The 144,179-nt window shown below is 35.1% G+C and overlaps 5 protein-coding genes and 1 pseudogene across 14 annotated transcripts; 3 read left to right on the forward strand and 3 right to left on the reverse strand.

The window, feature by feature from the left end:
• Positions 1–4,095: 4,095 nt before the first annotated feature.
• On the forward strand, positions 4,096–6,867 carry LOC149532928 (ras-related protein RABA5c-like). The gene is made up of 2 exons (XM_089803202.1): positions 4,096–4,814; positions 6,199–6,867. The coding sequence occupies exons 1-2, from the start codon at positions 4,502–4,504 to the stop codon at positions 6,501–6,503; spliced, it is 618 nt and encodes a 205-aa protein (XP_089659328.1). The 5' UTR covers positions 4,096–4,501; the 3' UTR covers positions 6,504–6,867.
• Positions 6,868–9,581: 2,714 nt separating this feature from the next.
• LOC149532929 (tuliposide A-converting enzyme 2, chloroplastic pseudogene) lies at positions 9,582–11,083 on the reverse strand (annotated as a pseudogene). The gene has a single exon (XR_016357279.1). The product of XR_016357279.1 is annotated as a tuliposide A-converting enzyme 2, chloroplastic pseudogene (transcript).
• A 36,642-nt stretch (positions 11,084–47,725) lies between these two features.
• On the forward strand, positions 47,726–111,186 carry LOC149532930 (protein argonaute 1-like). 9 transcript variants are annotated; one of them, XM_089807042.1, is made up of 23 exons: positions 47,726–47,974; positions 48,497–48,809; positions 48,905–49,101; positions 60,854–61,003; positions 61,115–61,248; positions 61,782–61,915; positions 62,015–62,112; positions 62,231–62,363; positions 62,469–62,585; positions 62,845–62,952; positions 63,057–63,116; positions 101,203–101,325; positions 101,493–101,652; positions 101,763–101,884; positions 102,103–102,240; positions 102,359–102,501; positions 108,223–108,285; positions 108,512–108,575; positions 108,789–108,978; positions 109,067–109,140; positions 109,340–109,434; positions 110,562–110,593; positions 110,702–111,186. In XM_089807042.1, the coding sequence occupies exons 2-23, from the start codon at positions 48,612–48,614 to the stop codon at positions 110,896–110,898; spliced, it is 2,730 nt and encodes a 909-aa protein (XP_089663168.1). In that variant the 5' UTR covers positions 47,726–47,974; positions 48,497–48,611; the 3' UTR covers positions 110,899–111,186. The 9 variants fall into 9 exon arrangements, with proteins under 9 accessions (XP_089663168.1, XP_089663163.1, XP_089663171.1 ...); XM_089807037.1 differs by having other exon boundaries at positions 47,743–47,974; positions 62,469–62,589; positions 62,849–62,952; XM_089807039.1 differs by lacking the exon at positions 47,726–47,974 and adding an exon at positions 48,062–48,189 and having other exon boundaries at positions 62,469–62,589; positions 62,849–62,952.
• On the reverse strand, positions 54,935–56,603 carry LOC149532931 (uncharacterized). The gene is made up of 2 exons (XM_089806578.1): positions 56,459–56,603; positions 54,935–56,363 (listed from the first exon to the last, which is right to left on the reverse strand). The coding sequence occupies exons 1-2, from the start codon at positions 56,577–56,579 to the stop codon at positions 55,747–55,749; spliced, it is 738 nt and encodes a 245-aa protein (XP_089662704.1). The 5' UTR covers positions 56,580–56,603; the 3' UTR covers positions 54,935–55,746.
• Positions 57,526–58,161, reverse strand: LOC149532932 (uncharacterized). The gene is made up of 2 exons (XM_089806512.1): positions 58,058–58,161; positions 57,526–57,912 (listed from the first exon to the last, which is right to left on the reverse strand). The coding sequence occupies exons 1-2, from the start codon at positions 58,156–58,158 to the stop codon at positions 57,573–57,575; spliced, it is 441 nt and encodes a 146-aa protein (XP_089662638.1). The 5' UTR covers positions 58,159–58,161; the 3' UTR covers positions 57,526–57,572.
• Positions 86,643–87,622, forward strand: LOC149532933 (uncharacterized). Its single transcript, XM_089806940.1, has 2 exons — positions 86,643–86,939; positions 87,045–87,622. Exons 1-2 carry the CDS (start codon positions 86,754–86,756, stop codon positions 87,369–87,371), a joined length of 513 nt encoding a protein of 170 aa, XP_089663066.1. The 5' UTR covers positions 86,643–86,753; the 3' UTR covers positions 87,372–87,622.
• Positions 111,187–144,179: the final 32,993 nt, after the last annotated feature.

A 144,179-nucleotide genomic window follows, 5' to 3' on the forward strand; every position in this document is an offset into this window, starting at 1 on the left:
ATGAACTAGAGATGTAGGTTTTGAATCTCAGAGGTTGCCAACAATTCCACCACCAAAGTATGCTAATAAGGTCATGTGTTTTGGTGGCCTCTCTTGGCTTTCAAGGATCCTATTGGAAACCCTCTTGTTTGACATTGCAAACCAATAAAGGCTACAAAACAATCAATTTGTTGAACAAAAGACTATGATAGTAGACTACTTAGACTACATATAATATCAATAATATGATTCGTTCACATAAAAAAGGTATACCTACTACGGTACTACCCAATAAAATTTGTAAACCTATCTAAGCATGTGAGATGTCCAAAGGGTATCTACTACCCGCTCCTAGTGGATAGTAAAAAAATAACCACATGAAAAATAAATTAAAAATCACTTACCCTTTAGGAAAACCACAAGCCATGATTGCTCAATGCGAAATGCACTTAGCACTCTGAAACTTTGGCAGCCATAAGAAATGTTGGACAAAAAAGAGTGAATTGTGTAGAATAATACTATCTTATGAATGTATATAATACCAAACTAGGTTGGCGAATTGCATGTGATTAACAAGTGGGAATGTCAAAAGTAGGCAAACAACACTTCCTATGTAAGCCCAAAATATAAAATAGTTGGCTAAATGGGGTTGGTTGGCAACATGCGTCGATAAAATGGTATACGGCGCCCAACCCGAGAGAAAATATTTTGTTTTACTAATGGGAAAATAATGTTGTCCAATAAGAAAATAATAGGTAAAGGATGACAAAAATTTTAAAATAATTGTATCCTAAAGGTGTATTACATTGGTGATTGGATCAGGATTTTCGACCAATCATGTGAAAACTAATGGGTGACTCGCCCAGTCTTTAGACCCAAATTTTGTAAATTTTTGGCAACATAGTTGACCAACTATATATGTTTTATTCACCAAATGACAATCGACCAAGGAGACAGAATTGCTAAATGGTGAAGATTTGCCACTAAAAAATCTCTGCTCGGGAGGACTAAGAGGGAGCGCATTTCCTCTAGTAACTAAAACAAAAGTGCTCATGGGAAGAACTCACAACCTTTTCCTATTCCCACTAGTTTTATCCTTACCAAAGTCCATAGGAACCCTTGATTTCCTAATAAGACTCCTTCCCTAGTCCAATTTCCTTTATTTGAGACCTAACATTCTTTCATCTTGTACATGTCTAGGGTTAATAGGATTGGAGGTTGCCAAGTTCTTTGTTGAGGTTGGTAAATCCCTCATTAAAACATAGAATGAATAACTAGTGGGAATTTTTCTAGAAGACTTCAGGAATGAAGGACCTGAAGAGAAAAATGGGGTCAATTTAACTGGAGTAGCCAAAGAATCTACGGGAAAAGTAGGAAGTCAACCCAACCAAAAATGTCGAAGAGGTCAAAAAAGAGAACACTTTTTTTCTTTGAGCCATTAGCTCTAACCTTTATTTAATTACTTTATTTGCCTTCTACAACATCAACTTTGTCTCTAATTTCATTCGAGGACCCAATTAACATGTTTAGGACCCTATTAACACGTTTAGGACCCTATTAACCTATTTAGATTCCTTTTAGGCATTATTGGCCCCCCTTACAAGCAATCAGGTCCTAAGGTCCTTATCAAGACCTTTAGGACTTTTAACTTTTACATTAAATTGATTATTATAAATGGCTATAATTGGTCTCAAAATATTTCGATTAACCCTTATTAATGCCCATTCACCCTCCAAGATGCCTTATGCCTTCATGTGACTAGGTGCTTGCTTAAGTGCCCCTGTACCAACAACGGTACAAAAATGACATTAAAAAGAGCTAAGATTGCACTTGAATAGATAAGGTTAAGATTATATGAGAGGTTACACTCATATTAGCAAAGATATCTAATTTTCTATACCTAATTGACTAAATTGTACATCATTGTAGTGTATTTTTTATTAGCTTTCTTTAATTAATAAAAAAATAAATACACCCATCCATTTACATTTAAAAATAATAATACTAACAATTCTTTAATTAATTTCAATGACAGATTTATTTAAGATATATTAATGATACAAAATTGCTATTGATAAGCATTTAACAATGAAATCAATGGTTGAAGTGTAATGATGTGCGTGTTAACAAAACTTTTACCTTTATCTTAAATTTGATAATAATTTATATGAAAATGTATCAATATTTTATCATAAACACATGATTTTGAGAACAAACATCACAATATGACAAATAGAAATAAATTTACAAATATTATTTATTATTTAGAAACTATTTTTTAAAGTGATCTATTGTTTTAATTAAATTTATTCACAAATATTAATCTCTTTTTAATAAAAATATATTTAATATATATTTAAGTTTGATAAGTTTGTTAAATAAGAATTAATTTTTTTAATATAAATATAAAAGTTAGATGCAAATAACTATTTGAAAAAACATAATTATTAAGTTATAAATTGTGTTGTGGAGAATAAAAAGCATTGCACAATAGAATTTAATGGAGAAGTCAAAAAATTAAGAATATAGTTTTAAATTGATATTTTGGATATGTTGATATTGTTCTTAAGGTTCAATTCTATTTAGTTTAATTTTACATCAATAAATTCTTGTGAATCACTATTCATAAAACATAGATCAATAACTCTACTTTAAAAACAACACATCTAAATAAGAAAAAATAAATTACTATTATTATTTTAAAATATTTATATTTAAGATATCAATAATAAAGTAGATATATATTTTTAATAGAATAGACTAAAATTTTAGACAACATGATATTTTCTGTCACTTGCTATATATATATAGCAAGTATAGAATTTTAAAATTTTAAATCCACTAATTGTGGAGGACTTAGGTGTTCTTTGTCGTTGTTTTTTGTTAAAGAAAGATTTAGAAGCATCCTGTCCATTTCACAAGTGAAGGAGGCACATGCGCTCTTCCAACTCTAAGACCTAGTGTCACAATCATTCTGAATTTGTGGTGGAAGGGAACCCCATCATGATAGAATACAACCCATAATTACCGGACCTCTTCTAGAAGATGCGATTCATTAACATGTCTAAACCTCATCACGACAACAAAACAAAATCATGACGGACAAAGTCATAAACGTTTCAGCATCAACCAATAAATAAACATTATCTTTCTCTTTTGGGATTGTAAGCGTCCATGCACTAATGGGTAGGTAGGTACTCTTGGACATTTATTCTTAGTTAAATTTTTTATTCAGTATTAAGATTTATAAAATGTATTTGTTTCTTCCTAATAGGAATCCAAAAGTCATAGAAAAATATTTTGCATTTTTCTTCATATTGAATGAAGGAAAAAATAATAATAATCAAAAGGTTGTCAATAGACAAGTTGTTAAGAAAATAATAAAATTTAATACATATATTTAGTGATCTATCTTAAAAAGGTAATAATGAAAGATAATTTAATATATTCTAACACATTGAATTGAAAATATATTTAAAATTATTGTATTTGATCTTGTAGATCGTATTTAGTGATTCATCCATTGTTAAGAAGAGGATAATAAAATATTAAATATAAATATAAATAATCTTTAATTATTAGACTAGTTATTAATATGTGTTGTGATTATTTATTATTATTTTAATTAAGTTCGAGAGACCTCCCAAATAAGAGGCTCACTATTTATCCTTGTATTGTAGGATCTTGCCTTTCATGAAATTCATGTTAATTAAAAATACTTAGATCCTATATGTTTAAGAAATTTGAAACTCAACATTAATTGATTATATTGTAAATATGATATAGATTGGAATAACAAGAACGAACAACCTCTAATTCAAACAAAAAGTAAAATTTTCATAATAATTATTAATTTTAAATGACTCAAATCAATTAACACATTAACTATACACCATGAATATTAAAGTAAAGCAAGTCCAGAGTTTTCCTACACAATATTATATAATTAAAACTTAAAATACATTTTTAAAAATACAAAACTTTTTTCATTAATATTTTTTAGCCAAAGTCATTAAATCTACAACCTATAATTTAACCGGAAAAAATTATCATGAAACCTATTATTTAACCTAACCCTTTCAAAGACAAGGAAAAAGAATGGCAACTTTGTTAGAAGTCTTTCCATGTATCAACTAATCAGTAACTAAGCCAGAATAAAAGCTTGTTATAACAATGTCTTATGTGTAGAGAAGGCAGAATTGTAGGCTTAACTGCCTTTACTCTTTTATCTGCCTCGAAGTCTGGATCAAAATAATTTCATTTTTATTATTTCATTTTGCTCGGAAGCCCTGTGATTCCCAATGCGCGCATTCACACAATCGGCAATGACAACGGAGTCATTGATTGACTAAATGTGGAAGAAATTAATATTTTTGATCAGAACACCACCAACACCGCTCCGCGGATTACTTATAATAAAGGCCCTGGCAAGGCAGATCAAATTTTGCTATTTCCGACAAGAATGCTCTGTTTTCCGCCGATCTAGCTCGGGTTTGGCTCTGGCGTAACATTCTGCATTGTGATGGAAGAATACTTGTTCAAAATAGTGGTGATTGGGGATTCCGCGGTGGGGAAATCGAATCTGCTGTCAAGGTATTCTCGAAATGAGTTTAATCCCAACTCAAAGGCAACCATAGGTGTGGAGTTTCAGACCCAGATCATGGAAATCGACGGAAAGGAGATCAAAGCTCAGATTTGGGACACTGCGGGCCAGGAAAGGTTTCGTGCTGTTACTTCTGCTTATTACAGAGGAGCCGTGGGAGCCCTCATTGTTTATGATATCACCCGCAGGCTTACATTTGAGAATGTCTCACAATGGCTTGAAGAGCTAAAGAGTGAGTGAGTTTTTTTTTCTTTTCCCTCTGTTTTTTGAAGCTTTTTTTGTAGGGTTAACAATGGTGAATAGTAGCTCCTTACTGAACAGTTTTTATCCTGTGATTTGTTCTATGCCGAGGTTATGCTGTTTCTGATTTGCGAAGTTATAATCTGGCTATGTTTTTGTTTAGCATCTTGTTAATTTTGATCGTGGTAATTTCATTTGGGGGGTCCCTGATCCAGGCCCATGTTTGGTCTTAGTGAGAATTCTGTAGCATTTGCAATGTTTTTTTGGCCTAGAGCTGTAATTAAAGATAGTGTAGATCTACATTTAGTATTAATTTCAGAATTTATTGACATTTCCTGAATTGGGGAGGAGCCCATAATTGAGCAAGGAACATTTATTGTAGCAGAGGATCAGATTTCCGTAAAACAGTAGTTGAACAAGGACATGGATTGTCTCAAATAAATTACAATTAAAACAGGGAGATATTAATGTTTGGCCTGAGTAAGAACTCTAAAGCATGTGTAAGGTTATTTTGCGGCCCATGACTGCCATTAAAGATGTGTAGATTTAAACGTGTTATTAATTTCAGAATTTATGAAACAGATTCTGAATTGGAGAGAAACCCATAATTGAGCAAAGAACAATGATTGTAACAGAGTTTGAGATTACCCTAAATGAGGGGCAAGTAGTTGAACAAGGACAATGATTGTCTCAAACAAAATACAAGTAAAACAAGGAGATGCTTGTAAGATATTTGAGAACTCTTGGTTTTTTTGATACAGTCATTTTGTACATCGTATTTGATGTTGAGGTATCTACAGCTGTATGTGAACAGCAATTTGGAGTTTGGAATGGTTTGACTAATAAAACAAATGCCAACTGTTTTAAGATCTTCTGCCAAATAGTACAGATGCCAAATAACATCTCTACCAATACTCTGCAAAATCGATAGATTTCACATTGCCATGATAATTCAATCAAGTTAAGATACAAAAATAGGAAAACAGAAGAACTAGTGCTTGACAATTTGTTGATTGAAAATTTGCTGGAATTAAATTTGTATGCATGAAGTACTAAATGAGAAATTTTTAAATGGGCTCAAACTTCCTTCCAGTAAATTTAAAATCCATTTCGAACCCCCTTATATTAATTCAAAATCTCGTTTCCCTGCTATTGTCAAGGCGTATTAAATTTGCATATGCTAATCCCTGGGCATGAAATCTATGACTTGTGAGAGTGAACCCAAATTTCCAATTTTCTTTCTTGTCTGTAACTGGTTATAAACTCAAGCAATAATCATGAATATTTTTAACTTACTACTAGATTTTTTGTTGAACACCTGATTTGGTAATGGCTAATGGCATCAGATCTGACTTATGTTGTTGTTGGTGTTGCAGCGCACACTGATACGAACGTGGTGAGAATGCTTGTGGGAAACAAATGTGATTTGGAGCATATAAGAGAAGTGTCAGTGGAAGATGGCAAGAACCTTGCCGAAGCAGAAGGACTTTTTTTCATAGAGACCTCTGCTTTAGATAATACAAATGTCATGTCCGCCTTCCAGATTGTGGTTAAAGAGGTTTACAACAGTGTGAGTAGAAAAGTGTTGAACTCCGACTCCTATAAATCTGAATTGTCCTTCGACAGGGTTAAAATTATTGATGGAGATGATGCTTCCAAGTCAAAGTATTCATGCTGCTGAAGCTTTTTCGTTTCTTTTTCCCTTACATTTTTTGTTGGTAGGTTTCACCTGTGGACCTTCAGAATCTTGGATTATAAAAATTTGTTGATGGGGGTTTTCAAGATATATTGTTTATTTAGGCAGTCAATTGTATAAGAGTTGTTTTTGAGTTTATAAGCAGCCAAAGAAGACTTGGTGGAAGTCTGTAAACTGGACTTCCTATGATAGTGAGTCGTAGCTGCTATAAGCAGAGAGCACAATAATCCTGAATTAATTTAAAGCATTGTATTGTAGTTCCTTTTTTTCCTAACTTTATATCATGGTACTATAAAACATTGAGACCGTGTGAATGGAACTTTCAAGATCTGTGTTTTCCCAGGTTGGAGATCCGCTGTTTCTCCTTTAGTTTTCAATTTGGTAGATGAAATTATGGATTATGTAGGATGAGCTTCGCAATTAAAGGAGATATTGGAACATATTCGTTTGGAGCTGGCAATTTAAAGACTTCATTTTCATAATATTTGTGTGCTTTCAAGGCAGGTGAATCTGCAAACCCTTAAAATGGTGAAAATATCCATCTCTTTATATTTATTTATTTATTTATTTATTTATTTATTTATTTGGATTCAGAATGATTAGATTATCTTTAACCCATTGATTAATGTTTAAGATGGTGTATTTTGGGTGGAAGTTCCTAGTCCAACCGTACTTAGGGTGTGGATCCAATTCCCACTTCTAGTTATTGAGCATCTTACTCCACATCTTCATGTGAAGAGTTGGTTTCGATTTTTTTTTGCATTAATTTTGAAGTTAATGCCAATCTTTTAAAGGGAATTCCATAAGTTGGGCCTTCGATTCTTCTCTTACAAGTCATCATGGCCAACCAAAGTGTACTTATTTCAAATTGCAGGCTAGCTTGGTGTATATTAAACTTAACTGAATAGAATCATTCAACAATAAGCATGTACAATTTACATAGCACCAAGGAATAAAAAGAATCTTGCAAATTTGTTATTTCATATTTACTTTATGCTATTATATCTTTAGTGGCATAAGCATACTTATTTATTGTTCTTGGTCTTACTCGTTCTTTTTAGTAGTCAATCAAGATCTTTACAATTTAACTAATGTTCATGTTTTATATCAAATTTAGAACATTTAGTGAAAATCGCAATATTAAATTTTTAAATCAACATTAGTTATCTAATAGATTTTAGAATAAGGACAACATAACTAATGAACATTTTGATCTAATATAATACTAAACTCAAACTAAATATCTAAACATTTAATTTTTTATATTAATATGAATATTAAATATAATATAATATAATTAATATATAATTTTTTACCAAACATTAAACTATAATTTCTATAAACTATAGAGAAAAAATTCTCATACCAAGATTTTATCCATATCAAAGAGGAGCAAGGGGATGACTATAGACCACACCCTCTTATTCCCCTAATAATTGAGCAGAGAAGAAACTAACCAAACATTTAATTTTTAAATTTTATTGATTTGACCATTGATTACAGTATAATATAATTAATTTTTATACTTTCATCAAACATTTAAATTTGACTTGTTTAATTGGAAGTACCTTTAAAACATGATTCTACAACACTTGATCTAAGTAAAAGGGGAGTCAAAATGATTCTACAACACTTGATCTAAGTGTAAGGGAAGTCAATAAAGAGAAGACTTATTCTAAGATTTTATACTTAATTAAGAGTAAAGGGATGACTAAAGACAACACTCTCATGTTAGTGGCTTCTTTAGATTAGTAGAATGTTGAACAACCATTAGTGTCAATACACAAAATAGGTTAGTGTTCCTTAAGTGCATCTCAAAGAAGGCTTAATATAGGTTTATTACCAAAATTTAGCCCCAAATGTTATGGTATATTAAGGATTATGTATATGAAGGAACGAAAAGCTTCGCTCCAAGACTTTCTTTCATATTGTGCATCCATGGAAAAAGCCCTACATTTTTATTGGTCGCATTGCCAAGATCCATACATCTATTATCTAGATCATTAAGGTCCAATAAAAATGTATAGGGGAAACAATCAAGTAATCATCGAGGCTAACTTCGTGCACCTACTATTTCTAATCCATATGTCAAAATTTGTCAATTTTCAATTTTTTTAGTGAACCTCAGTAGGTGAATGAAGAGCTCGAAGCTAATCTTTCGACTTTCCCACATTTATGGATCTCTTTGAAGAACTTGTAGAGTGTGAGGTGGTCTAAAAGTACCATTTTGAAATGTTTGTCTGAAACCTATCACTAGGACCCCAAAATAGCAGCTCACTCAAAAAATAGTACTTATTGCACAAATGGACCAATCAACAATGAAGAAAACTAAAAAATGATCAACTATCAGTACTTGTGTGATCGGCTATTAGTACATGTGCGATCATTTTTTGGGCCTTTTTTATGAGTGGTAATTGTGGGGAAAGGTAGCAATAGACGTAGCGGTAATACAAACATGGACGGCAATTGACTCATCTCCCCTAATACAACCAATTGTCATTAGCATTCTTAGGATAAAGGTCATGTGACTCAAGAAGCCCCTAATTGATTGGATTATAATTTTTACAATTAGACATTAACTAAGATAGGTTAACTGCTTCTCTAATTCGTTTCCTAGCTAAATTGACTAAAATAAGGAGGGAGGTTTATGAGGAAATAAAAGAATGAGATTCAACAATCTTTTTTAGCTAAAGCATTATTACGATGGATGAAATGATGGTTTGAGATTGATGAATCTTTGGTTAAAGAAAGGAGGGAGGATTAAGTAATTTAATACTTAAGTTCTATACTTCTAAAATTCTATAGAAAAATTTCATAAAATTCATAATTTTTTTACAATTCAATTGGCAACTTTTGTGTATATGATATCACATCAGCATATTTTTGGTCTAGCTATTTTAAAAAGTATTAAAAAGGTGACATAAATGGTGATGTGAAAGGACATCCATGTTGTGCTAGTGACATAGATCACATGATTAGTGTTTCATAACCAAAGTATACATTTCATTCAATTATTCATTGTCACCAAAAACAACTTTAAAATACAAATATTGTAAAAGAATATTTTGAAGAACAAAACATTTTTTCATTTACACAAAGACTTTCCAAACATATTCTTTCACTAAATGTTTTTTAATCCTCAAAACACCCGCTAATAGAATCGAACTCTTTACAAACAAACATCATAGCTGGCCCACACTTGAAAAGTAAACAGAGATGCAACAATTTTAAAGGTCCATTCCTTTACATCAAACTTAAGATTTGATATTTAGCGATTCTGAACTATATGTGAAACCCACCGTATAAAACGCGGAGTGCCTTCATAGTCAGGAGAACTGACGTGATAACTATGGTTCCCATTTTCGTCCACCATTAACTCCGCCTCCTTCCCGCAACTTTTCAGATACTCATAAAACATCACGCCCCTCTCGTGAAGCGCATCTTTCCCTGCCACGGCTACGAAAACCGGCGGTAATTTCAAACCAGGATCCAGAGGCGAAACCGCTGGATTGCAGAAGGGGTGATCTCTGGTGGAGCCCACAGGAAGAGCGATTTCCCACAGGGAATTCCAAAGTTGTACATGATTGACCAGCTCCGGCCGTTTCTCTGACTCCGCCATTTTCTCGCTTCCAAAAAAGGGGTGAATGACGAGCACGCCCTTCACCACCAACGGCCTAACGTCCACGTCAGTAACTCGCAGTGCCACGTGGTAGACAACGTTCGCTCCGGCGCTCTCTCCGGCCAAAACGCAACGGGAAAAATCAACGACCGACGGCGACAGCCACTCCTCCGACGACTCTGCCTTCCCGGTGGCATGCTTTGCTACCCATTCCACGGCTTCCGTACAGTCATCGTAGGCCGTCGGCAGCCGGTGCTCCGGCGCCAGCCTGTAATCCACCGATACAATTATAATACCAGCGGTTTTGCACAAAGCGTGAAAATAGTTGTGGAAATCCGTCCGGGCGGAGGAACCAACCGCGAATCCGCCACCGTGAAAATGGATCAGGACTGGCAGTTTTCCAGAAGCGGTTTCCGGCCTGAATATGCGAGCCCAGACGCCGGTTTCCGGATTTATAACGACGTCCTTTGATGCAACGCCGCCCGTAAAATCTGGGGAAGCCGGCACGGTGCGATGTGGAAGGCGCAGCACAGAGCCATCTGAATAGATCTTCAATTCCCCTTCTATTTCTGCCACTACTTCCATTTCTAGGGTTTCCGCAATAAGTTGTATGGATCACCTGATTTATATGTCTAGGTATACAGAAACTGTTTGGAACCCTGCTCTTTAAAAAGCACACACGATTCGAGGATCGAGCCTGCCAAATTACTTTTGAGTTTTTATTGTAGGAAGCGTCTGTTTAATAATAATAACGTTTAGATTCTCATGGCTGGATACACGTTGGCCTCTCTCTGCCCATCCAAAAATTATAGAGTATATTATCTTATCTACAATACAAAATACAAAACGCAATATAACTAACAACAAAAATTGGCCAATATAATGCTTAGATCATTATTTTTTAAAACAGAAAACGTTCCATACTATCTACGACTATGATAAAAAGTACGTATATGCAATTGAGATTATAAGTTTAGATTTATAAGAGACATTTGTAATAAGAAAGTAAATATACATGAGGATCCCGTGAGGAGTATGGTTATACTTGATCCAAGGACAAGGGTATCTAAGGGCAAGGGGAGTAACTAAAGATCACCCCTTCTATTTGTAATAAGAAAGTGAATATACATCGAGGATTTATTATAACCTCATGTTTATACTTGACCCAAGATCAAGGGTATCCAAGGGCAAGGGAAGTAACTAAATATCACACCCTCGTGTTGGACCATGACCTAAAGTCAAACATGATCTAGGAGCAAGGGCACTAACTAAAGCAAGCAACGAGAGTGATGAAAGTCCACACTCTCTAAGTTAGAGTCATATGTGAGATTTTTTTAACTACTCCAACATTAATTAGACACCTTGTTGCCAATATACAAACTTGACTAGTGTTCCTTAATGCATATCATATAAAGGTCAACACAAGAGACGTCTAATGAGAAGCCTTGGCTTCATGTTTGAAAATACCTTAGTTTGGTTGGCCTACTTTGACTTGGATGACATGTTAAGTATCTTAGATTACAAGCCAAAAAATTGTGTTGACTATTCTAGACACATTGTAATACATGACTATAGAATCTCGCATGATTTTTGTTTACTTCTTTTTTTAAAGTTCTAAGTACCTATTCCTAAAACCACTAAGATCACGTTAAAAACTAATAGTAGCACCAATTTTTTGTTATTGTTGTTATCTTCACCCCTAGAGGGACTAAACCCATATGACTCGCGAAGTACCTCCTAGGGTGTATAGAAATGACATGTGAGATATATTGTGTTATATTATATTCTTTAATGTCTACCAAGAGTCCCAAAAACTTAAAGCTTGATTTCATGTATCACATTTTGCATTTGGTGCATAACTCATTTAAACTCTCTCAAATGAAATAACATTATACTATATTGTTGAATTTATGGATAAGGAATAGTTTGCACATTATCTTATATTATTATATGTATATTAGAATAACTAGGTTATTGTGTTGTTTCAATGCCACCAACATGAGATTTGTTATGTATATTATTAGTCCTCGTCGATGACAAGATTCAATTTTCTTAACAATGATGGGGCTTTAAGGCCCTTGTAAGATTATTTTAGGCCTCAATAATAACAAGGTTTAGCAATCTATAACAATAGTGGGATTTATGAGATTGCTATCAAGATTCAACTACTGTAATTTCTGAGTCAAACTTATTAATCCATATTTCAGGAGTTTGGCTCACAAGAACTCATCTCTCGTGAGAACGAATGGTTCACTTAGCCTCATTGCATCTAGGTGATGCTCATAGAGGTGAAGCATTGGACATTCCTGAGAGGTCACTCATCGCAATACTACTCCAACTAAAGTGTACTTTACCATAGAGTTTTAACCTCTATGATTAAACCCACTTAACTTGCTTGTCCATTTGCAAAAGCTTTAGTTAATGTTTTAGAAAACCACAGAGTGGAATCATAATACCAATAATTTGACTTTCTATGAAAAATATATCCTACTTGTCAATCAATGAGTTCAAGGGGCTTTATAGTGAGTGGTTCATAGGGCACAATAATTGTTGGAGTTTTCACATATTGGGTAGCAAGCAAAGTGGTCAATATAAGTTATCCAACTATTAGAACATTTATTAGCCTTGTTAACTCTTAACCGTGTGAGAAAGATAATCAACAACCATAAGAATATCTACTCATACACAATAAAACCAAATATGTTAACTAGGAAAACCCTTGATTAGAGGGAAAACCCCGATGGGGGTGGTATCCACAAAATGATGTACTAATATAAAAATTCCTTGTTAGAGGATGGACTCTATTAGGAGCCAATGAAATACATTTAATACATATCAATCCATGTTAGGAGACTTTGAAACCCTATTAGGAGATTCAAACCCTATTAAGAGTTGTGCCAACCTTGTTAAGAGTTGTAGAAGGTAGATGGACCCACTGTCCAAATAGCTCCAGGGGCAAGACCATCAAACTTACTGTCTAACTACTCCCTGTATTATTCCCTATAGAATAATAGAAATGTATAGCTCCTTCTCTGTCCTTTGACTAGACCAAAACTCTTTTGATCTTGATACCATATCACCAACTTCACATCCAATAATCCCTTGGATCGGTTACTCGCATTTACCAAATACTTCGCATACCACACTTGAATACTTACTTCACAACAAGGAAAATATCCTTCCTCTATACCATATCCTCAAAATAATTCCTTGAGTTAGCCTTGAGGCTTTCCTAATTAATTATAATAAGATCTCTTTAAGATAAACAATTATTTTATAATTAGACAACACTGTCAGCTCACGGTCTTTATAACTTCTCACACGTGCAACCTTTGTTCTTGCGCACCCGTTGATGTCACCATCAAGTTGTCTTCTGTCATTGTTCAACTTCGCACATCAAGATTCTATCTCGGTTAGGAGATATAATCCAACCATCAGAAACTACTTTTTAGGTACTTTGTCAAATATTGTCCTCTATAAATTAGGAATGTCTCCTTCATATCTTCAACTCTTTGCACACCCTTTTGTCTATTTCATCAAGATAGTGTAGAATTCTTCCTCAACTATGATTGACCTGATCATCAACATATAATTTGTACGACCTCATTCTTTGTTTGCTACTTTGCCAGTCTTTACAAAAACCATACAATGTTGACATCAATGACAAAAACAATCATGAATGCAACATGTAAATCATGCTAACAGTCTCCCTAAGTGTTCTAGCAATGCTTAGGATACTCCCCAAAAGGAATACCATCAACGTTCGTGCTAACACATCTAGATGTAGTGAGTGCTAAGTGGACTTGTTGTCCCTCTTATTTTTGCATTTTGTTCCATAACTATCTCGACCTGAGAGATACTATTTTTATTATTACTCTTTTATCCATGATGAGATGCTTCGATGACCATACATGGTTTTGATTACCAGTATCACAATTGTTAGATTCTAGACGATGTTGTTATTCAATTTGGTCATATATGCACAGTGATGCTAGAGATGTGACATGACGATTTATGATGATGCCTAATTTATTTTGTATCAAGACTTGGATTATGGATTGTATCTACATATGATGGATGTTATTAGATTCATTGTTAATTTGTCTTTGTGTTGTGGATATATGTCTTTTACCTTCAATAGATATATGCTCATATGACTGCAAATGATTATTAACATGTTATATCATGTAATTATATGTCATTATATTGTGTTGCGCCATTGCTATGTGCTCTTGTCCATTGGTGCTAGTACAAAGTGGGAGCAAAGTCAATTACTTGCTTGCAAGATCTACAAGGTGTTTCAGTCTCCTTCAACATGATGGTGTGTTTATTTGTGCTTTATGTAACACCTCGCCAGGGAACCCAAAATAAATTAACCTAAAGTTGCACTAAGTTTTTCAAACAATATTTTTTTTGAAAGATAATAAACAACAACAGATAAAATAGCAAAAGCAATAACTCGCATACATACAACTATCCAAAACAAATTACATCTCTTAAGGGTTCCATGACGTTGAATCACATGTAAAACTTTATTAATATTAAATCTAACACATAACCAAAATCCACATCATGGAATAACCACAAGTACGAATCCATTTAAATAATATACAATTGTATAAGATGCCACTTGGCAAAATTAGAATGAATGATCATCCACTATACAAGTCACAGGGTATGAAAAGATCAAAGAATATACATCATAAATAAATACATCATCCTGTAGGATCTCTGATATTCAAATTTAGTACAATAGAGTAAGATCCATCCAACAGAAATACAAAATCAGAAAGAAAGGAATAATTGCACAAGAACATCCAGCAACGACATACAGTTGTCGGATCTCAATGGTATAAGAACAATGCACTACCACCCAACCTCATGGAACCTAAATGGCCCACTCCCATCATGCTAAGGAGATAATCTCAAGTCTCATACAAGATATCAATCCATAAGTCATAACCAACATCTAGGTCAAGGAAATCCTAATATCAATTTATCTCAAAGGTACCAAGACACAAGTATCATCTAATCCCAGAGGCAACAAAGACACGTAGGAAATCTACCATGTAAGTGGGAAAGTGTCATCGCATGAGCCAACTCTAAGGTTACCTTGGAAGCCTCTTTAGACTCCAGCCCCTTAGTGTCTATATGCGGCACCAGTATCGTTTCGTACAGACAAGGCATACTAATGAAGCAAGGTCACAACCAAGCATCCTCTCTACTCCCATCCTAGCCTGTAATATCACTCGAGGCACGAGCGAGGAAAAACACTAACTCTTATTAGTTTATTTTAAACCCATTTAATGAAATGTTATCACTTATTAAAACAACTTACAATGGGTTACCCAGGTAGCCACTTAGGGATCTGACCTCCATTGCAAGCCACTTCCCAACATACACACAGATTACCTACCTTAGACTCATAAAATCACAATTTTCGCCTCAATCCTTTACAAGCAACTAGAAAGAACCTATGGATAAAACATAGTATTCACCTCATTCCTTTACAAGCAACTAGAAAGCACCTAAAGATAAAACATAGTATTCACCTCAGTCCTTTACAAGCAACTGGAAAGCACCTAAAGACCAAACACAATAATCACCTCAATCCTATACAAGCAACTAGAAAGCATCAAAAAACAATTGATCGAAGCTCAAAGGTCACACTAGGAAAATCACCATAATCACCTTAGTTCTATACAAGCAACTAGAAAGCATCAAAAGATAATTGATCGAAGACTCAAAGGTTACTCTAGGGAAATCATATCATTCACCTCAGTTCTACACAAGAAACTGGAAAACACTACAAACATCTTATCAAACTCATTATAGAAAATACATGACACATCACCATGGTTGGGTATAAAAGATCATATACATAACATCAACAAAGAACAAAACTCCAAAACAATAACTCTTGACCTCTAGTAGACATCCAAAATTGGTCAACCCTCTAAGTCAACCTCAAAGCCAACACCAAGAAAACATATAACATAGTAGTGTAGTTTCATAGATTTTTGTTTGGTTTTGAAAACATATGATTTTGTTTAAACATCAGGGTTCAAGTTTTTTGTTTCTTTTAAAATCTCGTCAATATTAGAAATAAATAACACAATTATATCCTATTGATTTAAACCAAAACTCAGTTCCCAAAACTTGTAATTCATTAATTAAACTACATTTTGAATAAATATTTTTAGAATTAAATAATAATTATTAATTATTAAAATAATTTATCTCTCCTTTATCAAACTACTTCGATTCAAAAGCATTTCTGGGACTACTCCCATATACAATTTGGAACAATGATTTACCTATACTACTGATGACATGATTATTGTATGCAAATTCTACCTATGATAAAATCAAATCCTAACCTTTTGGCTTATCCCCAACCAAGCATCTCAGTAAATTCTCCAAACTTTAGTTCACCACCTCTATTTGTCCATCAATCTGTGGATGATGCAATGAACTAAACTTTAAATTTGTCTTCAATTTCCTCCATAATGTATGCCAAAAATACCCAACAAACTTGGTATCTCAATAAAAAACTATGCTCTTTGGCAGACTCTAAAAAAACAACTCTACCACATGAACAACATCACTATTCTTCTTGCAAGGAATGAAATTTACCATTTTTTACGAATTTCTCAACCACAACAAATATGAAAACATGACCTCATTGTGTCCTTGTTAAACCAAGAAAAATATTCATGCTGACATCTTCTCATGGCTTCTCAAGTACAAGTAATAGTTGATATAACCTCGTATTTTGCTTCACTCCTTTTGTCATTGCACATACTATGCAACTCTGCACAAACTTCTTGACTTCTTGTTGCAATTGTGAACAATAATAATTCACAGCAACCAAAGCAATTATTTTATCTCTACCAAAGTATCTAGGAAGTCTTTCATTATGCTTCTCCTTGATGATATTCTCTCTCATAGAACTTCTAGGAATACACAACTAATTTCCCTTGAACAACACACCATCTTGGATTATGAAATCCAACCACTTTTTGCTATCAAGTGTAATAGGTTCTACACAAGCTTTCTAAGCTTCATCAAAATTAGGATCCTCCGGATACATAATCTTGATTTTCTTAAACCTAATCACCTCAATCTACATCTTTGTTAGCAAAAGTTGTCTTCTACTAAGAGCATCTACAACTTTGTTATATTTTTCACTCGTGTTTTAAAACAAATGTATAACTCTATAAAACCTCAACCCATTTCAAATGCCTTTGGTTCAATTTTCCTTGACTATTTAAATATTATAAAGCTTTATGATCAATATACAAAACAAACTCCTTAGCTTAATTAGCCTTTTGCAAAATTTGATACGTGGGTTGTGGGGAGATGTTGTGTTGACTTCTTATATGGGTGTTATGCGAGGTGCAAAAATGAGATGGAATGGGATGTGTGGAGAGGCACAAATAAAATATGAATATGAATAAATTTTATTGCTAGTCTAAAATGGATTCCCTCAACTTGGTGTATATACGTGTAGGAAAAGAATCACCACAACTAGGTTTGCTTGGTGTTGGAAGAGTATGTGTGTATATCATTATCGTTAAAGGAGGGGGAGGGGAGGTTTTGGTTGGGGCCTTATGTTGCTCCTACTAACCACTAATGTGATTGTATGTAAGCCACTTGTACACTATGTATACAAGACCCTTCCTCTTCCTTTTCCTTTTCTTCCTTCTCTACTGGAAAATATCACTATAGATCATAGGGGCACAACAAGAGACAAAATATGTATTCACTCTTGAATCCTAAATGAATGAATGAATGGATGGAAAAACTGGGGCACAAGTTATAACACAATCAATCAAAATTTAATGACATTTAGTTTCCCTTCCATTCCCCCAACTTAAAAAAAGCTTTGATTGTGTAGCTTCCTAGTTTCTCTTTATCATTGATTTATGTGTATTTAAAGAGGAAAGTGTTAGAAACAATAGTCCACTAAGATAATAGAACCTGGGGGTGTGTAAATCAATTATCCAACAATTAAAACATTTATCTTCTTTAAACAAACTTAACCAAAGTAAATAGCAACCATAATAAGATGCACATAGATAATTACACGAGATATGTTAATTAGGGAAACCCTTGATTAGAGGGAAAACCCTAGTGGGAATGATGCCCATAAGATGATATACTAATATAAATATTCCTTGTTAGAGGATGGAACCTATTAGGAGTATGTTACAACATTAAGTACATATGAGTCCCTGTTAGGAGACTTTGAATCTCGTTTAGGAGATTCCAACCCTGTTAAGAGTTATAGTACAATGTATGCTATTGGAATAAATTATTGGAAAGAATTCTTCTGAGAGGAGGGGGTGAATCAGAAGTACTAGCCTTTTAACTGTTTCAAATCCTTAATAACATAGTTTTGAAACGAACATGCATGCATATAAATATTAAGCAATCATAAGAAACCAATATGCATCGCCACATAACACTTAAGATTTGGTAACCCAGAAACCCTCCAGAAATAAGAAGGTAAAACTGGGGTGGGGATGATACCCACAAAATCACTGCAGTAATAATGTTTGACCACTTTTGATGGTCTGCCCTGTTAAAGGCCTGCCCTGTCAAAGGCTTTACACTATATCAATACTGACCTGATTAAAGGATTTACAAACACTTTACATGAAGTGTCACCCTGTCAAAAGATTTAGTCACCTAGTTAAAGGATCTATAAAATAGCTGCTAAGCTAACCTATCATCATAGGATTTCCTTTCTAATACAATGACTAAAGAGTATTAGGTATAATAAACCTAATGGCTTACAATCCTTCGATTGTTGAATATAGGCACTTGATCTGCTCTTTCTAATCTTGATCCTCTATGATTTTATTCTCTTTTCTCTAATATTAGTCTTCCTTATACACCCTTTTTTTTTTTTGCTCTACTTATTCAATGTGATTTTGTCTTCCTTATAAAGACACTCGAAGACTTAGGGTTAGGTATGGATCTGTGATCCATATTTAATCTCTGATTTTTGCTTATTCCTTGCACATCTCTTATTGATTGCATGCCTTCTCCATTTTTCTTATTGGCTGCATGTAGATTGCATAGGAAATATAAATGATTTGATCTTATCACTTAAATCTTCCGAGATTTGTCTTATGTCGGCTATGAAAACAGTTTACATCTGAGTTTGTGAAGTTTCAAACTCATATGTTGATTCTGAGTTACTCGGCACTTACTGCTTCTTGATGCTCGGCACCTTCTGTAACTCGGCTTCTGTATATGCTCCTATCTTGCTCGACATTGTTTAAGACTCGACACCTGAATAATGCTCGACACTTAGATCATGCTCGGCACCTATACTCACTCGGCACCTGATCTTCACTCGACACCTGAAGATCACTCAGCACCTAATGAATTTCCTGACTCGACACATGCTATGGCTCGGCATATACAGTGTACTCAGCTTCAACGTGGAAAGTGGTTAAGTGTGTTGGCACTCAAGTGTCAAAACCATTTTTAGACTAACAGTATGTAAGAGGAGCCCACTGCCCAGACATGCAATTTCAACTATAAGAAGAGTTCACTGCTCAAACATGCAATTTACTATTATTTTCTTCTTTCCTTTGTTCTTTCAACTAAACCAAACACTATTAGACCTTATAGACCAGGTCATGAACCTCAGATCCAAATATCAAACCTCAGATCACTTAGCAAAACCTCAGCAATGAAGTCTCTTTCACTTTTGCTCTGCTTTGCTCAACTTCGCATTCCATTCTTGTGTTTCTTACAAATACCATCTACATGCCTTTTATGATAAAGGAAAATGCCCTTCCTTTATATCATGTCCATAAAATAATTCCTTCAGCCAGTTGTTAGACCTTCTTAATTAATCATTATAGGACCACATTAAGAACATGTTACACTTAGCGATAACATTAATCTTCTGCCTTGCAACTTGAATATCTTTCCATACACATTATATTATCATGAACAAACTTAGCCACATCATCACCAACATGTCTTCTTCACATCCTCAACCTTGATTCTCAAGATAACAACTCTACTAAGAGATATAACAAGTTTACCAAAAGATGCCTCTGTGAACTCTATCTCAAAATAGACATCACCAAAACTTGCATAACTTCTTCCAGACTTATTATTTCTTCATCCGATGTTGGCTACATATTCTAGATACTTAGAAGTATCTCCCATAACCTTGGGTAGTGAGAATACTCAACTAGTCATCCGTACCAACTTGATCTTTCCACTGTTCTTCTCTCAAATACCACAAAAATTTTTAATGTTGACATCAATGACAAACTCAGTCATGAATGTAACATATCATCATAGTAATATCTATAATACTCCCCCATAGGAATAACATCAGCATTCACGCTTCCAATAGAGAGAGCAAAGAGCTTGTGGTTAGAACACCACATCAAATCCATGTACAACAAAGGGCTATAGGCTAGTGCACACACACACACACACACAAACACATGTGTGTGTGTGTCTTTTTGGTATATATACATTATGCATGTGCTTGTTTAAATGGCATGTATGTCACTCATCTAGGGTAAGTACGTGGATACACTAAATGAATCTATGATAATGTCTTGGGAATGAGTGTGTTGTATAATTGGGCTAGGGGATCACATTTTGTGCTACAACTTAGTGTTGATAAGAAGTCATCCCAAAAATATTGGTGCCACAAATTGTGCTGCTCAAATGCAACAAGGGCTACAATGTTCTTAGGGCGGGTTGATGGTGTTTTTGCGCAAATTTTTGTGGTTTCAAGCAATTTCATTTTCAAATATAACTAGGTTTCAAGAAAATTGCATTTTTAAATTAAACCAGGCTTCAAGGCAATTTCATTTTCAAATCACCTAAATCAGGTTTAGCAGAATTTCATTTTCAAAGCACATAAATAAGGTTTCAAGCAATTTTATTTTTAAATCACATAAACTTGATGCAATGCATGTCCTTACCCAAGTAATATTGATGATGCGTTGGCTTGCAACATTGAGTCACCCACACAAGAATCTTGTCCTCAAACCTCAGATTCAAATAGTGCCTTTCACATGTGGTTGACTATGAAAATGATTTTTTTTAAAATTCCCCAAGATTGTCATAATTCCAACATATTCCAACATGGTGGTCGAAATTGTGATGACGTTGGGGGGCAATTGAAATAAATTAAAAGAAAAAACCAATTTCGCAAAACATGCCCCCTCCGTTGGAACTTAATGTATGAAAATAGGGCCTAATGTAGTAGTGTGTTTGGAAGCCCCTCTTTCTCTTGTATCAAATGACTCAATGTGAAAGTGGTTACTTAATGAATTCATCTCATCTAATTGACATTGTTAAATTCATTGCATCCATTTTCCTTCTAAACATTTTGGTGAACTTAGTGAGTCACCTCTTTTCAACTTTGGAGTTAGATCCCTTGATCTCCTCTTTGCATTGGGTGGCAAACCCCATACATCTCTTCTTTTAATTTTTGGAGTTAGATTTTCTATATTTGTGTGATTGGATCTTTTTATGCTCTTTCTACATTGATAGTTGTGTTCTTAGAACTAATTAGAGTTTCAATTTGTGATCTCCTCTTTTTAGAGTTTTATTATATTAAGTCCAACCTCTAGCATTCTCATAAGGAGAAGTCATAGAATCAATGGCTCTTTTGATCGTGATTCCTCTTTTCTTCTTAGGACCCATGATGATACTAACACTTTTTTCCTTAAGATCTCAATCCTACCATGGAGCATAACTCTTCTCACTCTTCCCATGATAAAGATGAAACCTTAAGAGATCCTCCTTCCCAAGTTGATAAACATTCTCACGAGTTTGATAAATTGGAAAATTGGCTTGTACAAGAAAACCAAAATCTTGATAGGGTTTTTGCTATTGAGGCTATTGAGAAGCTTAATACTCATGATGATGATAACATCTCTATCTTGTGTGGCATATCTTAGCTTATTAATACTCATGCTAGGCCTTTGACGGAATGTGCATAAGAGTTAGGATACATTGCTCCTTCCACAACTATTGAACATTATATTCCTATTCTCGCCACTATTCCTACCATTCCTACTTATGCACCTCCTCTCATGATAACTTCTACACAAGTCTCTAGTCCTATAAGGGATGGTCTTCCTAACCCTTCACTTCCCTTGAGTGTTACTCCTACCTCCATACCTTCTTCATTACCCTCATACAATTTGTTGCCCCACTTTTCCTCCTCTAATCGATTAGTAAAGTGGAAATCTGTGCTCCAATAAGGTACTAGGCATGTTCAAGTCTAGGTCTAAGCCCCCTTAGGTGGAAAGATTTTTCATTCTCCCCTTCTCCACATTTCATAGCCTTGTGGTTCTCCTTTTTGAAGTAGGGATTTTGTGGGTAGCTTAGAGCCTAATTCGATGGAAATTCATATTTCTCGTGCAAAGATCATCTACAAAGTTATATCTACTTGCGGTCTATCATTTACTCAATAAAAATAGAGGCTTGCAGAAATCTAGACTTGTCTTCTCCTTGGTGGGTTTTCAACCCATGAAGACAATTTTGCACAAAAGAATTTCAAATGATGCATACAATTCAAAAACAAGATAATAATGAAGTGTCTTATTATAATTTTTTTCCTTGATGATTATCTAGCTCAGGAAGTATTCAGGATTTGTCATTACTTTAATAATCATTCTAGGTGGAAAACTCAAAATCAACTTCTCCTTGGCGGGTTTTAAACCCATGAAGTTGGTTTTCTGTAAAGGGCAATTCTGAAGAAAAGAAAACAAAAGGTGGGTCCCTAATGAATTTTTGCACTCACTTTAGACATTTCCAAACCCAAAGGAAACCATAGTCAAAAGGTGAAGTAAAATGGAAGCTTGGGCAAACAAATGAAATTTGTCTTCTCCTTGGTGGGTTTTCAACCCATGAGGACAATTTTTTGGATCTTAAAGAAAATCAAGCTTGGAAGTGGATTGGACCCACAAATTGCGTGCAAAACTTCCAAAGATGATAATAGGAGTATCCTAACTATTGTAGAAAAAAGTTATTAAGTAGAATTTGACTTAGCGGGTATTCTCTTATGAAGTATTCTATTTGTGACTTTCTAAAACTTAATGGGAAATGCGAAAGTAGGTATGTGAGGACATAAAATTACCACTGGGCCAATAGAAAAGTGAAAAGACACCGAGATATTCGTTAAAGCCAAGCATTTACCATCTTAACAGATCTCTCTTTCAATTCATTCGTGTAGCGCAAATTCTAAAGATCAATGGATGAATTGAAGCTCCTATATAGATGGAGACACGAACAGTTGCAAAAACTACCACTCTTTCTTGAATTGTTATTTTTCTAATTTGCACAACTTTTTCAAAAAGCTTGTATCTGTGCATTTGCTATCCTTTTCTTTTTGGAATTCAAAATTCATTCTCAAACAGAATGACAACTAGATTTGTGGGTTTCAATGGCTTGAATGAAATTAAGTCTTCACTGCAAAATTTCACAGATACTTCTCTTTGTTTCTATAACATGCAAGATTTTCAAAAGAGAGCGAGATCAGAGCCAATACATCCCATTACTAAGAAGCTTTGAGGATGTGGGCTAGTTGAGGAAGTTGGTTTTCCAACTACAGTCCAAGCTCCAAAACTAATTTATGAATGCATAAATCATTGTAATCTAGACAATAGGCATATTGTATTGCTAGATAATATAGTATTTATCTCTCTTGATAGGCGAACTATGGTGAATTCCCTTCGACTTCTGGAGCGAGAAGAATTTTTCAGATTTAACATTTGGAGGGGCCATTTTCGAATTCTCTATGAAGAAGATGATTTGGAGAAAGGAGATCATGCAATCATGGTTCCAAAAACCACGGAGCGCCAAGAGTAAGGTTCCTAAGACTCTATTTGGGACTAACCTCAAACCTAAAATTGTCGACATCATGGTCCTCTTACATAGATTGAAAGGTGAGGTAGAAGCTTTAAACTTTGTTGAGCAATATTTATTTTTGGTACAAGTCATCTGCTCTGATACCCAATATATTGATTGGGTGTATGAGGTAAGAGAGAATCTGTGTAATGCTCTTCGTGCCGCAAAATTCTACAATACATTCTATATGTCTTCTTTCCTCATTTACATGTTAGCTAGCTTCTCTATAATTATGGCCATGCCTCCCAAGGGTGGAAAATTTTCCTGATGATGTGAAGTCTTATGAGTTCTACCCATGTTTACAATTGGAAAATAGTTATGCAGAGTATATAAGAGTTAATGATGCATTTACCATGAGAATTTGCAGGGAGCTCTAGGGATGCCCGAAGAGGAGATTCAGCCCTGAAGCTATGGCAGCCATTAGTCAATTCAAGAGTTATTTCATCCAATTCTCATCATTTTCATATTTGCATCTTGCATCTTTTGATGGATTTCCCTTGAAGTTGCTGAGATATCCAAGTGATACAATCATGTTAATCAAGATCGTGAGGCAAGCAATTCAAGTGAACATGTTAAGCAAGAGTTTGAAGAAGAAAGGTTATGAGTTTCCCATGAAGGTGGGAGCTTTCAATTGTGAGTCTCATTTTGACGTAAAGAACATGCTCAAGGTGTTCAAAGATGAAATACAAGTTGGAGATGTACAAGGTCTTGAGACCCATGTTTGATCCAAATGGGTATGCAAGAGATGTTTTGTAGATTGGAAGTGTAATCAAACATATCACCACCATCAAAGATTACTAGGCTGATTGTAAAGAAGAGTTTGAGAGTCACGATCATGCTTTTGCTAGGCTTACAATGGATCAAGTAAAGATGTATGTAATTAATATTGATGTTGAAGGAGCAGAGGATGATGGACAAAATATGTATGATAACACCTATCTGACAAAGTTAAGAGGCACTCCTATCAATTATGAACCTTACGAAGATGCAGGAGAGGATATAGATGTTATGATGGCCCAGATTATTAAAAGGACCAAAAAATGGGTCCAATGAACCATAGCTAGGAAGAGTCAAAGCAAAAGTACCATAGCTCAAGCCTCTCCAACAGGTGCACTAGCTCCCTCCTCTTAAGTTGGCACATCAAATGTAACACTGGTTATCACTCAAGGACCAACCCAACCATTAGGTGAAGGTGATCAACCCCCCAACAAGAACATTCCCCTAGCTTAGACTTGCCAGGACAACTCCCTCCCAATAATTGGATTCCCATCGAAATCAGAGAAAAAGAAGGTGGAAGAAGCAAAAGATAGTGCGACCACTCCTCCCCTTCGCCTCATAGCAGGCCATTCTCATCTGTAAGTCTTGCACTTATCTTGCCAAATACCCCTTACGTACAAGTGGTGGATTTGGGAGATGGTGGCAGTGAGAGTGAGTCTACTAAATCTGATGAAGCAGTGAAGAAGACTTGAGGGGAAGAGAAGGGCCAAGGTTCTTCACAACTTGTTTCACAAATTTCAAAGAAGCCTTTCTCTTTGACTATGAAAGCAATCACTCTAGCCAAAAGAAAGATGTTTAGCATAGACTCTCTCGGGACTGCAAATAAGGTAATAATCATAGATTCATGGTTGGAGGACACCCTAGACAGAAAGAGAAAGAGGAGAGACGAAGGAGCTCCCAACAAATATACTTTGCCTCTTTCTATCCACTATGGATAGACATTGAGCAAGGTCAAAAAGTAGAAGACGTTGTCCATCCTCGAACAAGACCCTAAAATAGGGCATCTGACCATGGAGATTGCAAAGCCTACCAAGGAAGGAAGAATTGAAGATATGTCTACAGATGATCTTGCCTTAAACTCAGTAGATCTTGGAGAAGCCAGACATGATACCAAGGTTGGCTTATGGAAGTCAGCAAATGAAGTAATTGAAGGACAGCTAGAAAGCCTTAAATTGTCAAAGGTCAAGATGAAGACAAAAATATAAGAACTAAATGGCTTCATCAGGAAATTGGTCACCCCATTGGCAAGCATCTCTATGATGCCTCTTATTAGCGATCCCACTGCTACAGATGTTCCTGTTCTCATCTCTCGGCTCCAGGAAGATAAGCACTTTGGGCATATTGGTAGAGAGTGGAGCGGGAAAATCAAGCTTGAAGGGCTCTCCATTATAGAGAAAATTGGTAATGTTGTGTTGAGATTGGAAACAAAGAAAGATAATATATCAACAAATAGAGCCACCTTGGCTGCAGAGGAAACTAAGAGTGATGATTCTGTTTCCTTATTAAAGATGAGTATCCACATGAAGGTAAAGGAGGTTGTCAAAGCGAAGATTTTGCCTAAAGGGGATGAGCCCTTAGTTGAATGGTTTCAAAGCATGTAGTTCAAGTCTAAAATGATCATGGCAGCAGAGGAGGGGCTTAAAGAAATTGAATCCAAAGTAAAGAAGGAGCAAGATAGAGATTATGAAATCTTAAGATGTTTGCATATAGACTCACAGAATAGTGAGCAAGGAAAGGCGATCATTGGAGTAGTTGTAATGCAGAAAATTTTCTCTAACTTCATAGATAGTCTGACAAGAATATCTTCTAGTCACCAGAATAGAGTGTTCGAACTCCAAAAGCATGGTGGATGCATACATGTGGCCATGGAAGAATTACAAGATCGGTTGGGAGCCGTCAAAGATCTAGCTCGAGAGAATTCTAAATGGCTCTTGAGATACACCAATGTACACGTCCATAGGCATGAAGAGCTAATTCCAATCATTGTTGCCACCAAGGCCTATAGGAAAAAAGCATAAAAAGGAAAGAAGGCAAAGTGATTCATATTCTACCTCTTTTATATTTCAATGTAATCATTGTAATGGATAAATGGTCTTTGCCACTTGTCATTTTTTAAGAGATGAACCAATTGCACTTCCTTTGTAATGGTCATCTCATAATCATATGTGTATTAGATTGAAAATTTAAGAAAAGGTTGGCTAATTTTTTGTGTGAAATACTTGATGTTGTAGAGCCAATTGAATGGTATTTTGTGTCAATTATTTTATGTTCCAAGCTATTAGTTATTAAATGTTTGTCTTCTCTTTTATTTGAATTAAGACAAGGAACAAACAAAGCTTCATTCCCCTATTTTGAAACAATGAACTGAATATGATAAGTACTATCATCGTAGGTTCAAAAGAGATCCTTAGTTTTTTCCTTTAAGTCAATCTCTCTTTCTCTGCAATTCAGTTTCTAATTACTTTAGTTTAGTAGTAGTTAGTATGAAACATTGAATTGTTAAGTCTCATGAGTTCATAAGACATGTGAGTTCATAAATTTAATTAATTCTCTAATATCTTTTCTTGCCTGAGTTAAATCTTGTATACATTTGGCTCGATCTACCTCTCCTATTCTTTGGTTAAGAACATACCCTGTTTAGATTTAGGAACCAACATAATTTATTGCAAATCAGCAATAAGGAGTTGTACCTAATAATTCAGAGGGAAGTTAGTTTTTTTAGAAGCAACTTTTCAACTATTGTAACTAGAAATTGTACACAATTAGGGCATCTAAAAGTTAAAATCATAAAGAACAAATATGTTTACCAACTAATTTTTTGGCGACTCTACTGGGGAAAAGACGAACAGTTGCTTAACTAATATACTTCTAACACGAGGGAAAATGGTACTACCTAATAAGAGCATAGTCTCAATGTTCCAACCTAATCTTGGTTTCCAATATGACCAAGAAGACATAATCTTATCGCTTAATACATTTGTTTGGAGAAATTGAAGGAATGTTGAGCACTACAGGAACGCTAGCCAAATATTGGAAGAAGAGGAATCTAGGGCTAAAACATTAAAATGAGTTATTCAGAGGAGAGAAATTCGAAGAGCAGAAAGATAATTTAAACGTGAAGCTCAGAGACAAAATTAATCTAGCATCTTGGAACAAGCAAGGTTCCTCAAAAGTACCAAAGAACAAGGTGGGCAAGACCCTATCTTTGAAAAGCTTACAGAACTCGATTTTCCCATCCTAGATATTCCTAAACGAAAGGGTGATAAGAAAATTCTGAGCAGACCATTTTCACCTGTTAGAAATCAAAGTTATTTACATACTACTTGCCAGGTATTGGCCTTACACAAAGTAACTGCTCCCCCAGTTGTCAATTTTCTGTCATACCTTGCTAGAACAATCATGATAGCTCCTTGGGTTGCAGTGACAAGTCCATTAGCATTGACGTCTTATCACCCACTCCCATTTAGTTTGAGGAAGAATTCCCTATGTTCTCAAGTGATGGGAAAATTACTATAGATGAGCATATTGAGGCCTTTTTCGCAGCTACTCACATCCTAGGAATTGCTCATGAAGACGTAGCTGTAAGACTATTTGTAGAAACTTTGATGAAAAATGCAGTGGATTGGTTTTATCATCTAGATGATGGCTCAATAACCAATTGGGATACAATGAGTACAACCTTCGAAACAAGATTCAAAATGGTGAAAGATGAACACGTCTTGTTAATACATTTGACATCTATTAAAAAGCAACCTGCTATGAGTATGAGAGATTTCGTTGCAAATTTCAATAAGATCACCAGTAGGATCCCCATTGCTAACAGACCTACTGTTGGCATACTGAAAACATTCTTCATAAGTGTGATGCTGTCGGATATCAATTATGATTTAAGGAGGGCCCATCCCACAGATTTAGCAGATGCACAAAAGAAGGCAGTTGAACTTGAAGATGACTTGATCTCCATTGGGAAATGGAAAAGAGAACTTCAAACCAAGGGAAGTTCCATAAATACCATTTTGTTTGATGAAATGATTCAAAAGTTATCAAACAAATTGGTGGTAGTGAAGAGGCAATTACCTTAATCATTCTTACCAGCGGAACTATTAAAATCTACCAGGAAGGAATAATAGTGGAAAATTTTCACAACTTACAGGTTTGTAATTGAAGCTGCACCTAAGAAAGGAAATATGTGTGTGTTCCATTTGACAACAGATCATGATGGTGAAAGTTGTCTAGAAACTACTCGTATGATGTAGTTGTTTTTTATTAGATAAACAAGTTTTACAGGGATCCTAAAACCCAAGTTGAAACAAGACAAAAGGTTGAAAATAAGCAATTAAAGCCCAGCCAAAGGACAAAGGCCAAATAAAAGGCCAATACATCAAATCAGCAAACAAAAGGTGACCAAAGTGGCATCATGATAGCCACCAACACAAGTTTTGCCTAGGCTCTTGAAACCCAAAGAATATAGGGAAAGAAATCCCCAACCATGATGCACAACAAAGATCAACAAGCCAAAAGCTAGGGGGCAAAAAAAGAACAACATACTAGAAACAATCATGCATTGCCTTTAGATCCCTTGTTATGAGACCGTAATGCCATATCAAAAGAGGCAGAGGATGGCTTCATCTTTTTTCCTTTTACTACGGTCCATCCATCCTCCACCAAACCCACCACCTTTTGCCATCGTAAATTAGCAACACTAGAACCGCTAGAAATCCCTGAGACTAGGGAAGAGGCCGCAACAGGAATAACTACATCGAGAGAAGAAGACAGAGGAAGGGTCGCCCCAGATGAAACAAAAGAGGAAGGGCATGACCAAATTACCATTAACAGAGGTCCTTCCAACCCCCACCGAACCAGCAACCAACTGGCACTGTGAAAAATCAAGGCCACAACTAGACCCTGGAACCCCTAAAGCCAGGGGAAGAACTACCGCAGAGGAATTTACAGCAGGAATAGGAGAAGGAACAACTACCTAAGAAGGAGCCAGAGAGGTGGCTGCCCCTAGGGCACCAAAAGATAGATTAGTTACAACCACAGAAGGATCCGAAGGAGGATCCTCCATCAAAGCACCAAAAGATGGGACAACAGTAACCAAAGACTGATTAGCTGCCACCAAAGGTGCCAAAGGAGGAACCTTAGCCAAAGAACTAGGAATAGTAGAAGAGACCTCCACCAAAATATCTTGAAAGAGTCATCTTCCCCTGAAGAGAGGACCTTATGGACTGTGTAGTGATCTTTAAAGGCCCCTTTCCACCAAGAAGGGAGTAGCTTTGGCCTAGATTTACCTACGGAGCAGCCAGAAGCCATGTGACTAGTCTTGTGAAACTTCCTATAGTGGAAGGGGATACCCTCATAGTCAAGAAGGATATCCCACGGCCCTAAAGAAGAAGCCACATAAATCATGTCTGGAAGTCCCTTGGAAACATCGATCTCAACCAGTATGCAAGCATACGTAGTGCGAAAAACATTGGAAGAAGCCTTATCAATGTAGCAGAAATCACCAAGGGAACTCCCCACCTCCTCCAAAATAGAATCTACCCAAAGGTGAAGGGGGAGATTCAACAACCTAACCCAGACAGGTGATGTAGTTATTATCCACTAATGAATTGAACATTTCAACCCCTTTTCTTGAGTCAAATTCATACTCAAATGGTGACTCTAGAAATTTATTTTTGGAATATGAATCAGACTCTAAGCTAAAGCGTGAATGTTATGCAACTATCAACAGAACCTCATACATAGTATTAACTCGAGGTCAAAAACTCAAGAAATCCTCTAGTCGTGCTCTGGGAACCGACCCCACTTCTTCATCAAATAATGTTTGCATTGATCAAGGAGCATCGACATTCCAAACAGGTAAGGACAAGAGCCCTTTTGATTTCATCCAATTTTACGAAGAGTCAAAGATCCAAATCTCTCCTATAGATTATCTAAAATCTCATCCCTCTAAGTTGAAAAGATTAGTAGATCATTGTAAAGGAGGTGCTTCAGATTTGAATCATAATGTTACTATTGAGGAAGAAGATGAGTCTTTGACATCTGACCTATTTAATCAAGAAGGTTCCACTACTTTGGCAACCTTTCCCAGGAAAAAACCTGACCCATTCTACATCTCATTATACATCAACAAATGCAAATTAAGTAGCTGTATAATAGATTCAAACATGTCAAACAATATGATGCCTTATTCTATAACTAAAGCCCTGGGTCTCACCCTTACTAAAGTTTAAGGAAGGTGTTGTTCAATTGATGCTAAACAATTCCCCTTGCTTGGAAAAAATCAAGGATGCTCAAGTGGTTGGAGCATCTTATTCAAAAAAGAAATTATTATTGACTATACTGGTTGTAGATATTCCGGCGAGCTATGATCTGCTCTTAAGCAAAAGTTTTTGTAGAGATTTAGGAGGGGAAATAAAGTTAGACGGGTCTCAAGCAAACATACCCATAGGAAGCAAGAAGGTCAAATTAGAACCCGAAAAAAAGGCAAAATTTATTGTCCTAAATTCAGATGATCCTAAAGCCCAGATCCTCTATGAAGAGCTAGAGTTTGGTAATTACATGTTGTTTATTGAAGAAGCTCTAGATGAGAAAAAAATTGAAGGCCTAGCAAAGGAAATCCTTAGCAAAGAAGAAGAGTCATTAGAAATATGGACATTGGAGTTTGATGAAAGTTGTTCTTCATCAGGATCTAGTGCAGATGTAGTGTTAACACCTCCTAAAGGAGAGTCCAAACCCATGGCTTTCAAATTGGAATTTGGAAACATGAATAACACAATAAAATATGAAGCCCTACTACTCGGGATAATAGTTGCAAGGGAAAAAGGAATAAAGATTTTGAGAGCTTGAGGTGATGCAGAACTCATTATGAAACATATTAGAGGGCAATACTTTGTGAAGAATCATAAGTTAAAAAATTACAGAAATAGAGTTTGGGATGAAATAGAAGGCCTTGATGCATTCACTATTGAATTAGTACTAAGAGAAATGAACACTAAAGCAGATTCATTGGTTGTTTATGCTTCGTTGTTGCTTCCTCATCCATAATTCAAGGATAAGAAGTATCAGGTTAAAATTGTATATCAAGCCTCCATTCCTGACAATGAGGAGTCTTGGCAATTCTTCAAAAATGACAAGAGATTGTAGATGTTCTTAGAAAATGACAAAGCTACTTATCAACACCATTCCAATAAAGACAACCATGGAGATTCTGATCATGAGCAGAAAGAAGATCAAACTAGTGAAATCCAATTGCAAGGTAATATCATTCCCCCATACTTTGTATCTTTAGAAAAGTTGTTTAATAGACATGATGCTTATATCAAGTGAAAGAGAATAGAAAAGGGTCCTACTACTAACAAGTGTGAAGAGGTGAATATTGGAGATGATCATAGTCCTAAAATGTTCAATATTGGAAAGCGTTGTTCACTTGAGGAGAAAGAAGTTGCCAGACAACTTTTCATAGAATACCAAGATGTATTTTCCTAGAGATACAAAGATTTGAAAAGTTACAAGGGCAGGAAGGTAAAACATCATATTCCACTGAAGCTTGATGCAATTCCTCTTTGGCAGAAATAAAGGAATTATAATCCTAAAGTAGTTGATGCTATATTCAGGGAAGTAGACAAGATATTGCAAGCAAGGATCATTTATCCCATTCATCACTCCACCTAGGTAGCTAATATAGTACAAGTTAGGAAGAAGAATGGAGAAATAAGAATCAGTGTTGAATTCTGGAATTTGAACCAAGCATCTTTGAAAGACAATTTTTCTCTTCCTAACATGGATTACCTATTGCAAATGGTAGCTGGAGCTGAAATGATGTCCATGCTCGATGGATTCTTGAGGTACAATCAAGTAGAAGTGGAGGAGAAGGATCAACACAAAATGACTTTCACTACTCCTTAGGGTATTGTTCACATACCATAGAATGCCCTTCAAGCTCATTAATGTTGGTGCCACATTTTAAATATGTATGAGTAAAACATTTTCTGATCTAAATGACCAAATTATTGTTATATAACTAGATGATCTCACTATGTTTTCAAAGAAAAGGAAAAACCACATAGAAGATTTGAAGAAAGTTTTGCAAAGGTGCCGAGAGCACAAAATCTCTAAAAAATCCATTTTTTGTATGACAAAGGGAAAGCTTCTTGGTCACATAGTTTCCTAAGAGGGTATTAGAATTGACCTTGAGTGAGTTAAAGCCATCCGAAGGTTAAGCCTACCATGAAACAAAATAGGAGTTAAATTATTCTTTAGACAAGTGAATTTCCTTAGAAGATTCATGTCGAATTTTGCAGAGACAACTAAATTCATTGTAGACACGATGAAAGGAAATTCAAGTTTTAAATGGAATGAAGTTAGGAAACAAGCTTTCCAGAATATAAAGACTCCTATTGCTAATGCTACAGTACTATATCATTTGGATTATAAATTGGATTTCATCATTTACTGTTGTGCCTCTGAACACACCTTATCAACTATCCTTATGCAAGACAACAAAGAAGGAATAGAAGCCCCCATAGCCTTTATGAGTATACCTCTAAAAAACATGAGTTCAAATACTCACAAATTGAAAAACATGCCTTTGCAGTAGTTAAATCACTGAAGAATTTCAGGTTCTATATCTTACATTCGCATTTTGTGGTCTACGTACTGGATGTAGTAGTAAAAAGTGTGTTAACACAGCAAGGTGTAAGGTGCAATACAAGAGGAACGTGGACAGTGAAAATGCAAGAGTATGACATTGAAATAAGCCTACTAAGCTAGTGAGAGGCAATGCCTTGTACAAAGCAATTGCAACAAATAGAATTGTTGAAGAAAAAGAGGAATCAGGAGAAAAGCAGTAGGCATGCAAGATTCTTGGTTCAAAAATATTACCTACCTAGTGACCTATGAAGAATGTCCCGAAGGTATGACAACAAAACAAAGAAGAGATCTCAAGCCAAAAGCTATAGATGGCACTTTCCACAAATGCGTAAACAAACAACAATAGCAAAGGTTGTTGAGCACATTTCATGATGAAGCATGCAGCGGACATTTCTCATTCTTAGTCACGGCTTTCAAAATATTAAGATAGTGTTATTACTAGCCCAAAATGTTAAAGGACGCCTACTTCTAGGTGTCAAAATGTGAAAATGTAAGATGTTCACTAGGAGACCTCAGCTAGTTGCTCTACCTCTCAGACATGTTGTTATTGAAGGTCCTTTCCAACAATCAAGCCTCAACTTCATTGGTCCAATCAACCCAATATCCAGTGTTGGTCACTAGTATGTCATAACTGCGACCGATTATTTCACCAAGTGGGTGGAGGCAAAAGCAACTAAGAAAGCTACTTTTGAAGTAGTGTGTGAATTTGTTAATGAAAACATATTGGTTAGATTTGGGGTCCCTATCAACCTAGTAATGGATAATGCGTCATATTTTTCTTCAGTTGAGACCACTAAGTTTTGTTTTGAACATGACATCACAGTCAATAATTCATCTGCCAATTTCTCGCAAGGAAATGGTCAAGCAGAATCTAGCATCAAAAATTTGATGAATATTGTTAAGAAATTGGTGTCGAATAATAAAAAAAATTGGTATAAGAAAATTCATGAGGCACTGTGGGTAGATAGGGTGACCCCTAAGAGAGTAATTGGTATATCTCTTTTCAAATTAGTCTACGGGATTGAAGTTAATCTTCCATTACCCTTGGAATTAGCTATGAGCAAATTCAGAATAGTAATTGAAGAAGATGTCTATAGAGATGGTTTAGAAAAGAGGATTTTGTACTTAAGCAAGCTTGAAGACGAAAGAGAAGAAATCATGGATCATATCACACAACACCAAATGCGCATGAAGAGCCTGTTTGATAAAAGGGCGAGACCACAAAAATTCATGGTAGGAGATAGCATATTATTGTGGGATAAGCGAAGAACACCAATGGGTATGCATAAGAAATTTGACACATTGTGGAAGGGTCCATTCAATATTCATCAGGTATTCGAGAACAACTCATTTAAATCAGCATACCCAAATGGCGAGGGGCTACCCCTGACTTACAATGGTTAGGATTTGAAACTTTATCAAATTTCAAATTGAAAATAGGTAACCCCTGTATTGTACTTAGTTTCGTTTAGTTCCTTCTCTTTGTGTTTTCCTAGTTAGGTTTCCCTTGCTTTCTTCTTTTCCTTGTTTTTCATTGCTTTAATTTTGTTGTGTAGCCACCTTTTAGTTTGTGTGAAACCAGAGATTTTGGATTCCTTGCTTGGGTATGGCTTACCCAAGTCCCCAGAAAAAGCCAACTGTTGCCCCACTTTTCTTCCTCTAACCGATTAGTAAAGTAGAAATTTGTGCTTCAGTAAGGTCCCAAGCATGTTCAAGTCTAGATCTAAGCTCCCCTAGGTGGAAAGAGTTTTCATCAGATTTTTCATTCTCCCCTTCTCCACATTTCATGTAGCCGGGTGGTTCTCCTTTTTGAAGTAGGGATTTTATGGGTAGCTTAGTACCTAATCTGATGGAAATTCATATTGCTTGTGCAAAGATCATCTACAAAGTTATATCTACTTGAAATCTGTCATTTACTCAATAAAAATAGAGGCTTGTAGAAATTTGGACGTTGTCTTCTCCTCGGCAGGTTTTCAACCCATGAAGATGATTTTTCGCAAAAGAGTTCCAAATGATGCATACGAGTCAAAACAAGACAATAATGAAGTGCTTTATGATAATTTCCTTTTCCTTGATGATTATCTACCTTAGGAAGTATTCAGGATTCATCATTGCTCTAATAATCATTTTAGGCGAAAAACTCAAAATCAACTTCTCCTCAGCGGGTTTTCAACCTATGAAGTTGGTTTTCCATAAAGGGCAATTTTGAAGGAAAGGAAACAAAAGGCGGGTCCCTAATGAATTTTCACACTCACTTTAGACATTTCTAAACCCAAAGGAAACCATAGTCGAAAGGTGAAGTAAAACGAAAGCCTGGGTGAAGAAATGAAAACTGTCTTCTCCTTGGCAGGTTTTCAACCCATGAGGACAATTTTCTAGATCTTAAAGAAAATCAAGCTTGGAAGTAGACCGGACCCACAAATTGTGTGCAAAACTTCCAAAGATGATAACAGGAGTATCTTAACTATTGCGAGAAAAAGTTATTAAGCAAAATTCGACTCAACAGGTATTCTCTTACAAAGTATTCTATTTGTGACTTTCCAAAACTTAATGAGACACGGGAAAGTAAGTATGGGAGGACATAAAATTACCATTGGGCCAATAGAAAAATGAAAAGATGCCAAGATATCTGTTAAAACCATGCATTTATTATTTTAACAGATCTCTCCTTCAATTCATTCATGTGGCACAAATTCTAAAGATCAACAGATGAATTGAAGCTCCTATATAGATGGAGACATGAACAATTGCAAAAACTACCACTCTTGCTTGAACTGTTATTCTATTAATTTGCACAACTTTTTCAAAAAGCTAGTATCCGTGCATTTGCTATCCTTTTCATTCTGGAATTTGAAAATTCATTCTCAAATAGAATGGCAACTAGATTTGCGGGTTTTGATGAGTTGAACAGATTAAGTCTTCACTACAGAATTTCATGGATACTTCTCTTTGTTTTTAGGACATGCAAGATTTTCAGAAGAGAGTAAGATCGGAGCCAATACATCCCATTACTAAGAAGCTTTGAGGATGCGATCTAGTTGAGGTAGGTGGTTTTCCAGTTGCAATCCAAGCTCTAGAACTAATTTATGAATGCATAAATCATTATAATCCACACACCAGACAAATTGTGTTGCTAGATAATACAATATTGATCTCTATTGATGGGCAAGCTGTGGTGAATTGCCTTTGGATTCTGGAGTGAGAAAGAATTTTCAGATTTAACATTTGGAGGAGCCATTTCCAAATTCTCTGCGAAGAATATGATTTGGAGAAAAGAGATCATGCAATTATGGTTGCAAAACCATGGAGCGCCAAGAGTAATTTTCCCAAGTCTTTGTTTGGGACTAACTTCAAACCTGAACTTGTTGACATCATGGTCCTCTTACACAAGTTGAAAGGTGAGGTAGAAGATTGAAACTTTATTCAACAATATTTCTTTTTGGTGCAAGTCATCTTCTCTAATACCTAATATATTGATTGGGCATACGAGGTAAGCGAGAATCTATCCAATGCTCTTTGTGTCGCAAAATTCTACGACAAATTGTATATGTCTTCTTTCCTCATTTACATGTTAGCTTCTCTACAATTATGGCTAGGACTCCCAAGGGTGGAAAATTTCCTTGATGATGTGAAGTCTTATGAGTTCTACCCATGTTTATAATTAGAAATAGTTACACAGAGTATATAAGAGTTAATGATGCATTTACCATGAGAATCTGTAGGGAGCTCCAAGGATGCCCGAAGAGGAGATTCAACCCTAAAGCTATGGCGGCCATCAGTTAGCTCAGGAGTTATTTCATCCAGTTCTCATCCTTTTCACATTTTTGTCTTGCAGCTTTTGATAGATTCCCCTTGAAGCTGCCGAGATATCCAAGTGATATGATCGTGTTGATCGAGATTGTGAGGAAAGCAATTCAAGTGAACATGTTGACCAAGAGTTTAAAGAAGAAAGGTTATGATTTTCCTATGAAGGTCAGAGCTTTCAGTTGCAAGTCTCATTTTGATGCAAAGAACATGATAAAGGTGTTTGAAGATGAAATACAAGTTGGAGATGTATGAGGTCTTGAGGCCTATGTTTGATCCAAATGGGTATGCAAGAGATGCTGTGTAGATTGTAAGTGTAATCAAACATATCACTGCCATCGAAGATTATCGGGCTGATTTCCAAGACGAGTTCGAGAGTTGTGATCATGCTTTCACCAAGCTTACAATCGATCAAGTGAAGATGTATGAAATTAATATTGATGTTGAAGGAGTAGAGGATGATGGATAGAATATGTACAGTAACACCTATCTGACAAATTTAAGAGGCACTCCTATTAGTTCTGAACTTTATGAAGATGTAGGAGAGGATTTAGATGTTATGATGGCCCGAATTATCAAAAGGACCAAAAAATGGGTCCAATGGACCACAACCAAGAAGAGTTGAAGAAAAAGTACCATAGCTCAAGCCTTTCTAGCAGTTGTAGTGGCTCCCTCTTCTCAAGGTGACACATCAAGTGTAACACTAGCTATCAATCAAGGACTGGCCCAATCATCAAGCAGAGATGATCAACCCCCCGACAAGAACATTCCCCTAGCTTAGACTTTCTAGGACGACTCCCTCCCACTAATTGGATCCCCATTTGGAGCAAAGAAGAAGAAGGTAGAAGAAGCAAAAGATAGTACGACCACTCCTCCCCCTTCGTCTCGTAGTAGTCTAGTGCCATTTGTAAATACTGCACTTCTCTTGCCAAGTAGCCCTCAGGTATAAGTGGTGGATCTTGGAGATGGTGGAAGCAATGAGAGTGAGTCTACTAAATCTAATAAAGTAGGGAAGAAGACTTCAGGGGAAGAGAAGGGCCAAGGTTCTTCACAACTTGTTTCACAAACTCGAAAGAATCCTTTCTCTTTAGCTGCAAAAGCAATCACTCCTGGGAAAAAGAAAGATGTTTAGTATAGACTCTTTTGGGACTGCCTCTAAGGTAATAAGCACAAATTCATGGTTGGAGGACACCCTAGACAAAAACAGAAAGAGGACAGATGAAGGAGCTCCCAATAAAGATACTTTGTCTCTTGCTATTCGCTTTGGATCGACATTGAGCAAGGTCGAAAAGCACAAGATCTTGTCCATCCTCAGACAAGACCCTAAAACAGGGCATCTAACCATGGAGATTGTGAAGCCTACGAGGAAGGAAGAATTGAAGATATGTCTACATATGATTTTGCCTTGCACTCCATAGATCTTGGAGAAGCCATACATGACACCAAGGTTGGCTTGTGGAAGTCAACAAATGAGGTGATTGAAGGACAGCTGGAAAGCCTTAAATTGTCAAAGGTCAGGATGAAGGGGAAAATACAAGAATTGAATGGCTTCATCAGAAAATTGGTTACCCCATTGGCAAGCATCTCTGGGATGCCTATTACTAGCATATGTTTAGGCTCTCATCTCTCAGCTCTAGGAAGATAAGCACTTTGGGCATATTGGTAGAGAGTGGAGTGGGAAAATCAAGCTTGAAGGACTCTCCATTATAAAAAAAATTGGTAGTGTTGTGTTGAGGTTGGAAACAAAGAAAGATAACATATCAATGAATAGAGCCACCTTGGCTGCAGAGAAAACTAAGAGTGATGATTATGTTTCCTTGTTGAAGATGATTATCCTCATGAAGGTAAAGGAGGTTGTCGAAGCGAAGGTTTTGCCTAAACGAGATGAGCCCTTAGTCAAATGGTTTCAAAGCATGCAGTTCAAGTCTAAAATGATCATGACAACGGAGGAGGGGCTCAAACAAATTGAAGCCAAAGTAAAGAAGGAACAAGATAGAGATTATGAACTCTTAAGAGGTTTGCATATAGACTTGCAGACTAGTGGGCAAGGAAATGGTCAAGCAAAATCTAGCAATTTTTTTTTTGATGAATATTGTCAAGAAATTGGTGTCAGATAATCTGAAAAATTGGTATAAGAAAATTCATGAGGCGCCGTGGGTAGATAGGGTGACCCCTAAGAGAGCAATTGGTATATCTCCTTTTGAATTAGTCTACGGGATTGAAGCTAATCTTCAATTACCCTTGGAATTAGCTACAAGCAAATTGAGAATAGTAATTGAAGAAGATATCTATAGAGATGGTTTAGAAAAAAAGATTTTGTACTTAAGCAAGCTCAAACAGGAAAGAGAAGAAATCATGGATCATATCACACAACACCAAATGAGTGTGAAGAGCTTATTTGATAAAAGGGTGAGACCATGAAAATTCATGGTAGGAGATAACATATTATTGTGGGATAAGCGAAGAACACCAAAGGGTATGCATAAAAATAATTGACACCTTGTGGAAGGGTCCATTCAATATTTATCAAGCATTCGAGAACAACTCATTTAAATTGACATACCCAGATGGGAGGGTGCTACCCCTGACTTACAATGGTAATGATATGAAACTTTATCAAATTGAAAATTGAAAATAGGTAACCCCTGTATTGTACTATAGTTTCATTTAGTTCCTTCTCTTTGTGTTTTCCTAGTTAGGTTTCCCTTGCTTTCTTCTTTTCCTTGTTTTTCCTTGCTTTCATTTTGTTGTGTAGCGACCTTTTCATTTTTGCGAAACCAAAGATTTTGGATTCCTTACTTAGGCATGGCTTACCCAAGTCCCCAGATAGAGCCAATTGTTGCCCCAGTTTTCCTCTTCTAACTGATTAGTAAAGTGGAAATTTGTGCCTTGGTAATGTCCTAGGTATGTTCAAGTCTAGATCTAAGCTCCCCTAGGTGGAAAGAGTTTTTGTTAGATTTTTCATTCTCGCCTTCTCCACATTTCATAACCGGGTGGTTCTCCTTTTTGAAGTAGGGATTTGTGGGTAGCTTAGTACCTAATTCGATGGAAATTCATATCGCTCGTGCAAAGATCATCTAAAAAGTTATATATGCTTGCGGTTTGTCATTTACTCAATAAAAATAGAGGCTTGCGAAAATTTGGACTTTGTCTTCTCCTCGGTAGGTTTTCAACCCATGAAGCCAATTTTCCACAAAAGAGTTCCAAATGATGCATATGGGTCAAAACAAGACAATAATGAAGTGCCTTGTGATAGTTTCCTTTTCCTTCATGATTATCTACCTTAGGAAGTATTCAGGATTCGTCATTGCTCTAATAATCATTGTAGGTGGAAAACTCAAAATCAACTTCTCCTTGGTAGGTTTTCAACCCGTGAAGTTGGTTTTTTGTAAAGGGAAATTTTGAAGGAAAGGAAACAAAAGGTGGGTCCCTAATGAATTTTCACACTCACTTTAGACATTTCTGAACTCAAAGGAAACCATAGTCGAAAGGTGAAGTAAAGCTAAAGTCTGGGCAAAGAAATGAAAATTGTTTTCTCCTCAGTGGGTTTTCAAACCATGAGGACAACTTTCTAGATCTTAAAGAAAATCAAGCTTGGAAGCAAATTGGACCCACAAATTTTGTGCAAAAATTCTAAAGATGATAACAAAAGTATGCTAACTATTGCAAGAAAAAGTTATTAAGCAAAATTCGACTCAATGGGTATTCTCTTACGGAGTATTCTATTTGTGACTTTCCAAAACTTAATGGGAAACACTGAGGACATAAAATTACCATTGGGCCAACAAAAAAGTGAAAAGACACTGAGATATCTGTTAAAACCATGCATTTACTATTTCAACGGATCTCTCTTTCAATTTATTCATGTGGTACAAATTCTGAAGATCAACATATGAATTGAAGCTCCTATATAGATGGAGACATGAACAATTGCAAAAACTACTGCTCTTGCTTGAACTGTTATTCTGTTAATTTGCACAACTTTTTCAAAAAGCTAGTATCTGTGCATTTGCTATCCTTTTCATTCTGGAATTCAAAATTCATTCTTAAACAGAATGACAACTAGATTTGCGGGTTTTGATGAGTTGAACAGAATTAAGTCTTCACTGCAGAATTTCACAGATACTTCTCTTCGTTTCTATGACATGCAAGATTTTTAGAAGAGAGTGAGATCAGAATCAATACATCCCATTACTGAGAAGCTCTGAGGATGCGAGCTAGTTGAGGTAGCAGGTTTTCTAATTGTAGTCCAGGCTCTAGAACTAATTTATGAATGCATAAATCATTATAATCCATACACCAGGTAGATTGTATTGCCAAATAATACAGTATTGATCTTTATTGATAGGCAAGCTGTGGTGAATTACCTTTAGGTTTTGAAGTGGGAAAGAATTTTCAGATTGAACATTTGGAGGAGCCATTTCCAAATTCTCCGCAAAGAAGATGATTTGGAGAAAAGAGATCATGCAATCATGGTTCCAAAAACCACGAAGCACCAAGAGTAAGGTTCCTAAGACTCTGTTTGGGACTAACCTCAAACTTGAAATTGTCGACATCATGGTCCTCTTACACAGATTGAAAGTTGAGGTAGAAGCTTTAAACTTTGTTGAGCAATATTTCTTTTCAGTGCAAGTCATCTACTCTGATACCTAATATATTGATTGGGCGTATGAGGTAAGCGAGAATCTGTCCAATGCTCTTTGTGCCACAAAATTCTACAATACATTCTATATGTCTTCTTTCCTCACTTGCATGTTAGCTTTTCTACAATTATTGCTAGGCCTCCCAAGGGTGGATAATTTCCCTGATGATTGGAAGTCTTATGAGTTCTACCCATATTTATAATTGGAAAATAGTTATGCAGAGTATGTAAGAGTTAATGATGCATTTACCATGATAATTTGTAGGGAGCTCCAGGAATGCCTGGAGAGGAGATTCAACCCTGAAGCTATGGTGGCCATCAGTTAGTTTAGGAGTTATTTTATCCAGTTCTCATCCTTTTTATATTTGCATCTTGCAACTTTTGACAAATTCTCCTTGAAGTTGCCGAGATATCCATGTGATATGATTGTGTTGATCGAGATCGTGAGGCAAGCAATTCAAGTGAACGTGCTGAGAAGCAGTTTAAAGAAGAATGGTTATGAGTTTCCTATGAAGGTGGGAGCTTTCAACTTCGAGTCTCGTTCTAATGTAAAGGACATGCTAAAGGTGTTTGAATATGAAATACAAGTTGGAGATGTATGAGGTCTTGAGGCCTATGTTTGATCTAAATGGGTATGCAAGAGATGTTCTATAGATTGGAAGTGTAATCAAACATATCACCGCCATTGAAGATTACTAGGTCGATTGCAAAGACGAGTTCTAAAGCCATGATCATGCTTTCACTAGGCTTACAATGGATCAAGTGAAGATGCATGAAAGTAATATTAATGTTGAAGGAGTAGAGGATGACGAACAAAATATGTACAATAACACCTATCTAACAAAGTTAAGAGGAACTTCTATCAGTTGTGAACCTTACAAAGATGTAGGAGAGGATTTAGATGTTATGATGGCTTGGATTATCAAAAGGATCGAAAAATGGGTCCAATGGACCATAATCAGGAAGAGTCGAAGCAAAATTACCATAGCTCAAACCTCTCTAGTAGTTGTAGTGCCTCCCTCCTCTCAAGGTAGCACATCAAGTGTAACACTGGTTATCACTCAAGGACTGGCCCAACCATCAGGTGGAGGTGATCAAGCCCCCAACAAGAACATTACCCTAGCTCAGACTTTCTAGGATGGCTCCCTCCCAGTAATTGGATCCCCATTGGAAGCAAAGAAGAAGATGGTAGAAGAAGCAAAAGATAGTGCGACCACTCCTCTCCCTTCACCTCATAGCAGTCTAGTCTCGTTTGTAAGTACTGCACTTTTCTTGCCAAGTAGCCCTCAGGTATAAGTGGCGGTGGATCTGGGAGATGGTGGAAGCAGTGAGAGTGAGTCTATTGAATTTGATAAAGCAACAAATAATACTTCAGGGGAAGAGAAGGGCCAAGGTTCTTCACAACTTGTTTCACAAACTCTGAAGAATCCTTTCTCTTCAATTACGAAAGCAATCACTCTAGCGAAAAGAAAGATGTTTAGCATAGATTCATGGTTGGAGAATACCTTAGATAGAAAGAGAAAGAGGAGAGACGAAGGAGCTCCTAACACAGATACTCTGTCTCTTGCTATCTACTTTGGATTGACATTGAGTAAGGTGAAAAAGTACAAGATCTTGTCCATCCTCGAATGAGACCTTGAAACAGGGCATTTGACCATGGAGATTGTGAAGCCTACCAAGGAAGGAAGAATTGAAGATATGTCTACATATGATTTTGCCTTACACTCCATAGATCTTGGAGAAGCCATACATGACACCAAGGTTGGCTTGTGAAAGTCAACAAATGAGGTGATTGAAGGACAATTGGAAAGCCTTAAATTGTCAAAATTTAGGATGAAGGTGGAAATACAAGAACTGAATGGCTTCATCAGGCAATTGGTCACCTTGTTGGCAAGCATCTCTGGGATGCCTATTACTAGCAGATGTTTAGGCTCTCAGCTCTCAGCTCCAGGAAGATAAGCACTTTGGGTATATCGGTAGAGAGTGGAGTGGGAAAATCAAGCTTGAAGGACTCTCCATTATAGAGAAAATTGGTAACATTGTGTTGAGGTTGGAAACAAAGAAAGATAACACATCAACGAATAGAGCCACCTTAGTTGTAGAGAAAATCGAGAGTGATGATTGTGTTTCCTTGTTGAAGATGATTATCCACATGAAGGTAAAGGAGGCTGTCGAAGCAAAGATTTTGCCTAAAGGAGATGAGCCCTTAGTCAAATGGTTTCAAAGCATGCAGTTCAAGTCTGAAATGATAATGACAACAGAGAAGGGGCTTAAAGAAATTGAAGCCAAAGTAAAGAAGGAGCAAGATAGAGATTATGAACTCTTAAGAGGTTTGCATACAGACTCGCAGACTAGTGGGCAAGGAAAGGCGATCATTGGAGTAGCTGTAATGTAGATAAATTTCTCTAACTTCATAGATAGTCTGACAAGATTATCTTTCAGTCACCAGAATACTGTGTCCGACCTCCAGAAACTTGGTGGATGCATACACATGGCCATGGAAGAATTACAAGACCGGCTGGGTGTCATCAAAGATCTGGCCCAAGAACATTCTAAATGGCTCTTGAGATACACCAATGTACACATCCATAGGCATGAGCTAATTCCAATCATTGTTGCTACCAAGGCCTATAGGACAAAAGCAGAAAAAGGAAAGAAGGTGAAGTGATTCATATTCTGCCTCTTTCATATTTCAATGTAATCATTGTCATGGACAAATGAGCTCTTTGCTACTTGTTATTTTTGAAGAGATGAACCGATTGAACTTCCTTTGTAATGATCATCTCAGAATCAGATTGAAAATTTAAGAAAATGTTGGCTAATTTTCGATGTGAAATACTTGATGTTGCAGAGTCAATTGAATGGTATTTTGTGTCAATTATTTTCTATTCCAAGCTGTTAGTTGTTAATTGTTTGTCTTCTCTTTTATCTGAATTGAGACAAGGAACGAACAAAGCTTCATTCCCTTGTTTTGAAACAACGAGTTGAATATGACAAGTACTATCATCGTAGGTTCGAAAGAGATCCTTAGGTGTTTTCCTTTAAGTTAGTCTCTCTTTCTCTACAGTTTAGTTTCTAATTGTTTTAGTTTAGCAGCAGTTAGTATGCAACATTGAATTGTTATGTCTCGTGAATTCATAAGACATGTGAGTTCATAAATTAAATTAATCCTTTGAAACCTTTTCTTGCCCGAGTTAAATCCTGTATAGGTTTGGCTCGGTTTGCCTCTCTTGTTCTTGGGTTAAGAACATATCCTGTTTAGATTTAGGAACAAACATAATTCATTGCAAATCAACAATAGGGACCTATACCTAATAATTCAGAGGGAAGTTAGTCTTCTTAGAAGCAACTTTCCGACTATTGTAACTAGGAATTGTTCACAACTAGAGCATCTAAGAGTTAAAATCAAAAGGAACAAATATGTTTACCAACACAATTGATGATCAACTGGCTACCACATCTAAAGGTATGCCTACTTTTTCATTTATGTATCATCCTAATTGTAAATACACTCCTTTATCTAAATCTTTACCCATGGCGATAATGAAGTTGATTAGTGCTAACATTATGAAATTCCTCCTATCTATCCCATTGACACTAACAAACCAATGCTTAAGTCATTTGATCACAATGCTTTTTGTCAATACCATCATCAACCTAGTCATGATAAAGTCTTATGCTTCAAAAATGCTATTCAAGACCTTACTAATTCCAATGCTATCTATTGATACTGAGGTTAAAAGTATAAATAAATCCATAGCACCTCCTAATTAGAATTTGCAAATCTACACCAACCCCTTGCTTTCACATTCAACAAATGTCATTATTCAACCTTCTTCTCTTGTTACTAACATTAATTACAATGACAAGGTTAAATAAGCTAATCATGAGGACAAGCTCTATATACCCTAATATCGAATTTGTTTGCTAGTATTTCCAGTTATGTTCAACTGTAGGGCATACACACACTACATGGTCCTAAGACAGGGTTACAAATTTGAAAAATTTAAGAAAATAAAAACGTTATAAATTCGTCTTCAATAATACCTAATTGAGGGGCTGGGACGAGAAAAGCTAGAGTTGTCAATTGTCAGTGGATTGTCAGTTATTAAACACCTAGGAACACGTTGAACTTTACAGGAAGTAAATAATGACCATGTGCTTATAGTGTTGCAACCATAATAACATTCAATTGTAGGACACATCGTATGATCTTGATGAAGGATTGCAAATACATTCTTACGAAGAGAAAAAGTTGCAAATTTGAAAAACTTAACAAAATAAACACCTAAAAAACTCCTTTTTGATCAGACCTACTTGAGAGGTTGGGGCGACAAAAGCTAGAGTTGCATTGACAAGTGAAATTAGTGTTATTTGCAAAGATAAAACCAAAACAAAACCTAAACAACCTCTACAAGTTTGTTGAGAATTATCAAAATCAATGTTACTCATAAATATTGAATTGCATTGGAAAAGAAAACATTAAACTTCTCCCAAAAAATGATTCAAAGACACAAACATCGAGCAATAATTTTCAAATGCGGAATATAACACTCAAATAGACGAGACATGACCTTTGAAAATCCTACTCACATTTACCTTATGGCTCTCATCTCCTTCCACTCATACATTTGAGAAATAATGATTGAAGGTTTAAACACTATAGATGAACATTTTGGAGAGGCAAAGGCTAGAAATAACTGAATTTTGAACATCTATTAATAAAAATTTAATACGTGCATAAACATTGCATGCAACTTCCTCACATTTGTACCTTTCAATAATTTAATTTGTAATTTTATTAATTTTTTGTAAAAAAAATTGATTTTCTCAGTGCCTTTTTAACTCACGACTATAGAATAGTAATTAATTAATATTATTAATTTTTTAAAATATATTTAAATTTTCAAATTTTAAAAAACATAATAGACTTAAAAAATCTTGAAATATAATTTGGTCAATTTAAAATAAAACTACAGGAATTAATAATAATAATAAAATCTGTCGTCTTGATGTCTACTTACGAAAAAATTGTACTAAGAATTAATTGTCAAACAATTTATCAAGAAACAATTAGTCTCGCTGCTCATTAATCCACACTCTCCAGGTTAATATTAAGAAATAATTAATCTCTCTGCTCATTAATCCACACTCTCCAGGTTAATATTAAGAAATAATTAATCTCTCTGCTCATTAATCCACACTCTCCAGGTTAATATTAAGAAATAATTAATCTCGCTGCTCATTAATCCACACTCTCCAGGTTAATATTAAGAAATAATTAATCTCTCTGCTCATTAATCCACACTCTCCAGGTTAATAAAATCAGTAGATTCAATACTTGACCCAACTCTCAATAAATAAATAAATAATAAAAAATAAAAAATCAATTACCAGAACTTTCCAGATATCGTACTTTTTGTATTATTTTATTATTATTATTATGCACTTTGCCCAATAAACCCCTTAAAGATGGAGGGCATTGACTGAAAAGGTTCAAATTTCCAGACATGCAAAGAGCAGATTCATTCCAGAGAGCTTGGATTGTATCAATACCGTTCTATCCTAAATCTCCGACAAGAGATTTTGATCCTCTTTTGGCAAATGCCTGTAGAGCTCCGCTAGTCTGACGGAAAAATCTCCAATTTGGCGGGTCACGGAAACGCCGTACATATTATTAAATGATCCCCATAGTGGCGCAAACACGTGTCAATCCCACAGAAGATCCTAACTTACGTGGCGCACAGATATGAGCTAAGCTATACCTTCATGGTTTTATTATTACTGCATATGCCACCCACACCAGCCAATGGGATACGTTTTTTTTGCTTTTCCGCCGCCGAAAGCTTAAAAAAGTACTATTGAATCGAAGCGCACGGCTTACTGAAAAATAGCAGAATTGGAACTCATAATGCCCTCGTAAATCGCCGTAAAAATCTTTTAAATTCAGAGGAAGACAAACGGCCTCAATCAGGATTCAGTCGTTTTCTCTGGTGTTGGAATTTAAAGCCAGCGATTTGCTTTCTTTGATTTTTGTCATTTTGATGAGTAAGTACAGTAATCTCCTGATTTGCATAATGTTCAAATGAGGAGCAATTTTGCTTTATCCTTTTGACCATTTTGCCTTTTAGAATCTTAACGGTCGCATTTGAATGGTATAGTAAGAAGAACTATTAACTGTTCTGGGATATTCTGTTTCCAAACTTCTTTCACTCGGTCGCGAGTTCCATTCTCCGTGGGCTCCGTTTAAAGGTTTTCCTGGGGTCTGTTTTCAGCTTTATTTGAGGTTCTTTAGGAACATTAGCTTTAAGTTTTTGGGAGATTTGATTTTGCATGTAAGAGTCTCTTAGTACGTCACGGCTTTAATTCTTTTAATTGAAATATGCAAATGATCTCTTTTCTCGTTTATTTCTTAATTCGTATGCTTTTTATTACCTTTGGTGAAATGCCTGCCTTGAGTTTTGTCCTCCGTCAAGTTATGTAACGTTGCTCAATTTGTTGTGCTTTTTTTGGAGTTAATGGTGGAGGAAAGCTCTAAATTTATGTTTTCTCGAAATTGTGCTTCTGTAGGTCGAGGTTTCAATGCTCGCTGGGCTACTTAAACTTCCTCCAGGATTTGCTGCATCTCTGAGCATATAAATTTGTGTAGGTAGGCCGCTGGTTCGTATTTTGATAACTTGCAGAAATGGAGCTTCCTCCGCCCCCGGCAAACGATGCTGCCGCCGATATGCTTCTTCCTCCGCCACCTGCTACTCCTGCTGTTCCTCCCGTGAAGTTCGGTCTAGCCGCACGGCCTGGTCATGGCAAAAATGGCAACCGGATTTCCCTGCTAGCTAACCATTACCGGGTTCGCTTTGAGATCAAAGAGCTTTACCATTATGATGTAAGCTAATATTTTTGCCTCATCTATTGAACTTTTTGCGCAGTTAATTGAATTTTTATAGTAGTTTGAGTATGGCTGCATTTCGATGTATTCAGGTTAACATTGATCCGGAACCTCTCAAGGGTTGCAGTTACAGCGTCATAATGGAGACATTTAAACAGCAGGCGGATAATTTGAACAATGCGATACCTGCATACGATGGACACAAGAGTCTTTACACGGCCAGGCCCTTGGGCAATGTTGTTGAGCTTGACGTCGTCCTGTCGGAAGGCCAGGGGGGAGATCTAAGGAGGTCAGATACTTTATTTTCTCCCTTTTCTACTTTCCCGCCCCGGCCTTAATTTCAAGGCAGCTACAAAAATATTGGTGCTGTGTATTTTAAGTTTTATCTTACGTATCGAGTGGATGTCTTCTTAATTTCCATGAACAGGGAACTTAAGAAGACTTTAACCTAAAAAATTCTCTCGGAAAGAAAATCTAATCTGACCTCTCATTTTTAAGGGTTCTCAATTGAAAAAATATGTTCTGCATTACGACAGATTAGGCTGAAAATGATGTCTAATGATGCTAATACGAGAGAGTCTGCTGGTTTTTTTTTTTGAGTTGAAATGGAGTAGTCTAAAACAGTATTAGCTACATTTTCAGAATATATTTGAACACATGCTGAAGATACGATTTGATGCCTTCTCAGCATATCTTTAGCCAAATTATACAAAAAAAATCTGCAAAAAGTCGAAATGTATGACGGAGTACTGAAAAAGTTTTTGGGGTTTAGATTTCCTTCTCCTCATTTATATTGTAAATAACTTTCAAAGGTTTCAGGCTTTTGATTGATTGTGATTTTGTGGGCATGTAAGTATTTTTAGGCTTCTGCACTTTTCGATTGCATTGTCATTTGGACATACATTTAACTAATAAATGTCTCACCGTGTTGAATGTAAAAAAAAACTCAGAAATCAGTACCTCTCTTAGAGGTTGGTAACTGAGTTGAATTATTTAAGCTTGAACTTCTCTCTCGCAGAATTATCTTCGTTAGTATCAGCTGGATATTCTTTGTTGTCAATTCTCGTCACTAGTATCAGCTTGTTATTCTTTGTTGTCAATTCTCGTCACTTGTAGTTTGTCCTTCTCAAGCACGCTTAGAATGAAATAAAAACACACTTCAATGTGTTTAGTCCGAATGTGAAAGGCAGCTGCCTTTGCTAAATGAGTAGCACTATTGCTATCACAAAACAGGATAGAACCATATTGTGGACAATCCGAATCACCAAATAAGCCCTGCAACCATATAATTTTTTTGCTCCTTAAGGGAGAGCAACGTTTTCAGCTTCTGTTGTAGAAAGTGCGACTACTTGTTGCAACCTTGAAACCCAATTGGTCGCTACGCCAGGAAACATAATTACAGAACAAGTAGTTGACTTTCTCATGTTTAAATCATCGTACTCCAGGAAATATAATTACAGAACAAGTAGTTGACTTTCTCATGTTTAAATCATTGGCCATATGAGAATCAGTAAAACCTTGCCACCAAATTACAAAACATAATCCGATATACCTTTTAGATACCTCAAAATCCAATTAACTACATTCCAATGTGGTTTGCCCGGGTTATTCGTAAATTTGTTTACTGCTCCCATGGCATAGGCAATATTTGGGCGAGTCCACACCTTAGCATACATAAGACTAAGTAAAGCTGAATAATATGGGTTGCCCTTCATTTCTGATGGCTGAAGTTAAACAAAAATGATCAGCCTATGGAGTGCTGGCCGCATTGACAATTCACCATGCTAACCCTGTCCAAAACTCTGAGAATATAGCGTTCTTGTGACAACTTGATTTCTTTCTTCTGTATATCCTGGGTAATGGTCATACCCAGTATCTGTCTTGCTGCTCCTAAATCTTTCATTGCGAATTGTTGCGCTAAATGTTGCTTTAATTCACAAATAAGGTTCATACTAGTGCTGGTAACCTTCATGTCCCCAACATGGAGAAAGAGAAGAACAAATGCACCATTGGATAACTTTTTGTATTAAATTCATCGGCTATATCAGAATCAGTAAAACCTTGCCGCCAAAATACAAAACATAATCCGAAATACCTTTTAGATACCTAAAAATCCAATTAACTACATTCCAATGTGGTTTGCCCGGGTTATTCAGAAATTTACTTACCACCCCCATTGCATAGGCAATATTCGGGCGAGTGCACACCATAGCATACATAAGATTAACTATAGCTGAAGAATATGGACTGCCCTTCATTTCTGATTGTTCCTCTTGCGCATTTCTGATGGCTGAAGTTAAACGAAAATGATCAGCCTATGGAGTGCTGACCACATTGACATTCACCACACTAAACCTGTCCAAAACTCTTAGAATATAGTGGTCTTGTGAAAACTTGATTTCTTTCTTCTGTCTATCCTGGATAATGGTCATACCAAGTATCTGTCTTGCTGCCCCTAAATCCTTCATTGTAAGTTGTTGTGCTAAATGTTCTAATTCACAAATAAGGTTCATACTAGTGCTGGTAACCAACATGTCCCCAACATAGAGCAAGAGAAGAATAAATGCACCATTGGATAACTTTTTGTAATAAACTCATCGGCTATATCAGAATCAGTAAAACCTTGCCACCAAAATACAAAACATAATCTGAAATACCTTTTAGACACCTCAAAATCCAATTAACTACATTCCAATGTGGTTAGCCCGGGTTATTCATAAATTTACTTACCGCTTCCATTGCATAGGCAATATTCGGGCGAGTGTGCACCATAGCATACATAAGACTAACTACAGCTGAAGAATATGGACTGCCCTTCATTTCCGATTGTTCCTCTTGTGCATTTCTGATTGCTGAAGTTAAACGAAAGTGATCAGCCTATGGAGTGCTGACCGCATTGATATTCACCACACTAAATTTGTCCAAAACTCCGAGAATATAGTGTTCTCGTGACAACTTGATTTCTTTCTTCCGTCTATCCTGGATAATGGTCATACCAAGTATCTGTCTTGCTGCCCCTAAATCCTTCATTGCAAGTTGTTGTGCTAAACGTTGTTTTGATTCACAAATAAGGTTCATACTAGTGCTGGCCCCAACATAGAGCAGCAGAAGAACAAATGCAATCATTGGATAGCTTTTGTAATAGACTCATGGATCAGATTCATATCATACAAACTGATGCTCAATCATAAAGCTACAAACTTAAAGGTACCACTGCCTAAGCTTCTCTTTACAAACTGATGCTCAATCATAAAGCTACAAACTTAAGGTACCACTGCATATGGGCTTGCTTGAGCCCATATAAGCTTCTCTTTAACTAGAAATATGAATGCATTTGTCCATGTTTTACAAAACCTTTGGGCTGCATCATGTATAATTCTTCATTTATGTCACCATGAAGAAATGCCATTTTGACAATCAATCTATTCAAGATTATGAACTACAACCAATCCTGAAATGGCACAAATGGAAGTCATTTGACTATTGTTTAGAAGATTTCAATTCCTATTTGTTGATCAAAGCCTTTCACAGTGACTCTGGCTTTGTATCTTCTCTAACCTCCATTTGTATTCAAAGCTCTACGATTTGGCGGTTTTGGAACCAAATCCCAAGTTTCGTTTGCCATCAAAGAGTATATTTCTTCTTGTATTACATCCTTCCAATTTTGACAATCAAGTGCTTTGCAAGTAGCTTTTAAGGTTGTAGGCTTTATTTGATCAAAGAGCAAATAGCTCTGGTTCTACCTCTTCTGAAAGCAACAATTCATAGTATGAATTTTTTTCAGAATTTTTCTTTGTTGGGTGGACCTCCTCAACCCTGGATTATGAATGAAATCAATATTATCTTATTAGCATCATTATTTCTCTTAATGGTCCTCCGTCCTTGCACTTTTCCCCTTCCAATGTTTGTGATTGTTTGGCCGAATTAATGTTCTGCGTGTTCATCGCTTTGTGTATAGTTTTAACATTTTCTGAATTGTTTTGACCAATATTAATTGAGTTGGTCCTTTCCATTCAGTTCTCCTATGTTCCTTGCTTGTAAGAATGACGAATGGTATTATTACCTATGGTATCCACTGCCCTCCCTTCATTGCATGGAGGAAGTTGGGAATGGGCTGCGCCCTTGTTTTTTGTTTGAAAATGATGGTTTGCTTCATTGAATTGAATTGTTGTAGGTGGAATTTTGTTATAACTTTGTGGTTCATTCCTTACTAAGTCTTTCGAGGCTTGTGTGGAGGAATGAGCACATCCTCCTAGCGTAGCATTTAGTGGATGTTCTATCTCAATCTTTGCTTTGTTAGCACAATTTTCTCGAAGTGTTCATGGTTGTAGATGTTCAGTCCAACCTTGCATGGGAATGGTTCTTCCTGAATGTGTCTACATAGCGTCCAAGGGTGTGTGGCATGACAAGTCTACAAATTGGGGAGAAATGGCGGATGCCACGAGAATTGCATAAGTTGTGCAGAACAATTTTGGCTTTCATGCTAGCTACCTTGCAATTCATGGCATTTGAGCTGCTTTCCATGCCAAATTATGGTAGTGTGATTCAACCTCAAACTCCTGTGAAACAAAGAATGGGGGAGTTCATATAATCGGAGTAGCTTGTTCGGAATTAGAGAGAGCATTGCCAGAAAAATTAGAAGACGAAGATGAAACAAGGGCAAGTGGCAAGGAAAATGTCAGTGAAAAAGGATTATTAGGATGCAATGTCTGCAAATTACCACCAGTAGATGACCTCTGAGAAATTATTTTGCACTACCGCTGTGGGCACATATTCTTTCTCTGGTGTTGCTTGTATTAGTAACGCTGGGAACATCTCTGCAGCATGTAATCTGATTAATACGATCCCATAATTGAAAACTGAACTGATCTTTGCGATAGCCCACAAAGATACATTTATAAGACATAATTTGGTCCTTTTTTCCTTAGGAATATGTGCATGGGCTTAACAATCAAATGCTCGAATGTGCGATTAAGAAATCCTCTTAACATTTCTACGGCATGTAATCTGATTAATACGATCCCATGATTGAAAATTGAACTGATCTTTGCCATAGGCCACAAAGATACACTTATAAGACATAACTTGGTCTTTTTTTCCTTAGGAATATGTGCATGGGCTTAACAATCAAATGCTCGGATGTGCGATTAAGAAATCTTCTTTCCCAACGATTTGTCTTTCGTAATACCAAAATCAAGCTAGAATGGACTCCGGTTGATCAATACACAACAGGCTTTCGTCCAAAACTCATTGCCTATTCCTGCATTTGGAAGCATGCATTGTGCCTTCTCCAATATTGTTCTATTTGATGCCTTTGTGGCAACATTTTCTTGAGGTGTAAACGAACGATTTTAATTCTATGAATGCTGTTATAAATATGAAAATTATCAAATTCCAAAGGACAAAATTCACTACCATTATTGTTTTGTAAGCGTTTAATCTTATGTCCAATCTGATTTTGAACTGAGACTTCAAAATTTTTATTTTATTTTTAAATTTGCTGATTGCTTCATCTTTCCTATCAAGCATGTAAATCCATACTTTTCTTGTGTAATTATAAAGATATGTAAAAATAGTTTGCTCCTCTAGTGTAGGGTACCTTAGTGGGTCCGAAAACTTAGGAATAAACTAGTGCTAATGGTGTGCTTTTCCTTTCATGTCCGGTCTTGAAGGAGCTGATCTGCTTCTGTTTTCCATAAAGTCAATGGTGGCAAAATTCTAAATCAATTAAGGCCTGGTAGTTTGTTCCCTTTTTGGCATAACACCAAGACCCGTCTTGCACATGTGATCGGGCCTTTGATGCCAAAGTTTTGTGTTGCTGTCCACAATTGTCATAGTAGCTCCCACTTCACCGATATTTTCTAAAATCTATAAACTACCGATTTTATTGTTCTTTGCATACATGAAGAGGCATGAAAGGAAGCTCGGAAATCCAAGAGCCAAGAATCTTAAGTAGTCAAGGTTGTTGATAATATTAAAACACCATCATCCTTATCATAGGCTATGCTTGCTTTGCTGCCCCACACCCAATCTTGTACTTTATTATAATTCTTACAATCCTTTTTCACATGACCAGATTTAGCACAAAACCAGTAGTCACCATTTTCACCTCTATACTTTGATCTCTTGGCTGATTTGAATCTTCTACGATGATTATTTCTGCCCCTATTGTGGCTTCTTCCTATATTGCTGGTGCTCACAACCGTTAAAGCTTCACCGGAAGAGGATTCTTGGATCTTCTTTCTTCTCATGTCTTTGCTGAGAAGGCTCGCTGCTACATCAACCTCCTTGTTCTTTCTGGATACCTAAGTGCTAACCACTGTTGCAACTCCATCCCAGCTGCTTGGTATGGAGCCTAACGAGAGAATGACATTGTTCTCATCATCTTGTGTCATATCCATTGTATTTACTTGGTTGATTAGAGTGTTAAACTCACTGATATGGTTTGCCATGATGCCACCTTCCTTCATCTTGAGTTTATATAACTTCATGTTGAATACTCTATTTGTAGCCGATGCCATTGCATACATGGCTGTAAGTTTGTCCCATACTGATTTCATTGTTGTTTCAGCCATAGTTGGAAAACTCGCCAAATGCAAAAACTCGCCAAGCCCCCCAAAAGTTTAATCGAGAAAAACTCGGTGATTAAAAAAAAAACTCGGGAACCTAAAAAACGGCTGAAATTTAATTAAAAATACATTTATTTTGCAAAATTCAATGAGAAGATGCATCTAATAAGTTAATTAAAGACAATACAAAAGAAAGAAACGAAGTTTAGATATATATATAAATGTATAATGTGTACAAAATTGCATTCTCATGCAGAATGCTCATGGTAGGAAGCAAAATAGTAAATTACTGAATAGTTTCAATCTGTCAAACTAGAAGTAAATACTAAAAGTCTAAATACATCAATACAATTTGACAATGGCAATCACATCTTCCTCTTTCCACTTGCACTAGCAGGAAAGCGAGGGGGTCTAGTCCTAGAAGAAGTGCCCCGCACTGGGATAGGGCGTGAGCTGCGTGATTGTGAACTCTGTGGCTGTGCCCCCTCGCTCGACGTCCCTACTGACTGGCTCGGCGTCCTAGAAGAGGATGCATCTCCTCCTAATGGTAATGCCTGATCCTCGCTTGAATCATCATCATCCTCGTCCTCATCCTCAATGTCATCCATAGTGAACTGAAAATCAGTGTTAGCCTCCCCCTCCTCCATGGCTTGCCTCTCCAAATCAGCAATCTCATCTGGTGTAAACAATGGACTTGGCTCCTGTGCTGTCCAATTAGTATAAGGATCTATCTCATCTAGATCAAGCGGACCAGGTAGTTCTAAGAGCTGTGCCTTTTTTATGCGCAACTTAAGATTATAGTGCACATAAACAGGGTCATTAAGCCGTTTTTGAGTCAATCTATTTCTTTTCTTTGTATGGATGGACTCAAATAAGCTCCAATTGCGCTCACAATGGGATGAGCTACAAGGTTGGGATAGGACTCTGAGAGCAAATTTCCTTAAATTGGGGGTATTGCCACCCCAACTTGCCCACCAAGCATCTGCAAAACAAAATTAAAAAAGTTATAAAGCAATAAAAAAAAAATCAGAAGCACAACTTATCAATTAGCAAAAATTTTAAAGTTTGACGCTTTACCTGGTGCTTGAGTAGATCTTGCTCTCTTTGCTAGCATAGAAGAGAACAAAGGACCCCTTGATTCCACATAGATTTGTTGTTCGGTCACAATAAGGTCTCTTTCCTCTTCACTTGATATCATTCTCTCAATGCATTTAGAGAGACCTTCCATGATCTCTCCATTAGGATCTGAGTAGGAATCATCAGCCCTAAAACAAATAGAAAATGATATCAAGTCTTACTACACAACCTTAAAAAGTAAAGTAAAATAAAGACTTATTAAAATCCCAACTTCAAGGACAATCAATTATCATAGTACCTGAATTTGGGATTGAGGAAGTAGCCTGCTGCATGAATAGGTTGGTGGAGCATATTGTTCCACTTCCTATCAATTATTTTCAAATTTGAGACTATCCTCGTGATAGTAACTTCTAACAGCCTCTTTCGCCCTATCCATGGCCTCATAAAGACCTCCCATTGGGGATTGTTGCCCATCACATGTGCACAAGACTAGAACCAGGGGTAGAGACATCTACATTTGAAATTTGAAAAATACAAATTAGTTAATAACATAGTAAGTTATGAATTGATAATGAAACTTGAATACACTAAAAATATAATGAAGTTACCTCCACAATCTCCTTAGCCTTTGCAAAAAAGCTATCATCAAACACTATTCGTGCCATAGCCTCTCCTTCGGGCTTCTTTGAGTAAGGTGAAGCAACCCAATCAGCACACACAAATATTTGCTTCAAAGCCAATATGTGGTCAAGAATACTTTGCAACGTCAAGAAGATCGTTGCAAACCTTGTCATAGCAGGTCTCATCAAATCTTTGCCTTTAGTGGCTTTTCTCATCAAACTGAGAACCCATGGGTGATTATAGATATATTTCGTGACTCGCCTAGCATCTTCCACAATTGGACTCACCCAATCAAGTTTTTCTATGTCCTCCAAAAGAAGGTCAAGTACGTGTGCTGCACAAGGTGACCAAAAAAGTGTGCGATGCCTCTCTTGGAGGATTCTACCTAAAAGATTAGCAAAAAATCAATAATCAATAACAAACTTTTCATATTTAGTATTTACAAATTACATCAAATCTAAATTGAATAATACCATTATCCATAGCATTACATTCATGATTCATATTGATTCAAATATAAAAAAATAAATCTACCTGCTGCCACATATGCTGCTGCATTATCTGTGATTATTTGCACCACATTCTCTATTCCCACCTCCATGACAACATTCTCCAACATTAAAGCCAATGTGGCTGCATTTTTCACTTTGTTGGAGGCATCGACAGATTTCCAAAACACCACATCATCTTTGCAAGCAATCAAGAAGTTAATAATGGTTCTACTTCTTCCATCTGTCCACCCATCAGATAAAATGGTGCAGCCATACTTCTTCCACTCTTTCTTTTGGTCTTCTATCAACAATGTTGCCCTACCAACCGCTTTGTCAAGCAACCTACAAAATTTAGGTGTAATATTAAATAAAGTGTAAGTGTTAGTAAAAAATTAGGAAATAAGTTATAACAATTAAGATTTAAAATATAACAATGAACTAAAGTGAATCACAATTATTTACAATTACTAAATAGTAAAATACTAACCTTCCACTCATATCCTTGCGATTAGGCGGCTTGTACCCTTTGCCTGATATTGTCATTGCATTCACCATATTGACCCAATAGGGACTATCAGCGGCATTCATTGAGATATTGTTGAAAAATCAAAAATCAGCTGCTGCAATATCAGTTTGCTCATGCACCTCCTTAAACCATGCAGTGCCCTCTAATGATGGCTGTGCTCCAGGTGTGTTCTTGGGCACAAAATAACCACCTATTCTTGATGGGGATCCGGATGGTGATGATGAAGAAGTAGGAGATGTAGAAGAAGTGGAACTGGTAAATGAGAAATTTTGTTTGCGAATCCGTGGGCCACGAAGAGATCCTGGTATGTTCTCAAGTGCTTCTTCTTCCTCTTGCATATCAAAAGGAGCTCCTTCTGATTCAGCTATGGCTGCCCTCATAGCTAATTTTGCCCTCTCCTTATTCAATTTTTTCTCTTCAGCAGCTGCAAGTAGGGCATGGATGAACCTTTTTTCTTCATCAGTTACCTTGAGACAAGGATTTGAGTCATGTTTCTTTATGCCTGCAAGGTGGTATTTGAGGCAGTTTATGCCTCCAGAAATAATTCTCTCACAGGGAATGCATATCACCTTCCCAATATCATTTGGATTTGGAGCTTCATAGGCATACCGCCATGCCTTATCTCTTGCATTTTTAGGCCGAGTGCCTATATATCCAGATGGGCATGGTGTTTGTGGCCACTCTTCTTGCGGGTTTGTCATTTTTTTAATGGTTGACCGCTGCCCTACACATAAATATATAGAAAAATGAATAAACAAAGTTAGAACTTAGAAGCTAGGGTTTCAAATGATTCAAAGTTTCAAACTTCAAACTTCAACCATATCCTTAGCAAACAACAAACTTCAACCATATCCTTAGAAGCTAGGGTTTCAAATCAAAATGATTCAAAATGATTTTAAATGATTTGAAAACATTTACAAACAAGTTAACAACAACAAAAACAAAAGAACATTTGTTATAAAACTATAAAAAGTTTTCAAACTATGATAAGATGAACATACTTGGAAAGAAATTTGTCTTCTAAAATCGGTTAGAATCCTCTACAATCCACTCAAATCCGCCTTGAATCACTTGCAATCAGCCAAGAATGCCTCCAAACCTTCTTCTCTTCACTCCTCAAGGCTCTAAACAATCCAAATACAAAAAAAAATGAGAAAAAAACACATTCACTGCTGCTTTAATCTGTTATAGGCCGCGGGCGAAAATCTCACCAGTAAATCGCGAGTTTTTTTGAAAAACTAGCCGAGTTTTTCGCAATTACTTGCCGAGTATTTGGCGAGTTTTTACCAGTCTGCTGAGTTTTTAAATCGGCGAGTTAACTGGTGGAAAACTTGCCGAGCTAGGAAACTCGGCGAGTTTTCCAACTATGGTTTCAGCTGTGACGTTGAAGAGGACATTATTGGACAGTAAGAGAATTACAATTGTTCTTGCCTCCTTGTCAAGGATTTCCCAATCTCTTTCTTCATTGAAGCTGACTTCTTCAATTTCCCCTCAAGCACGAGTGAGAGGTCTTGCTTTATCAGCAAAGACTCCATCTGTACTTTCCACAAACTGAAATTCTGTCCAGAGCTTTTCTTTACCTTTCCTTCTTCCATGATTTAGGAATTTCAACCACCGAGTTCCCAATTGGCAGTCCAACCTTGCTTGGAAGAATAAAATTAATAAATGAAAATACAGAATCAGAAAAACCAGAAGCAAAAGAGAAGACTCAACACCAAGCTTTGTAGTGGTTCACCAATTTGGCAACATCCACTTTCAGCAGGGGAGAAACTCTCAGTAATATCTCTGTTTATCTGAATTACACATCACAACAGTTTTGCCAGTTACAATTATTAAATAAACTTTATCCACTCAGCTCTTAAAGAGCTTTTGAAAGAGAAATGAATAATCTTAATTTTGGAGGGAAAGAGTGATGACCATTGGGCTTCATACACCCAACATCACATAGTAATCTAATTTTAATTATGTTCCATATGTAATGGCTGATATGAAAAAAAATTGAAAATGCATTTGAGAAAAACAATTTCAACATTCTTTTTAATGGACTGTTATTCGAGTTATATGGGAGAAGAAAATATCAGTTTACATACTATCATCGGTCGTGTATCCTTTTTTGAATTTCATAATATACATATGTGTGAAGTGATCCACATAAAATTGGGAGGTGGTGATGAGGCCAAACTTAAAAACTTATGAGCACCAGAGAAATGAACCATAACCAAGGTTTCATCTCCCACTTCTATTGTAATTTTATTTTCTTTGTTTACCTAGATTTCATCTAAATGTGTCTCTAATAGTCTGTTATTGAAATTTTAGCTTAAAAGTGTGTGATACTTAAACTCGCGAGCACTGGAGAAGTCAACTATAATCAAGTTTTCATCCCCCACTTTTATTGAAATTTCATTTTCATTGTTTACCTAGCTTTCATCTACATGTGTATCTCATCTAGTCTGTTATTAAAATTTCTAACTTAAAGGTGTAAGATATGCCCTGTTAGAACTAGGTAAGAGCTGTGAGGATGAACTTATGAGCAGAACAAGTAAAAATGAAGGATAATAGTATGGGATATGATATAGGAATCTCTTAAGCGCTTTGGAGGATTTGATTGAACAATCCAGATGTATATTCTCGCTTTGGTTAAATTGTCTTGATGCTAAGAGACTTTTACCTTATTAATCATCATGTATTTTCCTTGATGTGTGTATTTCGAGCTATGTGTGTGCATACGTAGGCTGACTTCATTTGTTGTTTGGACAGGAGGGGTGGTAAATATCATGTTGTATTTAGACAAGCGAACAGGATAAACCTTAGAAATCTAGCACAATATCTTGCAGGGGATCCTCTACCACTTCCACAAGAAGCATTGCAGGTTATGGATGTTGTTCTTCGACAAGCTGCATTAAAAAAGTAAGCATTTAAAAAAAAATACAAGCCTTATTTGGTCTGTAACATGACTAACTTCTAAGCCTATTGAAAAACTGTACAGGTTGCTTATGGTCTCTTTTTGTGATTTGGCAGCTTTGTTGAAAAGGGTAGGTCATTTTATGGGGAGCGTTTTGGGGTAGAGAAGCTCCAAGGAGGTTTGTTAGCCTATCGGGGCTTCTATCAATCTATTCGGCCTGCACAGGACAATCTCTTAACTCTAAATCTTGGTACAGCTATGCCTTGGTTGTAACCTTCTTGTTGGCCTCTATATTTTGAGTACTGGTATAACTATTAAGAACTGTAGTTGTGACCTGACACAAGTCACAAATGGGAAGAGAAAAAGTAAGATACTGCCATATTTGTAGTGATTGTCTGTGGCAGAGGTCAAACTTGAGCTGCTGTTTAGTACATTTATTTATAACAAACAGGACTGATTTTATTTATAACAAACCGGACTGATTTTATTTATAACAAACTGGACTGATTTGTTTCAAGCTGACCTCTTTGTAGCCTTAATTAGCTTATATATTTTGTATCTGTAGTTTCGTGCCATAATTTATATTTTAATAATTGTAACTTATAGATGGCATTCTTTGAAAATATTTTTGATTCTTTAATTCTTCTGTTTTTGTTTGTGTATTTTATGATTTTTTAACTACTGAAGTTTTATATACTAATCACAATTGTTAAAATTATTATGTATTTTTTTCAATTTTCAATACTGGTTTGATGCGTCATATGTTTTGACAAATCTGTGCAGACACTTCTGCAACTCCCTTCTATGAGTCCGTGGAATTGCCCCACTTCATTGGAAATGCATTCAGAAAGGACCCTCGAGAAATAAATGCCCAATTGTCCAGAAATGACTCTGAGGGCGATTCAATGCGATCTAGAGTACATTTTCTACTAACAAATGTCTCTATTTGTGGTGTTGCTTCTTGACAGTTATGAGTGGAAGACTTAATTTTAAACACAGCTTCGTTTCTCTTGCAGCTAAAAAGGTTACTGAAAGGTCTCCGTGTAGTAACTACTCATATCAAACGTGGATATCGCATTAAGAGCTTGACTGATGTGCCCGTGGATGTGTTAACGTGTGTATATTTGGTTTCATATGTATTCTACTTTAATTTGCAATCTTGTTCTATATCTGATGGTTCAATAATTTACTTGAGGGGTGCATAGTTAGTTGTATTTGTTTTTCTTTAACAGGTTTGATAGCAATGGGGAACAATTGACTGTTACAGACTATTTCCTTAAGCAATACAATATACGCCTTGCTCTTAAAGGATTTCCAGCAATTGAAGCTGGCAGCAAGGATAAGAAAAGATACATTCCCATTGAGGTAACTCCTCAAAATGATGGCAATGTAGTTGGTTTGTAGTGCAAGAAATTACAAATATCTTATTTCAATACCCCAAAGTTATTTGATGGTTTTTGTTGATTACAGCTTTGTTATATTCAAAAGGATCAGCTTTATATAAAAAATTTGAATGACCAACAACGTTCAGCTCTATTGAAACTAACATGCTTGTCTCCAGAGGATAGAATAAAGAGTACTATGGAGGCAAGTTTCTGTGCTTTTGGTGGTAGAAATTTGAGTCTCTTTGCCTTTGTAACATTGATTAGAGAGTGCTTTGCAAATTTTGTTTCAGTAGTTCAAGGAAATATATCTCAGACTAGTTTATTAAATGTTGTAAGAAGCATTATACACACTTAACTATATATATGTATTATGTTAATATTTGCAAACATGATTCTTATCAAATTCTAGAAATTTAAGTTTACCTATGAAAAACTTGTATGTTTCAAATATATCCTTCCAGATAGGAAAAGGGTTGAGAATTACATCATTAAGAGATGCTGCAGAGTTCGGAATTCTAATCAACAGCTTAATGACGGAAGTTATAGGAAGGGTGTTACCTCCACCAAGGGTAAATATGGCAGATTTTTTTTATCAAGTGTAAATTGTATAATTACCAAATATTTTGTTTCACATGGTACAACATAAAAATGTTGTTTTTGTTTAAATTTTCAGATTAGGTATAAATCACAAGAAGAAAATCCAAGAGATGGTGCATGGAATATGAGAGGCAAGGTATGCAATAAAATTTCCTATTGACTTATAATATATGAGCTTTGTATTTTGTAGGAATATACTTAAGATTAAATTAAATAAAATCAATAATTTCAATTTATTAGCGAGTCTGATATTGGTGTATGGCTTGTCCAAGTTCTCCGGAAAAGAACTGAGGGTTGTGATTGGTGATGATATTCTCATATGCCAAGAAGACTTACCCTTCTAGACTAGAACTGATTGGTGCAAGATTGATTAAGGCGATCCATATGGACTCTACAAGAGACATAATAGGAGAAATGGGAGAATAAAATATTGTATGAATCATCTAATGGCCTCTGTGATTTTTCTATGTTTCTGAGCCGTAAGCATTTTCTACAATATCCTACATGCTTTGATTTGGTGCAATAAATTAAGTAGAAAACACGAGTTTGATGTTTAATGTCAAAGCTCATCTAAATATGATGCGACTTCATAATGGACAGTTTAATATCAAGCAGTCCATTATGATAATATCTAGCAGTCTATTATGAAGTTTACTATCAAGGATTATTCAAATAGAAAGATTAAAGCCATTGTATAAATGACTCTGTTTGTGCTATTTGTAGGCAAGGTCTATTAAATTGGATGTAACCCTTTGTGCCTGATGTTTTAATTACTGCTCCGTGTCTATAGAGATATTTTCTAACGAGGATTATACAAGTAGAAAGATTAAAGCCATTGTATAAATGGCTCTGTTTGTGCTATTTGTAGGCAAGGTCTATTAAATTGGATATAACCCTTTGTGCCTTATGTTTTAATTACTGCTCCGTGTCTATAGAGATATTTTAGTTAAATGGTGTTTGTGGGTACCTCCAATTTAAGGATATATCTTGGAGGAGGTAAATCGAACAGTCACTTTGTTGATTAGTTTTGCTGATTCTTATGTATAAGTGCTTACAGAAGCAGCTTTTTTGTCCTTTGCCTTTATGATTGAATTTAAAAGATCAATAATTAAGATATTCTAATATGTTATTCCATATCTATAATCTCTTGTGCCCTATATTTTACTTATTATTCCATATCTATAGAGATATTTTAGCTGAAGGCTGCTTTTGTGTGTCTAAACTAGATGAATCATATTGCTTGGAGGAGGTGAACGAAATGGTCACTTCTTTGTTCATTTTTTCCTATTCTTTTGTGTAGGTATTTACTGAAGCAATTTTTTTTGCCCTTTGCCTTTTATCCTAAATCTCTTTAGCAATAATTGTAGAAAAAAATCAAGTCATGCTTTTTGGCCAAGGCTCTTCCTTAAGTGGTTCAATTGCTAAGTTGCCGATTCGGGTTCGGGGTTCGGTAGTTTAGGCAATTTTTTTTTTCCACATTTGGGTTTGTGGGAGGGTTCGTGAGTATATATATATATATATATATATATATATATATATATATATATATATATGCAAAAAAAAAAAAACTCACATAGTTGTAAAAGTAAAACTAAGTCATTCCATAGTATGAATATATCAATGTTACTTGATTATTGATCAATGCCAAATGTCAAAGATAAACATTAAATACTCACTCATTAATCTATGCTAATGTTGTAAATAAAATCATACATTGAATTACTAAAATGCAAAATGGAATTTCAAAACATAGACTACTTCATCAGATTGATAGATAATAAATTATGACTTAATAAAGTTTGAAACTGTGAAACATAGTGATAAATCATAAATGACTCAATGAGTCAATGACAAATGTTTAAACATAGTTTATCAAAGACGCAAATGCCCTTCAAGGGTCAAATGGGTCATCAAAATATGAGGGATCAATGGCTTCATCCTCATCTATATCATTGACATTTTCCACATCATTGGAATCCAAACCGGTTCCACTAGCCCCAGATGCAGCCACATCCTCTCCTCACCCTCCTCAACATCTAGCAAGGCAATTCTAGATATATCTTGGATAGTTATATCCAAGTCAGAAGTCTCAAGTAGTACATCACACAACTTCTCTGGTCCCTTCTTATATCTTGGATCCTTGTGTGATAGGAGGCGCCAGTTGTTGTGAATAAATACCAAGTCCTCTGCCTTCTTCGAACCCAATCGGTTACGCTTCACTGAGTGGATAAAGGAATATGTACTCCAATTCCGCGCAGCAGCAGAAGAGCTCGCAACCTAGAGAGACAACCAACAAATTTTAAAAAATTAGCTAAGTAATTTTACAATACAATAGGAATTTAAGAGTGTTAATTCGACAAGCTAAGTGGCCATAAGAAAAGGAAAAAAAATTTAAATACATACTTGTGACAAGATCTTAATGGGAAGAGGTTGGAGGTACATGTAACTTTCCCCATGTAAGTACCACCATCCAATGGCATCCAATCTACTTTGGTCATTGATTGCATCAGGCTCTGCATTTTTGCTTGAGACAAAATCAACAAACTCTCTCCTAACATTTGATGCCACATCAGGATCACTAAAGACCCTGTTAAGTGCCCTCTTATACCCAGCAGCAACTTCAAGATCTCTATATGGTGCCACTCTACGAGGAATAGCAAGTATCTCACAGCTATAATATTTAGGAGAAAGTGCATATGCCAGGAGGTGTAAAGGTGTAGTCATCTTGTTCCAACGACGTAGAACAATTTTCTCCACCTTAGTGTACAAGGTATCAGGATCTTGCTCTCTCCTCTGAATGACCTGGGATGTCAAATGATGTACATGTAAGTTATCTTGATGTAGTGTTAATAACTTAATTAAAATCAAAAATCAAAATCTCTCAATAAACAAGGATAAAGTATTGTATAAAAATTTAAATTTACTGATTTCATTCTTTCTAGCATGGAGTTCATGGCATCATATATGTTCCCCAAATAAGGCTCATCTGTGTCGGCATATTGAAGCATAGGCATGATGGGCTTGGTGAGTTCTAATGCATATTCCACCCTATTCCAAAAATCATCACTCAAGATCAAATCCTTTATAGTTTTGGCCTTTTCTGTATCAGCTTTGCTTCCATCCATCCCATTTGTTGCTAATAACCATTTGACCCAATGCCTCATTCACCCTCACAAGTCGTCTAAGGATTATTGTGTGTGAAGCAAACCTTGTTTCAGTAACCTATTATCATGTTAATTCAAATTGTAAGTTAATATGATAAGTTGATAACACAAAAATTTAAGAATATGTATTAAATTTTGTAAAGTATGACACAAAAATTAAAATGATAAATGAAGCTAAGTAAAGTTTAAAATTTACCTTCAATAATTCCAAGTTGGAGAAAGTTCTGAAAATTGCTTGTGACATATGGTGGTTTGTCACAAACATTTGGATTTGTTCACCCTCCTCATACACATTTTTCATCCATTCAATTTGGCTGCCCATTGTTTTCATCACCAAGTTCAAGGTGTGGACAGTGCATGGTGTCCAAAAGATATGCTCATATCGTGCTTCTACCAAGGCACCTGCAGCCTTACAAACTTTAGCATTGTCCGTTGTTACTTGGACAACATTGTTAGCTCCCACGGACTCTATGGATTCAATGAGAAGTTGGGCAATAAAATTTGCATCCTTTACTTGCCCTTCACAATCAACTGCCTTCAAAAACATTGCCCCATTGGGGCAAACAGCAATCAGATTTATTAATGGACGGTTTTTGCAGTCTTTCCATCTATCAGAGACAATGCTCAACCCCGTTTGGATCCAAGAATCTATTATTGGTTTGAGGAGGTTTTCTACATTCTTCTTTCTCTCCTTATGCAATATGGTGGTTCTCAACTTTTCATATCCAGGGGATTGGTAACCATGAGGTGCATCATTTATTGCTTTCACCATCCCTCTCCAATAAGGGGATCTCACTAGATTGAATGAAACATCATTTGTAATGAGGCAACGCCCAATCTTTATGTCAACAATTTCTCTCTTGTCATTTTCAAATGCTGTATCTAATGGGCCTCTCTTGCGAGATGCGAGTGTTTCTATTTCATCTTCATCCATAGATGGGGTAGGTAGGAAGGGATGTGGTTTACTAATTGTTTGAGAGGGTGGTGTTGGTGGTTTTTGCTTTGACTTATCTTTTTTTGCTTTTGACACTAACCTATCAGCCTCTTTTTGTTCTTTTAACATGCATGCTATTTGAGGAGCCGGCAACCCTTTTTTACCTCCCTCTGGGGGCCCCCTCACACATGGAAATCCCTTGACCTGGTGGCCCTATCAAATGATGTTTAACCTGGAAATAGGAGCTTCTATATTGGTTTTGGCAAAAATTGCATTTCCATATATACCCTCCCCCACCAGCACATTGCTCAATTCTTGTTGTATACTTCCACAAAGGAGAGCCTTTATCAATTTTAAATCTTTGGGATCCCACCCCACCCACTGAACCCTGACTACTCATTCTTGGATTCTTGCAATCTATAAAAACAAATTTAAAATTTTTTTTCAAAACTTGTACAAAACTTGATAAAAATCTAGAACAATAAAAAAAAAAAAACTAAAAACAAACTATGAAAGAAGCAAAAGGAAGGATCAAATGCATACCTGGAACACTCAGCACTGATTATCTGAAGGATTTGAGACTCCACAAACAATCTCTACAACCTTCTCTTCAAACTTGCAAAATGGCCACACCAAAATGAGAGAGCAAAATGACAAAGCAAATGAGAGATTAGATGAATGAAATGCATCTAATAGGCCTTACTTTAGGGTTTGGCAAAAAAAACAATAAAAAAAACATATTTTTAATGCTTTTTTGGGCCACTTTTTGGCCCCACTTGCCGTGGGTCCACTCGGATTCACTTGAGTTTGCGACGGGGCAGGGCCCGCGTTTTGGGGAGGACCCGCAGGCCAAAACGCGGGCCCTGCTCGGACCCCTTGTGGACTCGGGGTCGAATCCGGACTCGGATGAATCTGGACCCAGACCCGAGCTCCAGGGTCCAAATCCGACAACTTAGTTCAATTGTTGTATGGCATTGCTTTTGGCCTTGCCACTTTCCAAATTATAGAGATGACTTGCCACTTTTTAAATTATAGTGGTGAGTATTGAAGATGTTAAGACATCTTCCCCTTGCTGGCAATACCTGCTAAATGCACTTGTTAGATTGCACAATCTTGGATATTATTGCCCATACCCCTTTGCCCCTTGTATTTTTTTAATTAATGTGCAAGCCATTGAGATTTTTTAGTCATTGAAATGTTTTTGTGAACCTTCAAGTTAGAGGAATCATATTTCTAGGAACTATAGACTAAATGCCCATCTTGTAATTTTTCTCTCAAATGTTGTGCTGAGTCATTTTTGGAAGCTACACTTCTGCCTTTGCTAGTTTTGCAGAGGATTTTCTAGTAATTTTTGAAGAGAAAGTACAAAGTCATGCTAATTGGCTAGGACTCTTCCCCTCATGGTTCATTTGTTGTGACACCCCTAAATTTGTGTACTTTAAGGAAGTTCCTTTGTAATACATTCTGAACTTCAAGCAGCTAAAATATACTGTAACTGTTTACAATGCTGTTTCAACCAGAGATAGTTGGAAAACCTTCACAATTCTCAGTGAATAATAAAATTCAGATCCGATATGACAGGTAGTTGATATGACAGAAGTTTCTAATTCTACAATATGATATTTTATTCAATGACAAATTAGTATATTCTTTTTATTGAATGAAGACAAAACCTCAAAAATACCAGGCAGAAATCACTCACGCTGCTTGGAAGAGATGATAACTGCCAATTATGAAATTATGATTATGTTTATGACTTTTATGGTTGTCCTTGTGCTGTAATAAAGCTGTGTGAACTTGCACAGATTTGGACAATAGCAAATGGAAGTGTATGGCTATTGGGAAAAAGGTTTTATTATGTCAAATGCCAGTCACCCAGTATTGGGGTGATGGAATCTGCAATCGACAGTCTTGGCAAGTGGGGGATGTTGGTTTTCCTGATGTTAGTGCAAAAATCAGTTTTAACAAAGCTAAATTTGTATGCTTGTCCTTGTGCTGTAATAAAGCTGTTTGAACTTATACAGATCTGGACAGTAGCAAATGGACGTGTATGGCGATTAGGAAAAAGGTTTGAAGATGTGAAATGCCAACCACTCAACATTGGGGTGATGAAATCTGCAATCAACAGTCTTGGCAATTGGGGGACATTGGTTTTCTTAATTGTTGGTGTAAATAAGTGTTTACTTATTACACTTAAGTTTTCTTAGGTTAATGCATTATATTAATATTTATTTATTAGTCACCTAGGAGTATGTGCACTCTTGTGAGTTTTCATGATGACATCACGGGGGTCCGCACCTCTTTTAAGCACATGTTGTCTACAACACAGGAATCTTTTACACACATATGACACTTTGTCATTCTTATCCATTCATCTAGAATGTTGGATAAGGTGCTTAATTGTCTTATCTCTTGGTTGTTTCTAGAGACATTTTAGGTGCTTCTTGAGAGGCCTTTATATACAGGCACTCCTAGCGTACTCTTAAGCCGGCATATTGAATGAATATCATCATTCTGATCATACTCTGTCTATTTTGGTCTACTGTGTGCTTGTGTTGAGTTCTTTAGTTTTTGGGTGAATTCTGGCCTAAGCCATTCTTACACTGATGTTAGTGCAAAAACGATTTTTAACAAAGCTAAGCTCAGCTAATATGGGAGAAAACAGCAAGATAAAAGAGGGTGTTATCAGTAGATCTTTTTAAAGTTGAACAAATGCACATGGTACTTCGGTGATTAATCTTGAGGGGAAAACAAAGAAGGGGAACAAAAAATAACAGGAGAGCCTAACTCAATTAGAAAAATTGATATCTCAAGTAGAAATATTGATACCTTGTACCCATTCCAAGGAGCATGGAACCACATGCCTGCACCTAAAGTGGATCTTGCAAAAAAGGAAGGCCAAGATATCTAGAAGGTTAAGATGGCCTAGATGCTACAAGTTTGTCACTATCTTACCGAAGATGATAGACGTGAAGTCTTAACCACACTGCAGTCATGCATGGTGCACAACCAGAGCAAATAAAGGCAGTGATAGAATTACAAGAAGTAGAATATTTGGATAGCCTTGAAAACCTAGCAGGAGAAATATGTTCACAGGATCACCAAATTAAATGCATTGAGGGAATGAAGCAGCAAGACGCGGTAGAAAATGTGGTTGATGGTGACGCAAAGCTTGACCAATACAATCCTAACTAAAACCCATTGACTTGGTCATTGTATTTGTATGTTAATGAATTAATGAGGGTAAAGAGGAGACTTGAAGGTTTGGAAACATTGTAATGGTTGAAATGTTACAAATGGCAAGAGGTCATGGATACCAATCGTAGGCTTATTGTAGTTTAAAAATGGAAACTCTTTTGAAGTCAGGAGGGAAAGAGACTACATCTACAAGAGTTCCAATCAATGTTGACAAACATAGAGTCTAATACTAAAGTAAACTAAGCTAAGGTTGCTAAGCTAAAGTAACAAATAGAAGAGTCAAACTCGTGGGCTCATATAACAAAAGGTTCATTAGAATCAGAGAGAACTGACATGTTCCCAACTAGGATTATACTTAATTTACTCTAATCTCCCTAATTAGGGTCATGGTTGCACTTGGAAATCACAATTTGTTATATTGTGTAGTAGGAGGCTACTAATTCCCAATGATTAACATATATCACCATGTGATTATATCAAGTTAAAACCGTTAATGATTCCTAAGACATTTGATAGTTAATAGATGTAGAATCACTTCCTTTCTCACCCCCTAAACTTAATCCTAAGGAGGATGGGGATTTGCTTGTCCTAGGGTGCTTGACACAAAGCTCCTTCAAGGCTTTAGGACCCCATCTCATATTGGGATTCACCTACCTTGGGAGAATTTACTTTGCCTTTCCTTATACAACACCAACCCCAACCGATCCTTTTAAGGGGCTATAGGAGTGATTAAGGAATAGGCCATGTAAATATTATAAACTTATGTGTTTTATAAACTTATGTAAAATATTATAAACTTATATATATAAAATAACATAATTGATATCTAATTCTGATTTTGTATTACTAACAAACATCTATGATATGAGATATTTTCCATAACAAGTCAAATTGTAATAGTGTTATTAGGATTCAACTGTGCAGTTTTTTGAGTCAAGCTCATTGATTCATGTTTTTTAATCCCTAATAGGAGATATGTGAGATATTACTCATGAAACATGGGTAGTGAGTTTGACTCAAAATGCTACAGAGTTGAATCCTAATAGTAATATCACAATTTATGATACATGTATATATTAAACAAGTAAGGTTTTTTTTATTCGTAATAAATTTCAGGTCTAACATTTGTAAATGACTATTAAACTCAGATGTGTTACAACACAATTTTCTGTCACACAGTGTCAACAATGTGAATGATTCATTTCTTTTCTCATTTTGTCCTTGTTAAGAGTATCGAATATACATTATAACCTATATTCCTCGCCATTAATCCTTCTCCCCCCTTTTGTATCTTTTGCGAGCAAAGGTCACACCTCTTCACTATGTCTGCCCTTATCAATGGCCATATTCTTTTACAAACCTCCACAATTGCTTCCCCTTCGGAAGTTATTTCCTTCTTCCATTAGTCCTTCCTCAACTCCTATGCTCCCTTTATGCAGAGCAATATTATTTGATATCTTAGACAAAAATTTGACTATGATTGCCTTCAACAAATGACTCTCTCCTTTTTATATCTTCATGATGTGAGAGACACAACCTTTATCATTACATCTTTCCAATAGAGTCATAACTCTTCATCCTTCTTTGGAAGTTATTTCCTTTTTCTATTAGTCCTTCCTTAACTCCAATGCTCCCTTTATGCATATCAATATTATTTGATATCATAGACAAAAACCTGACTATGATTGCCTTCAGCAAATGGCTCTCTCCTTTTTATATCCTCATGATGGGAGAGACGCAACCTTTCATAACTTCATCTTTCCAATAGAGTCACAACTCTTAATCCTTTATGCCCTTTAAAAGAGTTGAAACCTTTCATAATTACCATACCACCTTATGTAAGAGTCACAACCCTTCTTTAGTTCTTCCCAATTCAATATTCTTTCCTTAGTCATTCCTTAGGGCCCATTTGGTTGCTAGAATAGGACTGGAATAGGAAAAGAAAATTAGAATATGTTTTATATTCGCTTTTTGGTATGCTCAATCAGAATTGGGAATAGGAAGACATATTCCAATTTTGCCCCTGAAATGAGCATATGTCTGTGCCAAAAAAATCTGTTATTAGAATAGACCATTTCTATTCCCAATCTGATATATTTTTTTAAAATTAAATTTTTTAAAATTTTGTAAATTTTTTAACAATATTTTTTTAACATTTTTAAAAAAATATTTTTTTATAACATTTTTTTAATTGTATCTATTTGTTTAAAAAATGAAATAAATTATTTTTCTCATCAACTTTAATGAATAAAATAAAAATAAAAATAAAATAACATTTTTACCATTATTGAAAAAATTAACTAGAAAACAATAAATTAAAACAAAAAAATTTAAGAGAAATATTTTTAAAAATACAAAACTTAACTTTATTCCTATTCCATTTTTGTACAACCAAACAATAGATTAACATATTCCCAATCGAGTTCCAAGTGAACCAAACACGATTGGAATTGCCCTTTTCCATTCCCATTCCCCATTTCCATTCCCATTCCATTTTTCTATTCTAATTTTCAATTCCTATGCCAGCAACCAAATGGGCCCTTAGTGCCCATGCTCCCTTCTCTTTTCTTTTCTCCTTCTCCCCTTCCAAATAAAACTTTCTTCACCCATTTATATCTCATCCTTGAGGGAGTCTCATCTTTTCATTTCATGCCTTCTAACCATTAATTAAACTTAACTATATTTTAATTAAGTCCTTTAAATTTATTTGAGTTCTTTTTATATTTTAATGCTATTGTTATATCATATTAAATCCTATTTCATAAATGGGACATCCCAAGAACTCACAGAGAAGCAAAGAAGAATTGAGAGTGTTGCAAGATGACAAAAATAGGGAATGTAAGGGTAACATTGAAAATCATAGAGGACGAGAACAAGATTATGAGTAATAAAAGATTTGTTAAAGGTACAAAATTATACGTGGACAAAGATTTACCCCCTTCTACAACTAGTAGAGAAAGACAAGAATGGGGAAAGGTGGTAGAAACGATAAATGAAGGCAATGAAACATAGATTTTTAGAGGAAGGCTCAGTTGAGCAATAAAACAACACATACTAATAGGAAGACAGAGCCCCACATGCATGCCTATCAATTGTAAGTTGGAATTGGAGAGGTCCCTTGGAGATCCATAGCAGAGGGGAAGAACATAATTTCCCTTGTTGAGACATGAGTATGAAGGTTGTAGGGTTCCAAATTTCAAAGGATATATGAAGGTATCAGTGTGGAACGCGATAGGTGAAAGTGGAAAGGGAAAAATCATACAAGTTGAAAAACAAGACCCAAACAATTAGTATAGATGTTTAACAATAGAGGTTAAAGTGACCATAATTTTTCTGGCAGCATGTTATTTTGCTCCGTGCGCATCAAAACTCATTAAGAAGAGGAAACTAGATGAAGAAGATCATTAAACAGCCCTAAAAATGGATATATCTGTTTACGATCACAAAGGAAAAATCATATTAGTTGGAGACTTTAATGCTGGAACAACAAACACTCAAGCTCTTTGCCTTAGTAGCAAAGATAAAATAGATGACAACCCTTTATGGTTGGAAGAAGAGAATCAAAGTTGAGAAAGAGTGTCTTAAGATGGAAAAGGAGCTATCATGCGGTATGGGGCAGAATTATTATTTGTTTGCAGGCTGTATGATTTGATTATATGTAATAGCTTAAAAGCTTGGGCAAGATTAGGAGACATCGTGTCTCAAACCTACAATGGTCAAAGCATGGTGGATTATGTTATAAGCCCAAAGAAACTTATGACTAGCCTAATAAGGGTAGAGGTGAAGGATTGCCCCATACGAACAAAATCAGACCACAACCCTATATATGTAAAGATCACTTTTTACAAAGATAATTCAGTTTAAAGAGAAAACGCAACAAAATGTAAAGAAAGAAACTACTCAAGGCATAATCCTTTTGGCATTTGAAAAGCAATAAACTTTTCGAACAATGCTCCAAAAACAACTGCAAGATTTGGCAGCCAAGCAGGTCTTTCCAAACAAGAAAACAATAGATAGCATCAAGTTGACCTCAATAATAATAAAGACCCTTAGCACATGCAAAAGATCTAGGCTTAAAAAGAGCAACAAAAGTAGCTTTTCAACAAAAGCTATGGTATGATGAAGAATGTAAGGTAGCAAAGAAAAGGGTCAAAACATGGGGGAATAGTAGGGAACACAGAAAGCTTGTAAGGCTAGAAAAATAGGAGTATATACAAGCTAGAAGGAAATGTTTGATCACACTTGGGAGGCTGAATCCAAGAGTGTTTTGGAAGGAATTGCCAAAAAAAAAGATACAAATGAAGAGTCTAGAAAGCAACTATAAATGAGAGGGAACACGATCAAGACACCCCCTCCCCTCCCAATAATCATCTTAGGAAATCTTTTCATAAAAAACATTATAGAAAGCATTATAAAGATGACAATGGTAAAGGCTCGTGACATAGATGGTCTATAAGAGAATACATAAAATGGGCCTTGGAAGCCCTTGTGCCTCACATCTAAAAAACATTTAATGGGGTGGGTTTCCAACAAATTGGACTACTGGTGTTGTTATCCCCTTGCACAAAAGTGATGACATCAATGACCCTATAGATTTTTACACTATAATAATCAATTTTCTTTTTGGAAGCATGATAGAAAGGCTATTCAACATTTGGGGTGAAAAGGAAGGAAAGAGGGCCTTTGGTTAGGTAGGCTTTATGACAAAGCTTTCTACAATGATGAATCAACATTTAGGCTGAAAAGGAGGGAAAAGGGGCCAAAGGGTAAGCAAGCTCTTGGCGAAACATTTTACAATCAACCATTGCATCACAATTAGGTACTTCGTTGAAAAGGTGTAGAATATACAAGGTGCAAAGGTTATTGGTTGGCTTTGTTGACTTCAAGAAGGCTTTTGACACGGTACTGAGAAGTGAATTGTCAAGTATTTGAAAATTCCTCAACATTATAGGGTTCTTGTCCATAGAACAAAACAAGTCTTATTAGAATGTTTGGGTAGTGATATTGGAATCAAGCATGGCTTTCTTCTATCCCCTACTTTATTCAGGATATTCATTAGGGGAATGTGTAGACAAGTTTGGTGGTGGTGGGTTCCATTTAACCAACTATGTAAAAATGCTGCTACAATTGAAGATCACATGGAGGAAACAAGACAAAAATTGGTTGAATAAGTGGGATACTAAAATAAATGAGTGCTCAAGCACCAACGAAGAAATAAAATGTGATAAACCCAAATGAAATACTAAAGTGGTGTATTTTTCCAAATTTAACATATATATTTTTTGCAAAATGATATCAAGCAAAGTTAAAACTCATTGAATGATTGCAATATATATATATATATATAAAGAAATACATTATATAATGTATATTTGATAGAAGAAATAATAATAACATAAGGGAGAATATAAAATACAAAAATCATGATAAGTGCATTATATATATATATAAATGAAATAACAATAATGCAATGAATGTATATTTAATAAGATATAAAATACAAAAATAATAAAGATATGAAAAAGATTAAGCAAATAAAACATTAAAGTTAGCGTCCCTTGGTTACTCGAGCAAAGGTTGTGGCCTTTCGTCGAAGTAACCAAAGGTTGTTGCCTTAGGAAGAGACGTGATGGATATAAAAATCAGAAAGTTAGAATGAACCTAGACCATCGAACAATACATATCATCGCCAAATGAAATACTAAAATGGTGTATTTTTTCAAATTAAACATATATAGTTTTTGCAAAATTATATCAAGCAAAGTTAAATCTCATTGAATAATTACAATAATTATATATATATATATATATATATATATATATATATATATATATACATTATATGATAGAAGAAATAATTATAAGTGAATAAAAAATACAAAAATCATGATAAGTGCATTATATCTACTTTCCTCGAGAATGTGTCCCCGCCCAAAAAGGCCAAGTTTCGAAAACATGGATGTCCTCGAGACGGGGGGACGAGTATGGGACATCCCCCACCCGTCCCCAAAATTCAAGAATTGGCAGGAGACATCTCGAAGATGTGGGGACAGGGGAGGAAAAACTTGGGGATGTACGATGGTCCTCAAGATGGTAGGGGACGTCAAAAACATCCCTCAATTGTCTTAGGGACGACCATTAGTCGCCAGTGTTTTGCAAGTCAAAACGAAAAAGAAGGGTAAGCTCTGGATTTTGTGTGAAGCTCTTCTATCCTGGATATATTTTTGTGTGGAAACATGAAAAGGATTTATACTATAAAGCCCATCTTTTTACCATGGGTTGGAATTCCCTAGCCCTGGCCTACAAACACTGATATAGAGATGTCATATAATAGGTAAAATAAATACTAGATTTGTAATCTGATCTACAAAGATTAGAATGATATTTTATTAGTTCTTGTGTTATTTAAAGTTTGTTGTTGTTTCGAGGAAACATATAGAGTTATGATGGCTTATTTTTAGTCACAAAGTCTCACTGTTGAGCTGTGATTATTTTGAATGTGTGGGGCTCTCTCCCAGCGTGAATTTGTTCTAATTTGGTAGCATGGTGTGTGTTAAAAACTTAAAAACTTTATCTTTTCATTATAGATGTATACACAATATCCCAAATGCCAAACATCACATACTAATGCAGAAATATTATATAAGCTCTTTATGTAAGATTAATTTTTTTGTCTCTCTAGTTTGGAAGCATGGTATGGGTAAAAAACTTTAAAAGTCCATCTATTTATTATAGATGTATACCTAGGGTCCCAAATGCCAAACACCACGTACTAATGCAGCAATATAAGTTCTTATGTAAAATAAAATTTTATATTTAACATAATGATTAGGAAAATGTGAGGTGGAAGTTAAATCCAAAAGAATTTGCAAATTTGCAAAACTAAACTTCAAATGGGCATTAAGAGGAAATCCTAGGCCTGTTGTGTCAGGTGTAGTCATTGGTCATGAACATGGGATATTTTTGCTTGGGGTTTCTATATTCTTGGGTACATAAACAAACAATATTTTGTAATATGAAGCAATTAATATTATTATTTCCTAGATGACATAGAAATGGTGTATGTTAAGGTTCTATAATGTTTAAATGACATGCTTTGTCCTTAGTTTCATACGAATGACATGTATATTTGCAAATTTCAGTGTATCGCTTAAAAATTCTCTATATTTATATAGTTGCCCCCATTTGCTGCCCCCTCCCCAAATTTGGCAATTTTTTTTTACTGTTCTGGGAACTCGTCCTGTTGTCCCCTGCCATCCTCATTTCGAAAACTTGGGGGAACATGGCATTATATATATAAATGAAATAACAGTAATACAGTGAATATATATTTAAGAAGATATAGAATACAAACGAGTTGCTGGATAATTACTCGTTGAAGTACATTTATTGGGAGGCGAATAGGGCGGCTAATTGTGTTGCCAATCGCGCTGTGTCTAAAGATAAGGAGATTATTGATAGCCCAGATCCCTATTCTTGGGTTGGTCTCTTTCCCATCATTGACCAAGAGAAATCCTCGTGCGGCTCCGATTCTCATGTTCTTTTCTGAGCTATTGATCACTGAAGCTATGTACTATGGGTGCTACCCCCTCTGGTAGCACTTACCTATTAAAAGGAAGAAGATATAAAATACAAAAATAATAAAGATATGAAAAAGATTAACAAATAAAACATTAAGGTCAACGACCTCTGGTCACTTGGCAAAGGTTGTGGCCTTTGGTTGAAGTAACCAAAGGTTGCTGCCTTAGGAAGAGATACAATGGATATAAAAATCAGAAAGTTCAAATGAACATAGACCATCGAACAATACAAATCATCGCCAAGTAAGCAACGAAGGATACTAGACATATGTAGGCAAAGGCTTCAAAAGCAACAAATACACAACTCAGACAGAAGGAAATAAACCCATCAAACATGACAAGAGCATATAAGACAAAAAAATTAAAAGACATTTACATCATACGTAGTCAAAGATAATCAACAATAGTAAAGGAAAGGACTAGTACCAATGTTTAGCAGTGATAACAAGATAAGTGGCAGAAACATCCTAATAGGATGAGGACCGATAAAAAGGTAGAGACAACAAAGAAATAAAATAAGATGACAAAGGTAGACATCATGAATCAGACCACATAGACATATGTAGGCAAAGGCTTCAAAAGCAACAAATACACAACTCAGACAGAAGGAAATAAACCCATCAAACATGACAAGAGCATATAAGACAAAAAGATTAAAAGACATTTACATCATACGTAGTCAAAGATAATCAACAATAGTAAAGGAAAGGACTAGTACCAATGTTTAGCAGTGATAACAAGATAAGTGGCAGAAACATCCTAATAGGATGAGGACCGATAAAAAGGTAGAGACAACAAAGAAATAAAATAAGATGACAAAGGTAGACATCGTGAATCAGACCACATAGACATTAGAGAAAAGCTAACGAAGAGGAAGGTCATTTAAGTTGAGACTACGGAAAGTTAGTAAAAACCATTCAACAAGATTCTATCAGCGCGGGTATCTTGCAGATAAAAAAAATCACATAAGACAATGATTATGTGGAAGATATTACATACAAGGGGCAGCAATAAGAATTTTAAATGAGCATAAGATCATCAAGGGAGGACTAGTTATTTTATTGATTGATGGAAGTATAAATTGAACAACAAGATACTGAGGGGGGGGGGGGGGGGGGAGGTGAATCAGAATCTTAAACACTTCCAATTTTCAACAATTCATTCACACATTCACTAGTTGTCTTATGAATGAAAACTTGTAAGAGTAAACTTGTTGTAACATGCATGAAAATAAACACAACACAATATCTTATGTAGATCTAATCTATTACATGCATGAAAATAAACACAACACAATATTTGGTTACCCAGGAACCCTCCAAGGTGAAGGTAAAACTCGAGTGGGGATGACACCCACAAATCTTCACTATTGCAGTAATAAAGTTAACCTGTTAGGGTTATAATGTTTGATCATAATATATGATCTACCTTGTAAGGGGTCTACCCTGTTAAAAGCTTTTGAGACCGTTAGGTCTCACCTTGTTAGAGGATTTAACACTTACAATAAAGTAAGGACTCTGTTAGGAGATTTACAAAGATCCGTTAAGACCACTTTGTTAAGAGATTTACCCCGATTCAAGTTGACTAAAAATTGATTCAGTTCTTGACTTTTGGTTTGCTCTGTAAGCTGATTTCGAATCTTCTCTTTGCAAATTGATCCTCTTTTTTGATTTGATAAAGCTTTTCTTCCCTTTCACTGCACTGATTAGGTCACTTGTTCTGCTAAGAGATAACATAACACTTCTATTTGACTTCTAATTTGATCTTGATCCTCTAGTTCACCATTCGCATTTTACTCTTCTCTTCATATTCTCTGTCACACCGTAGCTCATCTATGTCGTTTTCTTGTCTTCCTTTCTAGGTTAAAACCTTCTCTATTTAAAGAGTTCCATAAAAGATTTTTTGGATGCTTCCATACTTTGCCTCTCCATCTGAGTCGTTGATCACAGAACATAGGGATCTGTGATACACGTCATGAAACGTGTATCTCTTCTATAGCAACCTCTACAAATATTAAATGTTCTTTTCATGCTGGCCTGAAAACGGTTTACCCCAAAGTTTGTATCGTTTTTGACTTTTATGTAAACTCTGCGTTGTTCAACACTTACTATCTCTGATACTCGACATGTTGTTATCATCGGTTTGTATTGTGCTCGGCACTTACTATGTAACTCGACACTTATATGCTTGAATTGCTCGATAGGTGTTGAACTTGGCTTGTATATAAAATACTAGGGGACCACATACTTGCTCGACTCCTATAGAGCTCGGTATATACAAGTTTATATACATGACTCGACCTATATAGTGTAGCTTGGTTGTAGTGATGACCATCTGACTCTGCCTGGTAAATGACTAAGTGTTTGACTCTAAAAGACAACAATAGCTAGAGATACCAACAATTTTGGGGAAACTAAGTCCCAATATTGATAGAGAGAGTAAAGAATATATAACGTGGGACCCTAACTAGAAATATTATTGTAGAGAATCAAGTGCAAACTTAAGAGACCCACTAGAGGTATATTATAATTGTTTCATTTATGTGATAGCTGAAATAGATTATAATGAGATAAGAACTTATAGTTCTTGAAGTGCCCAAGTTAATGTTGGTAGAGGGAATCCATTATGGAAGTCGAGTTTCTCATAAGAAAGCTTAGAGACTAGAGGGCTTTCTTAACTGAATGTCGGGATTCCAAAATGGAATTCAGAGTAGAGAATCTCTTAGAGGCAATATAGATATTGTAGTGGTTAATCAAATGTATATGTTAGAGATTGGAGGCTTGGTTAGAGGTGGGATACCAAGGAGGTGATTGTTAATGAATATGTTTATTAATAGAGATCCTAGGGGCTTTAGGAAGATATTCTTCGTATGATGATTGCTTGCCTAATCGAGAATTATTATCACTAGAGGGTTGGGTAAATCCCAAAAGAATTATTTTGAACAATTAGGAGGGGTTAGTAAGGGGTAGCATTCAGTTAATAGTTAATTGTCTTTTCATGTCTAACATATTATAGGATCTTAATTTCATGTTTATATTTATATTTTTCTATTTGGCACTAACAATTTGTTGCAGGGTAAATTGAAGGAAAGCACCTTGATGGACAACTTGGGAGGAAAAAGGAGAATTACATCAAACATTTTAATCTGACACATGATCATACTCGAGAGAATTGCATATGAATGAAAATAAATGGAAAGCAAAAATTGGAGCTAGTTTGCACCAACTTAATTGTGAAATCAAAAGGTGGAAGATAGCTAAAGAAGAGAGGGTAGACAAAATATGATGCCATTTGACTCAAGCTGTAGAAACTAAATGTCATACATCATGATAAAAAACAAACATGATTCTATCTAATATATTTACATCCTTTGTAGTAAAGGTAGATTCATACATCATGGTTAGAACCCTAATATCTATAGAGCCTTAGACTATGTTAAAAGGGTGTGCATGCAAGAGTATTAACTTCATTGAAGGGTGTTGTTGATGTGAGTTCTGTGACTAATCCAACATAGAGTATGAAATGCTTAGTGTTCTAGGATGGAACACCAAATATCAAATTCTCTCTTGAATAAGGAAGCTTAGATGCTAAGCTATGCATATGACTGTGTTGTCAACTAAGACAACCCCAAGGTCCTTTTGATTGAGAATTAAGCTCAATTATATGATGTGATATGCTGATAATCACTTGGGGACTAACAATACTTATTCAATAAACATGAACTTTGCAATTATGAGTGATTTGGCATTTGGAGCTTCTTGGTTCCAACTCAATCGATTGGAAAATTCTAAGAGCCCATTGAAGCCAAACAGGCGAATGATGTCACCTAAGCCCTTAAATGTTAGGATTAACCTCAGAGAGAAATAACAGTTACATGCAAATGTAACCAATACCAGAAAATAGTAGATCGCATAAAAGAAAACACGAGACACCAAGATTTAACGTGATTCACTCAATCCTTGGGCTACGTCCACCAAACAACAAGTCCAATATTATTATGATCCAGTGATTACAACTTGATTACAATTTGTAATCCCTTACAGCTCAGTACTGCTGTAAGAACCAATTTTTGCCTCACACTATGAAAGTTCCTAACCCTAAGCCTTTTTATACAAGCTTTTGCCGCTTACAAAATTAGGGCTAGAATAATAGAAAAGTAGTAGCTGACGCCTTTTACAATATAAGGGCATTTTTGGCTTTAAAAAACCCTCGTGGGGGTGTTGCCCCTCGATCCCACGTTGTATTGTGACAGAGAGTGCACCTGGGGCGCTGCCCTAGGACCTCGTAGGGGCGTTGCCCCTTGACCCCGTCCTGGGCCCCAAATCCCCTTAGAAATAATATGGGGAGAAAACCACGCCGAATAAACCTCCGAGTCTGATTAGGCTCCATATCACAACATTAAATGGAACCAAGGAACATTTTGAAGCCATTTGAATTGTTTTGTTGGTCAAGCAAAAAGTCTAAATTGTAATTGCCATGGAGGTATATTATAACCATTTTCTACAATTCGTAAAGAGGATCATGAATGATAGGTCGATGGGATCCTAACAAATTGAGATCTTTGTAAATGGGAACTTGACTGAGGATTGGCAAAACTTATGACAACTTTGTTATCAAGTTAGTGAATACCAGCACTTGGTGACCTAAGGCCTTAAATGGAACCAAGGAACATTTTGAAGCCATTTGATTTGTTTTGTTTTGTTGGTCAAGCAATAAGTCTAAATTGTAATTGGCATTTCCATTTTGGCATATGTCATAAGCTAATATGTGCAAATGACCAAACATGGACATTATGTAATAGCTTGGGTTATTTGTGATATTTTTAGCGCCTTTAGGAGGTCTTTCTTATCGATCTTAAAAAGTTTTCATTTTGACAACATTTCTTGCAAAATTGTAAAAGTTGCATTTTTGCAACTTTGTGACTTTTTTGCAAATTTTTGGCAACATGGGGAAGTCCAAGAGTCATTCTACTTGGACAACCATGAAAGGCCACGAGTCAAGTGTATTTAAGTCCATGGAGGTCGATTGAAGTCATCTCGATGTCAGCATGTCAGATTTTGATGTATGGAAGAGGTTGAATGATTGAAAAAAATACAAATTATAGTCAACTTTGTTGTTGTAGAGACTTATATGGTTGTGTACGGACTGGTCAGAGTCTAAAACCAATTGGAGTAATTGAAGAATTGAATTAGCTTCCCCTATGCATTTGGTTTAAAGTTCCTATGTGCCATGGTTTGGGAGAAAATTGAGAATTGTGTTATCAAGTCTGATTTTGCTGTTTAACCTAGGGTTTTATAAAGAATTGCTAATAACTCCACTTTCCACGCTTGACTATTCATGGCCTTTTGAAAACTCCTAGCTTATCCAATGTGTTTTAAGATTCTATAAGCCATTTCTGTGTAGCTACTGGGAATTGACATAAAATTAATACCCTTGAAGGCAATTGTTGACTAGTTACAACGTACACAATACTACAAATCTCTATAACTTGTTTAGTATTTTAAATGGGAACCTAAAACCTTGGATTCAAAATGTTATTGGGATTCTCTAAGTATTCCAAGTGGTTTTGATGTGTCATGACTACTAATCAGTGTAACACGGGGATGCGTCCTCCCCTAAAATCTGGGCCGTCTCAGAGACGGGGACGTCCCCGGGACGGGGGGACGGCGTCTCGGCGTTTCGGGCGGCGCCACTCAAAGCGCCACTGCCGCTGGAGACGGCGAGACGTCTTCGAGACGGGGAGACGTCTCCGAGATAGGGAGATGTCTCCGAGACGGGTGCGGGGGGATGGCAAGGAGTCTCCTTTGTTGTGGGGGGATGCCTGGACGTCTCTCGCGGCAAGCAAAAAAGACACATAAAAAATCAAAAAGTTGAACGCATTTTTAAAATGTTTTAATGTTTTTTATTTATTGTATTGGATTGTGGGGCCCATCCATTCCTCCTGCTTTGTTTAAAACCCTTCTATTCTTCATTTTGATTCACATTTGCATTTCTCATTGTTTGCAACAGCAAGAAGAAGAAGAGTGAAGAGCTGAGATAAGGGTTTGTGCAAGAGTGAAGAGAGTGTTTGCAAGTGAAAAAGGAGAGCTTAGGAGCAAGAAGAAGAAGAGGGTGGTTCTAGGTTCCGGTTCACCGAATCTTGTTGAAGTTTTTAAAGCAAAAGGTAGGGTTTCTAACTTTCAAACGAATTTGTATGATTTTGAAATGCATGTTTATGAATGTTTTTGTTTGTTTAGATGACCTTTGTTATCATTGGAGTCTTTGAAATATCTATTTCGGATTGTTTAAATCGACGACTTCCACTCTGTTCGAACTATATTCAAAGAATAAAATTTAAATTAAAAAAATATCTATTTCGGATTGTTTAAACCGACGACTTCCACTCTGTTCGAACTATATTCAAAGAATAAAATTTAAATTAAAAAAATATCTATTTCGGATTGTTTAAACCGACAACTTCCACTCTGTTCGAACTATATTCAAAGAATAAAATTTAAATTTAAAAAATATATATATATATATATATATATATATATAAAATGAAAATTGACTTCGAATGGTTCTGTAGGATTTGGGCTTTTATGAGCCCATTTCAGTATATAAGAATTAACAAAAAAAGTTAAAATTCAATTTTTGTTTTAAATTTTTTTTTTTTTTTTTGTTTTTTTTTGTTTTTTAAAAATATTTTTTTAATAAATTTTTTCCAATATAGTTCTAAGAGAGTGGAAGTCGTCGGTTATGATTATCATTTATAAATTATAAATTTCAATAATTTAGCTTTATTAATTTTTGTTTTTTCATTTTGTGAAATGCAGTGTCACAATGAATACTCATAGTGATGATGAGATGGAATTTCATTCAAATAGTGGCAGTGAATCAGAATATGAGCTTGAGCCTGAGGTTGGGGTTGAGGATGATGATAACATTGTTGAGAGGGGTGACCATGAGAGTGACATTGTGATTCCGGTTGGGCCAAATCAGCAAGGGGCCCAAACTAGTTCCACTTCCATGGGTACTAGTTTTATACTATCTGGTACTCCATCTACTGATTGCCCCTCCCCAGCTTTGGCACAGTGGGCTAGGGGTAAGTTTGATCCAAAATCTCCTTTAAAACAATTTGCCACTAGAATAACAAGCGGACAAGGAACAGGTGGCACAAGAAAGTGGAGATGCAATATTTGTGGTGAAGATTGGTATGGTAGCATCACTAGAGTGAATGCACATTTCCTCTTTTGGATAGGTAAAGGTGTCCAACCATGTAAGTTTTTGGGTGAATCCACAAACTTGAAGATTAGAATTGAATTCAACAAGCTTTGGGGAGTTCCAGAGGACTTGGGCCTTCCAGTGCCTACTATGGCTGGTAGGCAATAGATTCAGACTATACAGGAGGTGCATGAGCAACAAATACAGGGGCAACAACACCGACGCATGTCTTCTTCTAGACCACAGCATAGAGCTTCATCTACTTCATTGCCAGGGGCAGCCTCCGTACCTTCCTCTACTTATAGCTCTATAGGTGTAGCAGCAGTTGAGACGAGCAAGGGGAAACGCAAGGCACAGTCTAGTGACAACAACCCTATAGCAGAATTGTTTGCAGCCCAGACGAGAGAGAAGTTAGATGCATACATTGGGAGAATGTTATTTGCTAATGGCGTTCCACTTCACATTGCTCGGTATCCTTAATTTAAGGAGGCATTTCAGAAAGTAGCGAAGGCGGGATTACCATCATATGTGCCACCAGGTGAGCACAAATTGAGGACTAAAATCTTGGATGATGAGTATGCCAAGATTGGTGAGTCCATGGAGACCATGAGGGCTGTTTGGGAGGAATCGGGGTGTAGTGTTGTCATGGATGGGTGGACGGACATTAGACACCGTCCACTCATCAATGTCATAGTCACATGTACAGAGGGCCCATTCTTTCTTAGGGCAGTTGATTGTTCGGGGCATCGAAAAGATGCTGATTTTCAGTTTCAGATTCTTCGGGAAGCCATTGAGGAGATTGGGCCACAAAATGTGGTCCAACTAGTGACAGATGCAGCTCATGTGTGCAGAGCTGCAGGGAGGCTTATTGAGGCCACATATCGGCATATTTGATGGACTCCTTGTTGTGTGCATGCTATGAACAATGCTCTAAAGGACATGGGGAAGATTAGTTGGATAAAGGGAGTGGTGAGTGATGCTAGAGATGTGCAGATGTATATCTGCAACCACCACACCTCACATGCACTATTTAGGAGCTTCGCCAACAAGGAGTTCTTGAAGCCAGTTGAGACACAATATGCATCCTATTTCATTCTCTTGGAGAGAATGCTTGATTTGCAGGAGCCACTGCAACTAATGGTTATGACAAATGAATGGAATAGGTGGGATGGTTCCAAGTCAGAGCAGGGGATAAGGGTGAAGGATATAGTTAAGAGTGATGTATTTTGGAGCGATGCAAAATACATTGTTTCTATTATTAGGCCAGTCTTTGAGGTGATCAGGTATGGAGATGGGGATGCACCCACACTTGGAGAGGTGTATGAGTGCATTGATTCTATGCTTGGGCAGATGAGGGTAGTTGTGCGAGAGGACCCCACATTAGCCTTCTACAATGATCACATTCGGCCTATTATTCAGCGTAGATGGGACAAACTTAACACACCCTTACACATGGTTGCATATGCATTGAATCCGAGGTGGTACATGACTAGGCCTGGTAGAGTTACACCACTTCACGATGATGAGGTGATTTCTATTATTATTATTATATAACACTTGAAGACTTAGATTCTTATCATTTTATAAATTAAAATCATTTACATTACTAGTATCTTGATTCTTCTATTTGCTAATAATTTGTACTTTTTAAATTTTTTCAGGTGAAGGAAGGGTTCTTCAAGTGCATAGACAGGATGTATGACCTTGAGACAGCAGCTAAGGTTCGCATTGAGTGGACCAAATTTGCTACTCTTAGGGGTTACAAACAAGCGGCAAAGGCGGATATCAAGACTATGGCACAAAAGGATCCCATTTTGTGGTGGTCAGCTTATGGACTGAAATCTACAACCACCACACTAGCTATTCGTTTGCTGTCCCAGGTACTTAGTTCCTCAACTTTTAACTTTTCATTGTTTATTGTTCAATGATCATTGTTCAACTTCTAATTCCCAAGTCTTACATTAGCCAATTATTTTTCATCTCAGGTTTCTAGTTCCTCAGCTTCTGAGAGGAATTGGTCTACATATAGCTTCATCCACTCTCTTAAGAGGAATAGACTTACCTCTCAAAGAGCAGAGAAGCTAGTGGCTGTACACAGTGTGTTGCGTATCAATGACCGCACCACAAGTGTGTACAAGGAAAGCCCAGCATCACGATGGGATGTAGAGCCTGAGGAGCCATCCCAGCTTGATGAGGAGGATGCTTTAGATCCAACCACAGGGCTAGTTGGTGTTCCCTTTTCAGCTCTTGATCTTGGAGAGATTGATAGTTCCAGTGGTGATGAGTTTCAACCTCCAGGGGATGATCATTGATCATTGATCATTGATTTGGCATTTTGATTTGGACTTTTGGAGACTTGTAGTTTTTGTTTGCATTATATACTTATTTTGATTTCATGGTTCATGGTACATGATACTTAATTGTAATCATCTTTATGTCATGAGTCATGACTCATATGATCATTGATTACTATTAGATAGTAGAATCTAGATACTCATACTATTGATCTGAAGACTGATATATAGACTAATATTTATTATTTCAAATAATTTCGGATGTTCAATGTTCAATGTTCATTGTTTGTTTGTTATAACTTATTTCATCATGAATCATGACGTTCTAGTTGAAAACTTTAGTGCAATGTTCAATGTTTTTTACATCTATGTATCTTATATTGTATAATTGTAGTACATCTTTTCATAACTAGCATTTTAAGTATCATATGTATAATACATACACCCTTGCTCCCTTCGCCACCCCCCTGTCCCCTGCCGCCGTCCCCCCGCCGTCCCCTCGCCGTCCCCAAATCAAGGTCCCTCTGTCCCCCCGTCTCGGAAACTTGTCCCCCCGTCCCCCCGTCTCCTAGGGCGGTGTAACTATGCTACTAATAGAAGTTGCTTTATAAACCTAGCCTAATCAGGCATATTAGGCCTATGCAAGCTGTCAATGTTAGGGAACTTGTATTGAGAGTTAAGAATTGGCACTTTTGGGCCTAGATAGAACTCCATAAAGGGTATCTAGAATGCCTATTAGTTTGAGGAGCCTTTTGGAGAATTTGAAAGTTATGTGGGTAAAACAGGTTGGACAAGGTCACTAGGAAGTAGGATACCTAAAGAAGCAAGTGCACTGTATTGGACTAGGAGATAAATTATATTGGTTGGAACATGTTGTATGGGAGGTACTTATATCAATTCCAAGATTTCAAGGCCTCATATGCAGTTGGGCGTATTTTGATGGTATTGGGCCATTTAGCTAGTTGAGGTCACCTAAAGGGTATTGGGGTTATTGATGGTTTGAGGGTGTTTGAGATTGAACCAAAACCTATTGGAGAACAAAGCTAGTAGGAGAAAGGTTGTGGAAGTGAACTTGTTCAAAATTTCCCATAATGACGTCGTAGAGCCCATTGTAGAGGTTTTTTGAGTGACTAATCCCTTAAGAAGTGTTTTGAAGGTTTAGCTCTGCATTAGATCTGTTATGATCCTCTTCCCTTGCACTTCAGGCTCTATAGGACCAAGGCAGGTTGGCCTATACCTTAACCTTATATGTTGGTTGAATGCTTATATGTATGGTGTTCAAATGACATTGTAAGCAAGTAGTAGGTTGAGAGAATATATATGAAAGTGTTTCCAATCCAATTCATGCATTTTATTAGAGCATGTTTTGTGTCGTGAATTCTCAATTTTTTGTTATCATCAAGTGTTTCATATTCAAGCTTATGTGTGTTGTTGCTACATATATATGTAGCTTGTTTTTCATGCATTTCTATGCTATGGCCGCATTCATCTTAGTAAGTGTTATGATCACCATATGAATGTTGGTCTGCCTTTATTGTTCAATATTGTTAAAAGATTTTTATTTTGATCCATATTTGTTTGTGCATTGAGATTTTTTCGAAGAAAATTTGACCACAGAGATAAATATTCTATGTTTATACCTTTGAATATTGATTGTGAATTTTTGTTGCATCAATGGGAATCGTGTATCCTTTTAGCATTGATCTCTACATTTCTCTTCATGATAGGTTGATTTTATGAATTATTAATAATCTCTCTTGATTGCAGGATGGATTGAGAAGTAATGGGAACATTGCTTGCAATCATGGGATTGAATTGACAAAGTTGTTATTATGATTAGTTTCTTTGAAGAGGAAGTAATGATATTCAGAGGGAGACTATTCGGCTACTGTTGGCTAAAATTTTTGTATGTTATTGACTACGAGTTACAGAATTGTGACTTTTGGCAACATTTCATGAGATTTCTCTCTCCTCTCAGCAATAGGGGAGGCTCCCTTCTTATTGCAGGTGGCTTCAATAGGAACTTAATTGAAATTACAAAAAGGATGGTTCTCTTGATCAATTCTTCTTTTTTCAGGAATGATTTGCATACAACTATAACTTTCCAACTTAACAAATAGTGCCTTATTGCTATGACAATACCGGTGACCCTAGAATTGACGTAAGAACAACACTAGGGATAGTAGTTTACTTTTTATATTTTGTGAAATGAAAACAGGAACCCAGAGTCTCATGCATTCATCTCGAATAAAGACTCAATTAGAATAACCAATAAGGCACAAAGTCTCTTACTTGATCCTCTCAAATTCAACAAAAACACTTACAATTGAAGTCCAAAGTCTTCAAATCTAAGTGATTACAGACCACTACTATCAATTACAATTTCTCCTCCTACGGCACAAAGTCTTCAAAAGTTCAAATTGGCTCTGAATGTAATAGGCAACTCAAAGTCTGCACGATTAAATTCAAATCCTTCTTGATAAAAGCTCTGAAACTCACAATCAATACCTAGAGAATGTCGTCACATAACACCTTGAGTCAACACAAATTTTGAAAGCAAGTTGCCTCTTTTATTGATAGCAATTTAGATATAAACTAGCAGATTTTTTTTGCCTTTCCAAAAGATGATTATTTATAATGAGCTCTGTTTTTTATATAAGAAAATAGGAGAGAGAAAGATGGAGGGAAAAGGGGAAATCTTCAACCACGTTGACTTAATCTCTAACAAACTCCTAACAAACTAATTTGACTTATTTAAAGTTGCATATCTAATGCAGTTGCAACTTGATTACATGAGTTGATTGTACAGGGACATATTACCTTTACTTGCAATATAATTGCTCTTTGACATGTAATCCTCTTGCTATTCTCCTTAAAGCATATGAAAATCTGGTTTGAAGTATTCACACGATATCAATGAGCTCTCCAAACATCTGCAGGGACTTGAGGACAATTGTAGCATCTAGTTCACTGGTGTGTTGCGAGATCATTCTAACCTTCTTGAGTATGCTTGCTACTCCAGATATGTCTTTGTTACAAATATCCATTTGATTTTGCAGATTCTTCAATAAATACTTCAAGCTTGCAAATGTATCCAACACACTGATGTTGAAGTCATCCACTTCAAGCTGTAAGCGGGGATGGCCTCTGCGAAATTTGCGAGAACCTCTTGATTCTTGTGTCCATTATCTTTGGTGATGATTTCGCATGATAGCCCTTTGAAAGCCTCTCTGATCATGCTTTCTTGTTTAGTTATTTTGGCTATTGTTGCTTTTGCATCTTTTACAAGTCCTTGTAAAACTTTCTCTTTCTTGGTCATCACATGTGCATAATAATGGTACATTTCAATAGACATGATGACTTTGTACTCACACAAGACGACCAAATTAATCTCCATCATATTGTTCTAGGCACCAGGATTTTGTCTAGCAACTCGAGTTGATGATTAAGTGACTTGAGAATGTCATTCAATCCAGTAGTAGTTTCTTTCCCATTTGCTGGTGTAACTTATCTCGACATTGTCGAATGGTGTGCTTGCACAACTGTCACATGAAAGTTACATAGTGTATGAACATCGTCATGCGAGGGGTCCATGGCAAGCTTTTGATGTAAAAACATGGATTTTAGGCAAGGTATGGATAGGGAGAATGGATGAAATGATTGTGGACAGTGAATGAACAAATGGGTCAAGCTCAGAATGACTCAAAAATGACTAGAATAGCCAAAAACGTTTTTTTTTTTGGAGTGGATTGCATATATGTGGATAGCATTTAAAATGTGCTATAATGTAATGAAATGGAAATATAACATACTTTAATAGGTGTAAGTCATACTATGTATCTGGCAAGCATGTGGGAAATTCTTCTTCATCCATAGGACAGTGTATGGAGGTTCATGAAATGCATATTGGTCGGACTTGCACTTGCATTCTCATGAGGGGAAAAGAGGGACTTGCTTCCATATTTGAACAACAGTTTATCCCCGACTACACATGCAAGTAAATGGGACCTTGCATATGCAACTTGAAGAAGAAGACGGAAGAAAAAGAAGTGACAACATATATACAAAAACATGTAAATCTGAAAATGGAAATGATGAGACTTGCATACACAACACAAAAAATATATACAACAAAAACCTTATGAAAAATAACAAGGAATCATACCCTTTTATCAAGAGGCAAGAGAAGAAGTTGTTTTAAACACTTGTGAAAAATCTAAAAATGAAATTAGAGAGATTTCTTGGATTTAGAAAGATTGCAAGATGAAGTGTTAAATAGACTTCAAATTTTGACTCGATCGAGATGAGTCAAAATTCGTAGCATGCCAAGTGTAGGAAGTTAGAGCAAAAAATTGCATCATTTTAGCAATCGTTTTGACCAAGCAGTTTGCAACATGCAAAGAATTTGGAAGAATATGAAGTGATTTAGAAGACTTGAATGCAAGCTAGGAAGGATGGGAAATGCTTTCAAACTTACCTTATCATTTGCTGTTTTAATGATGTAAATTGCTCAAACTAGGGCATTTTTTAGTAGAAACATGCCATAGATGGGTTGAAAAATGAAGAAAACACTCAAGAAACTCCATTTTTGAGTAGCCCAATGTGTTCTTTGGGTGATTTTAGGCAAAAACTACCCTTAGTTAATAAAAACCAACCAAGAAATGCTCAAGATATGATGAGCATTTGAATGTTGGAAAACCCCTTTTTGGTGAAAAATGCCCAAAAAGGTGAAGTTTTGAGAGCCAAAAACATGTGTTGTGGGGCTAGAAATTGCCGCTTTTGGGTGTTTGATAAAAAAGTCTCATGTTATGAAGTAAAAACACACTTTTTGGTTGCATTTGCATGTGAAAAATGTGCCCAAAAACCCTCCAAATGAAAGCAGCAAGTTAAAATTGAGATTTCCTTGTGCAAATGCATATATTATAATGCATGCAATGTGCTCCAAAATAGCGACTTCATGCTTTTCATTAAGGACTTAGTGCAAAACACACTTTTGGAAACCATTACATGTTTTTGAAACACATGCAATTGTGCGAAAAATTGCCACTTTTCCTTGGTGGGGTTTTAAAACATGAAAACACATTTTAAAATGCATGTAGTTGGGCCAAAAATGCCACTTTGGCTTAGGCTAAGTGAAATGGGCTTTTAAACATTACATACACATACAATTGGGTCCAAAATCGCCACCTAGTGGATTTACATGTTAGTAAAACATGTATTTTAACTTAAAAAGTTCATTACGTAGCAACTTTAAAAGATGCATATGTAATGGCTTAGAAAAACCCCATTTAAAGGAATTAATATATATAAAATAAGCCTATACATGCAACAACATATGTAAATGAATTAGATTTTCTCACGTACATTAATTGAATAAGCTTAACATATGCAAATACATATTAAAAACCCACTTAACACATTAAAACGTGTTATTGCATATGAAAAGTCCATCTAATTTAATGCTGGGACTTATAATTTACTGTAAGTGGGTTTTCACATAATGATTTGCATGTTGATGTATGCAATGTGTAATAACAACCCCACTTTTATGCACTTAAGTTGTCTTATGAATTTATATTTAATATTTGACTATACTTTTTAATAAAGTCACATGAAAAATAGCCTAGAAATAGGCTATTTTCATAAAACATAAAAAACTACAGTGAAATCAACTCAGAATGAGTTGAAATTTTACAATGGACCACAAAATCCACTTTAAATGTAAAATGTAATTTTATATCGTCCAATTGCCAACGAAAAGCCCACTTTTATGAGGTTTTTGAATTGAGATAGGCAATTGTCCTGAAAAACCCTACTTTTTCCCTTGTAACTTGAGGTGGACAACGTCAATTTGGACCTAAGTGAGCTCGAATCGAGTGGAATTCCAAGGGCTATTCAGCTAAGGAAAAAACAAAAGCAAAAACTATTTACAACATAGAAAAACAAAGAAAAGATGTGAAAGTTTACCAAAACTCGAGTGTTTGTAGTGCGAGAAGAAAAAGTCTTACCAACAAACAATTGGGGATAATTTCAACGGAAAACCTTCACAAGAATACATAGATAAGACTACACAAAGAACAATCCAAAGATAATTAATTGTTTTCATGATGCCTCATGAATGCGTTAAACAAAGAGGATTAGATGTCCATGAGAAAATTTCGTAGGGTTGCCTCAATTTTATGATGTCAAAATTGGGGACAACTACTCAGATTTAGAGGGAGCTTGCGTGACAGAGGGAGAATTAAGCTTGTGTGGCAATATGACTACTGAAGCTCCTTGTTTGGTCAACTTGGAATCAACTTTCTTATTGTGATAATTAAGCAGTGAGAATGTTGCTCCTACTGGGAGGGAGTCTCTATTGAGGGAAAATCTCAACCTTGCCTTTACATGTTAATATTGCATTCTTCTTTGGGATAAGTCTTAAGTTGGAAGCTCTCATTCCATCCTTTGCAAGTAGCTATGGTGGATCCACCCTCTCCAAGTAGGCATGGTGGAAATGCATTCTTCTCTGGGAGAAGTCTAAGGTGAAAGCCCTCATTCCATCTTCTTCGAGTAGGCATGGTGGAAATTTATTCTTTTCTGGGAGAAGTCTGAGGTGAAAGCCCTCATTGCACCATCTGCGAGTAGGTATGGTGGATCCACCCCTCTGTTTGTAGGCATGGTGCAAGTCATGTGTGTGACTCTTATGACTTTAATCTTATGCTTTTATGGTTTATCCTCTAGAAGTAGCTATGGTAAATAGTGTTAAGTTGAGATAACAATGTTTTATTGAGAAATTGTTATTTACATTTTTTTATTGTAGCTATGTGTACCTACCATACTAAAGATCTCCCTCCTGCTAAAAGGGAGTGTTAAGATCTCCCTCCTGCTAAGATGGAGTGTTGAAGACTATAACTGTGATAGAGATCTTTAATTGTTAGAGACGAGATTTGTGATGATATTTTTTATAACCAAGTGACCATGACGTGGCATGTAAGGTGTATTAGGCATGTCTCATCCTAAATATCTGACATTAATATGAATAGACATGCAACATTCAAAGAGACACGCGTTTAAAAATATGAAGAGACTTGCACTTGGAAAATGAAGAAACTTTCGCTTATGATAATGAAGAATCGCTCAATTATATATATATATATATATATATATATATATATATATATATATATATATATATATATATATATATATATATATATATATATATATATATATATATATATATATATATATATATATATATATATATATATATATATGAATGCTTTGTGTGATCAACATTTTCTTCACTTCAAAGCATTGTAATTGTACATTCTTATTTCAAAAAGGAGATTTTTCTTTTGTGGTTGGGTTTTCCCAACCAAGTTGGAGGATTTCCCTAGGATAAATGTTGTGTCTTTATGTGCCTTTTTTCTTCTTCTTTTGTTTATTGTTGTTTATCTTTGTTTCTGAGCTAAGCATTGACAAAGGTGAGACTTTAACTAGTCTTTGCTTCACTATCAAGGGCTTGCTTCTAAGAATGTGGGGATGATTTTCTTATTGTTGATGTTCATTCATAATGAACATCATTGATTGAAATTAAATGCTTGCAAGAAGGCCTAAACTAACTTTACACTAATACTTATAATTAACAAGGATCAAAAGGTATGGACGCTAGTTTCACCATAGTTCACCAACAACAATTTCTTCCATTCATTTACTCAACTATTCCTACTCAACATAAATAAAATCCTATTCTAAGTGAGGAAATGTAGAAACCACGCAAGTTTATAAAACTTCTGGAACATTCACAACAATAATAACATTGAAGAAAGATTAATTTTGGTAGGCTTTATGCCAACAATCACTCAAAATCTCTCTTTACAAGTGAGAAGGCCTAGCATTTTATAGGGAGTTCAAGTACAATGAATGACCAAGACCGATTCAAGCTCAAGAGCCGAGAGTTATCCAACAAAGCATTAAATGCTTCATCAATTAGATAAAAGCACCACCTTGTGGACCAATGAGAAAATTATATTGCTTTTATTGAACTATAAAAAATAGGTCAAGTAGAGACATTTGGTGGACTAAACATTTACAATTGGAATGATTTGATTGGATAGACACGTTCAATTAGAGTCTTATGATTAGTTGTCTACAGTCCTAAATTGGAAGCACCTAATTAGTGTAAAATAGCCACCCTTAAGTTTATATTTATAGAAAGATCTCATATGACACTTAATGGGCACCTAATTTCGAATATGGGTCCTCTTTCATTACAATCTTGTTAAAAATTGACATCAGCCCTTATTTCTAAGTGTACTATATTTATCCTCCAATCTTATAATTCATTTCATCACCTAAGCCCCATATCACCATTTCAAGAAAGTAGACACATTCACCTACATTTATCCAACTTATCTTTTCTTTCCTTTCCTTAATCAACGTTATGGCGAATTACAACACTATTCCATGAGGTTTTGTCTTTCATGATTTCCTTTTGGATTATTGTGTTAAGTCAAAGCTACTGCATTAACATTTTTTATTACAGTGAAGGAAGCAATTACATTTCCAAGGAGAAAAGTACATTGCCTTGAAATACATATCCTTATGAGGATGAACCAATATGAAAATCCATTTTTGGTAAAACATTAACTCCATTTGATGTTCACTTGTAATAAATAGAGTGGGTGAACTGTGACAAACGAATTTTCTTAACTAAAAATAATAGAGTTATACTCTGAATTAAAGTAGGTATGAAAGTAATACTTAAACTAAATTACCTAATTAAACATCTTTAAGTCCATTTCATGGGAAGTTAATTGAATTAACATTCAATTGAAATAACTACCAACTGGATTAACTGTTTCCTATCATATTTACAGAAAGAAACTTAAATCATTATCTCTAATTCTATGATATTCGATATTCACAAGAGGAAGTAAATGCATAACAAAGGATGGAGAAAGAACATACAAAATCTAACTGTAGAGTTTCAAAATGGTTGTGCAAGCCTCAGCTTTCAGATAAGACGAGAAGCATTAGCTTAGGCTTAACCTCCCAACTGTAGACCATATTAATCCCCACACAATCTTTTGGTAAGAAAGGTCCTCCCTAGCTCGAGGCACTATTAGTCCAGCGATTTGAGCAATACTGGTGTCTAGAATGTCTGCTCAGTTAAAGACAGACATGTCTGATTAACTGGCTCCACAGACATCATGTGATGTATAGAAGGCAAGCATGCGTTTAACGACCTCGGTCAAGGTTTTTGTATGGATTCTAATACCCGATCACCACCGCTTGACTTGACAACAGGGTAAATTAAATGGACATGCATGAGCTATTAAATGGTTCTTTAAAAGTAATAAAATTATTATATCAAATCTGATTCTATTTTCTTGTTCTTGTAGAACTTTCTTCCACCTCTTCACCCTCTTTCTTGCCCAACAAGCTGGGTGAGTCCTGGGTGTCTAATCATAGAGGATATCAATTCATTTGCTGAAACTTAGCCTATGGAAAAACAATATATATTTTAGTACTGGTACAAGACAACCCTTGAGACTCAAGAAACTTTAGAGGATATAACTCAAATCTGAAAAGACTAGCTGAAGCAAAGAGGAAACCCTAACACAATATGTGGATTTGGTTCAGACTTAACATGATGAAATAATTTGGTGAGCTTGATCGAATGTACTATTTGATAGACTTAAATTACATCAAGGTTGAGCATCATTATTTGGAAATCCTTGAAACTATTCTTGTATTTATACTTTTCAAATGCTACACTTGTAGTACCAAAATAAGATTAGGAGAACTGATCACATAAGCTTATCAATGAAAGAAATGGATCTTTGCTTAACTCTGAATGGCCAGCTCTTGAAGTCAGCTTCTCAAATGCGGATTCAGGTTTGAAGACCATACAAATAAAAGGAAGAGATGCTCATAATTTAATCAATATCAGTCGCAGGAAAAAGGAAATGAAATAGAGAAGAGGGAACAGAAGTAAAAGTCCAAAATCGGCTGTTTGCCCTCCAACATATGCTCGAACATAAAAACATATGGAAATGATATAGAAGGCTTAAAGGGGGCCGCGACTCTTGGTAGCAGTTATAAAAAAAGATAACTGGCTTCTTGGTTCATTGGTTTTAAAAGAAGATGACGAGTGTGCTCCTCGTCTCTTATAGAGACTTATAATTATTCGAAAAGAATTTGAAGATCCCCTAAGTGAAAGAATAATTTATATATATATATTCACACACACACACACACACACACACACATATTTTCGAATGGTGACATCATATATTATTTTGTCCAAGGTTATACCTATTAGGATACACATCTAAATACATGAATACTTGGGAGATCATTTTATCTTCATATCCGCTCAAGGTATATGCATATTTATGTATACGTATATTAATAGAGATGAGCTTGTATAATTTAATACTATGGTGGCACCATACTTTTATACGTATGTGCAAATACATATATATATATATATATAATTTTCAAGTGATGAGAATGCCAACATAAACCATTAAAGGTACGTATTTTGATTATGTTAAAATGTTTAATGTTTTATTAATTGTCCAATAGCTCATTCGTGTCCAATGAATGTACTCTATTATGCAGTCGCTAGGTCCTTACCAAGATAGCTAGAGGTCATACTTGTCAATTGGACAAATGGACTAAGGTACTGCGCCATTTCGTAAATCCCATTAAGCAATGCTTCTCCCCTTCGTCTGCTCTTGCAACCACTTGTGCAACATTTTCCACAGTAATAACAAGTTCCCATGATAAATCCATATCAACATATAACATAGATAATAGTAAAGAAATTAGTTAATAACCATCATGCTGAAACCAAGCAACTGCTAACTACCATCATCAACATATGACAAGTAACGGTTAACTACCATCATCATTAAACGACTATACATAATAATTGATAACAGCCAATTTCATATGAAGCAATGGTTACATATAACTACCCTTTTTGCATGAACAGGGAAAAACACTGGTTTTTATCTAATCAACTCAACGGCTATAAATTTTTTAAATAGGTCAAAATTTTGGGATGTAACATGAATTCAATCATGTCAAGCTGGAACCACTTGATTGGGTGCTACCTCAACATGCTTATCTTGTAATCTTTGTTTCAACTCCACTTCTTCATCGTTGTACAATTTTTTTTGCATCTTTAGCAATATTTGTTGCTACTAACACTACTACCCTTCAGTTGATTGCGATGGCTCATATTCCCAAGTTACTTCATCTTTATGAGTGTCTGCATCCTCCCCATTTTGGAAATCTTTTCATTGAAATGTTGTTGAAATTGTTCTTGACATCTTGGCCTTGATCCTTCTTCCTAGAACATATATGTTGGGAAACTTACAATTTTAGGCTTGCCTAGTCCATGAGACGTGTATGTTTATAATTGGATCTTCATCCTTGGTTTCCAATAAATTTGGAAATACAATATTGATCATTGTATCAATGATGGTCTTTATGGGATATTGAATTTTTTTGCAAGGCAAAATGAAGTGAGGTATCTCATAATGCTTTCCCCCATAGCATTGAAGCTGTGATGTCCTTCCTTCATGTTGCTTTTGATGTTGCCATGATATATCATTAAAGCTTTGCTCTTGTACTCTTCTTAGACTTGGTCATTTCCTCCTACAATCATCTCCAATTCAAGTGGGCATTGATTCATGCAAAAAAGAAAACACTTATGTTAAGATTTGAAGCATTTCATGATAAAAACATATTTTTGCAATGAATCTGATTTAATTTCTGAGTTCCCTAGATAATGCATTAATTTATACTTAGAAAACATGGTTTACCCTATCTTAAACATCATCCCATCCCCATTCATGCTTAAAGTTCTTCGTTACTGATGTTAAAATCTCCTGATTTATCCAAAGAAATTGCTTAGATTTCTGCTACAATTTGCATTCCTAGGGCAGAATTCTGGTTTTTGCATCCTATTTGGCAGGGCTTTATGCCTTCCTTTTGAAGATGCTGGTATTTGTCCTCCAATCCTTGAAGATGTTGGTGTTTGTCCTCTAATTTGCCTCTTAATGAACTAATTTTCTTTTCCCCCTTGGCCGGCTTGTACTTGATCAATTTCGCCTTGCAATGTGTTAAAATGATAGCCTTTGATGTTCTTTATAGGCTTCCCATGGAGAGTCACGTCTATTAGGCTTGCAAGGCCAAACTCATGTTGCATTCAAACGCTTAAATCATGACCTCCCAACAAGCCTACCACTGCAGCAACTAAACCTTGGATTTTGCAAATTCACTTCTTCAAGTGAGCCAACTTGATATGTATTCAAATTTTCACCTTAATTCTACCAATTTTATTAACTTTGTTATTTATCCTTTGAGAGGTTGGAATTTCGATTAATCATTTAAGCAGCTTCGCAGTATGCATGAGAGTTTCAAAGGTGATTGGATTTCCATGGGTTGTAAAGTATTTCTACACAAGGAAGATCGGAATTTCACCTTGCTTAGGATTTTGATCAATTGAAATTGGAACTATGATCCTTTTTTCAATTTAGTTCACAAGCTAGGTCGGAATTTCTCCTTGGTTTAGCATTTTATCTTCAAGTGCCTATCATAAATTCACCGGTTGTTAGGACACATTGCCTTATGTAGATTGGACATCCACATGCTATGAATTTTCATTGCATACTTGATCCAATTTCCAAACTCACAAATGATTTCCCTCAAGGAGGTTGGATTTTAACCTCTAATAGGGATTTTTCTAACAATTTAAATCATAATCCTCATAATTGTTAAGGATTCTAAGTTCTAACCAAGGTAGGGGAAATCTATTAGGAGTCAGAATTTTTCTCACAATACAAGTTGGAAATGAGCAATTGATTAAGAATTTCATAAGACTTGCTTCACAAAGAACTTAATCAAAATGATGATCAAACTTAAGCAATTACAACTCCATCATAGGGAATTTCTATCAATTGGGGATTTTGATTGAAACAATAAGCTTTTCTTAAATTGCACAAGGAAAAGTTCCCAATTGGGGTTGGAGATTCACAATTTGTTTGGACAAGCTTTCAATCAAAATTCCTATGGTTTCTCAAAGTTATCATCTAAGCATTGGTTATGAACATGAGCTTGAGGGATTTTTTTAAAGTTGAAGGTTGGAAGTTTGCATGTTGTGAGGATGATGTGGACAAGGTTATCGGTATTCCACAGGTGCTGGGAGTTTGACTTGTTGATTGGGAGCATCCTTACACTTTCATTCTTTTACTGCTCAAATGCTTCACTTCTCGCTCCCTCCAACCTCTATGTTGCCCGAGTTTTCTTACCTGAGACTTGCAAAAATATTGGTAAGCCAAGACCTACCTAGGCAAACCACAAAACTGCCAAGCAAAAAGGTTTCGCATGGTTGTCCATCTGCAATGGGGTGATGGAGTGAAAAGATCACAACATGTACTTTGACTTTGTGCGAGTATTTACATATTTACCCAAGAAAAGACTGTTTAGGTCTTCACGTTTTGCACGTTCAAGCAGAGAGGGTGATAAATCTTTATAATTATTGCAGAAAACTAACAGAGGCGAAGATAACCTTTTTTGAAAATCTGAGAATCGAGTTTGAAAAATCTAATTTGGGAATCTGACTTTGATATCATTAAAGTTGAGGAAGATTACACTTTTTTAATTATAAATTATCTTGCATTGCTTTACAATATTCCTAATGTGTTTTTGATAAGAAGTATTTTCAAATGTAAATTGAAATGACAAAATATTTTAGATTCTAGTATTGATTTGTGGCTTTGCCAGTGCAAGTGAGCTCTATCATTCGTAACTTATTTCTGATTTTGCTTACTGTTTGGTGTTGCAGATGATATTTAAGGGCACCAAAATTTCACATTGGTCATTGGTAAACTTTGCTCGAGGTGTCCCTGCTGGAGCAGTTAAAGAATTTTGTCAAAAACTACCTGACCTGTGTAAGCAATATGGTGTGGTAAGTCAATGACAGGTTGATTATTGCACCACATTAACACATCAACTGTATACATATTCAATTTCTTTTAGAGATGGTTATCTTTTATACAGTTTAAGCTATCCTTTTGATATATTGGGTTTGACCATTGAGGTTAACCTTTATCATGGTACTTGAATTATCTGCAGAACATGAATCCTCTACCATCAGCACCACCTGCAGATGAGGTACATGGAAATGTTGATGGTGTGGTAAGACATCTAATGCGGATTTGTATGGATAAAAACAAGAGTCCTCTTGAACTGATTATGTGCATTATGCCCCAAACAGACAACAAGCATCTATATGGTTTGTAATGTAATTCTGTCAAGATTTTAGATTGTTTTTAAAATCACCAAATGAAAAATAGATCGTCACCACGGAACACTATACTGATTTATTTTTGGCATCAATTGTAGCTTCTGTAAAGAAGATTTGTGAATTGGACTTGGGGATTTGGACTCAATGTTGCTTGGCGGACCATGTGAAAAAGTGTAAACCTGAATACATTGCCAATGTTATATTAAAAATAAATGCAAAGGTGGATGTTCCTTCCGAAGCAAATGATTTTTCTATCTTAATATCATCTTTGGTATTAACTAGAATGGACCATGTGAAAAAGTGTAAAACTGAATACATTCCCAATGTTATATTAAAAATAAATTCAAAGGTGGATGTTCCTTCAGAAGCAAATGATTTTTCTATCTTAATAGCATCTTTGGCATTAACTAGAATAATTTGACAATTGTTATTAAACAGTTAGGAGGGCAAAATTCACTATTGGTTGATGAGGAGAGGAAAAGTTTACCTCTTATATCGGAAGTACCTTCACTAATCATTGGTGCTGACATCTCACATTCAAGGATTGGAGATGATAGCGGTCCATCAATTTTATCTGTAAGTATCTAAATTACAAGTTTTGTTTTGTCATCAGGGATTGTTGTCTAAAACATAATTTAGTGTCAATGCAAAGAGCCACTAATGGGAATGTTATCTGTACCAATAATGTCAAAAGATTGCTGCAAGTATGGACTGGCCATCTTTCTCTAAGTATGAAGCAATAGTTCGCACACAAAAACGAGGGTCTGAAATATTTGAAGATCTATACTGGGAGAAAGAGGATGAGCAGGGCCGCAAACAAACAGGAGGGTGTTTCAAGTAATTTCTTATCTGACTGAATTAGTTAATTATTTTATATTGTTATTGTTAATGTTATGCAAGTTTTAAATGCACCAATTACATTTGAATTTGTACTGGAAATGCCCTGTCATTTATTTTTAAAGAGCTTTCTTGCTTCTATAACTTATTTGATTTGTCGATTTGTATTCCTTTATTTTATTATTATCAATTTTATCTTTTCTTTGTCTTTCTTAAATATGTTTGTTTGTGTTTGTTCGTTTGCATTCATGTTTTTCTTTTTTTCCTGATTTGTTTAGTGATCATAATTTTATTATTCCTTTTCCATATTCTTTTTTAAATTTATAATTATTTTACTTTTCTAACACACACAGTTTTTCTTTTTAACTCCTTTCTAACGATTAAGATTTAAAAAATCATTTTCTTTTATATTATTTTGACTTTGTTCTTTATTTTTTGTTTCCTCATTTATTGTACATTTTTCCATGGCTTTAGTTTTCATTTTTTGTGAGCTATTTTTTTCCTTTTTAAATTTTCCAGTTTCTTCCTTTGAACGACGTGTCTTGTCCAATTTTCCCTTCCAACAGGAAATTGTTCATTTGTATTTTTTACACAAAACCACAATGTACCAGACCATGACAATGCACTGACTATAATAATTGACTCTAATACCATAACAAAGTTTTGAAGTTTAAACTCTTATGAACAGTGAAATTAAAAATCCAGATCAGCTTGTATCCATGTATCTAAATCATGATATATTTATTGCTGCTGTCATAATGCTATCATGATTTATTTATCAGTAAACATTTTAATGTTGTTTTTCTTCAAGGGATGTTTGGCCATTAGATAGATGGGTTAAGTTTGTTTGAAATGCCCCTATATGCCTTAGGGATGCCCCCCTATAAGTTTCATGTCATCCCCAATTTTATGGACATGTTTTTGAGCATTTCCAAATTTTCTCAGTTGGGAGTACAGACCCAAAAATCCTCTCATCCCAAGGTGACTTAGGGAATGGGGATGGTTGTTTGAAGTGTTGGGATGCATACTTGTGTCACACCAGTTTTCTTGCTTTGTTCTTCTCCCGATTCTATTACGTTTGTGTAATATGGTCTTATGATTGCATAGAAGGTTGACTCCTTATGCTCTATGACATGAACCTTTTTGACACCTTTCCAGGCACAATTTTCGATCAGCCAACTAGTTTTTGTAGAACTTCATATGACCTGCTTTACAACAATAATGGCATGTGATAGATTTCAGATTCTGATTCTTCATAATTGTAAAGTTTGTTGTGTCCTTTCTATATAGTAGAATTGTCCCCTCATCCCCAAAAGCCCCTAAAGTCCCCTCATCCCAAGGTGACTTAGGGAATGGGGATGGTTGTTTGAGGTGTTGGGATGTGTGTCACACAAGTTTTCTCACTTTGTTCTTCTCCCTATTCTATTAGGTTTGTGTAATATGGTCTTATGATTTCGTAGAAGGTTGACTCCTTTGAATGCTCTATGACATGAGCCTTTATGACACCTTTCCAGGCACAATTTTTGATCAGCCAACTACCTTTTGTAGAAGTTCATATGGCCTGGTTTACAACAGTAATGGCATGTGATAGATTTCAGATTCTTTGAAGAATCGTGAAGTTTGTTGTGTCCTTTCTATAGTGTAGAATTGTCTTTGCCTTTGTCCTTGGTATTTAATGTTTGTTCATGTTGGATGTGTCCTTGCTGCTAGCAAACTACTTACATTTATCCTCTTGTAATAGCTTATTGCACAAACTATCAAACTTAAATTCAACATTGCGCAGAGCTGATACTGAGATCTTCATTGAAGTGCTCATAGGCTTGTGGTAAGCTTTTCAAAGTAATAATCACCATATCCTTTTCTTTAATCTCGGAATCATTGGTCTCCAATGATCACCAATGTTTTCGATGCTTGTTAAATGATCTTGAAAGGCATCTCGTCTTTCATCATAATTGAGAACAACATATTTGTAAGAGAAAAAGCTATGCATTTATCTGATGTCTCGTGCATATTCTTCATGAAAGTCCAGATTTTTGCAACACTTGCCAAATGACACTTTTAGAAACATTTGATCAATGATAGATAGTGTGAGTAGCATAATTGCGTCATGATTACACTTGTTAAACTTGTCATGGTCTTCACTTGTAATTGTGGGACAAGTAGATTTACCAATAACAAGTGGATCGAGAGACCAATACCAAGAAATTGTGAGCATGTATTGTTTCTATGAATTATAATTCTTGTCGTTGAAGCTTTGGTTGCCTCCCAACATGATGTTGGGTAATGAAGGCATCCCCCTTCTATTCAGAAGCACAAAAACCCAAAAAAAAAGTTTTTCGTATCTTCAATTTTTATTAATAAAAAATTCAAAAAAATTGTGCCAACAAAAACTTAGAATTTTATAAAAATTGTAAAAAAAATGTAAAAAAACAGAACCATGATTTCTTTGGAAAGTTTTCCAAAACCTGAGTCCTCCAGAGAGCACCATAAATATGTAGTATAACTGTCAAAAGTCCTGTTGTTTTTTAAAAATGGCACGACCTTAGTAGAAGAAAATAATCATTCTGATCATTGCAAAAGAACTGACTGGCACAAAAGGAAAAATGCCACAAATTTTCCAGAACAAATGGTTCAAAAACCAAAAGTATGCAAGTTAAGGAGAAAATGGCCATGATTTCAAAAACAAATCTCCAAAAACATGCAGCTAGGTTCCTGGACAAGAGTTACTACTCTTTTCCTCCACGATGCTATGACCTAGAAAAATGATGCAAAAACTAGAAGAATTTGAGTGCCCTAATGGGACTTGAATTATGCAGAGAACAATTGTGGATATTTAGTCATAGGCAAAGCACAAAATATGTAGAAAAACCCACAAGAAAGGATATGGGGGATGTGACTCTACATAAAGCCTCATTATTGTTGTTCTAACTTATACTAGGCCGAAAATTTAATTACAAAGACCCTTGCAATTTTAATAGTGAAAAAAAAAAAAAATCTACGATTTTGTTTCAAAAAAATTGGTCTAAAAACTTTTGAAATTTCTACTAAATTTCATGTAACTAGACTAGGTAACAGACTATCTCATGTAACCGTAGTGAGGGTTCTGGGCTAGGTTATGTCTGGTACTTTCGTCGTTGAACAGACATTAGGTTTATCTGTATGCATGTGTAAAATAGTCCAAGTGTATAAATATAAATAATCTCTAATTGGGATCACACAGTAATATGGGCAGTAAGATAATCTCTCATCAAATCACTATAACATCATCGATGTATCATCATATAGCCACATTAAAACATAGTTTAACCAAAGTCTCCTCAATAACCTAAACATCATGTATTATCACGCCACATCATCATAGAGTTATCATGCATATGCATATATGTGATCATCATTGAACCCCAAGTATAACTAACCTACTATCTACATTAGCAGTGATATTAACATGATCAAAAGATTACAACTGTAACTGGGTGGACCAATACAAAATAATAACATACTAATTGTCAATATTTATATCATAAATAGAGTCAATCTATATTAACATGATCAAAGGATTACAACTGTAACTGGGTGGACCAACCCAAAATAATAACATACGAATTGTCACTATTTATATCATAAATAGAGTCAATCTTGGATCAAAATAAAGAATTGACAAAATTGAAACATGGGAGGCACTACACAAGACATCAAAGTCTGCTCTAGAAAGAGTAGTGTATTTGCGTCATAGAAACAAGTGAGCATATATTGATTAGTGGAAGTAACCAGAAGAAGCAACAAGTTGTCGAACAACTTACCTTATAACAATGATATGATAATAGGGAACAAAGACCCTTCTAATCCCATCTAATCCTTGTGGAGGAAGGTAGCTTTTTCCACCAGCTCTGAAGAAATAACCATATACACATAAGAAACCATGGGATTGTGTAAAATTGCATATTAAAGTGAAACTCTAGATATTGTCGGCCAATAGATAGCAAGTTGTATCTATGCAAATGGATTGGCCTTCAACATTGTTTGCTAACCGTATTGACAAGAAATGATGAGTAAACATAACAAGGCTCCAAAAAAGGGTACAAGAGTTTGAGTTATGAGTTTGATGGCATCGTTTTTTATTCATTAAAGGATTCATGTGTTGAGGTGTGCTTTGTTTTTCATGGATGAAAGGATGCTAAAAATCAGCCCTTGATGAATGCAATTGTAGTATTTCCTAAAGGGGCTTTGTTTTTTAGTAGTATGGATTGGTGGTGGTGGGAGCGGTGCTGCAGTAACTAATGTCCTCTCAACCATCAAGGATGTGGGGGCCCTTAAACATTGTTGAAGGCACAAATGAAAATGCAAGGAATTGTAGAGTGGTTGATTTGTTGGTTGTTGTGCATCTGTTGGACAGCTCGATTTGTCCATCTCTTGAGATTGCCAGCAAATTTTATTGGATTAAAATCATGTACATGGAGATTAAAGAGAGACATTAAATAGATGAATCTGGATAAAGTGGAATCTTTACTTACTTTCAGGTTGTTAGTTCTCAGTATAATCCATTGTATGGACATGACTAAGCCTTCTTTTGGGAGAGATATTTGATGACATCAACTCAACGCTTGAGAAGATGAAGACCATTGTAAACGAGATTGAGATTGAGAAACAATTGCATGTTTCATATATTTTGTACTATTTGGTTGGTGATACTCTTTAACATTGTGTCAAAGGTTGCTAGTCTGTTTGCAGCTGAGCAGAATTAGAGCACATCATTTTTCGTCCTATAGGGAAGTGTAACTGATTGCACTAAAAGAATTCAGAGTACTCAGTTCACATATTTCCAACTCGCATTGCCTTTACACAAATAGCCTGACCACAATGGTTGCACTTAAAAGAATTAAAAGTACTTAGTGTGATTAAAAGAGTATAGAGTTCTCAGTTCATATATTTCCAACTTGCATTGCCTTTGTCACAAATAACAAGGCAAAAAGTAAAGTGGACATGAGGTTGTGGGATATAGAGCCGGATCATATTAACTTGAATGTCTCCACCTTTCAACTTATGAAGTTTGAGGAGCTAGATAGAGAAGACGACTGCTTGTGTTGCTTTTTAATCTTGGTATACTTCGTAATGTCAATGATGATGTTTTGGACACGTGACTTTGAAACCTGATTTATGAATTTTAACTTTATTTTCTTATACTGAAGTTTCAACGATGAATGCCGTATAATATTCATACTAATCACATTCTAAGTGTATGGGGGTTTTATTAGGCATTCAGGTCTGGTTATGCAACTAGTATGCTAGATTGTACTTCTGTATGTTCCATATCATAGAGTTCTTTATTTGTCGGTATAGTTTACTGGCGCTAGCCAAGCATTAATGTTAAACTTTTTAATTTACAATTTTGTTATACACTAATTAAGAACTCTATATCATATTTAATCTTTTGAAGTTTGAAATTGTACGTAATCCTGTCATTTCCAAACTGACCTGGAAGAGAGAATCTTTAGGATCCAGTAAATTTTGTATAGATTCGTTAATTTAATGACTTTAAGGAAATATGTATTTTATTAGTAGTGTCTACTGCTAACGCAAGCAACAAAAACAATATCATGGCTAATTATTATTGCGGATGTTAGTAAAGCCTGAGTTGATTTTTCTTGCTAAGCATATTTATTTTCTTAAACTATTTCAAACCAAATAATTGATTTGGCATCCTTTTTTCTGTTTCTATTGAAGGGAGTTGTTAACCTTATTTCAAGAGCAGGTTAACAGGAAGCCAGAGCGTATTCTTTATTACAGGTCAGATAAACACACCTGTCCTACTTTGGAAGTTTTAATGTAGAACGATATGCTGGTACTTCTACATGTGTGCAAGGTGTGTTTTGATTGAAATCTGAATGATTACTGGCGATATCTTTCTGAAGGCATGTTACTGATAGTGGAACAAGCATATAACTATTTTGCTGTGCTGTAGTTTGATTATTATTTTCTTTAACTCGTGTTTAATGTGTTTTTTCCATGTCAGGGACGGTGTAAGTGATGGACAGTTTGAGATGGTTTTGAACAATGAGTTGGGAGCCTTGAAAAAGGTTTGTTTTCATAATCATGTGGTAAATGTTCAGTCGGATAGATTAGACATGCATCTAGGTAAGCGTTCGAAATCAGGATCAATGAATCACGTGTTCATCAATGGACAAATAGCGTATTTAATCAAGCTAGTTAACTACAGTCAATTTACTGTGCTCCCTTGTAAATTATACAAAAATATTAGCTGAAGAAATTTCTCCATATCCTCTGTTCAGGCTTTTGAATCTCTTGGGTGGGCGGAACAACCTGAAACAGGAGTTGACCAAGGGCCATCATCTAAAAAGCCTAGACTAGGCAAATCGCCACTGGTTACATTTATAGTGGTCCAGAAACGCCATCACACACGTTTTTTCCCAAATCCTGAAAAGCCAGGCCCAGCTCTCAAAAATGGAAATATTCTTCCTGGTAAAAGACATTATTCTGGAGCTTTGCTTTTTATTAGTGCAACAAATATGCTTGCCGATTGTTTAACTTTGTCTCGACAACTCTACAGGAACTGTGGTAGATACTGTAATATGCCAACCGAAACTTTTTGACTTCTATTTATGCAGTCATGCGGGAATCAAGGTATGTTGCCTGTGACCACAAGTCGTTGAACTTATGGTTGCAATCTTTATGCATGGAAATATAGACTTGTAGAAGTTTACTGTCAAGCATTTCTAAGGTGTTAAAAGTTTATATTGATATTTATTATGTTTAATCTGCAATAATCATGTCCGTGTTTCCTTCCTACATGAGTTTGTAATATGTTGCAACTAACGTGCAGGGCACCAGTAAGCCAGCTCACTACAATGTGCTCAAGGATGAAAATGGCTTTACACCTGATGCAATTCAGAAATTGACCAACGACCTCTGTTTCACGTAAGTGAAGTGTGGAATTATTAATGTCAGTCTAATTGTCGTTTTATTATCAGGATGATTGCGCCTTGCCAGCAATAGAACATGAAGCTTGTAGATATTTTTTACGTTAAGTGGAATCACTGTTTTATTAGAAAATGGTGTATAGATATTCTGGATCTTATATGTGGTTTCAATGTATCGATGGTTGACGACATTGAAAGGATGAAAATGCACAGGGGAAGATAAGATAGAAGCTCTATACATACTTTGAACTGACGTGTATCGTGCTCTAAATTTGTTCAGATATTTTGAATCTAAAATCTGGAGGTGCATGAAATGCGACATCTAATTAATTCTTTTCTCCATGTATATTGTGGGCATTTGGTAGTTTATTGTGGTTTCTTTTTACTTGATTTTCAATGTATCGATGGTTGACGACATTGAAAGGATGAAAATGCACAGGGGAAGATAAGATAGAAGCTCTATACATACTTTGAACTGACGTGTATCGTGCTCTAAATTTGTTTAGATATTTTGAATCTAAAATCTGGAGGTGCATGAAATGCGACATCTAATTAATTCTTTTCTCCATGTATATTGTGGGCATTTGGTAGTTTATTGTGGTTTCTTTTTACTTGATTTTTTATTCTTTTCTTTATCCTTTGTCCTTGTATTGAGTGATTGATCTTTCTCTCCCTGTCTTATTTCTCTCAGATTAGGCTAGTCTGCACATCTTTCTTTCTTTTCTATCATTTTCTATCATCCTGATGATTTTCTGTGATCCAAAAGTTGATGCTAAAAAACTAACACACTCAATCCAGAAACTAATCACATTACTAATGGATTGTGGAAATCTGATATTATTAATCTAATTCATTATCAAAGCATTGATTGGCAGCAATGCGGCATGATTAAACATGAGCACCATCCGTTTTCTTTGTTTCCGCCACTGCTATCTACAATTTCAAACTTGATATTACTTTTGATTGTATTCTTTATCGTTATAAAAATATGTTTGGAAGCATATGTAATTTTACTATTTTGAGAAACTGTTAATAGTTTCTGAAACGTTTGTTATTCTGGTTCAGATTTGTGTAATGTTAACAGTAAGCAATTAACTGTTGTTTTTGTTCATGGCTCTGTCTCAGATATGTTAAGTGCACTCGCTCGGTTTCAATAGGTTTATGATCTGATCCCTGTCCATACGCATAATATTTCTGAAATGTTTCTGTTTTCTGTGAAGAAATATTGTATGAAATGCTTACCAGATTTTCTTTCTCTGCTGCAGTGCCTGCATGCTACTATGCACACTTAGCTGCAAAGCGTGCTCGTGTGTGGATTGATTCAGAGAACATATCAGAGAGTGGGTCGTTTCGGGGTGGAAGCATGTCTGGCGGTGCTGGAAGTCAAGGTTTTGGGGGTCCTTTTGTAAAGCCATTGCCTCCCATTCATGGTCGCATCAAGAATTCAATGTTCTTCATATAATTTTCAGGGCCTGCTTAATATCGTTTTGGTTCCGATTGTTGTATTTGTGATAGGGGACTGTACAAAACTCTATAAAGCGAGGCAGAAAATTTTGGTTTCAAAGGTTTTTGTATTTTGCAGTTTTCTAGCAGAACGAACACGCATTCCAGTTAATGGGATGATATTTTGTAATTATTTCTCAACCTTTAAAGCTGTTTTGTGGCTGTATTCCTCTCTACATGGGAATACAAACTACACGTTTCTCTACATGTGAATAGAAACTCAACGTGCTTGCTTTTCTACGATAAATTAGTAGTGAAGACTTTCAAATTTTGTTGACAGAGATTCATTTGTCTTTATTGCTCCCAGATGTTCGAACCTCGTTATTTTTCTTTTCCGTTTTTAGCATTTAATTTCTCAGCATTCTGATCTTCCTTGTCCATACCTTGTTTTATAGATTGTTCATGCATCCATTGCTTGCTTTAATTGATAATCAGGTAAGGCCCTTTGTTTTAGAAGCCTTAACATCTAGAGTATTTTCCAACTCAAATGACAAGCATTTTACTGAAACTTTTTATTTTGTTGACTAGCCCTACGGTGACGAATGTTTTATTATTATTAACATATCGACAAAGCATTTTGAGCTATTTCCAAGGTTGGTGTTGTTTTCTACAGTCCATAGATTATCAAATTTACATATTTGGTATCAAACCGTGTAATGATATCTCAATTCAATGTTTCAGATCACAGTTCGCGATCCATCACATAACATTTGATTGCAGATATAGAGCCTAATGATTTTACTTTATGGTTTCTAGACTTCAAATGCCCGCTGAGCGTGTGACCTCCCCACAGCAGTTTTGAGGTGCTTATTTGTTACTTAGAAAAAAGCCAATTCCTGATAATTTTACATAATATAATACATTATCTTACCAATAACCTTAGTAAATTTTATAAATTGAAAAGAACTATTCATCAAAAAAAAAAAAAAAACCCTTTTTTTTTTGACTTTTCAAATTTATTTTCTTATTTTAAAATTTTGGTATATTGTTTAAGTTTGACAATTATAATAAATATTTTTCCTTCCTTATGATTAGCTAATACATAAATAATTTTCCCTTCTTATGATTGGCTAATACATTTGACATCAAGTTTTAAATTTTAATAATTCGATTCTATTACTCTCACAATTGTTTTATTTTTGTCAATTTAATTTTTTCAAGAGCTGTTTTTTTTATACTAAATAAATTGTTTTATTTATGGTATAATCTTGTTTAATTTTTTTTAATAATATGTATATTATTAAATGACAATCTATATTGTGATATTGCTATCAGGATTAACTGAGTGATTATGAGTCAAACTCATTGACCCATGTTTCATGAGTCCCATCTCTCATGAGAATAAATGGTACACTTAGCACTCATTGGATCTAGGTGATGCTCATAGGGGTGAAGCACAGGGACTTCTCGGGAGGTCACCCATCTCAGTACCACTCCAGCCTGAGCGTGCTTAACTACGGAGTTTGCTCCATGGTTAAACCCAAAGCTTGCAATCCCATTTGCAAAACCTTCACTAAGTGTTGTGCCTTACACACCATTCATTAGAAAGCCTCTTAAGCTCATCAATTGATAAGTAGGAGAATACATAAATAATTTTCCTTTCTTATGATTGGCTAATACATTTGACATCTTATAGATGAATTTTTAAATTTTAATAATTGGATTCTATTACTCTCCCAATTGTTTTATTTTGTCAATTTAATTTTTTCAAGAGTTGTTTTTTTCATACTTCATAAATTGTTTTATTTATGGTATAATCTTGTTTAATTTTTTTTAATAATATGTATTAAATGACATCATCTATATTGTGATATTGCTATTAGGATTTAATTGTGTGATTATGAGTCAAATTCATTGACCCATGTTTCATGAGTCCATCTCTTATGAGAATAAATGGAACACTTAGCACTCATTGGATGTAGGTGATGCTCAAAGTAGTGAAGCACGGGGACTTCTCGAGAGGTCAACCATCCCAATGCCACTCTAGTTGGAGAGTGCTTAACTACAGAGTTTCCTCTATGGTTAAACCCAAAGCTTGCAACCCCATTTGCAAAACCTTCACCAAGTGTTGTGCCTTATGCACCATTCATTAGAAAGCCCCTTAAGTTCATCAATTGAAAGCCCCTTAAGTTCATCAATTGATAAGTAGGAGATAATTTCCACAGCAAGTCAAATTGTGATATTGCTATCAGGATTTAACTGTGTGACTATGAATTCAAACTAGGTACCACTCCAGCTTGAGAGTGCTTAACTACAGAGTTTCCTCTATGGTTAAACCCAAAGCTTGCAACCCCATTTGCAAAACCTTCACCAAGTGTTGTGCCTTATGCACCATTCATTAGAAAGCCCCTTGAGTTCATCAATTGAAAACCCCTTAAGTTCATCAATTGATAAGTAGGAGATAATTTCCATAGCAAGTCAAATTGTGATATTGCTATCAGGATTTAACTGTGTGACTATGAATTCAAACTAGGTTTTGATGGGTTGGTGTCCAAATCAACATATTGTAATCATATGAGCTTTCCTACTCAATGATTAGATTTCCAATATGACTATGCCAACTAACGAGAGTGACCAGTTAAGATCTACTTATGTGGTGGGTAGGCCTATTCTTCAGCCTTAATTTGTTTGTTGGATGTTTTTTTATAGCAAGTAATATATAGAGTACTTTCTTCAAGATGGCATATTATTTTCTTGGTGAATAAGTCCAATTATATATTGATTGTTGTATGAATTGTGTATTGAATGATTAAAACAAGTAATTCAACACTTACTGAAATAGTTATCTGATTTGTCTCAAACTAGATCAAACCAATTTCCAATAAACAAGCGCCTTATGGCAAGTTTCAGTTGTAAAGATTTACGAGACTCGGTGAGACAATATTTATACTGTCAGACAATATTTATACCATCAACTAATAAATCTATGTATGTTTTGTAGATTAGAACAATTTACAATTAGTCTCGTTGATTTTAACTCATATGACGGTCATGTTTTGTAGATTAGAACAATTTACAATTACTCTCATTGATTTTAACTTATATGAAGGCCAATAAGTCAGAAATATGATACCAACTCTTTTAATCTAATTATTAAATTGTAAAGAAATCAAATGAACTCGACATAAGACACCACATTTCGTATTTACTTCTCAACATAAATATCATTAAGAATAATATTTACTCATAGAATTGAATTGTAAACTCTTGAAATATAAGATGCAATTGATTTATATTGAAAATGAAGAGATTGTGTTCATTGATAGGTAAAATGTAATAAGACTTTCAATGTAGCATATTTGACAAATGGATCTCAAAAGAATGAATGATTTGCATATTGCGACTAAACTTGTGATGTTCATGTTGTTTCTAAGGCATCAAAATGATCCTCATTTACAGAAAAGGATTCGGTTATTGTTGAAAGAGCATTGCCCTTTCACCAAGATTTGCAACAACCAATTCTAAAATCTATACTTGACATCATACAAAAATAATTTGACACAATTTTAAAGAAATTTTGTGGCATTGAGACTAGTCTCCTATTAATTCTTCTTGTTATGTTGTATAGACACTTTGGGGAAGAATGAGTGTTAACATCTTGAAAAACATTTATGATGGTAATCGCAGTGAGACAATCCTCTCCATGTGTGTTGGTTTCCTTTAGTTACAATCCCCTAGATCGAGCAACATCAAGAAGATTTTTGCACTCGTTAATCCATTTGTCCTTATATTTAATTTCTTTGTTGATCCAAGAATGTTGGTAACCCAATTTTATTTGATCTATGAATTCTTTATACTCTACCTTCAGTTCTTCATTGAACTTGTCATGTTTTATGATTACTTTTTTGACATCTTCAATCCTTTTGGCATTTTGAATCTTCAACATTTATATTATGCAACAATCTCTCCAATTTGTGTTTTATTTTGTCATGTGCAATTGTATTATCCAAATTCCTTTTGTCTATTTCCCAAAGACCATTGAAGTAAACTTCCAATCTTTCAAACCTTTTGCTTAATAAGAAATAACAATCAACTCTCACAATTTGTATTTGCTTAACTAGTCTTTGATTCTCCTTGAGAACTTCATCATACTTCTTCCACTTTGTATTATCAGGTGAAGGGTAATGACACAGGTTGTCCATTTTTTTTTGAAACTCTCCTCATAAAGGGCCTTGTAATGATCCCTAGATCCATAAATCTAGATGCTTGAGCCCTATTGAGTTTTCAAAGGCCAACTCGCATATTGGTTGCAATCATTAGATTTGTTTCTCTTACCTTGAGTTTCATTATATGACCAAAATCTTTATCAACATCAACATGATCTTTGGTCTCTTATTTGGTGGATATAATGCCCATAGAAATAATGCTCCTTCACCCTAGTCAACTCTAGAACCAATAAAGGCATCATTGACACCTTACATATCCGATTTGAATTTTTTTTTCTTTTTCTTTTTTCAGAATGTAATAAGTTGTCAAAAGTAAAGGAAGCAACTCAGATCCCATCTAAGAAAAAAAATCATCCTAGCATGTGTTAACAATTGCCTCCCCTTTTGTGGGGTCATAGACTCAATCTCAACATAAATATCATCTTTGAGTTTCCTCAACAACTTAACCTCATTCTCAGATGTCACATTGGGAATGGATTCCATAACCCTTTTCCCCTTAAGTTGTAAAGAAAGTTCTAAATTCCTTTGATTTTACAAATACATCATCAGAATTAAATACAGAGTGTTCATTCAAGCTGACATCTTTACAAGTTTCCAATTTAAAGACAATCTCTCCTTCCTTATCCGACTCTTCCTCAATCTTTGTTGTTTGATATCTTGAAATTGCCTCTTCGTCAACCTTATTTTCCGTAGTTTGTTCTTCTAATTGGAATTGCTCAAATATTTTCATTCTATCCCTCAAATTTTTGTAATAGGCATCAATAATGTTAAAACTTGTAGATTAGATTGTTATGTTGTATAACAATTAATTAATTAATGTTGTTTGTGATGCCCCTCACTTTCTATGTCTTGGTTTTGGACACCACAAACTATAGCGACTGATAAATCCCTTATATTGTGATGAATTTAATTTAAATTAAATGTCAATGGTGATGAAATGCTTAAAGACTATTTATCTTATGTGTTCAATGCATATCCCTATGCCAGTTAATGGTATAAATACCACTGTGGGGATCATGATCCATAGTAGGTTTTGACCTTTCAAACACAAGATATCAAGAATGATTAAACACACCTGCTTGATTAAAGTTTGCAATCGGACAAATAGATAGTATTATGATATGTTTTATGTGTATTCAATAAAATATATAAGGATGGAATTTAATATATTTAAAGGCAATAATAATAATAATAATAAGTGGGTGTGTGTATGCGTACAATCTTAACTATATTAATTTCTTTAATCAAATAATATCATTTAATTGTGTGTGTGTGTGTGTACAGTCTTAATATCATTTAATTGCATAAACACACAATTGATTTTATTCGACTTGATCATACAATTTTGACACTCCCTCTTAGTTAAGAAGGATAAACACATGGATAGATATTATACCACTTATAATATTATGAATAACAAATTTTATGGATATCTTTGATGATAAGATCACCATTTTGATATCAATTTTGATATCATGAGTATTGACCTCCTGAATATCAACATATGATATTCGCCAAATACTCTGAGTAATGGCCTCTTGAATTTTGACACATGATATTCACCAATTACCTATGCCATATCTATACAAACAACTCATAGATTTTCAATTGAATGACATCTATCACTTAGTTGTTGATTTACAACATATACTTTATCATGATATGTTTAAACATTATAAAAAATATATTTCACGATAGATTTAAGTTATTGTAAGATCATCAGCTTCCAATAACTTTAGCAATTAGAAGTGATAATCATTTGAAACTCTTCACTTCCTAATGATGTACATTAGGGGGGTAGGGCACACCCATACATTAAATCAATAGTTTATATGAAGTCACCACAAGTACTCTCATGTGGTGTTGTCATGACATCCACCATGAACCATATAAGGGAATAAGGGTTTTCATCTCAAACTTCTTTCTCACAGAAGGATTTATCATAGTACATGTCAGGTGATCATTGATGTAGAGTCCCCCTCTCAATAAGGCTTTGATTCATTACTTCAAGCTTGTCTTCAATAAAGTATAGACTTTACTTTGGCACAAGGCTTGAAGAAAATATCAGTTGTAAGATCTTCATTAATAGTGTACTTTGGATGAATAGTATTCCAAGTATCCATCTAATCACTGGAGAATCCATCTTGACATGGTCTACTCCCTCTCAATAATTATGATCAAGATCTTGAAAAGTCATCTGAAACATATCCTCTTTCTTCTCCCTCTAGCATTAAAGCATACATCTTGACCTCTTTGTCTAAGGTTGCATCTAATAAAATTTTTAAGCTCTCTCTTGATATAGAAGGATACTCATAATCTCAATCAAAGATATTCACTTCATGATAATCAAATGACTAATGAATCTTAGATTAAAACTTTTTTTGAAGCTATTGTTATAAAATTGAGTTTTCTACAATATTTGATAACATGCCTAATGAATCATTCTTCTTTTCCTACAAGAACATTCCCAAAGACAGAGGAAATGTTCAAGGCAAATAACTCATGTAGTACTTATAAAAATATAAGAGAGAGACTGCAATAAGTAGAAAAATGTAATACTTAAGGATAGTAAATACTTATTAGCAAATCAACATCCTTGATACAAGTTGCTGCAATGAAGGTCCATATGTGTCAAATCATAAACTTACTTCAATTAAGCATTTGTCAAACAATGAGATTGGAACATTGGTTATTATTCCCCCTTCACACAATGTAAAATCCCCACTCTTATATTGTTGAACAATTTTGTATCACATCAAATATGAAGAAATTCTTTTAGTTCTTCTTCTTGGAGCTCCCTTTCTTTTCTCTTTCCATTGACTGCTTCCATATTATTGTTGTTTCCATGATTGGAGGAGAACGAGGATTAGATCTCAACATTTTTGTTGTCTTGTTGCTACATAAGTAATTACCTCCATTTGTAAAATATGCACCCTTGCCCCCCTCGGGAATAGGCCCATCAAGCAACTTGTCATTCACACTAAAAATTTTCCACACTCTACAAAGAAGCTAGAGACTAGTTAGAGTATTGATACTTCCAAGAACATCCAAGGCATCCCTTCAGTTGAGACCCTTGCTTCCTATAGGCACTTAAAACCTACAAGTTGTTGCTATTCTGATTCCCTCAGTGTTCCTTTTTTGCTACAATAGACCCATTAGATGGAGATACACTAGAACTAGAGTTTGATGTCAACACTGAAATAGTAGGTTATATAAGTATGATCAAGCTCATGTGATCCTCCAACCTGAGGAAAGTAGTCATCTGATACTAATTAAAGAGAGCATGTTCCCCATTGAAGAAATATATTTGTTTTACTATGTCCAAAACAACACCTCTATCTCAATAGATATATTATTAGAAAATCATGGTTTTATAATCTCAATAATAACCCAATCTAGTTTTCAGCATTATACAGACTCACATGTACCAAGTCACGATATATTCCTCATACTTGACATACACAGTTATTTTATCATCAGGTGATACCTATGTTTTCATTCCAATCACCATCTCACCACATTTTGAATCAAAGAGGATCGAACCATATATAGATTTTTTGGGTAATAGTGAGTCAACATTAGTTCTAACTCTTGTGTTCAACCAATAATTTAATATGGAATAATAAACATAACACCACACCAAACCTAAACTTAATGGTGGGTTAAGAAAGTGTATTTGCAAGGATCATTTGCCATATATTAACCAATAAAAAAAAAAATTATTCAACACTATCCAAGCATCATCTCATGTGTCATATCTTCTTTTTGTGAAAACACAATAAACTAATGTCGGGCTTCCACACAGGAAACCAGCATGATAAAACCAAGAGCGCTATCTGAAGTATATATTGTCATATATAATAATAATAATAATAATAATCTTCAGAGCCATCAAGGCATGCCGCCAATAAAGTATGATGTTGCCTCTTTATTGTATCTATAATATCAACCCAAACATCATTTGAAGGTTTTAACAATTTATATAATATTCTTTTGTCAATGAGATTTCCAAACTGCCGAATTTGGATCTGAATCTTGGGTATCCTTCGATCAATGGAAATAAATAAAGCATGCACAATTTCACCAAGACCTATAGGCATAGACATTGGCTCCAAAGAGCCACAATATGAATGTCAATTCCTCTTTATTATACCAATAGCACTCCCTTGGGCAAGCAATAAGTTTGATTTGAGCTCTATTTGACTTCTGTTCTAAGATAATCTCACAAGGAGCATCATCATCACTGTTGGGAATTTAAACAAAACTTGTCATCTTCCTCATTCATCTTCAATTTTAATTATGTTCATTTCATTCCCTCCATGTCACTGATCCCGTGGTAGGATCTCAACAACAATTATATCTCCATCAAAAGCTTGACACATTAGCATGTCCATAAATTATGATCTCGTCTTGAATGCTCTCGCTACCAAGATAGGCCTCAAATGGGTTGTAGTGATTAACTAGAAGTTTTCCTTGATGGTAGATTCATTGATGTAGTCTAGATGTAATTTTAGACATGGGCTTATGCTCATTAAATGTGTCATGACCTAGTTTGTGTGACTCCTATGATGTAGCGTGATGTTGATAGTTTTTGACTCAGTCGATTAGGTTGGTTGACCTTGACTGGAGAATTTTATCTTTGCATCAATTTGTGTGAGCTAGACGTTAAGCCATTATGTGTTCGACTTAAAACTATAGTTGATATGTTCTTGGTCGATATGTGTTTTGATTATATAACTTGTGGTTTTGATTTCTTTATTTTATATGATGAAGACCTTGTTCGATTATGAGTGTTAATTGACTATGTATGACTCGACTTAAGTAGAATACATTATGGATGTTTTTTAAAATTTTATTGTCAATGTTTAGATGGGTAATTTAATTTAATCATCATCATGATAGTCATAATATGTTTGATTTTATGATATTTCAACATGATGGTTAAAATTTTGGTTGTATTTACATGTTTAAATCTTACAATGAATGATGAATGTTTAAAATTAATATTATTTAAATATAATAATGTTTTGAATTTCAATACGAGATATCATATTGAAGATGTTAATTTATTTATCATTATGTTGGCAATATTGATGCGTTGGGATGTTTGAGGTTGTGAGTGTGCAGGGATTGAAGGCGGAAGAGTGGTTGAGGTAGAGGAGTTTAGCTCCTTGGTAGGGTTGGTTTGGATGGTATGGTGTAGTTATGCACACACACACACACTTAAATTTGTAGATTTGTCTATTTTTTATGAATTATTTGTTAGGCTTAAATCATGGACATAAATAACAATTGCATGCAAAAATAACCAATAACAAAAAGTAATAGATTGCACAAAAGAGAACACAAGACACCAAGATTTAATGTGGTTCACCCAGTCCCTGGGCTACATCCACCAAACAACAAGTCCTATATTATTACGATCCAGTGATTACAATCCACAATCCCTTACAACTCAATACCGCCACAAAAAACAATTTTCGCATTACACAATATGAAAAACCCCTAACCCTAAGCTCATTTATACAAGTATTTTTACCACTTTAGGGTTATAATTAATAATTACACGTCGACCTAAAATCATGATAAAATAGGGCAACAATCTTTCAGTTGGAATTTGATCCTGTAGCTATGTGACTACTCCATGAGGCTCCCACTGAATCAAACCACCATGGACTCTACTGTTCTTTTATTCTTCTCAGTCTAGAAGACCAATCAAAGTTGAAGAGGAGTTCAGCTTCTCCCTTGTCACTACCTTTGTAAACATATCTATTGGATTGTCATCTGTACGTATCTTGCCGAGAGTTAACTGTCCATCATCCAAAACTGACCGAATGAAATGTTACTACAACTATATGTTTTTTTATCTTTGAGTGTAGAGCTGAATTCTTTGCAAGATGAATGACACTCTGACTATCTGTAACCAAATAATTATGCCTTTGAGGGTGTCCCAATTCTTCCAAGAAGAATTGAAGCCATATCATCTCCTTGGCTGCCTCTATAGCACCAACATACTTTGCCTCTGTAGTGGATAAAGCATTAACCTTCTGCAAACAAGAAACTCAACTCGTTGCTGCCTCACCAATGCTAAATACATAACTTGTAGTACTCTACCTAGTATCAATATCCCCTACCAAATTTGAGTCAACATATCCTTGTAAATTAGTAGTAGAGCCCCCAAAGTGTAAACACTTACTACATGTTCCTCTCAAATATTTGAGAATCTATTTAACTACATTCCAATGCTCAATTCTTGGATGACTCATATACTTGCTAACAACTCCCACTGCATGTGCAATATTTGGCCATGTACATACCATAGCATGTATCAAGCTTCCTACAACTAAGCATAAGGTACCTTGGACATCTTGTCCTCCTCTTCTTGTGTCTTGCGATACATCTCCTTAGTCAACTTCAAATGGAAAGGTAAAGGTGTGCTAACAACTTTAGCATTCTCCATAGAGAAACGTTGCAACACATTCTCAATATAATTAGCCCGAGATAAAGTCAATTTTCTATTCTTCCTATCTTTGTAAATCTTCATACCAAGGATTTTTTTTTCCTGCTGCCAAATCCTTCATAGCAAATGCATGTGCTAATTGGCGTTTCAACCCCTTAATGTGATCCATGTTAGACCTAACTACAAGCATATCATCAACATATAAACATAAAATAATGTAGTTGTCATCATCCAACCTCTTAAAGTAAACATAATGATCTGAATGACACTAACTATAGCCATGCTCATGCATAAAATTGTCAAATTTCAAATACCATTGCCGAGGTGCTTGCTTCAAGCCATAGAAAATTTTCTTCAATCTGCACACTAGGTTTTCCTTACCTTTGACCTCAAATCCCTATGGTTGAACCATATATATCTCTTCATCCAAATTACCATAAAGGAAGGCTATTTTAACATCAAGCTGCTCCAAATGCAAATCTTCAGTAGTCACAATACTTAAAGTAGTGTGAATAGAAGTCATTTTAATAATAGGAGAGAATATCTTATCAAAATCAATGCCATTTTTCTATGCAAATCCTTTTACAACTAACCTAGCTTTAAATATTTTCTTACCTCCATCCCCTTCTTTCAACCTGTAAACCCACTTATTCTGTAAAACCCTTTTACTTGTAGGCAACTTGCATAAATTCCATGTCTTATTTTTTAGCAAAGAGTCCATTTCATCTTTCATTGCAGACTCCCACTGAATCTTAGTATCCACCTACACAGCTTCATCATAACATTTAGGTTCACTAGCATCAGTTAGTAAAATAGAATACAAAGAGGAAGAAAATCTTTTTGGAGGTCTAATTAGCCTTTTTGATCGTCTAACATTCACTGGTGTGTGTGGCATTTGTTGTTGCACATCATGAAATTTTTTTGGAACATCATCTTTTGGAGTATCATCCAATATTAAATAATCATCTTCTTTTTTCTCATGTTGTTGCAACAAATCTTTTTAAAATACATTCTCATTCAATATGACATCCCTACTTCTTACAATTTTACGATTTTCCAAATCCCAAAGTCTATAACTAAATTCATCAATACTATATCCAAAAAATACACATTTCTTTAACTTAGCTTCCAGCTTGGTTCTATTTTCAGAATTTATATGAGAAAATGCTTCACAACCGAAGGTTCTGAGAAAAGAATAACTCACCTTTTTACCACTCCATGCTTCCTCTGGAATACCACAACCCAAAGGAGTACAGGGACATCTATTAATCAAATATACAGTAGTATTGATAGCCTCCACCCACATGTTTAAGAGCAACCCAACATGCAACCTCATGCTCCTTGCACACTCATTATAGTTCTGTTCATGCGTTCAACCACTCCATTTTCTTGTGGAGTTCTTGGAATAGTTTTCTATCTATGAATACCATTAGTGGAACAATAATCTCCAAATTCATAATTGCAATACTCACCACCATTATCATATGTGAAACATTTTAATTTCTTTCTAGTCTCATTTTCAACCAAGCATTTCTATTTCTTAAAAGTTTGAAATACATCAGATTTCTGTCTAAGGAAATAAACCCATACTTTTCTAGTTGTATCATAAATAAATGTAATATAATAATGAGAGCCACCAAGGGAAGATACCTAAGCCGGTCCCCATACATTTGTATGCACAAACTCTAATCTCTCACTTTTCTTTTCCTTCGCAGTCTTCACAAAATTCACTCTCTTTTGTTTTCGTTACACACAACTTTCATAGAAATCCATATTAAAACATTTCAGATCTGGTAAAACTTTCTTTGAATGAAGTACTTTCATACCTTTCTCACTCATGTGCCCAAGTCTGTTGTGCCACAATGTTGTATCATAATCTATAACAACTATTTATTCTCCCCGCTCAACTGCAACAACTGTTCTTGAACATTCATTTTTCTCTGAAATAGTCAAAGTAGAAGGAACAATATGACTTGTACAAAGATATAAGGTGCCTACTTTCACACCTTTTGCTACTACAAGGGAACCTTTTGAAACCTTCCAATTTTTATCATTAAAGGTAACTACACAACCCTCATCATCGAGTTGTCCTGCTGAAATTAAATTCCTACTCGATCTTGGAACATGTATTACGTCATGTAGTAGCCAATGATTCCCATTCTGCAACTTAATCTTAACTTTTCTCTTTCTAACAATTTGATAGGGTTCATTATCCCCCAAATAAAGAAGCCCAGAATCTCCTTGGACATAATCAATGAAATAACCTCTATGAGGTGTAGCATGAAATGAAGCACCAGAATCTAAAACCTATGAATCATCAACACTTTCTAAAGACAAAAGCAAAGCATCCTCTTCGAATTTTTTACTTATCTCATTTGCCTCCTTGTTCGCTTCTAGTTTATCTCCTTCATTGTTCTTTTGAGTTCAACGATCTTTCTTCTTATGCCCTGGTTTCCCATAGTACCAACAATCTCTTGGTCCTCTGGATTGAGACCTCTTGCCCTTTGACTTTCCTCTTGATTTTTCATGATTTCTGAAATTACTTCCTCTTTTAGTCGTTTTGTCTCTGCTTTGTGTGTTCAAAGCACTTCCTAATGTAGACCCACTTGAGGTTTTCCTACGAGTTTCCTCACTCAAAATAACACCGATCACGTCATCATATTTTAGGGTATTAGATCCAGAAACATAATTACTCACAACCATTACCAAGCCATTCCAACTTTTAGGAAAAAAACACAAAACCAAGAGAGCCCTAATTTCTTCATCAAAATTAATACCCACAAAAGATAACTGACTAGTAACAATATTAAACTCATTTAGATGATCTACAACAAATCCACCTTTTGCCATCTTCATATTAAATAAACGCTTCATGAGAAATATCTTGTTTGAAGTGGAGGGCTTTTCATACAATTTCGCTAGGGTTTCTATCAACTCTTCCATCATCTTTGCTTTTGTAATATTAAATGCCATCGATGGTGCTAGGTATAATCGAATGCTTCCAAGTGCCTTTTTTTCTAAAAGATCTTAGTCGTCATTTGTCATAGATCCTTGATTCTTGGTTTTTCCTTCCAAAAATTTTCATAAATCCTTCTGATAAAGATAGTCTTCCATTTGCATCTTCCATAACTAAAAATTTTGCCCATTAAACTTGTCAACCCTCAGCTTACCATTGTTTGCCATTGATTGTACTCAACCGTGAGACTCCCACTCAACTATGAGACTTTCCTGTAGACACTTGTTAGGCTTAAACCATGGACACAAATAACAATTACATGAAAATATAACTAATAATAGAAAATAATAGATTGAACCAAAGAGAACACAAGACACCAAGATTTAATGTGGTTCACCCAATCCCTAAGCTACGTCCACCAAACAACAAGTCCAATATTATTACGATCCAATGATTACAACCTAATTACAATTCATAATCCCTTACAACTCAATACCACTACAAGAAGTAATTTTTGCATCACACACTATGAAAAACCCCTAACTCTAAGCTCATTTATACAAGTATTTTTACCACTTTAGGGTTATAATTAATAATTACATGTCGGCCCAAAATGTTGATAAAATAGGGCCCAATTTTTTTTTTGTATGTACAGTAATTCCCTGATCAGTCACCACAAACTAAATTATTATAGTTTAGTTTTTTTTTTTTTTTCAAATTTAATATTTTATTTTTAATTTTTCAATTAGAAATTACATGCTTAAATTTTAAATGCTAATAGTTAGTTGAGGAATTAATTAGTAATTAATAGTTTTCAAATTTTAAAAGGAGAAGTTTGAAGTGGTCATGAGTAGATAGAGAAGAATTTATTTATCTAGAAGTTTTTAAAACCTCTTTAGCCAAGTGTAAGTGGAAACCCATTATCGATGGGCAGTGGGAATTTAAAATTTATGAACTTTCATTTATTAACTATGCAAATGGCTACACAAAGTGGGGGAAGCCGTTAAAATGGAGGAAGTCATTTTTGTTGAAAAGGGGAAAGAAATCAAACATAAAAAAGGAGTATTCTTCTCAAAACAATGGAGGTTGGAGACATTTGATGGGGAGTGAAAGATTGAGCCATAAGGGAAGTTGGAGGATTCATTGGTGGAGACTAGGAGATGGAGAGAAGGACTAGAAAGCAAACCATTAATCCTGGTTCTCCTATTCGTTTTATTTATGAGTTTTTACCTTGTCATATGTTCATTGATAATTTATTCATCTGCGATTTTCATTAACAAGTTAAGATTTGATCTTAGTAAAATTAGATGATCTTCCATGTGAAATAGTGGCATTGTAAACCAAACAAATTCTTGAATCATCTATAGATAACCATTTGTTTGATAAGTGAAAGGCTTTGTTTTTAAGAACCGTGTCGTTGTGTTTGTTGAAAACATTAGAAATACTGGTCTTCTAAACCCTCATGCAAACTTCTTGAACTCTAAACGCCATTTCAAACCAAGAACAGGCTATTGTACCATTTGAACCATTATCTTGAATCATTTGGCAGTTACAAACAAAAATTGATGATAATCATATCCCATCATAGCTAGATCGGGTATGCTGGAAAGATAACGTTGACATCCAAGGAGTGAACTAGACCATTTTTGTTTCATGTGTTGGCCTAAACATATGTGGTTGAACAAGTTTTAGTTACATAGGAATAATTCAATACCATGTTTTATCTTCTATTCGAAGAAGCGTCTCCTTTATAGGTTGTTTTCCTTAGAAATTGTATAGTTATATGTTTTCTATAATCGAATTTATATCAGCTAATCAACTCTATAGATCTGTAGTTCCTTGAAAACAATAAATCTTAATAGCAATGATTTAAGAAAAAAGACTTTATGTTGTTTAGTATGCTCTCAATTTCAAGTAGTGGCTCTGATAATTTTATATGAGTCAATAACATAGTTTTATTTAAGAGACATTTCTATGTTGGGTCAATTTATCATTTGATATTGAAATCATAGATTTTCTTTTTTATTTGTAACACATGTTTGGTCTGCAAAGTTTGAGTTAGGAGGAGTAGATACGAGCTTTGTTCGAGTACAATTTTTTCTCCCTTTTTTGTTTTCTTTTTACTTTTAAAACATTCATTAGCTTAAGTGGTGGTATAGGAAAGAAAATGTTTTAATTTCACAAAACAAACTTAGAAACCTATTTGGCATGATATAAGAGTATTTTGGATCAGAGGATAATGTTAGTGGTGTAAAATTAGTGAATAACTATTTTTCCCAGATACAACACTTAACCAAAGAAACAATGAAAGTAAATCATTGATGAATAATAGGTATTTGTATATTTACATTTGGAATCATGAGATCACGTAGGAATATTAAGTTAATCTAATAAGAAATGTCTAGTTAAGTGTTTCTATTAATTGCAAAGTGGGATTCTTTTTGTGTGGGAGAATAAATAATAACTTTAAAATCAATATGTTTTAACTTGACCATGCTTTTATCATTAAGGAGATTTGGGAAATTTATTTACATTTATTCTAAAGTGATGTGAATAGTAGGAATGGATGTTGAATGTGGGATTAAAGAGGAGGGTAATTATTGGAAAACTTGTGTCATTATTCCTTATATATTGCTTGCCAATCTTTTACATTATGTTGGTTTATGATGCTTGGAAAAGCTCAGTAAAATATTTATGCATATGATTTGTTGAAATGCATTGGTTATTTTATGTTGTTTTCCCTCTTCCACATCCATGTGTATGTTTTCTACTAGGCATATGTGTAAATTAGAATCAGGCACTTGGCTACACCACATCCTTTCAATCCAATTGTGTCGAGTTGCTAGCCTTCTCGTGCCAGGGTTGGGTAGCTCTTCTAACAGGTGAACCTCAGGGAGCTAACCACTCCATGATTGGGTGATAAAAGCACCTGGACCACTCTCTTGTCTCATGATAGTGGATGTACAATGTTCTGAAGGCTTGGAGACAAGATTATATGCAGATGGACTCACAGGTCCAATAACATGATTCTTTTATAGTTTATATGTTGATTTAAGGTTATCGTCTCTTTTGGCATACTCATGTATCTTATGTTCGGCATGTATGTCGACATGTTTTAACACGTGTTTGATGTGTTTCAGTATGTCTTTGGTTCATTATGGTTCTGACATGTGGTCAACATTGTATCAACTTTTTAATAGCAACATTTTGTGTGCTTATATGTAATGATGACATAATGATATTGTATGATCCTATTTTTGTATTCGACTTAATGTCGTTATAAAAGTTTTACCAACATTATTTTGGATGGAAATCAATGACGTAAATTTTATTGTGTATTGAATTTTGAAACTTATTTATGCATTTATTGGTTGATTTGTGTATGCGGCAATGTTAGAGAATTTGGTTCTTACATGTGCTATCAGAGCTATGTTAAAAAAAAGGACTTAACGTCTTACCGATGCTAATGTTGCATGATCTACTCTTGGAACTAATCTGTCATCATGTATTCATGTAGAGGCAATAGGGATGGAGGCAACTATGGACTTCAAGATGAACCTGAAAAATAAAGGTTGAACCAAATTATGGTGCTCCTCACTTAGTAGGGATAGCACATGGATGGCATAGAAAATGCCATGAGAGGATGGTAGGCTAAGGAGGATGAGTGCATAGAAGCTATGTGCCAATAGGGAAACTAACGGAAGAAAAGAGAAGAGGACCAACTACTTGAAGCTTGGAGGAAACAGGAGGAAGATCAAAGGATTGAAGAGAAACATAAGGAAGAAGTTGACTGTGGGATGGCTGGATTAGGTCATGATAGGGTCTAGATTTCTGAAGATCTCAACAAGGACCTCAAGAAGGTCACACATCCTACCTTTAATGGTAAGACTTTAGGGGAGGAGGTAGAAGCTTGGATAGCAACCATGGAAACATATTTTCATGTCCATAATTTCACGAGAAAGTCCAGAGTAGTTGGTTGGCGAAGCGACAACATGGTGGGAAAATGTTATGGCTGAGAAGAAGTTACAACATGGTGAGATATCATGGGAAGACTTCCTGCAACATATTCAAAAGTGATGGTTTCCTCAATTGTTTTATGACAAGAAGGCATCAGAGTTCTATAAGTTGATCTAGGGAGTCATGCCAGTCACGCAATATGATGAATAGGTTTTCCATCTTGTTAAATATGTTCCTCAGTATCAAAATAATGAATTGTTTAGGATTCACAAGTTTTTCATGGGGTTGCGTCCTAAAATTTATGATGAGGTAGAAATGTATGAGCTAGAGTCTATGGAGTATGCACTGAGGAAGGCTCTTAAACAAGAACAAAGAAAGGATGCGACTCCACTAAAGTCATAACAACTAGGGATTCAAGAGGAGATTTGAAGATGATAAACATGAAAATGGGGAGCGTTCATCAAATTAGAATTGAAGAGATGACAATAAACAAAATTCAGGAAGTAATTCCAATGAAAATTCTCAGAATGGGAATTGGCATCACAACGGAAATCATAATGCTAAGGGTAGACCTGAGGGAAGGCAGAGACCCCGTGATGGTTGCTTCATTTGTGGGGGCAATCATTTCTCTTTAACTATCCACAATGTTCAGATTCTAGAGATTGGAAGAAGCCACAATTAGATGGTCCAGGAACTAGGAATGGTGTTCATGGAACCTATCCACCTTGTTGATTAACATCTTGAGAGAATGTAAAGGATGTTCTTAGATCCTTTATTATGTAGATGTTATAGATATTTTATGCTTTATTGTCATGTGTAAAACATTATGTGTGATGTGATCATTTTGTTATGGATGTTTTATTTTTGTGAAATTGAGACATTGTCTCTTCCTAGTGGGGAAGGATGTCATGACCCACTTTGTCCGACTCCTACTATTTAGGATGATGTTGATAGTTTTTGACTCATTCAATTAGGTTGGTTGACCTTGACTGGAGAATTTTATCTTTGCATCAATTTGTGTGAGCTAGACATTAAGTTGTTATGTGTTCGACTTAAAACTATAGTTGATATGTTCTTGGTTGATATGTGTTCTGATTACATAACTTGTGGTTTTGGTTTCTTTATTTTATATGATGAAGACCTTGTTTGATTATGAGTGTTGATTGACTATGTATGACTCAAGTTGAGTCGAATACATTATGGACGTTGTTTACACTTTTATTGTCAATGTTTTAGATAAGTAATTTAATTTAATTATCATTATGATAGTCATAATATATTTGATCTTATGAGATTTCGATATGATGGTTAAAATTTTGGTTGTATTTACATGTTTAAAATCTTACAATGAATGATTAAAATTCATATTATTTAAATATAATAATGTTTTGAATTTCAATAAGAGATATCGTATTGAAGATGTTATTTTATTTATCATTATGTTGGCAATATTGATGCATTGACATGTTTGAGGTTGTGAGTGTGCAAGTACTAAAGATGGAAGAGTGGTTGAGGTAGAAGAGTTTAGCTCCTCAGTAGGGTTGGTTTAGATGGTATGGTGTAGTTACACACACACACACACACACACACACACACACAAATATGTAGATTTATCTACTATTTATGAATTATTATAGTTTAGTTTTTTTTTAAAATTTGAAATTTTGTTCTTAATTTTTCAATTAGAAATTACATGCTTAAATTTGAAATGCTAATAGTTAGTTGAGGAATTAATTAGTAATTAATAGTTTTCAAAATTTATAAGAAGTCTGAAGTGGTCATGAGTAGATAGAGATGAATTTAATTATTTGAAGTTTTTAAAACCTCTTTAGCCAAGTGTAAGTGGAAACACATTATTGGTGGGTAGTGGGAATTTAAAATTTATGAACTTTCATTTATTAACTATATGCATGGTTGCACAAAGTGGGGGAAGCCATTAAAAGGGAGGGAATCATCTTTGTTGAAAAGGGAGAAGAAATCAAACATAGAAAAAGGGGAGTATTCTTCTAAAAATGATGGAGATCAGAGGCATTTGATGGGGAGCGAAAGACTGATCCATAAGGGAAGTTGGAGGATTCATTGGTGGCGACTGGGAGGAGACGGGGAGAAAGAATTGAAAGCAAACCATTAATCCAAGTTCTCCTCTTCATTTTTATTTATGGGTTTTTACCTGGTTATAGGTGCATTGATAATTTATTCATCTGTGGTTTTCATTAGCAAGTTAAGATTTGATCTTCATGAAATTCAATGCTCTTCCATGTGAAACAATGGCATTGTAAACCAAACAAATTCTTAAATTGTCTATAGATAACCATTTGTTTGATAAGTCAAAGGCTTTGTTTTTGTCTTTAAGAACTGTGTTGTTGTGTTTGTTGAAAATATTAGAAATATTGGTCTTTTAAACCCTCACGCAAAATTCTTGAACTACAAATATCATTTGGAACCAAGAATAGGCTATAGCACCATTTGAACCATTATCTTGAATCATTTGGCAGGTAAACAAAAATTGATGATAATCAAATCCCACCATAGCTAGATCAGGTATGCTGGAGAGATAACGTTGACAACCAAGGAGTGAACTAGACCATTTTTGTTTCATGTGCTGGCGTAAACGTATGTGGCTAAACAAGTTTCGATTGCACAGGAACAATCCAATACCATGTTTTATCTTCTATTCCAAGAAGTGTCTCCTTTATAGGTTGTTTGCCTTAGAAATTGTATAGTTATATGTCTGCTACAATTGGATTTATATCAGCTGATCAACTCTATAGATTTGTAGTTCCTTGAAAATAGTTAATCTTAATAGTAATGATTTAAGACAAAAGTCTTTAAATGTTGTTTAGTATGCTCTCTATTTTAAGTAGTGACTCTGATAATTTTATATGCGTCAATAACATAGTTTCATTTAAAAGACATTTCCATGTTGGGTCGATTTATCATTTGATATTGAAATCGTAGATTTTATTTTCTATTTATAAAATGTGTTTGGTCTGCAAAGTTAGAGTTAGGAGTAGATACGAGCTCTGTTTGAGTACAATTTTCTCCCTTTTCCTGCTTTCTTTTTACTTTTAAAACATCCATTAGCTTAGGTGGTTTTATAGGAAAACAAAGGTTTTGATTTCACAAAACAAACTTAGAAACCTGTTTGGCATGATAGGAGAGAGTATTTTGGATCAGAGGATAATGTTACTAATGTAAAAATAGTGAATAACTATTTTTCCCAGATACAACACTCAACCAAAGAAATAGTGAAAGTAAATCATTGATGAACAATAAGTATTTGTATATTTACATTTGGATCATGAGATCACATAGGAATATCAAGTTAATCTAATAAGAAATGTCCAGTTAAGTGTTTCTATTATTTGCAAAGTGTGATTCTTTTTATTTAGGAGAATAAATAATAAATTTAAAATCAATGTATTTTAACTTGACCATACTTTTATCATTAAGGAAATTCAGGAAATTTAATTACGTTTATTCTAAAGTGATGTGAATAGTAGGAACAAGTGTTGAATGTTGGAGCAAAGAGGAGGGTAATTATTGGAAAACTTGTGTTATTGTTCCTTATATATTACCTACCAGTCTTTTACATTATGTTGGTTTATGATGCTTGTCCAACCTTAGTAAAACATTTATGCATATGATTGAAATGCATTGCTCATTTTACATTGTTTTCCCTTTTCCACATCCATGTGTATGTTTTCTACTAGGCATATGTATCAAGTAGAATTAGGCACTTGGTTGCACTAGATCCTTCTGATCCAATTGTGTCAAGTTGCTAACCTTTTCATGCCAGGGTTAGGTAGTTCTTCTTAACAAGAGAACCTCAGGGAGCTAACCACTCCATGGTTGGGTAGTAAAAGTGCCTGGACCACTCTTCTGTCTCATGATAGCAGATTGACAACTTTTTAATGGCTTGGAGACAAGATTATATGCAGATGGATTCATAGGTTTGATGACATGTTTCTTTTATAGTTTATATGCTGATTTAAGATTATTGTCTCTTTTGACGTACTCATGTATCCTATGTTCAGCATGCAGGTCGACATATGTTGGCATGTGTTTGATGTGTTTCAGTACATCTTTGGTTCATTATGATTCTGACATGTGGTTGACAATGTATCAACTTTTTAATAGCAACATTTTGTGTGCTTATATGTAAAGATGACATAATGATCTTGTATGATCCTATTTTCACATTCAAATTAATGTTGTTATGTATGTTTTACCAACATATTATTTTGGATGGAAATCAATGGTGTAAATTCTATCGTACATTGACTTTTCAAACTTATTTCTTCATTTATTGGTTGATTTGTGTATGTGGCAACGTTAGAGAATTTGGTTCTTACAAAATGATTCTTATATTAGAGGCTTGAATGTGACACAAAAGGCATTCGATGAGCCCTACTCACTTTTGGGTATGCATGATATTCTCGATGCCTAATTGCTATGCTAATGGTCATGCATTGCTTATTATATGTTAGCTATCTTTGAATACCCCCCTTAATATCATAATATTTATTTTAGTGTCATTGAAGTAGGCTCCAGGTCGATGTTTTGTATAGTTACTCTCCTGTTGTGATGAAATACCTCATATTCTTCTATGTTGCATCAAACCCTTGAAATGCGATCTATCATAAGTACAAAAGGGTAGGTAATTTGGTCACATGGCTTATTTAATCCTAATTTATTTGGAGTGATTGCAGAGAGAGAAAAAAGGTTTAAGTCGTGACTCACACTTAGAAGAATTGATTCATACAACCAAATGCTCCACATCTTGCATGCCCTTAGGAATTGTTTTTATTTATGATACCATGTTAAAACTTGTAGATTAGATTGTTATGTTGTATAACAATTGATTTATTTATTAAGTTTTGTTTGTGATGCTTCTCCCTTTCTATGTCTTGGTCTTAGATACCACAAATTGCAACAACTGATACATCTATTTTCACTGTAATAGATTTAATTTAGATTAAATGTCAATTGTGATAAAATACTTGAAGATTATATTTATCTTATGTGTTTGATGCATATCCCCATAAATAGTTAATGGTATAAAAACCATGGTGGGGGTTATGATCCACGATGGGTTATGACCTTTCAATCATAGGATACCAAAAGTTATTAAATACAACCGCTCAATTAAAGTTTGCAATAAGATAAATAGATATTATTATGATATGTTTAATATAAATTCAATCAAATAAATAAAGATGAAATTTAATATATGTAAGGTATATTCAATGGTCCCATCTTAATTTTTCCTATTTCTATGGTTGGGTGAAGTAAAAATCATTACTTTAGTTACCTTAGTGTGCCTTTGGCCTATCATCACCATGTGTCTTTCAATCATGTTGTTGCTATGGTTCTACAAATGTCATCAAAACTTGTGATAAGATGAGATGTTGACACCTTTAAGCACCCATAATGTGCCTTTGTTTAAGCCTTGGTTAAAAATATGCAATATTTGATGGTCCTTTTTTTTTTCCCCTTCTCAGATGCTCGATCTTTATCTAGCATAACAAAGTGAGATGCATGCACATGCCCCTCAGTCTCCTACTTGGTCAATGGGTATGTGCTATTTTGTTTCTTGACCCTGATTGGTCAAAAATTTATACATTTCCCTACATATATTGTCATGTAGGTCATATTGATGGTCATGATTCATTCTATCAATGGAGTTGTGTGTTTCTCAAAGGTTAAAGTTTATTCATGAATCAACAACTCTCACATTGCCGCCTTCTAACATGCCCAATGCTTATTCAATGTGACAACAATATTATTTATTTTGGTATCGGAGGGTATCCCTTTGACCCAAGCTCAACGGGTTCCCTTTACAGGGTGAGCTTGGGGCGACACTAATCCCTTCATTCATGCTACAATTTGTACCTCCCTGCAGGTAGGTGTGAGAGAAGGCGAACTTGAGACCATGGGGATCTACCCACAACCTCATTCCAACTCTCCTAACCCATGGGGGCATTGCGACACTAATATTACAATTATGTGTGTTGCACACATTGCATAATATTATATATATTATTTTATTATGTATATGTTGCTCCTAGATGAATGTGCAACATGGAGTGATTCCCCTGAAATATTCTTGATGAGTTGTAGTGATAAAATTTGGTGTAATTATTTAATGTTGGGGAAAAATAATTAAATTCTCAATATTAAATGTGGGTCAATGGTGGTTTGGTAGCACATGGTTTAGTTAATGCCACTTGTTGGTTTTTGTTGAAGCTTGCTTCTATAAAAGCAACCATAAGGGTAGTTGTTAATGCAAAATGAGACAAGATAGTTTAGCCAAGGGAGCATTTGTGGAGGTTGGAAGCATGACATGTGATGTGTAGATTCATGATTTTTCATATGGATTTTTTGGTTGTGGCTATAGCTTTGAAGGCTTCCATGTTTCTATTGCAATGGTATTGTTGCTAAATAATACATGGCAATGAATACTTTTGGAGGCTAGTTTTTTCCCTCAATGAGGGTTTTCTAGGGTATATGTTGTGTCACATTTTCTAGGTATGTTATCTATTTTCTTGCATGTGGATTTTAATTGTTTAGTTAATTAAGATATATTATGGATTATGTGGAACAATGATATTTTTTTACATATTTTCTTACAAGTGGTATCAAAGCTATGATTTTGTAATTGTAACCCTAAATTGAATCTATGGGAATGCATGAAATAATGAAAAAAAGGGAAAGATAAATGAATTTTTTAGGTTGTTTATTGTAGATTTAAGAGTTTTTGAGTTTGTTGTTGTAATGGGTTGTTGGCAGTTTTTGGAATGTAAAATTATTGGTCAATTTTTTTTTTTGATGTTTCATTTAAATGGGGGTTTTAGGAGAGAGCTTGTATAAATGACCTCCTAAGAAAACACAAAACTCACCATTAGATCCAAGCTAGTTTTTTCATAAATTTTGATGTATAATTTGCCTTAGTTTGACAATGTTGAGAGAAAATGATTTTTTTTTTGTCACAGGTTGCAACGATCATCAAATTTAATTGTGTCATTAGATTTCAGATTTTTACTCATGATGTCAAATTTTATACTTCAGATAATCATTAGAAAGCTAATTCAAAGCACTACAATTTGGTATAGATTCTGTGATTTTGATATTTTATTATTTTTTATGAGCTCACAAGTCGAACGTTGCTTATTTTTAACACAATTTTGGGCATAACTTGGACATATAGAGTTAGATTTTGGACTTTAAATAGTCAACACAAAACTCTTGGAGAGCTCTACACATTGGTTCAAAAATTTGGTGCAGGTTTGGTATGGTTTATTTGGTGATATATTGATTTAATTTAATTTTTATGATTTATATTGACTATGGTAGCATTGTGAGCTTATGACATGGTGTATGATTTGGAGATCTGGATTGTGATGTTATTATATATTTAGCTTTTATTTTAGGTTGGTCTCATGATGATATGATTATAAGTATTTGATTTGGATACCTATGATGATTTGTTGGGTCTACAAGTTGTGTAGTGTTGTAAGTGGTCTATACTTACAAATTGCATTTATGGCTTGGATATGGGTTATCTTTGCCCATTGATATTTCAGTATTGATACATATTCATATTGGTGGCTTAGATTTGGGTTGTCTATTTCCGTAATCACATGATTATCTAATTTTTCTTCATGTAGAAGGGATGAGATGTTGTTACCAAGTATAGTCATGGTGGATGATTGTAGTTGACTATTTTATGTTAATAAGTTGGACACTTTGAGATTTAGATGCTTGGTTCATGGATGTGATCATAGTGCCATAGATGTGATCATATTGAATACATAGTTACTTTGCTAATTTTTATTAGTATGGATTTATGATTTTTTTATGGCGGTTTATCTTCTTGGTTGAGGATTGTGGCTATTTGATTTCTTTTGAGGATCTCATGATGTGCACTTTGAGTTCTTTGATGGTTTGATGCCTTGGTTTTGATTAAGTAAAAATAAGTTTTGAAAAGAATCAAAACCTTATATAAAGAGACATGAAAGATATAGCAGTGAAGGATCTTAACAAAAATGTGGAAGGCCACCCAACAAACTAGAGGGACACACCAAAGTTCCCAAAAAGAGGGCTAAAACTAGCCCAACAAAAAAAAAAAGACCATCAAGATTTACATTTTGGTCTAGTCTTTTGAGAACATAAAGACATATCAAATGAGGGTTTGGAGGATTTGAATTTTTTCCTTTAATTGATGTCCATCTATTGTCCACCTTTTCAACAACCACATGCCAATCCATAGATAAACCTGAAGAACCAGGGCAAACCGCAATAATATCCATAGAAGGGAAAGGGGTAGAACCACTGCTAACCCCCAAAACCATTGCATAAGAAACATGGGCATCAATACCAATAGCAACAGGAGATAAGACACTTGATCCACCTCCAACAATAATAGTCTAGACAAAGCCAGTAACAAAAGAAGGGACAACATTAACATTCTGAACCAAAATTGCCTTAGAGACAACATCTATATCATCAAAGACAATAAAATTATCATTTGCCAAAGAAAGAACATGCTAAGATGAGAAATCCACCCCATCCCCTTCCTTGGAAACTTTTCAAACCGTATAATGATGGTTTGTATAATGATACATTGGTTGATTCACATGGTTAGAGGATTTTTTTCCATCATGATTTCATGGATGGATTGGATAAATGGTTTAGTGAGAGCTTGTGACAGTGGTGATGTAACAGTGCATGATTGGTTTCTAGTTTAGTTTATATTTTCTTGGTTTGGGGATCTTGGTTTCACTTGGTATAGACACTTTGGTTGTGTGTATGTAGACTTAGAGGACCTTTATGTATGAGATGGATGTTATGATGTCATGAGTATCTTGGTACCACAGTTGAGTGGGAGTTGTTGGAATTGATATATTTATTGAGTGCCTGTAGATGTTGGAGGATATCTTAGATTGTGTTGTTGCATAAGCATCTTTGACATTTGTATGGTGCACTTGTTGGTGGTAGTTATCTTCATGGTGTGCAAAGATGGTTGCATCTTTAGGAATTGTAGGGTTCTTGGTAGAGGTATGGTTAATGCCTTTATTTGACATGTTATCCTTGGTATTATGATGGTTTCATTATTATGTCATGGTATATACTTGATGTGCATTTATAGTTTTGAGATGTTATGGTATGTTGATATGGAGAATGTAATTTCTTTGGTTGAGATGGTTTGGATCATATTGTGATGTTTATATTTTCTTGAGGCCATGGTTGGAACTATGACATTGATCTTTATTTATTTTCTTGGTATTGAGTACATTAATCATTTGTTATGATTAATGAGACATAAATAATAATTAAATGCAAATATAACCAATATCAAAAAATAATAAATCACATAAAATAGAGCACAAGACACAAAGATTTAATGTGGTTTACCCAATCCCTGGGCTACATCCACCAAAAAATGAGTCTAATATTTTATTATCTAGTGATGACAACTTGATTATAATACGTAATCCCTTTTAGCTCAATATTGCCGCAAGAAGCTACAACCTCATCATACATAATAAAATCCCTAACCCTAAGCCTTTTTATACAAGATTATGTTTCTTATAGAATTAGGGCTAGAATAAGCTGACCCCACCCTATATTGCAATAGGGATAAAATTTGGGGCCGCTGGCCCTAGGATCCCACAAGGGGCACTACCCTAGGAACTCACAAGGGGTGTTTCTCTTTGACCCCTAGAGCTTGGGGGAACTTCCCCCAAATCCCCATGGTAAAATATGGGGGGAAATTGCATTAAATGGAGTGAGAAAAAATAACCTCTAAGTCTGATTAGGCTCCACATCACAACAATCTCCCATTTGGAGACTGATCAAACTCCACAATAATAACCTCCTACTTGGATAGAATCACTAGACCTATAGGTCCCATTGGAATGTAAACTACCCTAAACTATATTGTTTTTTTATTTTGTTCAGTCTAGAAGACCAATCAAAGCTAAACACAAGTTTAACTTTTTCCTTGTCACTACCTTTGCAAATATATCTATTGGATTATTATTTGTATGTATATTTTTTAGCTTTGACTATCTATCATCCAAAACTAACCGAATGAAATGGTCCCACAACTATATGTGCTTTGTCTTTGAATGGAGAGAAAAATTCTTCGTAAGATGAATGTCACTCTAGCTATCTATAAATAAATAATCATCCCTATGTGGGCATCTCAATTCTTCCATGAATAAATTAAGCCATATCATCTCCTTGGCTACCTCTGTAGCAACAACATACTCTGCCTCTATTGTGGATAACACATTCACCTTCTATAACTAAGAAATCTAGCTCACTACTGAACCATCAATAGTAAATACATATTCTGTAGTACTCCACCTGGTATCAAGATCCTTTGCCAAATATGAGTCAACCTAGCCTTGTAAATCAATAGTAGAGCCCCCAAAACGTAAACATTTACTAGATGTTCATCTCAAATATCTAAGAATCCATTTGATTGCATTCCAATGCTTAATCCCAGGATGACTCATATACCTGCTAAAACTCTCACTACATGTACAATATTTGGCCTATTGCATACCATGACATACATTAACCTCCCCACAATTGAATCATAAGGTACCTTAGACACCTTATGCTCCTCTTCTTGTATCTGTGGGTACATCTCCTTAGTCAATTTCAAATGATTAGACAAAGGTGTGTTGATAACTTTGATATTTTTTTTTCCTATCTCTACAAAATTTTATATTGAATCTTTGTGTGGCTACCCCCAAATCCTTCATATCAAATGAATGTGTTAATTGTTGTTTCAACCCCTTAATGGGATCCATGTTAGACCCATCTGCAAGCATATCATCAACATATAAGCATAAAATAATGTAGTTTTCATCATCCAACCTCTCAAAATAAATAAAATGATATGAATGAAACCTAGTGTATCCATGCTCATGCATAAAATGGTAAAAAATTAAATATACTATTGCTTAGGTGCTTGCTTCAAGCCATATAAACTTTTCTTCAATCTCCACCATTGAATTCTCCTTACCTTTGACCTCGAATCCCTACGGTTGTGTCATATATATTTCTTCATCCAAATCATCATAAAGAAAATTTATTTTGACATCAAGCTTCTCCAAATGTAAATCTTTAGTAGCCACAATACTTAAAACAATGCGAATAGAAGTCATTTTAACAATAGGAGAGCATATCTCATTAAAATCAATGCCCTTTTTCTGTACAAGTCCTTTTACAACTAACCTAAATTTAAATATTTTCTTACCTTCATCATATTCCTTCAACCTATATACTCATTTATTCTATAAAGCCCTTTTACATGTAGATAACTTATATAAATCTCAAATTTGATTTTTTAGCAAGGAGTCCATTTCTTTTGTCATTGCAAACTCCCACTGAATCCTTGTATCCACTTGCATAGTTTCATCATAACATTTAGGTTCACCAACATTTTTTAATAAAAAATAATACAAAGAAGAAGAAAATATTTCTCAGGGTCTACTTAGCCTTGTTGATCATCTAACATTTATTGGGGTTTGTGGTATTTGTTGTTGCCATTGTTGTGGAGCATAAGAACTACTGGAACATCATCTTTTGGATATCATCTAATACTATGTAATCATTTTATTTTTTCTCATGTTGTTGCAACATATCTATTGGAAATATAAGAGGGGTAACTAAGAGGGGAGGGGTGAATCAATTACTACAAAAATAAATTCTAAATCCCTTAGATGTCAGTACAAAATAAACTCTAAAAACTTAATATTGTTGATGCTCGAAAAACACACATAAAATGTTTTAACTCAGTAAATACTGAATATGCCTAGTAAATACTTAACATGCAAAATTTAGATGTTATCTCTGATTACCATTATTTTAACTTAGTTGCAAACACAAAAGAGAATAGTGTGAACACATTTGGCACCAGGATTTTACAAGGAAACCCAATTTGGAAAAAACCACCAATTGCAACTAGTTACTATTTTCACTCTTCTAAAGTGAGCACCGTTAGGAGCCAACCCTATTAAAGGTTACAAAATACACTGTTAGGTGTGACATTATTAGAGGATTTAATCACTCTGTTAAGAGTAGCCTTGTTAGAGGTCTTTAGAAAATTCAATAGAAATGCCACCTTGTTAGAGGATTTACAAATAACTGTTAAGCCAACTCTATTAAGAGATTTAGATCACTGCTACAATGGTTAGAGAATAACAAGAACATAACCTAATTTTTATACAACTAAATTATTGATTACAGATCTCTAATCTGGCTTATACTTGATCCTTTCTGATTGAATATATCTCTTCTGCTCCACAAGTATATTCTGCTTATCCTTTTGATTCGCTTCTACTTGGCATCATATAATCTTCCATTCTCTCACACTCATTCTAACCCACAATCTTGACCTTATATTTGTATCTTTCATATTGTCAAGTTGGCTAGAATACACCTTACAATAACTCATATTCATCTTCTTAGTTGGCTAGAACCAACAGATAAATCAATTGAGCTCAATATGCCAACACAAGAAAATCCTTTGTTAGTCGACCCATCTCGGTAGGCACTAACTTAGAAATGATTTCCTATGTTAACCAACTGAAGCTCGATCAACACTACATATTTGTAAAAGTCCTTTCGTAAATAAGTAAGCTTGGTTAACACGGGTTCCATCCAACTTTTTCTTCATTAACTGAGTGAGCTCGGTTAACATTCATCTACTACAAACTTTCTTTCGATGCCTGAGTGAACTCGGTGATACTACCATCTAAACTAGGAAAACTTAGGAATTCTCAGTAGACACAAAAAACTATCTTCATTGCTTGAGTGAGCTCAACATCCACTGACTGGTAATGATATGACATTTTATGTAACGTCAAATACAATACACAATTAATTAATTGTGTCCAACAATATCTTAGTACAACACTTTCTCATTGAATATGACATCCCTACTTCTTACAATTCTATAGTTTTCAAAATCCCAAAGCTTATAACCAAATTTATCAATATCATATATATCCAATAACTACACATTTCTTTGACATAGCTTCCAACTTGGTTCTATTTTTCAGAATCTATATGTGCAAAATATTCACGACGAAAGGTTATGAGAAAAGAATTACTCACCTTCTTAGTAGTCCATGCTTCCTCTACAATATCATGACCCAAAGGAGTAGAGAGGCCTCTATTGATAAAATATACAATAGTATTGGCAACCTTTGCCCACATGTTTAAGGGTATTCTAGTATGCAACTTCATGCTCCTTGTACACTCCATTATTGTCCAGTTCATGTGTTCAACCACTCTATTTTTCTGTTGAGACTTTGGAATAATTTTTTGTCTATGAATATCATTAATGGAATAATAATCTTCAAATTATTTATTACAGTACTCACCACCATTACCAAATCTAAGACATCTAATCCTTTTACTAGTCTCATTCTCAACCAAGAATTTCTATTTCTTAAAAGTTATAAATACATCATATTTATGTCTAAGGAAATAAACTCATACTTTTCTAGTTACATCATCAATAAATATAATATAATAATAAGAGTCACCAAGGGAAGATACCTAAGCTGGTCCCCATACATCTGTATGCACAAGCTCTAATCTCTCATATTTCTTTTCCTTCCCACCCTTTACACAACTAACCCTCTTTTGTTTTCCATAAACATAACTTTTATAGAAGTTCATATCAACATATTTTAGACCTAGTAAAACTTTATTTGAATGAATTAATTTTGTACCTTTCTCACTCATGTGCCCAAATCTCTTGTGCCATAGTGTTGTTTTAGAATCTACAACAATTGTTTGTTCTCCCTGGTCAACTACAACAACTGTTCCTGAACATTATTTTTCTTTTGAAATAATTAAAGTACAAGAAACATTATGACCTATACTTTTCACACCTTTTAATACTATTAATGAACCTTTTGAAACCTTCCAATTTTTATCATTAAAAGTAACTGTGCAACCTTCATCACCCAGTTGCCCTATTGAAATTAAATTCCTACTTAGCCTTGGCACATGTATTTCCTCTTATAGTAGCCAATGATTCACATTCTGCAACTTAATCTTAATTCTTCCCTTTCCAACAATCTGATAGCGTCCATTATCCCCCAAATAAATAAGCCCAAAATCCCCTTGGACATAATCCATAAAATAATCTCTATGGGGTGTAACATGAAATGAATCCCCTTAATCTAAAACCTATGAATCATCAACATTTTCTAAGGAAAGAAGCAATGCATCCTCTTTGGCTTTGTTACTTATCACATTTTCCTCCTTGTTTCCATCTTGTTTGTCTCCTTCATTGTTCTTTCAAGCCCAACAATCTTTCTTTTTATGCTTTGGTTTCTCATAGTACCACTAATCTCTTGTTTCCCTAGATTGAGACCTCTTTCCCTTTGATTTTTCTCTTGATTTCCCATAGTTTTTAGAATTACTTCGTTTCATTTGTTCTTCCTTTTCTTTGTGTATTCAAAATACTTTTTGATGTAGATCCACCCAAGGTTTTCCTACAAGTTTCCTCACTTAGAATAACACCAATCACATCATCAAATTTTAGGGTATTAAATCCAAGAACATAGTTACTCTTATCCATTACCAAGCCATTCTAGCTTTTAGATAAAGAACAAAAAATCAATAAAGCCCTAATTTCTTCATCAAAATTATTATAAAAGATAAATAACTGACAACTATATTAAACTCATTTAAATGATCTCCAATAAATCTACCTTCTCCCATCTTCATATTAAATAAATGCTTAATGAGAAATAACTTGATTGAAGTGTAGGGATTTTCATACAACCTTGCTAGGCTTTGCATCAACTCTCCAATTGACTTCTCTTTTGTAATATTAAGTGCCACTAATTATTCCAAGCATAAACGAATGCTTCCAAGTGCTTTTAATCCAAAATATCACAATCCTCATCTATCATAGTTGTCAGTTTCTTACATTTTTCTTCCACTGTCAACATAAATCCTTCTGATAAAGATAGTCCTTATTTGTATTTTCTATAACTGAAAGTTTTGCCCATCAAACTTCTCAACCCTCATCTTACCCTCATCTACCATCACTCTCACTCAACCATGAGACTCCCACTCAATAGTGAGATTGTCCTATAGAGGATAAATGAAAACAACCTTTCTCTAATACCACTTCTTAGTATTAGTGAGACATAAATAAAAATTACATGCAAATATAACCAATATCAAAAAAAAATTGCATAGAAGAGAACACAAGATACAAATTTTTAATACTGTTCAACTAACCCCTGGGCTATGTCCACCAAATAGCAAGTCCAAAATTCTTTTTATCCAATGATTACAACTTGGTTGTAATCCCTTACAACTCAATACTACCACAAGAAGCTACAATGTCATCATACATCATAAAATCCCTAACCCTAAGCTTGTTTATACAAGATTTTATCACTCACAAAATTAGGGCTAGAAAGTCAACCAATGGAAAAATATAACTCCCGATGCCTTTTAAAATATTAAATTCATTTTTTGGCTCTCGTTGTTGACCCCAGAACCCCACAATGGGTACTGCCCCTTATTCTGCCTAGGTCACTGCCTTAGGAACTCACAAGGGACATTGCCCCATGACCCTTAAAGCTTGGGGGTGCTGCCCTTAAACCCCCATAGTAATATAGGGGGGGAAACTGTGCCAAATGAAGTGG

Source organism: Cupressus sempervirens, chromosome 10 (assembly GCF_028749045.1).
Source record: "Cupressus sempervirens isolate cs-2001-9-10 chromosome 10, ASM2874904v1, whole genome shotgun sequence".
Classification (NCBI taxonomy): Eukaryota; Viridiplantae; Streptophyta; class Pinopsida; order Cupressales; family Cupressaceae; genus Cupressus; species Cupressus sempervirens.

What these genes read in the sequence shown, in the direction of transcription:
- LOC149532932 (XM_089806512.1), bottom strand. Translation starts at nt 58,158, where the DNA reads ATGAATGCCGCTGATAGTCCCTATTGGGTCAATATGGTGAATGCAATG. An exon ending in CGCAAGGATATGAGTGGAAG is followed by an intron (nt 57,913 to 58,057) that starts GTTAGTATTTTA and finishes TAAATTTTGTAG; the next exon opens with GTTGCTTGACAAAGCGGTTG.
- LOC149532930 (XM_089807042.1), top strand. Translation starts at nt 48,612, where the DNA reads ATGGAGCTTCCTCCGCCCCCGGCAAACGATGCTGCCGCCGATATGCTT. An exon ending in GCGGTCCATCAATTTTATCT is followed by an intron (nt 102,241 to 102,358) that starts GTAAGTATCTAA and finishes TAATGTCAAAAG; the next exon opens with ATTGCTGCAAGTATGGACTG. An exon ending in CAAACAGGAGGGTGTTTCAA is followed by an intron (nt 102,502 to 108,222) that starts GTAATTTCTTAT and finishes TTTCTATTGAAG; the next exon opens with GGAGTTGTTAACCTTATTTC.
- LOC149532933 (XM_089806940.1), top strand. Translation starts at nt 86,754, where the DNA reads ATGTATGACCTTGAGACAGCAGCTAAGGTTCGCATTGAGTGGACCAAA. An exon ending in CTATTCGTTTGCTGTCCCAG is followed by an intron (nt 86,940 to 87,044) that starts GTACTTAGTTCC and finishes TTTTCATCTCAG; the next exon opens with GTTTCTAGTTCCTCAGCTTC.
- LOC149532931 (XM_089806578.1), bottom strand. Translation starts at nt 56,579, where the DNA reads ATGATATCAAGTGAAGAGGAAAGAGACCTTATTGTGACCGAACAACAA. An exon ending in AAGATCTACTCAAGCACCAG is followed by an intron (nt 56,364 to 56,458) that starts GTAAAGCGTCAA and finishes TTTGTTTTGCAG; the next exon opens with ATGCTTGGTGGGCAAGTTGG.
- LOC149532928 (XM_089803202.1), top strand. Translation starts at nt 4,502, where the DNA reads ATGGAAGAATACTTGTTCAAAATAGTGGTGATTGGGGATTCCGCGGTG. An exon ending in ATGGCTTGAAGAGCTAAAGA is followed by an intron (nt 4,815 to 6,198) that starts GTGAGTGAGTTT and finishes TTGGTGTTGCAG; the next exon opens with CGCACACTGATACGAACGTG.